At 40.7% G+C, this 144,179-nt stretch overlaps 2 protein-coding genes across 3 annotated transcripts; both read left to right on the top strand.

The window, feature by feature from the left end:
• Positions 1-4,496: 4,496 nt before the first annotated feature.
• On the top strand, positions 4,497-36,262 carry ND-B15 (NADH dehydrogenase (ubiquinone) B15 subunit). Its single transcript, XM_070090209.1, has 3 exons — positions 4,497-4,695; positions 27,819-27,962; positions 35,946-36,262. The coding sequence occupies exons 1-3, from the start codon at positions 4,564-4,566 to the stop codon at positions 36,012-36,014; spliced, it is 345 nt and encodes a 114-aa protein (XP_069946310.1). The 5' UTR covers positions 4,497-4,563; the 3' UTR covers positions 36,015-36,262.
• Positions 36,263-45,863: 9,601 nt separating this feature from the next.
• On the top strand, positions 45,864-137,289 carry LOC128697606 (ribosome biogenesis protein BOP1 homolog). Of its 2 annotated transcripts, none has more exons than XM_070090208.1 (14): positions 45,864-46,161; positions 47,886-48,339; positions 61,364-61,496; positions 63,430-63,634; positions 64,437-64,602; positions 69,190-69,290; positions 77,800-77,874; positions 83,054-83,210; positions 102,106-102,324; positions 107,012-107,115; positions 110,625-110,798; positions 113,952-114,097; positions 121,490-121,636; positions 136,745-137,289. In XM_070090208.1, exons 1-14 carry the CDS (start codon positions 46,093-46,095, stop codon positions 136,896-136,898), a joined length of 2,304 nt encoding a protein of 767 aa, XP_069946309.1. In that variant the 5' UTR covers positions 45,864-46,092; the 3' UTR covers positions 136,899-137,289. The 2 variants fall into 2 exon arrangements, with proteins under 2 accessions (XP_069946309.1, XP_069946308.1); XM_070090207.1 differs by having other exon boundaries at positions 45,949-46,173; positions 136,745-137,036.
• Positions 137,290-144,179: the final 6,890 nt, after the last annotated feature.

Below are 144,179 nucleotides of genomic sequence, written 5' to 3'. Positions count from 1 at the left end.
GCAGTCTTCAAGCAGGCACTGGACAAGCACCTAAAGTCAGTTCCTGATCAGCCGGGCTGTGGCTCGTACGTTGGTTTGCGTGCAGCCAGCAGCAACAGCCTGGTTGATCAGGCGCTGATCCACCAGGAGGCCTGGTCACAGACCGGGCCGCGGGGGCGTTGACCCCCGAAACTCTCTCCAGGTAAACTCCAGGTATGAGGAAGGTCAGGCGAATCCAATGCCTCTCCGGAGGATGGCACTTCTGGGTTAGTGCTTTCTTTAACACCTATCACCTTAACAGGTACCATGGTTACATTAGTGTTCTCTGTTTCATCATTCATTGCAGGTAGGTCCTGTGCATCTGACTCATCTCCAATTTCCAGGGAGGTTACCTGTGTGGTGTCCGTCTGACTGTTGTAGTTGTGTGTATTGGGAGAAATGACAAACTCATCCCCATATTCAGGTGTAGCCATAGATATCTGTAGTGGCAGACCAGTAGTTCCATATGTGCTAGCAGGGATGGCTAGCTCCTCCACAGCTGGTGTGTGTGATGTCATTCTGGTATCACCAGAATCCTTTGCAGTGAGGTGGAGTTCTTGCACACTTTGCAGAGGTTCAGTCTCAGATCTGGCTGTGGTAGACTGGATGGCCCCATCCTCAGTTACCATTAAAGGACTGTTATCAGGTTTACATCGAAGGTTGTTTGGGTTCTGACTGCAGTCCTTGTGGGAAACTGTAACCCCAACTTCTTTACAGTTAATACACTTAAATTTTTGGCTGTCAGGGCCTACTGTGCATTCTCTAGTGGAATGTTTCCCAGCACACTTACCACACCAAGAATGTAGTATTCCACAGTCTACTGCAACATGGCCATAGTGCTGGCATTTGTAACACCTACGTTTAGGGGGTAGGTACACTTCGATGTTTAGGAAACGTAAACCATGCACCCAGATATTCCGGGGGAGGGGCACAGGACCCACCCAACTGGCAATAATTTGGGATTTTCCTTTAAGTCTTTTAGACCATACCCCCGGCCGGGATTGAACCCGCGGTCATAGAGTCTCAAAACTCCAGCCCGTCGCGCTTGATGATATGCTCACTTAGAGTCAGATGGGATGGGTCCATGCAGAGAGGGTATTCAAAGATTATGATACTGACCCATTTTTTAAAGTGGTGAGTGTCTGATGGAGGTCGGAGCAGCTTAATACCCCCATAAGGTGTACTAAGTAGATCATTGATCAGTTCTGCATTCTGTTCCACAAACACAAAGTTGTGTGTGTTTTTCCTAAATTGGATCCTTGAGTTAGGATGCTTGTGTACAGCTGCCATTAGCCATGCACACTTAGCAGGCAGCGGGGTGTTGTCAGGGAAGTTCAGCTTAACACATTCTTCCTTTGAAGAAAGACTTCTTGCAGCCTCTGTGCACCAAGGACGTTTAGTATCACATTGTGTACGAGTCAAGTGAGTCTGACTACGTCGACGCTCTAGCCCTTTCTCGCTTTTTCTCTTTTGTTTACTTTTAAAGGTCTGGAAGCTATCATCATTTCCATCACCTGCAGAAATAGTTTCCTCTATGACAGTTGCCATGTTTGCCAGTGATGATATCTGGTGTAAGACTCACAACACAAGAATTCCTCGCTTATCTTTCCCTTATAGCTTATGCAAGAGCAAATATTCACTACAAAGTCAGAAGTCCAAAATAGATCACAAGACACAAGTGCTCAAGTTCAATGAACACCACCAACCATACTCAACCCAGACCACCACCACTCAATACGACACACACCCCACCAAAAACACATTCAGAGACCTCTTGTATGTGTGTTAATAATATGGTACATATAATGATATAATGGATGGTACAGGCGAGGTCTTACACCTTATCACAAATTACAAAGATGAAAAGAGAGAGAGAGAGAGAGAGAGAGAGAGAGAGAGAGAGAGAGAGAGAGAGAGAGAGAGAGAGAGAGAGAGAGAGAGAGAGAGAGAGAGAGAGAGAGAGAGAGACAAAGTAGGTAATATTGAGCATAAAATTAGAATTCTGTCATACATCACATTAAACAAGAGGTTCAGATTCAATGATAACTTCCACTTGAGTTAGTTCAGGCTACTGCCACCTAATGTACCTCACTGAAATAATAATATAGCAGACATCACAATGAATGCTGAAGACAACCTCTTACCCCAACCATAGATTGTAAACAGTATTACTAAAAAAAAAAAAAAAACTAGGTAATGTTACAATGACAATGAGATAAATCACTGTGGTGGACTTGCTTGGTCCATCCTGGGTAACTCACACGTTACTATGTTATATATGTATGCAAGCATAAGTGTGCAGCTGTAGATAGATGAACCAGTACCTAAACAATCTCACTTACACACGCGTTACTATGTATGGCAAGTGTTACCAAGTACACCAAGTGTACACTTTATCACTTAGAATATACTTTTGTTGATGTAAATATAGGTGAGAGTGGTACACCGCTGGTCGTAATAAACACTCTCAACTTCTCAAAGTCACACACTAGGCCCAGCTTCTGGAGAGGTACCAGCGTTTTAATGTGTTTATTATGTGTCAGTGCGAGTCTGCAGTCATTAAATTGGTGTATCAGAAGTTAAACACTACAATCCAGTTGATCAAATAGTCTAAAACAATTTACACAATGTATAACTAGAAGTATAATGATTGCAAATTGTTACTATTACAATTTTAACTAGGCGCTAGACCCACTAGATGAGATAAGATAAGATAAGATAAGATTTCGTTCGGATTTTTAACCCCGGAGGGTTAGCCACCCAGGATAACCCAAGAAAGTCAGTTCATTATCGAGGACTGTCTAACTTATTTCCATTGGGGTCCTTAATCTTGTCCCCCAGGATGCGACCCACACCAGTCGACTAACACCCAGGTACCTATTTGCTGCTAGGTGAACGGGACAATAGGTGTAAGGAAACGTGTCGAAATGTTTCCACCCGCCGGGAATCGAACCCGGGCCCTCCGTGTGTGAAGCGGGAGCTTTAGCCACCAGGCCACCGAGATGGCAAGGAACATAGATGTTAACAGGCTGACTCTTGCTTAACACAGTTGAAAGGTAACCGAATTACTCAAGAGAGAAAGTATTCATGAAACTGAACATTATGCAGCAGTAAGCTTGTTCACAGTAAAAATACAAAGCATAAGTTACACACACCACAGATGAACACTGCAATTTGAAATATTACTGGGAATTTAGCAGTAAAGTTTCAGTCTGAACGAGAAAATGTATTAGAAAACACAGCAATGATACTAGGACAAGCAATTTAATTATGTAACCGTATTTAATAGTTCAATTACACTGAGCAGAGCATGTATTACACTGATTTATCAAATGTAAGGAGTCGCTACACTGAAGCACACTCTGAGCCTTTTAAAGTCTTAATACAGGCTTACAAATGACAATTAACTGTTGGGGAAAGCAGCACTTAACACTTCTAGCACACGTATGACAGATGAATGTTCACTGTGTACAAGCCAATCACCACAAACTTACTATGTTTATAAGTGAACCTCTGGCATGTCCCACTCAAAATGTCAGCACTGCAATGCTCGTCAAATTGTTCTCAAGCCACTACAGGAAACACTGGTATGCCAGCAGCACTGCAGAACGTATACACAGACATGCTGGGCCCTAGGACAGCTATAACTGCAGGCTGCCTTAGCTTGTTCTGGCTAGCTTATAGTGCTGCCCTCAAGCTTGCTTGACTGTGCTCGCCAAGCCCGCGCCAACCACCCGGATACCTGCTTGCAGCAGGCAGGCAGGCACACAGGAGACACTCGCAAGCTGAGCGGAGTGCGGCACAGTTGGACACGGGCACTCAAACATCCATGTGGTCTGGCAAAAACCGCCTCTAGACCACAAGCAAGTAGAGGCGAACGGCTGAGTTCCAAATCGAGGAAGGAGAAGGGACAAGGAAGGGATATTCACCTCGCTAGACACAGGCAATATGGGTGTAGTGGCTAGCAGACGAGGGCATAGTAACTCACGAAATCGTAATGAGACTCTCTGACCACGGGTTCAAATCCCGCCCGTGGTATGGAGGGCATAGTCACTGGTAGGCGGGATTCCCCAGTGGAAGTCCTACCCAAAGACATGGGTTAGTTGTAGTAGTAGTTGTCGTAGTCGTGAAGGTTCTGAACATGTCCTCAGAATCAAGATTCAATAATGTTGTACACGGGACTGATTACCTCATCTTCTATACATAGTTCTACTGTCTTTAAGTTATGTCCTGGAATTTGTATTCATAAAGCCACTGGATGGCGAAACGTCTACAATAAAGATACCCAGATGTTGCACATGTGTCTTAATTTCATGTACTTGTAGTAAAAAAAGATATTATTATCATAACCCTTCAACACGGGCTTAGGACCGTCACAACCCTTCAGCGCACATGAACCTAGGACCGTCACAACCCTTCAGCGCACATGAACCTAGGACCGTCACAACCCTTCAGCGCACATGAACCTAGGACCGTCACAACCCTTCAGCGGGCACGGACACAGCCGTCAGGACCCTTGTATCCATCAGCAACTGAGAAACCAACATGGCTGATAGAGGTCCGACCAGTGTTCAGGCTATCAAGGAGAGAGCAGCAATAAGAGCTGCTCTTAAAAGAGAGTTCCAGAAACAAGTGAACAATCCTTACCGTCATGCCTCTGGTGAAGGTGGTTACCTGGTGAGCTCTTAACACAATGCTGTGTATCCATCTTTATAATTACACCGACGGGTTAACGCAATTTTTGAGAATATTTTAAAGATTTATTTTGCAATTTATTAATACAGGTATTAATGAAAAAATAAAAAGCTTGTGGTCTACTGGGAGTTATCGTTGTACTGTTAGCTGACCCTGTACTGGTAGTTGTTCCTGTACTGGTAGTTGACCCTGTACTGGTAGTTGACCCTGTACTGGTAGTTGATCCTGTACTGGTAGTTGATCCTGTACTGGTAGTTGTTCCTGTACTGGTAGTTGATCCTGTACTGGTAGTTGATCCTGTACTGGTAGTTGATCCTGTACTGGTAGTTGTTCCTGTACTGGTAGTTGATCCTGTACTGGTAGTTGATCCTGTACTGGAAGTTGTTCCTGTACTGGTAGTTGATCCTGTACTGGTAGTTGATCCTGTACTGGTAGTTGTTCCTGTACTGGTAGTTGATCCTGTACTGCTAGTTGACCCTGTACTGCTAGTTGACCCTGTACTGGTAGTTGACCCTGTACTGGTAGTTGATCCTGTACTGGTAGTTGATCCTGTACTGGTAGTTGATCCTGTACTGGTAGTTGATCCTATACTGGTAGTTGATCCTGTACTGGTAGTTGTTCCTGTACTGGTTGACCCTGTACTGGTAGTTGACCCTGTATTGGTAGTTGACCCTGTACTGGTTGATCCTGTACTGGTAGTTGACCCTGTACTGGTAGTTGACCCTGTACTGGTAGTTGATCCTGTACTGGTAGTTGACCCTGTACTGGTAGTTGATCCTGTACTGGTAATTGACCCTGTACTGGTAGTTGTTCCTGTACTGGTAGTTGATCCTCTACTGGTAGTTGATCCTGTACTGGTAGTTGTTCCTGTACTGTTAGCTGACCCTGTACTGGTAGTTGACCCTGTACTAGTATTTGATCCTGTACTGGTAGTTGTTCCTGTACTGGTCGTTGACTCTGTGCTGGTAGTTGATCCTGTACTGGTAGTTGATCCTGTACTGGTAGTTGACCCTGTACTGGTAGTTGACCCTGTACTGGTAGTTGATCCTGTACTGGTAGTTGATCCTGTACTAGTATTTGATCCTGTACTGGTAGTTGATCCTGTACTGGTAGTTGATCCTGTTCTGGTAGTTGATCCTGTACTGGTAGTTGATCCTGTACTGTTGTTCCTGTACTGTTGTTCCTGTACTGTTGTTCCAGTACTGTTGTTCCTGTACTGTTGTTCCAGTACTGTTGTTCCAGTACTGTTGTTCCAGTACTGTTGTTCCAGTACTGTTAGTACAGGAACAATAACAGTACAGGAACAACTAACAGTGCAGGAACAACTAACAGTACAGGAACAACTGTTAGTTGATCCTGTACTGGTAGTTGATCCTGTACTGGTAGTTGATCCTGTACTGGTAGTTGACCCTGTACTGGTAGTTGACCCTGTACTGGTAGTTGACCCTGTACTGGTAGTTGATCCTGTACTAGTATTTGATCCTGTACTAGTATTTGATCCTGTACTGGTAGTTGTTCCTGTACTGGTAGTTGTTCCTGTACTGGTAGTTGACCCTGTACTGGTAGTTGACCCTGTACTGGTAGTTGACCCTGTACTGGTAGTTTTTTTTTTTTTATTTTTATTTAAAAAACACAGTATACATGTATGTTATACATAATTGACTAAAACACAGTATAGATGTGTGATATACAAAATTGATTTTAACACAAGAACCGTGAAAACTTTATGTAAGACAACAATATATATAACCAAACAGAGAACTATCGGAACATACCTTAAACACCAAATAAATATATAACCAAACCTGACAGTCTTATTCATATTGTGTATGAAATTTTATATACAAAAGAATGTCATATAAACTAAAGCATTGCGCATTCAATGGTGCTATGGACATAAAAATTTATGTACAAAAACAATATAGAAACTAAAACATTGCACACTCACTAGTACTTTGGTTATATTAAATAACTATCAGAAAACTACATGACTTGAAATTGAAACCTGGTGTTCTTTATTTTGGTTTTGCATGTATTGAAAAAGGAATCAAAATATATAAAAATCCTTTAATAATTAACATAAGACTTTACAGATCTTTTTTTTTTTTTTGTATATTTTTATTAAAACATAGAACAAATATAGTAAGTATAAGAGTAAAATAAAAACCATACTAGATATTACAAAACCTCTGAAACACAATCCCGATACATTTAGAACACCATATATCATGGCCATATTACAACCATATACATAACCCACGACCATATACATAACCCACAACCATATACATAACCTTCAAACCCTCCTTTACAATACTCATTATTGCCAGTGCAGACACAGCTGACACTTCTACCCCCCCCCCCGTATGTACAGTCCCCATTCTAAATAACATACATTAATTTCCCTAATGAATGGTCATTGATAACAATTTCTACTAAAATAACCCAACCAACCAACTTCCAAACAAAAACAGTCAGGGTCATTATAAGACATGTAGGAACGAGTCCTGCAATCATATATATATGTATACATATACGCATGCATATACACACATACGTGTATGTGCACTTATTCATAAGAACAAACTGAATCATACATAGAAATAAATCGCTAAATGACTTGTCTGCAAATAAACTAAAAATATTACATTCAATGATAGAACTATACCTAAGACATTGGTTCCCACAAACACACCTACACATACACAAAGTTAATGTTACCGATTAACACTCAATATATAATAGGACCTTCCATACAAAATAAGGGTATATATAAACCCCATCAAATACTTATATATTTTCGTACATAGTGCATAAAGTACCCATTCAATACGATAAAAAGAGACGGATGACAAGGCTAAATCTATCATCAGATTGAAAATATATAAAACATAACCTCACAATATTATATAAATATAAACCTCCTATATCAAATGGTTCTTATGACAATAAGAGAAAAAATCGAAAATCACATACAACTGTCGACTCTGTGATTTTACAAATTCATAAGGTCTACATACTCCGGAGCCCCCAACGGCTCCCTACAAATAAACTTTACCCACATCAACCACCTTGCAAACCAATCAACCTTCCTCATCAGGCTTCCAATCACTCAAAGAGGACGCACCACTGAAGAGACCAACCCCTTGCCTCTCACCCCATACCCAAACGGAGTAGACGTTCAACAGTAAGTCCACGATAACCCTCCGGAAAACTAATTACCCACCTTCCCCCATATAATTGTTTGTTCCTACATGCTGTCCTATAAAAACTCGCCGCCAACGCTTTTATCCTAATGTTCCCCTCCACCTCCCTCATCCCCCAAGAAACATACAAGTAATCAACTATTACGTATCTGATAGCCCTTCCCACCTCTTTGGGTACCCCTCCCATATCTAACATTAAAGCCCTAAGGGGTGATATCTGTCCCCCCCCCAATAAAAAGGAAACCCTCTTCAACCACAATCTTACCACCTCCAATGCAGAACAAAAATATACTACATGAAAAGCCGTTTCAACTTCCCCACAAAAACCGCATGATGCCTCTCTCACAAAACCCATTCGTCTTAGCACCTCTTTCGATGCTAACGTCCCCATAAGAAATCTATATACTAATTCCCTCGCTCTTGCCGGTATTCTTAATTTACTAAATTCCACCCATATCACTCTCCAATCATATGTGGGATAAACTGCCATCCCTTGCATTAATTCCTGACGATGACCCACACCCACTAACCGTTTTACCTTGAGTTTTTTAACATTGCATACCTTTAACATAAACCGCAACATATCTTCACACTCCACTAAGTCCCTGCCACCCCACCATTTGCGGATATCCCCCATCACCTCCCCCACCCGAAGACCCCTTTCCCCCGCTGCCCGAATATACCTCTGCTTCACATATAGCGCCTTCACCCTAGACCCTAATGCAATCAATCCCAGTCCTCCCTGCCTTACCACAGTCATTACTACATCTTTGCCCAACCACGCCCTCCCATAACCCCACACATACCTTAAGACTCTTCTTTGCATTTCCATAATATCCTGACTTCGTAATGGTTAAATTTCCGCCACTCCCCACACCTTACTATAAATCAGCGTATTTACCACCACAACCCTTTGATGCAAGGTTACATCCCCGGCCCTTAAACTCCTGAGCCTACTCAAAGCTCTGTCCATTACCATTTCTGAATTAACCCTCCTGCTCTCCTGTGCATCTGCCAAAAACAAAATCCCACAAATCTTTAGCCTATCTACAGTTATCCAACCAAACTCCTCCCCCAAGGTCCCTCCTACCCAAGCGCCTACCTCCAGCAACCGTGATTTCTGCTTATTAACTCTCATCCCAGTAGCATTCCCAAAAATCTCAATTACCCTTCCCACTTTTCTTAAATCTTCTATCTCGTTAAGTAAAACAGTTGTATCATCTACATAACCAACAATATTCCCACAATATCCTCCACTCTCCCCCATCCTTCCCATCCCACCATCAACCAGAACATAGAAAGGATTCTGCATACATGCAAAGAGTATTTGGGAGAGTGGACACCCCTGCCTTAAACCCCTCCCCATGCTTACAGAACTACCCAACCTCCCATTTACCTGTACTCTCATTGATGCATTCTCATACAAAGTCCTCACCCATCCAACCACCCTCCCTCCAAAACCCATTCTCACCATACTCTCAATCAAAAATTCCCTATCCACATAATCATAAGCTTTCTCCCAATCCAGACCTAGAATACCTCCCTTATTACTACCCTCAAGAAAATCCCGAATACGACCATGACCTACCCGCATACTCCTCCCCGGGATACCAAACTGTCCCCCATGTATCACCGACCCCATGACCTTCTTCAGTCTATTACCCAAAATTTTCGCAAAAACCTTGTAATCCGCGCACATCAAAGATATTGCACGGTAAGCACTCAACTCTCTACCCCCCCTCTTCTTTGGCACCAAAACTATGACACCCGTACTTTGCGATGTGCCCAACTTCCCACTAGTTAACATATGGTCCAATAGCCTAACAAAACACTGCCTAATACACCCCCAATGTGCTCTATAAAAATCATTTGGTATACCGTCTATCCCTTGTGTTTTCCCGGTACTCATCCCGAAAACTGCCTCTTCCACCTCAACCTCACTTATACCAACCTCCAACCCCACTCTATCCTGCTCACTTAAAACGCTATGGAACCCCCCTTCAAAAATACCCTCCCAGGAACCCCCCTCCCTCCAACTCCATTTCTCCCTAAACCAACTATCTGCATAAAGACTCATACTTTCCGTATTGGATAGGACTCGACCCACTGGATACCCTCCCACCCCAGGGCTTGTCTCCAATTGTAGAATGGTGGTTACACTCTGTCGATCCCTAAATTTACGTAAAACATACCCAGACGGCTTATCACCCCACAAAACATCCTCTAACCCCGCCCTAACCCTAATTGCATCAAACCTATCATTGTGTAATTCAGTGATTCTACTCCGCAGACTGTCCATTTCATCCCTCCTACCACCTCCCCCAACATAACAATCTTGCAACTCTCCCTCCAGATAATTTTGCAACCCAAAACGCCACCTCGCCTCTTCTCGTCCCCTTACCTTAAAAAAATTCGCTATTCCAGGTTTGGCCTGCATTTCCCACCAATCTAACAGATCTATCTCCCTGTCCCTAGCCTCCCAAAAAGGCAACCACCAATCACTGAAAAAAGGCCCCTCCCCCTCCTCCTTAAGAAGCCTTACATTTAATTTCCAGTACCCAGAATAAATACGCACCACTCCATCCCACATCAAATCTGCTATTACTGCCCTGTGATCAGAAAACCCCACGTCAAGGGTTTGCACCCTCACAACGTCTATTCCCTGCTTAATGTAGATTCTGTCCAATCGCGCTTCATATCCCCTACGGACGAACGTGTGCTCCACTAGGTATCCCCCCTCCCCACCACATCTACAACCCCAATATCTCGCAATACATCCCTCAGAACACTCAACACACAACCCGCCCCTCTCGGTTCGACATCACCACTCCGAATCACACAATTCCAATCACCTCCAATTACTGTTATAGCAGGCAAACCTCTCAAGTGATACATCAGTACCTCCCTGACAAAATCTACTTTTACCCTGGTATTACTAGTTGCTGGCATGTAAACTCCTACGAAACTTGCTCGACTCTCACCCCAGACACCATCCACCCTCACGACCCTCCCACCCCCCCCCCCTCTTCCCAGCCGATGACACGCAAGGGGCTGGTCTCCTTTATCGCCACTGCTACCCCACCTTTCAATTGCAAACCACTGGTAACATACATCCGATATCCTTTTAACCTCAACACACAACCAGCCCTATGATTATGCTCTTGCAAAAAGCAAATGTCTACATCAAACCGCCGTAAAAACCACTCCAACCAAACTTTCTTAACCTCAGTCTTAAGTCCATTAACATTAAGCGTGACACTTCTGAAAATTATAGAAGGGGCAGCTTTCCCCTATGCCGCTGGGATTTACTCGCTGCACTTTTCACATTACGTATTCCTTTACCACTCGAGTTATCCTGTGCAGTCACCTCCCCCCTCCCTCTCCCACTGTGCAACTCAGGCGCACCTCTACCACTATGTGGCATCGGCTCCACAACCGCTGCCCATGACTTCTTCCCCGGCCTCTGCCCCGGGGTAATAACCTCGTCTATCTCTGATGCCGCAGTTCTTTTCCTAGAACTTCCACTTACACACATCTCACCCTCAGACGAATCCTCCTGGTGTACCTCCACGGCCACCACATGCTCCAGCCTTTTCTTACTCAAGTCTTTCTCCACAATTTGTTGTCCCTCCAGCTCTCCAACTTCACATAAACTGAGGGCACCTTCTGCACCGGGCTCCTCCCCATCCAAAAAGTCCTTGATCACATCTGCCAGTAAACCCTCCTGAGTTGAAGCTTCCTGGACAAAAGACTCCTCAGATGTCACCTTCGACTCCCCCGACTCCCCTGGGAGAGTGACACACGTCTCCGCCACCGCCACCTCCCGGTCGACCTCCTCGCTCCAGAGATCAGACCTCCGGCCTCCCGAGGCAACAGAGCCAGGCACCAAATCACACGACTGTTGAATCACAATCGGCGTTTCCAGAATTCGAGGAGCCCGCCTCCTAGGACACTGGGCCGCCATGTGCTCATAAGAGCTACACAGACGACATGTTTTTCTCTGACTCGCATAGTACACATAAACCTGTGTTCTACAACCGGTCATCGTTACATAGGATGGTATAGGCCTTGTTAAAGACATTTTAAGGGTGTAAGAACCTTCCGGCATTCCTTCATACGGACCATCCCTCCATACCCCCATGGTTGCAGAATGCACTGTCCCATAACTGCGAAAAAACTCCTGTAGGCCATACGCCGTGGCCTCGAAGGGTACATTCCGTACCTTCACCCATGTGAAGTACTTAGAAACATCATGTAACACAACATCCATCGCTGAATTCACACTCATGCGTTGTTCCTGGTACTGCTCAACAATTCTTGTGTAGAAGCCGGCTCTTAGAAATTTCACGAAGATTCTTGTCAAACCATTAAGAGCGACGCCATATAATTCCTCGTTGGGGATACCATATGTGTCCCTGATGATGTTAGGGAGAAGTACGTTCATCGTATCTCCACTTAACATACCACGAACCAGCTCTATGCAGATAGTATTTACTCTTCGTACTGTATGTTCAGCCATTTTGATATCCCAAAATGAGCAGCGCACGTCCTCGCTACTCAATGGTTCCTCTTCAAGGGGGGCTCCTTGGCGTGGTGAAGAGGCTCTTGGTCTGAGGAATTAGCCCTGTCGGTCTTCTTCCTCAGACCGAACCTAATTACCCCCCATTCTCCCCTCCCCTATCCCATCCTCCCCATCCTCCCCTTTTTCCATTCCTCCTCCTCCTCCCCACTCCTCCCTTTTGCCCTTCCTCTTTTTGGCCTTTGGGATTTCTCCCACAGGCGCGCTAGTTCCTAGGTAGGGGAAAGGACACTGGGGTCCATCCCATTCCGTTGAGGTTCTTGGCGGTGGCGTAGTTTGCCGTGGAATCTGGATTGCCTAGGGATGTCCCGATCCCTCTCCGGTATCCCGGAGTAGCTTTGGGTATCTTTCAGGCGACGGGTGTATCTCTGGAAGCCACCTTTCGGATTCCGGGGGTGGTGGCCGAAGGAGGTATGCTTTGTGGCGGATATCCGGCCGCCCTCTCTTTTGTCCACCGAGGTAGCTCGGCAGATGTGAGGTTGCTATCCCGGATTGCTGGTTTACTGGCATGAAGGGTAGGGTATGGCACGGGTTCCATGCTGCATCTGCGCTACTAGCGGTGTTGAGGTCCTCTTGGGCGCGGAGGGAGATTCCCAGCCCTTTCATTCCTCCTAGGAACTATTCCTCCCCGCTCCCCCCTTTTTTTATTCTTTTTATTTTTATTTTCTTTTCTTCTTTCTTTTTTTTTCTTAAAAACAAAAAGCAAAGGAGTAACCTAACCATGGCAGCCCTAGTCCATGAAACCACTACCCCCGGGCCCCTTCTTGATACCGCACCCCATTCTGACCCTGCCTTGTGTTTAGACCACTCTTCGGACACTCCTGATGCCCCTGTACCTCTTGCTGGTGCTGTTTCCTCACCCGCTTCAGGTACCGGGGCTTCGACTGACTCCTTCGATTTGTCTGAACTCCGCTCTCCTTTGACTATGCTTCCGGCTTCTCCCTCTACGGTACGGCAATTTTCGAATCGCCCGCCCATTTCATGCCGGACCAACTCCGGTCCTACTCCTAAATGCCAACGTCAATCTCCTGATGATGCTCCTTCGTTACCTTCCCATTCTACTCGGAAAAGACCGACACGTCAAGCACTCCCTCTCCACGCTCAGTTTCGGACCACACAATGGACTAAATTCTTTACTTTAAGACCAACTTCTTCTTCTGCCTACCTTTCTGACCATAGTATTGGCAAAGCGCTCCTGCGTCATGTTGGCAGAGATATTTCATTTCACGCTCTCAAGAGCGGTACGAGCATCGTCACTGTCCAGAATGCTACCCAAGCTCATGATCTTTCTCTCCTTTCGAATATCGATACTACTCCTATCACTATTGAAAAACATCTTTCTCTCAATTCTTGTAGTGGTACTGTCATTCTGCCCCATACCATAGTCCAACAGAATTTCCAGTCATGTGGCAATGACATTTTTGAACAGCTGGAACTCCAGGATCTCCCAATCCTCAAAGTAGACACTTATGTCCTTCCTGCCCGGGGGAGGAGACGTTACCCTTGCAATGTGGCTCGTTTAACTTTTGACAGCCGAGAACTCCCGTCCTCTGTATATGTCGCGGGACATCGGTTACAAGTTCGAAAGGTGATACCTACACCGCAACAATGTAGAAATTGCTGGCGTTTTGGTCACCCAGCGAAATATTGCAGATCTATGGCCGAATGCCCAGTCTGTGGTGCCGACGACCATTCTAATACATCTTGCAATCAACCTCCATCTTGCCTTAATTGTAATGAAGCTCACCCTTCATACTCCCGCCGTTGCCAGGTCTACTTAAATGAACGTGAAATCCGTTGCCTCAAAGAGGCAGAAGGTCTCCCTTATGCTATGGCAGTTACTCATCTCCGCCTCCAAGGGAGACTACCCCGTGTTTCTTATTCTCGTGTTTCCAAACATCCCCCCACTTCTGGGGTCCCATCTTCTGCAGCCTCCTCTGTTGTTACCCCTCCCATAGCCACTACGGCATCTAATCCTTTTGCTGTCCTTGGCTCTGACGTCCCGACTACAACTCAGTCTGTTCTCACATCTTCGTGTCCTTCCTCACAAGCCCCAGTATCGACAAGACCTCGTACGACACCTAATACCAATCGCCCCTCTACACAGAAGTCCAAAAAATCCACATTGCCCAAGTCTTCTTTGCCCCTTCCTTCCCTTCTTCCACCTCCACACTTTACCTTTCCAGTCTCTGTACCTAGTTCTTCCCCTCTCTCTGGCTCTATTACAAGTGTGGAGATTCACCCTCCTCCTCGTACTATGCCTTCCACCCCCGTCCCCTCCCAAGTTTCTCCCTCTTCTGCCACCTCCCAGGTTTCTGCCTCTTCTGTCCCCCCCTACACTTCATCTCCAGTCCCTTACACTCTTCCCTCCCCCTCTACTTTGGTACAGTCCATTACTGTCCCAATCTTTACTCACCCTCCTCCTTCTATCTCCAATATGGTCTCCCATACATCTTTGAATTCAGAAACACTTGAAGCCATTTCAGAATATATTGCAGAGACTAAACCTTCAATGGACACTGATTCACTTCCTGTTCCTTCTCTTCCCTCTCCTCCATCTTCACAACCCCATTCTTCGCAACGCTCCGTTTCTTCGCTACTTGAACGTCTTCCAATGCCACCACACGTTGACTTTTCTAACCCCTCTAGTCCGTAGGTGCCTTTACCTACAGATTCCTGATATTTTCTTCATCGCCAATCATGGCCTATTTACAGTGGAATATCCGCGGCCTCAGGGGTAATCGGGGTGAGCTTCAGATGTTGCTTTCCAGGTTTTCCCCTGTTGGTGCTTGCTTACAAGAACCAAAATTACACTCGGCTGTTTTCCAACCTATCTCAGGCTATAATTTATTGTATTCTTCGGATCCTTTCTCAGATGGGACCTTTAATGAAAGTGCCCTTCTTCTACGCAATGATATTCCGTACTGTCAACTATTTGTCCATACCTCGCTGCATTACACTGCAGCCCGTATCCACTTAAATAAGTGGTTTACAATATGTTCTTTATATCTCTCTCCTTCTCGAGCATTTTCTATCCCAGACTTTGCCTTTCTTGTTTCATCCTTACCACCACCACTTCTGTTACTTGGTGATTTTAATGCCCACCATTTCCTCTGGGGGGGGGGTCTCATTGTGACTCACGTGGCATTCAGTTGGAGGCTTTTCTCGCCTCTCACCCCCTCCATGTTTTAAATACGGGTACTCCCACCCATTTTGATCCTCGTACTCATACTCTCTCTTGCATCGATCTATCAGTCTGCTCTTCCTCCACTGCACTAGACTTCACCTGGTCTGTTCTACCAGACTTACATGACAGCGATCATTTTCCGATCATTCTTACTTCTCCTTCCTATTCACCACCTTTCCGTAGCCCTCGCTGGCAATTTGATCGGGCAAATTGGGATCTTTACTCACACCTCACTGCTTTTAGTGAGGTTCCTTCTTCATCCTCCATTGATGAGCTCCTACACATCTTCTCGACATCAGTTTATACCGCAGCTTCTCATTCTATACCCCAAACCTCAGGCAGGCATTCTCAGAAGTGCGTGCCTTGGTGGTCTCCTGCTTGTGCTGCATGGGGCAGGTACCGGTACAATAGAACCGCTGAGAGACTTCTTGATTTTAAGCAGAAGCGTGCGATCGCTCGCCGTGTCATCCGTGAAGCTAAACGCACTTGTTGGCGAGACTATGTTTCCACCATCACCTCTGCTTCTTCTATGAGTGCAGTCTGGAAAAAAGTGAGGAAATTGAGTGGTAAATACTCTCCTGACCCGGCTCCTGTTCTACGGGTCGCTGGTGTTGATGTAGCAAACCCTCTCGACGTTGCCATTGAACTTGGCACACATCTGGTCCGTATTTCCCGAGGGCTCCATCTATGCCCCTCGTTTCTTTCCTCAAAGTCTGCCAGAGAGTTAGTACCCTTGGACTTTTCTACTCTCAGAGAAGAACAGTATAATGTGCCTTTTACACTTCAAGAACTGGAGGCAACGCTCTCAGCTTGCCGATCATCGGCAGCTGGGCCTGACGACATTCATATTCGTATGTTACAACATCTACATCGGTCAGCCCTTGTAGTCCTCTTACACCTCTTCAATCTTATTTGGGCACAAGGAGTTCTTCCCCAGCTGTGGAAATCTGCCATTGTTCTCCCTTTCCGCAAACCGGGTACTACAGGACATGATGCCTCCCACTATCGCCCCATCGCTCTTACTAGTGCAGTTTGCAAAGTGATGGAACGCCTCGTAAATCGACGTTTAATGTGGTATTTAGAGACTCACAACAGTCTCTCCGCTAGTCAATATGGCTTTCGTAAGGGTCGTTCTACCATAGACCCCTTACTACGCTTGGATACGTATGTTCGTAATGCCTTTGCGAATAATCACTCAGTTATTGCCATATTTTTTGACCTTGAGAAGGCATATGACACAACTTGGAGGTATAATATTTTGGCCCAGGCCCATTCCTTAGGCCTCCGAGGCAATCTACCATCCTTCCTTAAGAACTTTTTAACTGACAGACATTTCCGTGTTCGAGTCAATAATGTTCTTTCCCCGGACTTCGTCCAAGCTGAAGGTGTCCCTCAGGGATGTGTTCTAAGCACAACACTGTTTCTCCTTGCTATAAATGATTTGGCCTCTGTTCTTCCACCCAATATTTGGTCATCACTCTATGTTGATGACTTCGCTATTGCTTGTGCAGGTGCTGACTGTCACCTTATTGCAGTTTCTCTCCAGCATGCGGTCGACCGTGTTTCCACTTGGGCCACCACGCATGGGTTTAAATTTTCAAGTACCAAAACTCACCAAATTACTTTCACTAGACGCTCTGTTATCTCCGATCATCCTTTGTATCTCTATGGCTCCCGTATCCCCGAACGTGATACAGTCAGGTTTCTAGGCCTTCTCTTTGACCGTCGGTTATCCTGGAAACCTCACATTACCTCTCTGAAGGCAACTTGTCACAGCCGGCTAAACCTTCTTAAAACCCTTGCTCATCTTTCATGGGGAGCCGATCGTCGAACTCTGCTTCGCCTACATTCAGCCCTCGTTTTATCGAAACTCGATTATGGTGACCAGATTTATTCCGCGGCCTCTCCTGCTACTCTCTCTAGCCTTAACTCTATCCATCACCAAGGCTTACGTTTGTGCCTTGGTGCTTTTCGCTCTTCCCCTGTTGAGAGCCTCTATACAGAAGCAAATGTTCCATCCTTGTCTGATCGCCGTGATGCCCATTGCCTTCGCTACTATGTACGCTCTCACGATCTACACAATCCTTCCATTTATAGAATGGTCACCGATATTAGTAGACATTCTTTATTCGTTCGCCGCCCCTGTTTGCTCCGTCCCTTTTCTCTTCGCCTACATTCACTCTTGTCTTCCCTTCAGTTACCACCTTTATATGTTCATGTAGCATCTCACTTTTCCCTACCCCCCTGGGAAGTTCCAGCTGTTCGGGTCTGTTCTTTCTCACTCCCTTGCTCGAAAGCTCAACTGCCTACGGTGGCTTCCCGCTCTCTTTTTCTTGATCACTTCCACTCCCATTCTCATGCCACCGCTGTGTACACAGATGGCTCTAAGTCTTCAGACGGCGTCAGATTCGCAGCAGTGTTTCCGGACAGCGTCGTGCGGGGGCATTTACTATCTTCAGCTAGCATTTTTACTGCTGAACTGTATGCCATTCTTGCAGCACTTATTCGTATCGCATCTATGCCTGTGTCATCATTTGTAGTAGTCTCAGACTCCCTTAGTGCTCTACAGGCTATACGAAAATTTGATACATCTCATCCCCTAGTTCTCCGTATCCAACTTTGGCTACGCCGTATCTCTACCAAACATAAAGATATTGTTTTTTGTTGGGTCCCTGGTCATGTCGACGTACAGGGCAATGAACAGGCAGACACTGCTGCGCGGTCAGCAGTGCATGACCTACCAATTTCCTATCGAGGTGTTCCATTTCTGGACTATTTTGCTGCAATAGCTACCCACCTTCGCACCCGTTGGCAACAACGTTGGTCAACTCTGCTCGGTAACAAACTTCATTCTATTAAACCGAGCATAGGTTACTGGCCGTCTTCTTGTCATCAGTGCCGAGGTTGGGAGACCACTCTCTCCCGCCTTCGCATTGGCCACACTCGTCTTACTCATGGGTATCTCATGGAGAGGCACCCTGTTCCTCTCTGTGAGCAGTGTCAAGTTCCAGTATCGATTAGCCACATTCTGTTAGACTGCCCTCTCTATCAACGAGCACGCAGAATTTACCTCCAACGTCGTCTTCGTTCTACTACTCTCTCTTTACCTTCCCTTCTTGCTGATGGACCCTCCTTTAATCCTGACTCTCTCATTGACTTCTTGACAACGACTGATTTACTCCACAAACTCTGATGATACTTTTCGCACTCCCCTCAGCCCTTTCTAGTTCGGTCTCTTGCTGCCCTTTACCCTTTCACCATCCACTACCCCGCTGTTATCCGTGACCTATTACTCATCCATCTCCCTTTTGCCACCTGATGCCCTCGCTTCCTTCCTGCCCTGCAGCGCTGTATAGTCCTTGTGGCTTAGCGCTTCTTTTCTGATTATAATAATAATAATACTCAATGGTTGTTGATGTACTGAGGGAGCTAGCCTGAAGACAGCAGAGGGGTGCCGAGCACAACCGCACTCCACCGTGGTCAGGCAGCGAATGACTGGTAGTTGTTCCTGTACTGGTAGTTGATCCTGTACTGGTAGTTGATCCTGTACTGGTAGTTGATCCTGTACTGGTAGTTGATCCTGTACTGGTAGTTGATCCTGTACTGGTAGTTGTTAATGTACTGTTAGTTGATCCTGTACTGGTAGTTGATCCTGTACTGGTATTTGATCCTGTACTGATAGTTGATCCTGTACTGGTAGTTGATCCTGTACTGGTAGTTGATCCTGTACTAGTATTTGATCCTGTACTGGTAGTTGATCCTGTACTGGTAGTTGATCCTGTACTGTCAGTTGATCCTGTACTGTTAGTTGATCCTGTACTGGTAGTTGATCCTGTGCTGGTAGTTGATCCTGTACTGGTAGTTGTTCCTGTACTGTTAGCTGACCCTGTACTGGTAGTTGATCCTGTACTGGTAGTTGTTCCTGTACTGTTAGTTGATCCTGTACTGGTAGTTGTTCCTGTACTGTTAGCTGACCCTGTACTAGTATTTGATCCTGTACTGGTAGTTGACCCTGTACTGGTAGTTGTTCCTGCACTGGTAGTTGATCCTGTACTGGTAGTTGTTCCTGTACTGGTAGTTGTTCCTTTACTGGTAGTTGTTCCTGTACTGGTAGTTGATCCTGTACTGGTAGTTGATCCTGTACTGGTAGTTGTTCCTGTACTGGTAGTTGATCCTGTACTGGTAGTTGATCCTGTACTGGTAGTTGATCCTGTACTGGTAGTTGATCCTGTACTGGTAGTTGATCCTGTACTGGTAGTTGTTCCTGTACTGGTAGTTGTTCCTGTACTGTTAGTTGATCCTGTACTGGTAGTTGATCCTGTACTGGTAGTTGATCCTGTACTGGTAGTTGTTCCTGTACTGGTAGTTGATCCTGTACTGGTAGTTGTTCCTGTACTGGTAGTTGATCCTGTACTGGTAGTTGTTCCTGTACTGGTAGTTGATCCTGTACTGGTAGTTGATCCTGTACTGGTAGTTGATCCTGTACTTGTAGTTGATCCTGTACTGGTAGTTGATCCTGTACTGGTAGTTGATCCTGTACTGGTAGTTGTTCCTGTACTGTTAGTTGTTCCTGTACTGTTAGTACAGGAACAATAACAGTACAGGAACAACTAACAGTACAGGAACAACTAACAGTACAGGAACAACTAACAGTACAGGAACAACTCTTAGTTGATCCTGTACTGGTAGTTGATCCTGTACTGGTAGTTGATCCTGTACTGGTAGTTGTTCCTGTACTGGTAGTTGTTCCTGTACTGGTAGTTGATCCTCTACTGGTAGTTGTTCCTGTACTGGTAGTTGATCCTGTACTGGTAGTTGTTCCTGTACTGGTAGTTGTTCCTGTACTGGTAGTTGATCCTGTACTGGTAGTTGATCCTGTACTGGTAGTTGATCCTGTACTGGTAGTTGTTCCTGTACTGGTTGTTGACCCTGTACTGGTAGTTGTTCCTGCACTGGTAGTTAATCATGTACTGGTAGTTGTTCATGTACTGGTAGTTGTTCCTGTACTGGTAGTTGATCCTGTACTGGTAGTTGACCCCTTTACTGGTAGTTGTTCCTGCACTGGTAGTTAATCCTGTACTGGTAGTTGTTCCTTTACTGGTAGTTGATCCTGTACTGGTTGATCCTGTACTGGTAGTTGACCCTTTACTGGTAGTTGTTCCTGCACTGGTAGTTAATCCTGTACTGGTAGTTGTTCCTTTACTGGTAGTTGATCCTGTACTGGTAGTTGATCCTGTACTGGTAGTTGTTCCTGTACTGGTAGTTGTTCCTGTACTGGTAGTTGATCCTGTACTGGTAGTTGATCATGTACTGGTTGTTGTTCCTGTACTGGTAGTTGTTCCTTTACTGGTAGTTGATCCTGTACTGGTAGTTGATCCTGTACTGGTAGTTGTTCCTGTACTGTTAGTTGATTCTGTACTGGTAGTTGTCCCTGTACTGGTAGTTGTTCCTGTACTGGTAGTTGATCCTGTACTGGTAGTTGTTCCTGTACTGTTAGCTGACCCTGTACTAGTATTTGATCCTGTACTGGTAGTTGACCCTGTACTGGTAGTTGTTCCTGCACTGGTAGTTGATCCTGTACTGGTAGTTGTTCCTTTACTGGTAGTTGTTCCTGTACTGGTAGTTGATCCTGTACTGGTAGTTGATCCTGTGCTGGTAGTTATTATTATTATAATCAAAAAGAAGCGCTAAGCCACAAGGGCTATACAGCTGTGCTGGTAGTTGTTCCTGTGCTGGTAGTTTTTCCTGTACTGGTAGTTGTTCCTGTACTGGTAGTTGTTCCTGTACTGGTAGTTGTTCCTGTACTGGTAGTTGATCCTGTACTGGTAGTTGATCCTGTACTGGTAGTTGATCCTGTACTGGTAGTTGATCCTGTATTGTTAGTTGTTCCTGTACTGGTAGTTGATCCTGTACTGGTAGTTGATCCTCTACTGGTAGTTGATCCTGCACTGGTAGTTGTTCCTGTACTGGTTGTTCGTGTACTGGTAGTTGATCCTGTACTGGTAGTTGATCATGTACTGGTGGTAGTTCCTGTACTGGAGTTTACCTGGAGAGAGTTCCGGGGGTCAACGCCCCCGCAGCCCGGTCTGTGACCAGGCCTCCTGGTGGATCAGAGCCTGATCAACCAGGCTGTTGCTGCTGGCTGCACGCAAACCAACGTACGAGCCACAGCCCGGCTGGTCAGGAACCGACTTTAGGTGCTTGTCCAGTGCCAGCTTGAAGACTGCTAGGGGTCTGTTGGTAATCCCCCTTATGTATGCTGGGAGGCAGTTGAACAGTCTCGGGCCCCTGACATTTATTGTATGGTCTCTTAACGTGCTAGTGGCACCCCTGCTTTTCATTGGGGGGATGTTGCATCGTCTGCCAAGTCTTTTGCTTTCGTAGTGAGTGATTTTCGTGTGCAAGTTCGGTACTAGTCCCTCTAGGATTTTCCAGGTGTATATAATCATGCATCTCTCCCGCCTGCGTTCCAGGGAATACAGGTTTAGGAACCTCAAGCGCTCCCAGTAATTGAGGTGTTTTATCTCCGTTATGCGCGCCGTGAAGGTTCTCTGTACATTTTCTAGGTCAGCAATTTCACCTGCCTTGAAAGGTGCTGTTAGTGTGCAGCAATATTCCAGCCTAGATAGAACAAGTGACCTGAAGAGTGTCATCATGGGCTTGGCCTCCCTAGTTTTGAAGGTTCTCATTATCCATCCTGTCATTTTTCTAGCAGATGCGATTGATACAATGTTATGGCCCTTGAAGGTGAGATCCTCCGACATGATCACTCCCAGGTCTTTGACGTTGTTGTTTCGCTCTATTTTGTGGCCAGAATTTGTTTTGTACTCTGATGAAGATTTAATTTCCTCATGTTTACCATATCTGAGTAATTGAAATTTCTCATCGTTGAACTTCATATTGTTTTCTGCAGCCCACTGAAAGATTTGGTTGATGTCCGCCTGGAGCCTTCCACTGTCTGCAATGGAAGACACTGTCATGCAGATTCGGGTGTCATCTGCAAAGGAAGACACAGTGCTGTGGCTGACATCATTGTCTATGTCGGATATGAGGATGAGGAACAAGATGGGAGCGAGTACTGTGCCTTGTGGAACAGAGCTTTTCACCGTAGCTGCCTCGGACTTTACTCTGTTGACGACTACTCTCTGTGTTCTGTTAGTGAGGAAATTATAGATCCATCGACCGACTTTTCCTGTTATTCCTTAAGCACGCATTTTGTGCGCTATTATGCCATGGTCACACTTGTCGAAGGCTTTTGCAAAGTCTGTATATATTACATCTGCATTCTTTTTGTCTTCTAGTGCATTTAGGACCTTGTTGTAGTGATCCAATAGTTGAGACAGACGGGAGCGACCTGTTCTAAACCCACGTTGCCCTGGGTTGTGTAACTGATGGGTTTCTAGATGGGTGGTGATCTTGCTTCTTAGGACCCTTTCAAAGATTTTTATGATGTGGGATGTTAGTGCTATTGGTCTGTAGTTCTTTGCTGTTGCTTTACTGCCCCCTTTGTGGGGCTATGTCTGTTGTTTTTAGTAACTGTGGGACGACCCCCGTGTCCATGCTCCCTCTCCATAGGATGGAGAAGGCTCGTGATAGGGGCTTCTTGCAGTTCTTGATGAACACGGAGTTCCATGAGTCTGGCCCTGGGGCAGAGTGCATGGGCATGTCATTTATCGCCTGTTCGAAGACATTTGGCGTCAGGATAACATCGGATAGGCTTGTGTTAATCAAATTTTGTGGCTCTCTCATAAAAAATTCATTTTGATCTTCGACTCTCAGTCTGGTTAGCGGCTTGCTAAAAACTGAGTCATATTGGGACTTGAGTAGCTCACTCATTTCCTTGCTGTCATCTGTGTAGGACCCATCTTGTTTAAGTAGGGGCCCAATACTGGACGTTGTTCTCGACTTTGATTTGGCATAGGAGAAGAAATACTTTGGGTTTCTTTCGATTTCATTTATGGCTTTTAGTTCTTCCCGCGATTCCTGACTCCTATAAGATTCCTTTAGCGTAAGTTCGATGCTTGCTATTTCTCTGACCAGTGTCTCCCTACGCATTTCGGATATATTGACCTCTTTTAGCCGCTCTGTTATTCTTTTCCGTCGCCTGTAAAGGGAGCGCCTGTCTCTTTCTATTTTACGTCTACTCCTCCTTTTTCTTAGAGGAATAAGCCTTGTGCATACATCGAGTGCCACCAAGTTAATCTGTTCTAGGCATAAGTTGGGGTCTGTGTTGCTTAGTATATCTTCCCAGCTTATATCGGTTAGGACTTGGTTTACTTGGTCCCACTTTATGTTTTTGTTATTGAAGTTGAATTTGGTGAATGCTCCCTCGTGACTAGTCTCATTATGTCGGTCTGGGGCTCCACGCATACATGTCTGAACCTCAGTTGTGTTGTGATCTGAGTATATTGTTTTGATATGGTGACATTTCTTATCAGATCATCATTGTTAGTGAAGATGAGGTCTAGTGTATTCTCCAGTTTAGTAGGCTCTATTATTTGCTGGTTTAAATTGAATTTTGTGCAGAGATTTAAAAGCTCGTGTGAGTTTTCATCAGAGCTGCCTCCTGGTGTTATTACTGCAACAATATTATTTGCTATATTCCTCCATTTTAGGTGCCTTAAGTTGAAATCCCCCAGGAGCAAGATGTTGGGTGCAGGAGCTGGAAGATTTTCCAGACAGTGGTCAATTTTTAACAGCTGTTCCTGGAATTGCTGGGATGTTGCATCCGGAGGCTTGTAGACTACCACAATGATTAGGTTTTGGTTCTCGACCTTTACTGCTAAAACTTCCACTACATCATTTGAGGCATTAAGCAGTTCTGTGCAAACAAGTGACTCTGCAATGTACAGGCCAACCCCCCCCCCTTTTGCCTGTTCACTCTGTCACATCTGTATAGGTTGTAACCTGGGATCCATATTTCGTTGTCCAAGTGATCCTTTATGTGGGTCTCAGTGAAAGCTGCGAACATTGCCTTTACCTCTGCAAGCAGTCCACGGATGAAAGGTATTTTGTTGTTTGTTGCTGGCTTTAGACCCTGTATATTTGCAAAGAAGAATGTCATCGGACTGGTGGTATTGTTGGTACTGGGGGGGGGATTTTTTTTTCGGCATTAGGATCTGTATCTGTTGGTTTGGAGTGGAGGCCATTGACTGTGGTTCCACTCCAGGAATGACTGGATTTGGTGTACGATTTCTGCCATTTCCTGCCAGTTTTTTTTCCTTCCTGGCACTAAAAAACCTCTCCCTCTTGGGTGGCTGTGGCTACCCAGGTTTTCCCATGGCCTGGATGTTTTGTATCTTTTTGTACCCTTTAGATGGTATGCCTGGCAATTTAAGTTATAGCACAGTCTTTCCTGTACTGAAGAGGTACACAGTTCAGGGTGAAAAAGCTTACAGGAAGGGAGTTTGCATTTTCCTGTTGTCATATGGGCATGGCATTTTCTAGGGTGGTCATAGTTGCACGTCCCGTCTGTTTTTCCAGATTTCCCATGCCTGCAGATACCAAGTGCATAGTATGTACACAGGCTTGGTTTGTGTTTGCCTTGGGTTTCTGTGACTGTATTCCCTGTTGGTGCATGTTTCCCTGTCTTATTCCTATCCTCCCTAGCACCAACAATGGAGCTCCCACCAGTTGTTTTTGGTAATATATCCTCACTATTACTAGTGGAGTCCTCTTGTTTGCTATTTCCTGTGGTATTTCTAGTTTGCAATATTGGTTTTATCTTATCTTTGACTACACTTGTTTCCCTACTACGGCTCCTGTCCCCTATGAGGTCATTTATATGTATTCCTTCCTGCGTATAATTCCCGACTACCTGGACAAAATCCCAAGCTTCACCATTACTGTCTCCCAGGACAGCACCTCCTGTACTGGTAGTTGATCCTGTACTGGTAGTTGTTCCTGTACTGTTAGTTGTTCCTGTACTGTTAGTTGTTCTTGTACTGTTAGTTGATCCTGTACTGTTAGTTGATCCTGTACTGGTAGTTGATCCTGTACTGGTAGTTGTTCCTGTACTGTTAGTTGTTCCTGTACTGTTAGTTGTTCCTGTACTGTTAGTTGTTCCTGTACTGGTAGTTGTTCCTGTACTGGTAGTTGTTCCTGTACTGTTAGTTGTTCCTGTACTGTTAGTTGTTCCTGTACTGTTAGTTGTTCCTGTACTATTAGTTGTTCCTGTACTGTTAGTTGATCCTGTACTGTTAGTTGATCCTGTACTGGTAGTTGATCCTGTACTGTTAGTTGTTCCTGTACTGTTAGTTGATCCTGTACTGTTAGTTGATCCTGTACTGTTAGTTGATCCTGTACTGTTAGTTGATCCTGTACTGTTAGTTGTTCCTGTACTGTTAGTTGATCCTGTACTGGTAGTTGATCCTGTAGTGGTAGTTGATCCTGTACTGGTAGCTGACCCTGTACTGATATATGGCCTGTACTGGTAGATGACATCACTTTGTCATTGTCTCTTTGCTCCAACTTGACCCAATCAGTAAACATGAAGCTCTGACATCATTGAAGACCCCAATGGAAATAAGTCACTTACACTTTTTTTTTTTCTGGGGGGGGGGAGGTATCCCTTAAGAATAGATTTTGTTTGTATTTGTAACCTGGAGAGTTATCCACCCAGGTTAAAATAGTAGTACATCATTGAGGACTGTCTCATTTCCATCGGATTCCTATTTAAGTTACAGCACCTGTAGATGATGATGATAATATCTTGCTGATGACTCTGCACTCTTGGGAGATTCTGAAGAGTAGTTGCAGAGATTGGTGGATGAGTTTGGTAGGGTATGTAAAAGAAGAAAATTAAAAGTGAATATAGGAAAGAGTGATGTGATGAGGATAAAAAAATTAGGTGATGAAAGATTGGATATCAGATTGGAGGGAGAGAGTATGGAGGAGGCCCATCTGCTGGATGTGTCAGCAGATGGGCCTATGAAAGATGAGATGAATCATAGAATTGATGAGGGGAAAAAGGTGAGTGGTGCACTTAGGAACTTGTGGAGACAAAGAACTTTGTTCATGGAAGCAAAGAGGGGAATGTATGAGAGTATAGTTATACCAGTGCTCTTATATGGGTGCAAAGCATGGGTGGTGAATGTTGCAACAAGGAGAAGGCTGGAGGGAGTGGAAATATCGTGTCTGAAGGCAATGAGTGGTGCGAATATAATGCAGAGAATCCGTAGTTTGGAAATTAGGCGGTGCGGGATTACCAGAACTATTATCCAGAGGATTGAGGAGGGGTTGTTGAGGTCGTTCAGACATGTAGAGAGGATGGAAGGAAATAGAATGACTTCGAGAGTGTATAAATCTGTAGTGGAGGGAAAGCAGGGTAGGGGCTGGCCTAGAAAAGGTTGGAGGGAGGGAGGTAAAGGAGGTTTTGTTTGCGAGGGGCTTGGACTTCCAGCAAGCATGCGTGAGCATGTTAGATAGGAGCGAATGGAGACAAATGGTTTTTATGACTTGACATGCTGTTGGAGTGTGAGCAGGGTAACATTTCTGAAGGGATTCAGGGAAACCGGCAGACAGGACTTAAGTCCTGGAGATGGGAAGTACAGTGTCTGCACTCTGAAGGAGGGGTGTTAATATTGCAGTTTTATAACTGTAGTGTAAGTGTGCCTCTGACAAGACAGTGAATGAATGATGATGAAAGTTTTTCTTTTTTGGGCTACCCTGCATTGGTGGGAGATGACCGATGTATTAATAATAAAGAATAATAAATAAATATCTTTATTTCTACAAGTACATGTACATGGTATACAGGCCTAGTTGACATCTGTGACATACTACTAGTATATAGAAAGCAGCTTGTTATGCAGAACATTTTGGGCAAATTAGGTCAGTTTTGTCCTAGGATATAACCCACACCAGTCTACTAACACCCAGGTACCCATTTTGCTGATGGGGAACATAGACAACCAGTGTAAGGAAACACTCCCACTGTTTCTGCCCTCGCTGGGAATCGAACCCAGACCTTCGCCTTGTGAAGCGAGAGCTTTAGCCGCCAGGTGAGAATTTTTTGGTGTGAGCTGGATATGCGTAGATTGGGTTATGTTAGGCAGATTACATGCATATTACTGTGTATTATAATTTTACTTATATGCACCTGTAGATAAATAAACTTATATTTTTTTTCCAGTTTGATCCAGCAATGCAGCGTTTTATGGCCATGAAAGCTACACAGTATGATCACTTTAAACCGACACCACGTACTTCACTTCTTGGGTTCACCATGATTGTTGTTCCTTTTGTAGGTTATGCCTGGTTGCTGAAGAAAGATAAAGTACGTACAGTAATTCTATTTTAATTGAATGAATTGTATGTTATGTATCAAAAGTCTAAATAAAAATTTAAGTAGGGCTTAAGTTAAGCATAAGCTACAGTGTGTATTTAAAATCAAGATTTTTCCTGTAATGTTTGATTTAACCCTTTCAGGGTCCCTAGGCCCTCTCCGAGATTTGTTCTCGGATCGTAATGACACCAACAGTATGAAATTTGATGGAAAACTTAGGGAATTATGCTCTTGCAAATTTAGTGGTCTTGACGATGTTTAGGCATCGGCGATTTTGCCCACTTTGAGCCCTATTTTCGGCCAATTCCAGTGTACTAGTCGACAAAAATCACAACTATTTCGCTAGAACTCCATTTTTTCTATCGAATGAGTACAAGAAACCACCCATTTACCGATTTCAACTATCCAATAAAGTTGTCAGAATTTAGCAATTTTGCCAATTTCACACAAATTTCAAAAGATGCCAATTTCTGAATAGGGTCCAGAATAAACAAGAAAGACATTCCTGGCACTAAAATAAGTTCTCTGTTCATTAGTCACATCCCCAGGCCCCTCTTATATTTCTTTGGCTTTCCACTTTGAATTTTTATTCTTACAAAAAATAGAAGATTTACTGTTATGCAGACTACTGCATTAGTGTAGAAATGGTGTAAATAATATCAGCGCACTTGTGAAAAAATATTAGACTTGCCAGTTGATGTGTATTGGACGCTTGGCATGATTTGTTTACTTTTGAACTTTGGTAAAAATTGAACATTTCTGCTACTTTGAGTTCAATTTCAAGGTACTTTTCATTGTAAAACCAGTCAAAATTATCTCAATTTCTGTAAAATGTCTTCCATTCTATAAAATGAGACCAGGAAAACTAGAATACAACAATAAATACCATACGAAAATACAGTGCAAAGTCGCTGTTTTAATCCAAAAACACGGTCGTTTTTTTTTTCTCATTACGCACTGTGTGCTGCAGGATTTTTTTTATACTGTGCACACTGACCATATAGACCCATTCTTCCATATGTAGGCCTACCAGCTTTCTCTCGCTAGATTTGAAGGCGCTAGAATTTAGGTGTACTAGTACGTCAAAAACTCCGGTGTGTAAGCCATACTAGTACGGCCAAAACCCTGAAAGGGTTAATAGACGTATAATGTAGCCAATGCCTTTTTTTATGAGCAGTAGTCAAGATGATTACAGAAGCATATGATGGTACCTGGTAAAATTACTGAGCTTTTAAATTACTGACATCATATAGCAGGTTGATGATTTATAGTATAACCATGAGTTATGCAACATTTTAGGTTGGATTATGTTAGACTAGTGCTTGCCAATAATTTACTAATTTTTTTTACCTCTGACCAATTGATGACTTGTAAACTTTGATATCATTGGCATTTCATATAAAGGGTCCAGGAGCTAATCCAACCATTCCATTTATTTATCTCTTTATTTATGTGAAATACTAAGTCCTCGGAGAAAGTTGATTATGTATTTTAAAGTGCTGAGTTATTTACAAGATGAGTTGGTATGTTCAGCCATACAAATAATACTGTATAAAAATGAAAGTTTTTCTTTTTTGGACTACCCTGCCTTGGTGGGAAGTGGCCGATGTGTTAACTTAATAAAATAAAATAAATAATGCTGTAGTAGTGACAGTGATATTTTTTTCTTAAGAGTCAAATATTTGTAAAACTGTAGTGTAATGTACAGAAATGTAAATTCAGGCATTAGCTTGAATGATACAAAGGTAGAGCAAGTCAGGTACCAAGTTGTCACTATGGTACTGTAATGAATTAGAGCCTTTTCCTCGCTTAGCGACGTACTCGTTTACCAACGCCTCAGGCTTATGACGGGCTCTCTGACCAGTATGCATACCTAAATAATGTATATTAGAGCTGATTTCCTCTACTTATTAGAGTATACAGTACACTACTGCATAAACATTTAAAAATATTCCAGAAATGTTATAAATGGTGCAAAAGTGACATTAAAAAATATCAAGGATGGCTGACATAAACCCACTACCATTATAGTGTGCTCCTCACTTAGCGACGAATTTGTTTACCGATGTGGTCTTAGGAACGGATCTCTGTTGTTAAGTGAGGAGAGGCTGTACTTGATTTTTACAGAATCTTATGATTTCTAAGCCCTCCCAAGATTGATATCCTGACTGTGACACTGGTTCCAGCCCACCTAAGGAATACTGATTGATCACCATATTTTTATTTTCTCAGCTGAAATGATGAAACAACCCCCTCTAGGTATACCTGGAGTATACCTGGAGAGGGTTTCAGAGGTCAACACCCCTATGGCTCAGTCTGAGACCAGGCCTCATGGTGGATCAGGGTCTGATCAACCAGGCTGTTGCTCACATGCAAACTGATGTATGAACCACAGCTCGGCTGGTCAGGTGCTGACTGTAGGTACCTGTCCAGTTCTTTCTTGAAGACAGCCAGGGGTCTATTGGTAATCCCCCTTATGTATGCTGCGAGGCAGTTGAACAGTCTTGGGCTCCTGACACTTATTGTGTTGTCTCTGTGTACTCATGGTGCCCTTGCTTTTCATTGGGGGAATGTTGCATCTTCTGTTGAGTCTTTTGCTTTCATACGGAGTGATTTTCATGTGTGAGTTTGGTACTAATCCCTCTAGGATTTTTCAAGTTATGTTATCATGTCTCTCTCTCGCCTGCTTTCCAGGGACTTCAACCGTTCCCAGTAATTTAGGTGCCTTATCGTACTTGTGTGTGTCGTGAAAGCTCTTTGTACACTCTCCAGGTCGGCAATTTTGTCTACCTTGAAGAGGGCAGTTAGTGTACAGCAGTATTCCAGCCTAGAGAAAACAAGCAGTTTGAAGAGCATCATCATGGGCTTGGCATCCCTGGTTTTGAAGGTTCTCATTATCCATCCTATCATTTTCCTAGCAGATTTGGTAGATACAGTGTTGTGGTCTTTGAAGGCGAGATCCTCTGACATTATCACTCCCAGGTCCTTCACATGACTTTTTCGCTCTGTTGTATGGTTAGAATTTGTTGTATACCCTGATAGTTTTAATTTCCTCAAGTTTTCCATATCTGAGTAGTTGAAATTTCTCTTCATTGAACTTCATATTGTTTTGAGTGGCCCATTTGAAGATTTGGTTTATGTCCGCTTGGTGAAGAATATTTCCTTTAACATATCATTTAGTATGAATAATGATGCTGGATCCTCAGCAGAGTGAATATTGTAATGGTTGTATTGTACGGGAATAGAATTTAGTAAAACTTTCATTGTTAAATGAAGTGGGGGGGGGGGGGACCAGGTTCACACGTCTGGTTACACCCTAATATCCCAGAAATAGCACAGATGACTTCATGTCAAGATAGGTATGTAACATGCATCTGCAACCGTTCTGGCAAGTACACTTAGGATGACATGTAGCTTGGCAGTATTAAATGTATCTTTACAACTTTATAAATCTAAGATGCACTGGGCTACAACTCCATCTGTATGATTTGAAAATGGATGTCTCAAGGGCAGTTCCTTCATGCCAGTGAGGGGTTCATGAACCAAGGAATTTTAACTGGCCTTCCCTTTTCCCCCTGTTGCCATCCCTTAATTTACCTCCCTTTCCATCCACCCTGCATCCTACTTTTCTCTCCCTCCTTAGGAAGTCTCAATGATTCATGTTTATTCCTCCCCACTTCCGTGTGTGAAAGCTCAATTACCCACCGTAACTTCACACTCGCTCTTTCTTGATTGCTTTCTGTCTCATTGTCGTGCTGTTCCAGTGTATACTGATGGTTCTAAATCTCCCAGTGAAATTGAGTATACAGCAGCTTTTTCTGGCTAAATCACAAAGGTCATTTATTAGGCTCAGCCATTGTTGTCATATCCGAGTTGTAGGCAACTGTCATGTTCATCATACACATTGTATCAATGGCCCCCTCATCACTGTAGTTGTTCATACACGAACAGTGTGTCACAGGCTATCCAGAAACTCGATTCCTTCATTTCGTTGGCCTACATACATATACAGTGGTACCTTGGTATATGTCCACTTTAGAATAAGTCCAACTTGGTATACATCCTGTTTAGACGCGAAAATTTTTGCTTCGTATATGACCTTTGTTGGGAATACCACTTGCGTACTAGAACTTGTATGGATCAAAATCAGTCATGGCACCGCGTGCTACCCTTGTTTACCACTCTCTCAAGACAAAGCCATGACTGCCCACTGGCATAAGTGTGCCTGTTGCTACTATTCAGTGAACAGCCTGCACTGTAACTCTGAATTTTCATGTGATTGTGTTTTTTCATATAATTTTTTAGTAAATTCATTAACCCCCCTAACATGACTCCTCTCATTCAGGCCATGGATCAACAGGTCAAAGAAGAGAAGGGAACTCTCTTTCCAAACAATAACATTGCCTCCTCCCTTCTCAGCACTATCCTAATAGGCATTTGACTCTTTTCAGCAAAGTAAAGTGAGGTTAAATTTGCATTTATTTCATCTAATTCTTTGTATTTATGTATGTATTTTAGTATTAAGCACTTTAAATTACATGTTTTAGTATTAAGCAGTGTTTAAATTATTTTATACAACCCCATCAGTGTAAAATATGCCAATAACAATAGGATTTTTTTTCATGGAAACGGATTAATCGTTTTCCCTATATTTCTTGTGGGAAAATTCGTTTAGTATACGTCCTGTTTGGTATAAGTGCAAGGTCCTGGAACTGATTAAGGACATATACCGAGGTACCACTGCACTACTTTGGTTATGCTGCATTTCTAGTAAACACAGATGTCATTTTTTACTGGGTCCCTGTACTCTTTGATGTTCAGGGTAATGAACAGGCAGACTCAGCCATTTAGCCAGCTGTTCATACCTCCCAATTTTGCACAGGGGTAGTCCAGTAATCTCTTGACCCATCACAGCCACTGGCAAACCATATTTGGGTTTCTGGTTATCTTTTTACCATTTTTTTTTATTATCACACTGGCCGATTCCCACCAAGGCAGGGTGGCCCGAAAAAGAAAAACTTTCACCATCATTCACTCCATCACTGTCTTGCCAGAAGGGTGCTTTACACTACAGTTTTTAAACTGCAACATTAACACCCCTCCTTCAGAGTGCAGGCACTGTACTTCCCATCTCCAGGACTCAAGTCCGGCCTGCCGGTTTCCCTGAATCCCTTCATAAATGTTACTTTGCTCACACTCCAACAGCACGTCAAGTATTAAAAACCATTTGTCTCCATTCACTCCTATCAAACACGCTCACGCATGCCTGCTGGAAGTCCAAGCCCCTCGCACACAAAACCTCCTTTACCCCCTCCCTCCAACCTTTCCTAGGCTGACCCCTACCCCGCCTTCCTTCCACTACAGACTGATACACTCTTGAAGTCATTCTGTTTCGCTCCATTCTCTCTACATGTCCGAACCACCTCAACAACCCTTCCTCAGCCCTCTGGACAACAGTTTTGGTAATCCCGCACCTCCTCCTAACTTCCAAACTACGAATTCTCTGCATTATATTCACACCACACATTGCCCTCAGACATGACATCTCCACTGCCTCCAGCCTTCTCCTCGCTGCAACATTCATCACCCACGCTTCACACCCATATAAGAGCGTTGGTAAAACTATACTCTCATACATTCCCCTCTTTGCCTCCAAGGACAAAGTTCTTTGTCTCCACAGACTCCTAAGTGCACCACTCACTCTTTTTCCCTCATCAATTCTATGATTCACCTCATCTTTCATAGACCCATCCGCTGACACGTCCACTCCCAAATATCTGAATACATTCACCTCCTCCATACTCTCTCCCTCCAATCTGATATCCAATCTTTCATCACCTAATCTTTTCGTTATCCTCATAACCTTACTCTTTCCTGTATTCACCTTTAATTTTCTTTTGCACACCCTACCAAATTCATCCACCAATCTCTGCAACTTCTTTTCATAATCTCCCAAGAGCACAGTGTCATCAGCAAAGAGCAGCTGTGACAACTCCCACTTTGTGTGTGATTCTTTATCTTTTAACTCCACGCCTCTTGCCAAGACCCTCGCATTTACTTCTCTTACAACCCCATCTATAAATATATTAAACAACCACGGTGACATCACACATCCTTGTCTAAGGCCTACTTTTACTGGGAAAAAAATTTCCCTCTTTCCTACATACTCTAACTTGAGCCTCACTATCCTCGTAAAAACTCTTCACTGCTTTCAGTAACCTACCTCCTACACCATACACTTGCAACATCTGCCACATTGCCCCCCTATCCACCCTGTCACATGCCTTTTCCAAATCCATAAATGCCACAAAGACCTCTTTAGCCTTATCTAAATACTGTTCACTTATATGTTTCACTGTAAACACCTGGTCCACACACCCCCTACCTTTCCTAAAGCCTCCTTGTTCATCTGCTATCTATTCTCCGTCTTACTCTTAATTCTTTCAATTATAACTCTACCATACACTTTACCAGGTATACTCAACAGACTTATCCCCCTATAATTTTTGCACTCTCTTTTATCCCCTTTGCCTTTATACAAAGGAACTATGCATGCTCTCTGCCAATCCCTAGGTACCTTACCCTCTTCCATACATTTATTAAATAATTGCACCAACCACTCCAAAACTATATCCCCACCTGCTTTTAACATTTCTATCTTTATCCCATCAATCCCGGCTGCCTTACCCCCTTTCATTTTACCCCCTTTCATTTTACCCCCTTTCATTTTTACCACTGCTGTCATATTTATAAGACTGCACTCTTCGTCTTGCATGTCGGCCACATGCATCTCTCTCACGGACGCCTCGTGGAAAAATGCTTGGCCCCATTCTGTGAGGAATCATTTTGCATTGTAATTTGATCATATCCTAATTGATTCCAACATCTGCACTGCCCCAACACACTTGTTCTATCCAGTCTTCTTACTGAAAATCTCATCTTTGATGCAGATTCTCCTGTTTTTAACAGAAAATATGGGGTGTATGCTAACATTCCTATGGCATGTAGAAATATACCTAGTTGAATTAATCTTGTTAGGTTGGCATGGACCAGTGGTTATTACATTGGCCTGCAAGTTTTAGGACTACCTTGCTTGAGTTTGAGTCTCAACTCATTCTGTAATTTGTTTGCAATTCATGTTACGATTTTGTGAGTCATTTCTTATGGCCCTCATTCATAAGTGTGGATGTTCATAGCTCTAACATTTTTAAATTTATGGCTTCCTTCTCTGTACAGTAGGGCCCCAACTTATGAACATGTGGTAGTCCACAGTGTTTTAGTTTATGAACAAGTTGTTTGTAACTAATGATACTACAAAGGATGTTTACATGTTACCTGTTTGTAACTGCAGATCAGCCCCTTTAGAGAGGTTCCTTGATATCCATGAGAGACTCTTGATCCAAAGAATTGAACCCAACCTCTCCTTTCTTGGACTTAACCTGATTACCTCCCATTCCTCAAAAAGCTGTATAAATCCCATGAGTTTAGTAGTACAGTGGTACACCGAGTTTTATGCAGCTCTTAAGTCGAACAATTATGTAAGTGTATTATTGTAAGTGCTTTTGTAAGTGTATTTTTGGGGATCTGAAATGGACTAATCTAATTTACATTATTCCTTATGGGAACAAATTCATTTGTCAACGGCACTCGAACAGACTCCTGGAATGAATTATGGCCGAAATTCTGGGTACCACTGTACAGTGTATTACGCATATGGTAACTGTTGGCATTCATAAAAAAAAAGTTTTCCTATATGTCCCTCATTTGTATGCATTATCAGTATAACTGATGCATTTGGAAGTTAAGGCTCTACAGTACTCTCCATGCAAATTAGCAAGTTAAAATCATTATTTTAATCATTGTTTTAATTCACTAAACACTTGAACTTTATTATTACAATTGTTTACTGACTTTTAAAGTTTAAATTGTGAACTTGTACCATAACATTTTTTATTTAATTTTTCTATTTTGCAGGAGAAGTTTGAACACAAGTGTCGCACTGGGCAATTGTCATACGCAGACAGAGAATTCAAGTTCGTGTAAGAAGTGAAGATGAAAGCAATATCTCTAGTTCGATATTTTGGTAATCCACTTGTTATTGTGACCTTTATGATTTTTGAAATGAGCCTTTTAAACTGTACAGTGTATTTATTATAAATTAAAGAATTTCATGTATTTGGGATTGCCTTTCAAAGATGAACCTGTATGAGAAAAGTCTACAACCACATGTGTATATACAGAATAGCATTGCAGGATCGTGAGTAAAAGGTAATAAATATTGTAATATTAAAGATTTTTATTTTCCTTAGCATGTTATTCTCCCCTTGTGGTGATTGATAATTACATAAAAGGTTTATGCACCAGTTAAAATGCACTTTTGTCTTTCTTCAGCAGATGTATCCTTTACTGCCCATTAGACACAACCTCTTAATCATTTATAGGTGCTGTATGGCCATGAATATAATTCTATTGGTTCATATATCCCTTACAAATAACAAGAAGTCACAATACCATGACTGGAACGATACACGATACTTTGTAAATGGTCCAAGTCGGACCGAAACGTCGTTGTAAGCTCCTCTCTTCTCTATGCGGGTTATTTGTGTATATCCCTACTTTCCCTACCTTGATTCCAGTGAAGGGCTCTTTAAGAAATTTGAAGACTCACTTGGTCTGAATTTGATTGCTTTCTTTCCCCCAGCTACTTTGACCCCTATTGATTTAGCACTGCTTTGAATGAAATAATTACAGGCCTCTTACACAGCAGCCACAAAATTTCAATGTAGATCCTTCAGTTTCAGAAAAATAAACTTTGTGTTGGGTCTGTATAAGAGTATGACAGTATGGAGAAATGCAATATGTTGATAGAGGCTTTGTGGCCTAATACTGTATAAGTTGGGTCACTGGCAAGGGCTGCCACAAAATCTTTCCATCCCTGTAGAGAAGTTTTTTTTTTTTTTTTTTTTTTTTTTCTCTCTCTCTCCAAGTCGGCCGTCTCCCACCGAGGCAGGGTGACCCAAAAAAGAAAGAAAATCCCCAAAAAGAAAATACTTTCATCATCATTCAACACTTTCACCACACTCGCACATTATCACTGTTTTTGCAGAGGTGCTCAGAATACAACAGTCTAGAAGCATACACATATAAAGATAAAGATACACAACATATCCCTCCACACTGCCAATATCCCAAACCCCTCCTTTAAAGTGCAGGCATTGTACTTCCCATTTCCAGGACTCAGAGAAGTATTGGCAATATTTCTATATTATACAAGATCAGTTGTTTATTTGCAGTCTGATTCAAAATTAGCTAGTTTTCTATCCTGTTGAAATCAGAAATTTGTTAAAAAACAATCCTGCAACCTTGGTATAAACCAGCTTTGCAATATTGTAGGTAACTTAAAGTGGCACTTCAAAAAGTACATAGTGGTTTATTTCAACCACTACATCTCTTGTGAAGGGCTCCATTTAATCTGAAATTACTGGGAGGGTAACAGTCTAGAAGCAGAAGTTCTTAAAACATTGCAGCCCCCTGAGGGCAGACTGTACACAGTGTACTGGCTGTAATGGCTTTGTGAATCAATGGGCTGCTAACAGCAACAGTCTGGTTGACCAGGCAGTCAACAAGGAAGCCTGGCTGTGAGAGCAGATCTGTCAAATCAGTCAGTCATGATTGTTGTCGATGCTTAGAACAACACTGGCTGGGTTTTCCTTTGCCAGAGTAGTCATGAGTTGTATTAACCAACTAGGTGCTGTTCCTGTGTTTGCAGTGTATGGTAACCCATATACTCCTTGTTTTCACTAGCTTGGAAGTTGAGCTTTTTTTTTTTTAAGCAGAAACACTTAACATTTAAATTTATTATTAAGATTAATGAAGCCAAGCAACTTGCTGATGTGTTATACCCTTTACATTGGGCTCGAGAATGTTTCTGCAAATCTCTGAAGACCCTTTCAGACTGAGCCTTGTGCTGTTGAGGAGAAATCTGGAGAAAGCATTTTGTGTAGTTCCCAGACTGAATGACAGGTTACCATTGTCTCTTTAAGAGTTTGGAACTTATGATCCAAATGATCATGCTGTCACTTCTGAATATAAACTTTAATATTATTATTCTTTGTTGCTGCATTCATAATAATAATATTACAGCTTCTCCACACTTAGCGATGTACTCATTTACTGACGACTCCGTAAACGAGTACGACAAGCTCTATGACCAGTATTCATACCTAAATAAAGTATATTAGAGCTGATTTCCTCTATTGTTTATTTCAGCATACAGTACACAACTATAAACATTTAAAAATATACTAGAAATGTTATAAATGGTGCAAAAGTGACATTAAAATAATACCAAAGATGGTTGACACAAATCCACTACCATTGTAGTATGATCCTCACTTAGCAATGAATTAGTTTACCAACGTGGTCTTGGGAACGGAACTCCATTGTTAAGTGAGGAGAAGCTGTATAATAATCTTTATTTCTACAAGTAAATGTACAAGGTATACAGGCCTAGCTGACATCAGTGACTTACTACTATTATAATGTATATAGAAAGCCCCTTGTTATGCAGAGCATTTCGGGCAAATTAGGTCAATTTTATCCCAGGATGTGGCCCACACCAGTCGACTAACACCCAGGTATCCATTTTACCGATGGGTGAACATAGACAATTGGTGTAAGGAAATACATCCAATGATTCCACCTTCGCTGGGAATTGAACCCGGACCCTCACTGTGTGAAGCGAGAGCTTTTGCCACCAAGCCACAGGGCACCGTAAGGAAACATGTCGTAGTGTTTTCCATCCGTACCACAGTGTGTGAGCTGAGTGTGCTAGCAGTCAAGTTATGGGATACTATGGCTTTGCTTGGAAGCACTTGTGAATTTCTTGAAAGAATAGGAGCCCAATTATTATTAATAATAACTGCTGTATGTCCCTTGTGGGTTTAGGTTTTGATTATAATAATAATGAGTGGAGACGAATGGTTTCTGGGACTTGGTGAGCTGTTGGAGTGTGAGCAGGGTAATATTTTGTGAAGGGATTCAGGGTAAACCAGTTAGCTGGACTTGAGTCCTGGAGGTGGAAAGTACAATGCCTACACTTTAAAGGAGGGGTTTGGGATACTTGCTGTTTAGATTGACATCTAAACTGTTGTATCTGCGTGCTTCTGCAAAGACTGATAGTGTGAATGATGGTGAAAAGTGTTTTTTTGAGGGGAAAGATCACCCTGCCTCGGTGGGAGATGGCCAACGTGCTAAAAACAATATTAAAAATCTTTAACAAATTAATTAACCACTAAGGAGTTTAGTTAATTATATTACACACCTCAAAAGATTAATAGGTCCAGGGACAGTACCTTAACATTACAGACAGGCCCGTTTCTGGTAGGCAACACACTCACTTCACACTGAGTGTCTGGTTCAATCCCCACCAAGGGTGGAAACATTGGGCATGCTTCCTTACACCTATTGTTCCATTCACCTAGCAAGCAGATAGGTACCTGGTTGTTAATGAACTGGTGTGGGTCACATCCTGGGGGACAAGATTGAGGACCTCAATGGAAATAAGATAGTCCCTCAATGACAAACGTACTGCCTTTCTTGGGTTATCCTGGGCGACTAACCCTTTGGGGTTAAAAATCTGAACAAAAATTTATAATGGGTCCAGGGACTGTACCTCAGTATTACACACACAAAGGCAGCGCTGTATAGCCCTTGTGGCTTAGCGCTTCTTTTTGATTATAATAATAATACACACAAACACAATGGGTCCAGAGACTGTACTTCATCATTACAGAGGCACATAATGGGTCTACAGACTGTACCTCAACATTACAGAGGCACATAATAGGTCCAGGGACTGTAACTGAATATTACAGAGGCACTTAATGGGTTCAGGGACTGTACCTCAACATTATAGAAGTACATAATCGCTACACGATGTAGCACGTAATGAAAGTAGTTTATTAGATTATGTATTGGTGGATAAAAGGTTGATGGGTAGGCTCCAGGATGTACATGTTTATAGAGGGGCAACTGATATATCGGATCATTATTTAGTTGTAGCTACAGTTAGAGTAAGAGGTAGATGGGAAAAGAGGAAGGTGGCAACAAGAAGTAAGAGGGAGGTGAAAGTGTATAAACTAAGGGAGGAGGAAGTTCGGGTGAGATATAAGCAACTATTGGCAGAAAGGTGGGCTAGTGCAAAGATGAGTAGTGGGGGGGGAAGGGTTGAAGAGGGTTGGAATAGTTTTAAAAATGCAGTATTAGAATGTGGGGCAGAAGTTTGTGGTTATAGGAGGGTGGGGGCAGGAGGAAAGAGGAGTGATTGGTGGAATGATGAAGTAAAGGGTGTGATAAAAGAGAAAAAGGTAGCTTATGAGAGGTTTTTACAAAGCAGAAGTGTTATAAGAAGAGCAGAGTATATGGAGAGTAAAAGAAAGGTAAAGAGAGTGCAAAAGGAGAGCAGATGATAGAGTGGGAGAGGCACTGTCAAGAAATTTTAATGAAAATAAGAAAAAATTTTGGAGTGAGTTAAACAAGTTAAGAAAGCCTAGGGAAAGTATGGATTTGTCAGTTAAAAACAGAGTAGGGGAGTTAGTAGATGGGGAGATGGAGGTATTAGGTAGATGGCGAGAATATTTTGAGGAACTTTTAAATGTTAAGGAAAAAAGAGAGGCAGTAATTTCATGCACTGGTCAGGGAGGTATACCATCTTTTAGGAGTGAAGAAGAGCAGAATGTAAGTGTGAGGGAGGTACGTGAGGCATTACGTAGAATGAAAGGGGGTAAAGCAGCTGGAACTGATGGGATCATGACAGAAATGTTAAAAGCAGGGGGGGATATAGTGTTGGAGTGGTTGGTACTTTTGTTTAATAAATGTATGAAAGGGGAAGGTACCTAGGGATTGGCGGAGAGCATGTATAGTCCCTTTATATAAAGGGAAAGGGGACAAAAGAGACTGTAAAAATTATAGAGGAATAAGTTTACTGAGTATACCAGGAAAAGTGTACGGTAGGGTTATAATTGAAAGAATTAGAGGTAAGACAGAATGTAGGATTGCGGATGAGCAAGGAGGTTTCAGAGTGGATAGGGGATGTGTAGATCAAGTGTTTACATTGAAGCATATATGTGAACAGTATTTAGATAAAGGTAGGGAAGTTTTTAATGCATTTATGGATTTAGAAAAGGCATATGATACAGTGGATAGAGGAGCAATGTGGCAGATGTTGCAAGTATATGGAATAGGTGGTAAGTTATTAAATGCTGTAAAGAGTTTTTATGAGGATAGTGAGGCTCAGGTTAGGGTGTGTAGAAGAGAGGGAGACTACTTCCCGGTAAAAGTAGGTCTTAGACAGGGATGTGTAATGTCACCATGGTTGTTTAATATATTTATAGATGGGGTTGTAAAGGAAGTAAATGCTAGGGTGTTCGGGAGAGGGGTGGGATTAAATTTTGGGGAATCAAATTCAAAATGGGAATTGACACAGTTACTTTTTGCTGATGATACTGTGCTTATGGGAGATTCTAAAGAAAAATTGCCAAGGTTAGTGGATGAGTTTGGGAATGTGTGTAAAGGTAGAAAGTTGAAAGTGAACATAGAAAAGAGTTAGGTAATGAGGGTATCAAATGATTTAGATAAAGAAAAATTGGATATCAAATTGGGGAGGAGGAGTATGGAAGAAGTGAATGTTTTCCGATACTTGGGAGTTGACGTGTCGGCGGATGGATTTATGAAGGATGAGGTTAATCATAGAATTGATGAGGGAAAAAAGGTGAGTGGTGCATTGAGGTATATGTGGAGTCAAAAAACGTTATCTATGGAGGCAAAGAAGGGAATGTATGAAAATTTAGTAGTACCAACACTCTTATATGGGTGTGAAGCTTGGGTGGTAAATACAGCAGCGAGGAGACGGTTGGAGGCAGTGGAGATGTCCTGTTTAAGGGCAATGTGTGGTGTAAATATTTTGCAGAAAATTCGGAGTGTGGAAATTAGGAAAAGGTGTGGAGTTAATAAAAGTATTAGTCAGAGGGCAGAAGAGGGGTTGTTGAGGTGGTTTGGTCATTTAGAGAGAATGGATCAAAGTAGAATGACATGGAAAGCATATAAATCTATAGAGGAAGGAAGGAGGGGTAGGGGTCGTCCTCGAAAGGGTTGGAGGGAAGGGGTAAAGGAGGTTTTGTGGGCAAGGGGCTTGGACTTCCAGCAAGCGTGCATGAGCGTGTTAGATAGGAGTGAATGGAGACGAATGGTACTTGGGACCTGACGATCTGTTGGAGTGTGAGCAGGGTAATATTTAGTGAAGGGATTCAGGAAAACCGGTTATTTTCATATAGTCGGACTTGAGTCCTGGAAATGGGAAGTACAATGCCTGCAGTTTAAAGGAGGGGTTTGGGATATTGGCAGTTTGGAGGGATATGTTGTGTATCTTTATATGTGTATGCTTCTAAACTGTTGTATTCTGAGCACCTCTGCAAAAACAGTGATAATGTGTGAGTGTGGTAAAAGTGTTTAATGATGATGAAAGTATTTTCTTTTTGGGGATTTTCTTTCTTTTTTGGGTCACCCTGCCTTGGTGGGAGACAGCCGACTTGTTGAAAAAAAAAAAAAATAATCGCTACAGGGGCACAAAATGGGTCCAGGGACTGGGCCACAAAGTTTTGGTAAGCATTTTTCCAAGGAGCACCCAGTAGTTTTGTCCCAAGGAGCACCCAGTAGTTTTGTCCCAAGAAGCACCCAATAGTTTTGTCCCAAGGAGCACCCAGTAGTTTTGTTCCAAGGAACACCCAGTAGTTTTGTCCAAAGGAGCACTCAGCAGTTTTGTTCCAAGGAACACCCAGTAGTTTTGTCCCAAGGAGCACCCAGTAATTTTGTCCCAAGGAGTACCCAATAGTTTTGTCCCAAGGAGCACCCAGTAGTTTTGTTCCAAGGAACACCCAGTAGTTTTGTCCCAAGGAGCACTCAGCAGTTTTGTTCCAAGGAACACCCAGTAGTTTTGTCCCAAGGAACACCCAGTAATTTTGTCCCAAGGAGCACCCAGTAGTTTTGTCCCAAGGAGCACACAGTAGTTTTGTCCCAAGGAGCACACAGTAGTCTTGTTCCAAGGAGCACCCAGTAGTTTTGTTCCAAGGAGCACCCAGTAGTTTTGTTCCAAGGAGCACTAAGTAGTTTTGTCCCAAGGAGTACCCAGTAGTTTTGTCCCAATGAGCACCCAGTAGTTTTTCTCAAGGAGTACCCAGTAGTTTTTCTCAAGGAAGACTCAGTAGTTTTTCTCAAGGAAGACCCAGTAGTTTTTCTCAAGGAAGACCCAGTAGTTTTTCTCAAGGAGCACCCACTAGTTTTTCCCAAGGAAGAATCAGTAGTTTTTCTCAAGGAAGACCCACTAGTTTTTCCCAAGGAAGAATCAGTAGTTTTTCTCTAGGAAGACCCAGTAGTTTTTCTCAAGGAAGACCCAGTAGTTTTTCTCAAGGAAGACCCAGTAGTTTTTCTCAAGGAAGACCCAGTAGTTTTTCTCAAGGAGCACCCACTAGTTTTTCCCTAGGAAGAATCAGTAGTTTTTCTCAAGGAAGAGCCACTAGTTTTTCCCAAGGAAGAATCAGTAGTTTTTCTCAAGGAAGACCCAGTAGTTTTTCTCAAGGAAGACCCAGTAGTTTTTCTCAAGGAAGACCCAGTAGTTTTTCCCAAGGAATCAGTAGTTTTTCTCAAGGAAGACCCAGTAGTTTTTCTCAAGGAGCACCCACTAGTTTTTCCCAGGGGAGAATCAGTAGTTTTTCTCAAGGAAGACCCAGTAGTTTTTCTCAAGGAAGACCCAGTAGTTTTTCTCAAGGAAGACCCACTAGTTTTTCCCAAGGAAGAATCAGTAGTTTTTCTCAAGGAAGACCCAGTAGTTTTTCTCAAGGAGCACCCACTAGTTTTTCCCTAGGAAGAATCAGTAGTTTTTCTCAAGGAAGACCCACTAGTTTTTCCCAAGGAAGGATCAATAGTTTTTCTTAAGGAAGATCCCCTGGTTTTTCCCAAGGAAGAATCAGTAGTTTTTCTCAAGGAAGACCCACTAGTTTTCCTCAAGGAAGACCCACTAGTTTTCCTCAAGGAAGACCCACTAGTTTTTCCCAAGGAAGACCCACTAGTTTTCCTCAAGGAAGACCCACTAGTTTTCCTCAAGACCCACTAGTTTTCCTCAAGGAAGACCCACTAGTTTTCCTCAAGGAAGACCCACTAGTTTTCCTCAAGGAATTCAAAGTTTATTCTCTATAAGGATTACAATGCTGAGTTTACAGAAATTTGGTTATTGTGTGGTTTACATGTAGTAAAATTGTGATTACAGAGTGTACCACTAGAACGCTTAGCATGGCTAGGCATTTCGGGCATACTTAGTTTTATTTTTAATTGTAAAATATTACAAATTATGAGGTAAGTTGGTATTATGGCTAAGTGACTAAATACTAGGTGACCCACTAGTTTTCCTCAAGGAAGACCCACTAGTTTTCCTCAAGGAAGACCCACTAGTTTTCCTCAATGAAGACCCACTAGTTTTCCTCAAGGAAGACCCACTAGTTTTCCTCAAGGAAGACCCACTAGTTTTCCTCAAGGAAGACCCACTAGTTTTTCCCAAGGAAGACCCACTAGTTTTCCTCAAGGAAGACCCACTAGTTTTCCTCAAGACCCACTAGTTTTCCTCAAGGAAGACCCACTAGTTTTCCTCAAGGAAGACCCACTAGTTTTCCTCAAGGAATTCAAAGTTTATTCTCTATAAGGATTACAATGCTGAGTTTACAGAAATTTGGTTATTGTGTGGTTTACATGTAGTAAAATTGTGATTACAGAGTGTACCACTAGAACGCTTAGCATGGCTAGGCATTTCGGGCATACTTAGTTTTATTTTTAATTGTAAAATATTACAAATTATGAGGTAAGTTGGTATTATGGCTAAGTGACTAAATACTAGGTGACCCACTAGTTTTCCTCAAGGAAGACCCACTAGTTTTCCTCAAGGAAGACCCACTAGTTTTCCTCAATGAAGACCCACTAGTTTTCCTCAAGGAAGACCCACTAGTTTTCCTCAAGGAAGACCCACTAGTTTTCCTCAAGGAAGACCCACTAGTTTTCCTCAAGGAAGACCCACTAGTTTTCCTCAAGGAAGACAAACTAGTTTTCCTCAAGGAAGACCCACTAGTTTTCCTCAATGAAGACCCACTAGTTTTCCTCAAGGAAGACCCACTAGTTTTCCTCAAGGAAGACCCACTAGTTTTCCTCAAGGAAGACCCACTAGTTTCCCTCAAGGAAGACCCACTAGTTTTCCTCAAGGAAGACCCACTAGTTTTCCTCAAGGAAGACCCACTAGTTTTCCTCAAGGAAGACCCACTAGTTTTTCCCAAAGAGCACCTAGTAATTTTTTTGTTTGCCAAGGAGCACCCAGCTGTACGACCATTGTGGGTTTAACGCATAGCTTTGATTAATAATAATAATAATAATAATAATAATAATAATAATAATAATAATAATAATAATAATAATAATAATAATAATAATAATAGCCCCTGAAGGGAGGTTCCTTGATGCTGGTGAGGGGCTCTTGATCTAGGGAATTGGATCTGTGCTCCAGTTCCCTGAATTATGCTTAAATACCTTCCACATCCCCCCCTGCAGGCGCTGTAAGATCCTACGGGTTTAGCGCTTCCCCTTTACAATAATAATAATAACAGCAGCACTAATTTAACGACCACGTATAGGATACGGCGTTAAAGTATTTGTTTGCATGAATAATTCACGTTAAACTTTACTGGATTTTTTTTAAAAATAATAAAATACACGCACACATTAGATCGGAGAAATAAAAAAAAGCAATATATAATAGTGAGATGAAAGATATTAGGTGCGTAGTAGTGTAGTTTTGTTGTGTGATGTCCCACGTGTGTGGTGCTGCCTCCTCCATCACATATACTGCCTCATTACGCCATATATACTGCCTCACCACACCTCTACTGCCTCGCTGCACCTCTAGTCACCTCTTGTGTGCTTACCCACAGCACAAGTAGTGCTGTAGTGCAGTGCATGAGGCGTTAGGAAGTTACGGGTCATCAGCAGGTCTCCACCGCCGGTCTGGGACCCAGTATCACTTATCAAGATGAGTGGGAAAAGAAAGCGTCAGGACACATCTGAGTTGCAGAATAATGTTTTCAACGGAGGGAGGGAGGTAAGAATGTATGTAAGTAGGAAGTAATGAGAACACTTGAGTGGGTCCAGGACCTAAGACTTTGAACACGTGAAGGGTGGGTCCTAGACCTAGAACTGTTTGAACATATGAAGGGTGGGTCCTAGACCTAGGACTGTTTGAACATATGAAGGGTGGGTCCTAGACCTAGAACTGTTTGAACATATGAAGGGTGGGTCCTAGACCTAGGACTGAACATATGAAGGGTGGGTCCTAGACCTAGGACTGTTTGAACATATGAAGGGTGGGTCCTAGACCTAGAACTGTTTGAACATATGAAGGGTGGGTCCTAGACCTAGGACTGTTTGAACATATGAAGGGTGGGTCCTAGACCTAGGACTGTTTGAACATATGAAGGGTGGGTCCTAGACCTAGGACTGTTTGAACATATGAAGGGTAGGTCCTAGACCTAGGACTGTTCGAACATATGAGGAGCGGGTTGAAGGTCTAGGACTGTGTGAACACGGGTTGGGTCCCAGGACGTAAGACTGTGTGAATACTTGTAGTGTGGGTCTAATACTTACAACTGAACATGTGAGGGGTGGGTCCAGGACCTAGGACTGAACACATGAGAGGGTGATAATCTCATGGGTCAATATTGATAATATTCCCAGGACAAAATGCCATTAACATTACATGCTTACCACAACATATACTGCACATGCAACACAGGAAGACAATTTTTTCTGTTCTGAAGTTGTTATTAATTGATGCATCAACAAAAAATAATAATATACTAATTATAATATTGACACAACTTGAGCTGTATAGCCCTTGTGGTTTAGCGCTTCTTTTTTATTATAATAATAATGGCGCATCTTGATGACGGTGGGTTGCAGGTTCATAAGCAGCCATCATCACCAATGCACACCTGGACCATCCCACTGTCTTTCATTTAATGTAACCTAACCTAACTTAAAATAATAAATATTGACAGGAAGTGATGTCAGAAATTGGGTGCTGGCGATTGGGTCATTGTTTGTAGTGAGGCTGCGACTTGGCAACCCACTGAGTCGCCATTCATTGTTTCATTATTATAACTATTACTGTGTTATTATGGGTGATACATCAATAAAAAATAATTTCCACAACAGCTGAGTGTATTTCCTGTGTTATGGATATGGATAAGTTATGGTAAGTGGGTAAAATTGACAGGGTTCTGCCCCAGGATTATTATCAGTAATGACCATATCATGAAACAATTATTTCAGCAATCATGTAAGGTGTTTTTAATCATATTTAAGGTATTTTTAAGGGCAAATCACAAGGTACTATTGCCTTTATTACATTTAAATAACATTTTTTTTAATTGTGTTCAATATTCAATATGACAAAATGTGTTTTTAGTCATATTGAATATTGAAGGTTTAGCAATAGTTATATTCTTCGTGAGTTACACTAATTTTATGTTGTTTGTTATTTTAAAGCACTATGTCCAGTTTACATCAAAAACTGGGTTACATCATGGCTTTTGGAACTAATTAATAACATAGGGAGGGGTATGACTGTATGCAAGTATTCCAAAATCCGAAAAAATCCGAAATCCCAAATACTTCCAGTCCCAAGTATTTCGGATAAAGGATTCTCAACTGTACTATGTTTAACAAATTTATATGCTGTATACTGATTCCTGTAATAAATGTACTGTATACTCATTCCCCTAATAAATATAAATATTTCTAACTGATTTTTTTCCTATACAATAGATCAACTGCATGGTCAATATTAATACTGAAGACAATGAGGACACCTCTGACTCAGAGTCTAGTGATATAGATGAAGAGGATATAGAGGATGTTAGTGATGATGAATATGAGGAGGAGGACGATAGCAATGAAGCAGATAGTCTTGATGAAGATGACACAGATGAGGAAAATGAACAGCACCAAGAAGATAATGAAGAAAACTGTGATACCAAAGCAAAAAATAAACAACATACAAGAAGTGATAGAGACAGTGGCATAGATGATTCTCCAAATGATAAAGAAGAAACAACTGAAGATAAATATAAACTTTTTAAGTCAAAGGCAACAAGAAGACAAATCTCAAAAACAAAGAGTACCAGTGATAAAGATACCCAGGAATGTTCTCAGGATCCAGAGATACCAGATGAATATGAAGAAGATTCCTCAGATGAAGAAGATCTCAGGAACACAATAGGTTAGTGAAATGCTATTAAGTCAGTATTACAGGTGTCTTGAATTCTTAATACAGTGGACCCCCGCATAACGATATTATTTCAATCCAGAAGTCTGTTTGGGTGCCGTTATAGACTGAATTTGTTCCCATAAGAAATATTGTGAATTAGATTAGTCCGTTTCAGACCCCTAAAAATACACCTACAAAAGCACTTACAAAAATACACTTACATAATTGGTCGAGCTGGGAGCTGATCGTTATGCGGGGGTCCACTGTATATTAGAATTACAGTAGGGCCCCACTTATATGGCAGGTTAGGTTCCGGAAAGTGGACATCACCGAAAAGCATAACTCCATTTTTTCCACTTACAAATGCATGTAAATGCCAGACAATAAGTTGTTAGTAGTAGAACTAGGCATTTAAAAAAACAAAGTAAAATACTCACACAGTAAACTCATTACTTACCTTTAAATATTTGTAGTCTTAATATAGGGTGTGGTAGGTATGGTAGCCAGCCACTCCACCCACACATAATATACTATGACATTTAAAGTGCCCCAGAGCAATATAATGCATATACAGTACTTTCCTTAAAATATTTGTAGTCTTAATGTAGGGTGAGAGGTGAATAAACGAGGTAAAACGAATAAACGAGAGAGAGAGAATGAGTAAATGAGAGAGGAGAGAGAGACATAGTATGTAAACAAGTAGACGAAGGTGTCTGGTTATAGTTGATACATGTTCATTTCCACGTTTGTGAATCTTATACCATAATACAAACACCTTATATTGTGTACAAGTTGTCTCCACGTTGGTAAAGTAGAATAGATAAAGAGCAACACTCCCATTCTCACGTAACACACCATTTTTGGAAGGAATACGAAAGGAATAATTTTCTACAGTTACCCCCAGTAGTACTGTTGTGTAAACATTTTCTTTGGTGTTGAACTAGGGAAAAACGTTATTCTTTATGACACTCCGACAAGATGATTGGAAAAGCATCTCATATTTATGTTAATTTATTTTACTGTGGGGTGTATTTATTAAGTTTATATGTTACGTAACGTGTTTATTATATAATATTGAAAAAAAATATCATAGATGGATTAATGAAAATGCCTATATTAACGTAATACACGACATTTAATGCACCTCAGAGTGATTATTATTACATATTATTATCATTATTAACATGGTGTTCTCAAGACTAATAAGACATTCTTATTGATTTTAACGTGTACCTGATGCCAGCACAGTGTGTAAGTTTATTTAGGTACAGGTATACATAAGTATAATTATCAGAGTATATATAAAATGTGAAATAACTTTAAAACTCTTGAAATTTTGGAAAGTTTCCAGACATAATGGAGAGATGTGGTGCTCACAGAGAATGTAAACAAACTGGGTGGGGCGCAGTAACCATATTAGAAAGTCAGGTGGGGGGAGTCATATAGCAAGTTTTGGTCATGATTTGAAATGTCCATATTAGTGGAATGCTGTAAAGCAGGGCCCTACTGTATATCAAAGATACATGATTTATTCAGCAATTTACTGATATTTAACAGTATAAAAATACGGTGATGTACGAAAAACTTTAACATTTGTTTGTTTGGTCAGTTATTACTTTATTCCAGAGTAGCATTATATTTTGAGTGAAATTACTTGATATTGATGTGGTTGTACAATCTAGATAATTTTTACATATGTAAATGTAAAAAAAAAAACTCGTGTATCTCAACCTAACAAAATGTATCCCATCCTAAGCCAACCTAGCCTAATGTATGATAGTAAGTGATAAATGGATTACTGTTGAGGGAGTAAGCACATGATATTGCATTGAGGTAATGGTAGATAATGATGTGTGGTGGTGGTGGGGTTGTGGTTGGGAAGCTGTGACCAACAACCCAACCACGAAATGCTGGATCACTAATTCACTTTCATTATTATTATTATCGTTACTGTTATTATTATTATTATTATTATTATTATTATTTGGTAGGCAGTAGGTTGGTAGACAGCAACCACCCAGGGAGGTACTACCGTCCTGCCAAGTGAGTGTAAAACGAAAGCCTGTAATTGTTTTACATGATGGTAGGATTGTTGATGTCTTTTGTCTGTCTCATAAATATGCAAGATTACAGGTATGTCTTGCTACTTCTACTTACACTTAGGTCACACTACACATACATGTACACATTTATTTATACACACTCATCTGAGTTTTCTTTGATTTTATCTTAATAGTTCTTGGTCTTATTACTTTTCCTTTTATATCCATGGGGAAGTGGAATAAGAATCTTTCCTCCGTAAGCCATGCGTGTTGTAAAAGTCAACTAAAATGCTGGGAACAATGGGCTAGTAACCCCTTTTCCTGTAAAGATTACTAAAAAGAATAAGAAGAAGAAAATTGTCAAAGTGGGAAGTCTGAATGTGCGTGGATGTTGTGCAAATGATAAGAAAGAGATGATTGTGGATGTTATGAATGAGAAGAAGCTGGATGTCCTGGCTTTAAGTGAAACAAAGCTGAAGGGGGTGGGAGAGTTTCAATGGAGAGGAATAAATGGGATTAGGTCAGGGGTTTCAAATAGAGTTAGAGCTAAAGAAGGAGTAGCAATAATGTTGAAGGATAAGCTATGGCAGGAAAAGAGGGACTATAAATGTATTAATTCAAGGATTATGTGGAGTAAAATAAAGATTGGATGTGAAAAGTGGGTTATAGTAAGCGTGTATGCACCCGGAGAAGAGAGAAGTGTAGAGGAGAGAGAGAGATTTTGGGAAATGTTGAGTGAATGCGTGGGGAGTTTTGAATCAAGTGTGAGAGTAATGGTGGTTGGGGATTTCAATGCTAAAGTGGGTAAAAATGTTATAGAGGGAGTAGTAGGTAAATTTGGGGTGCCAGGGGTAAATGTAAATGGGGAGCCTTTAATTGAGCTATGTGTAGAAAGAGATTTGGTAGTAAGTAATACATATTTTATGAAAAAGAGGATAAATAATTATACAAGGTATGATGTAGCACGTAATGAAAGTAATTTATTAGATTATGTATTGGTGGATAAAAGGTTGATGGGTAGGCTCCAGGATGTACGTGTTCATAGAGGGGCAACTGATATATCGGATCATTATTTAGTTGTAGCTACAGTTAGAGTAAGAGGTAGATGGGAAAAGAGGAAGGTGGCAACAACAAGTAAGAGGGAGGTGAAAGTGTATAAACTAAGGGAGGGGGAAGTTCGGGTGAGATATAAGCGACAATTGGCAGAAAGGTGGGCTAGTGCAAAGATGAGTAGTGGGGGGGTTGAAGAGGGTTGGAATAGATTTAAAAATGCAGTATTAGAATGTGGGGCAGAAGTTTGTGGTTATAGGAGGGTGGGGGCAGGAGGAAAGAGGAGTGATTGGTGGAATGATGAAGTAAAGGGTGTGATAAAAGAGAAAAAGGTAGCTTATGAGAGGTTTTTACAAAGCAGAAGTGTTATAAGAAAAGCAGAGTATATGGAGAGTAAAAGAAAGGTAAAGAGAGTGGTGAGAGAGTGCAAAAGGACAGCAGATGATAGAGAGGTACTGTCAAGAAATTTTAATGAAAATAAGAAAAAATTTTAGAGCGAGTTAAACAAGTTAAAAAAGCCTAGGGAAAGTATGGATTTGTCAGTTAAAAACAGAGTAGGGAAATTAGTAGATGGGGAGATGGAGGTATTAGGTAGATGGCTAGAATATTTTGAGGAACTTTTAAATGTTAAGGAAGAAAGAGAGGCAGTAATTTCATGCACTGGTCAGGGAGGTATACCATCTTTTAGGAGTGAAGAAGAGCAGAATGTAAGTGTGGGGGAGGTACGTGAGGCATTACGTAGAATGAAAGGGGGTAAAGCAGCTGGAACTGATGGGATCATGACAGAAATGTTAAAAGCAGGGGGGATATAGTGTTGGAGTGGTTGGTACTTTTGTTTAATAAATGTATGAAAGAGGGGAAGGTACCTAGGGATTGGCGGAGAGCATGTATAGTCCCTTTATATAAAGGGAAAGGGGACAAAAGAGACTGTAAAAATTATAGAGGAATAAGTTTGCTGAGTATACCAGGAAAAGTGTACGGTAGGGTTATAATTGAAAGAATTAGAGGTAAGACAGAATGTCGGATTGCAGATGAGCAAGGAGGTTTCAGAGTGGGTAGGGGATGTGTAGATCAAGTGTTTACATTGAAGCATATATGTGAACAGTATTTAGATAAAGGTAGGGAAGTTTTTATTGCATTTATGGATTTAGAAAAGGCATATGATAGAGTGGATAGAGGAGCAATGTGGCAGATGTTGCAAGTATATGGAATAGGTGGTAAGTTATTAAATGCTGTAAAGAGTTTTTATGAGGATAGTGAGGCTCAGGTTAGGGTGTGTAGAAGAGAGGGAGACTACTTCCCGGTAAAAGTAGGTCTTAGACAGGGATGTGTAATGTCACCATGGTTGTTTAATATATTTATAGATGGGGTTGTAAAGGAAGTAAATGCTAGGGTGTTCGGGAGAGAGGTATGATTAAATTTTGGGGAATCAAATTCAAAATGGGAATTGACACAGTTACTTTTTGCTGATGATACTGTACTTATGGGAGATTCTAAAGAAAAATTGCAAAGGTTAGTGGATGAGTTTGGGAATGTGTGTAAAGGTAGAAAGTTGAAAGTGAACATAGAAAAGAGTAAGGTAATGAGGGTATCAAATGATTTAGATAAAGAAAAATTGGATATCAAATTGGGGAGGAGGAGTATGGAAGAAGTGAATGTTTTCATACTTGGGAGTTGACGTGTCGGCGGATGGATTTATGAAGGATGAGGTTAATCATAGAATTGATGAGGGAAAAAAGGTGAGTGGTGCGTTGAGGTATATGTGGAGTCAAAAAACGTTATCTATGGAGGCAAAGAAGGGAATGTATGGAAGTATAGTAGTACCAACACTCTTATATGGGTGTGAAGCTTAGGTGGTAAATGCAGCAGCGAGGAGACGGTTGGAGGCAGTGGAGATATCCTGTTTAAGGGCAATGTGTGGTGTAAATATTATGCAGAAAATTTGGAGTGTGGAAATTAGGAAAAGGTGTGGAGTTAATAAAAGTATTAGTCAGAGGGCAGAAGAGGGGTTGTTGAGGTGGTTTGGTCATTTAGAGAGAATGGATCAAAGTAGAATGACATGGAAAGCATATAAATCTATAGGGGAAGGAAGGCGGGGTAGGGGTCGTCCTCGAAAGGGTTGGAGAGAGGGGGTAAAGGAGGTTTTGTGGGCAAGGGGCTTGGACTTCCAGCAAGCGTGCGTGAGCATGTTAGATAGGAGTGAATGGAGACGAATGGTACTTGGGACCTGACGATCTGTTGGAGTGTGAGCAGGGTAATATTTAGTGAAGGGATTCAGGGAAACCGGTTATTTTCATATAGTCGGACTTGAGTCCTGGAAATGGGAAGTACAATGCCTGCACTTTAAAGGAGGGGTTTGGGATATTGGCAGTTTGGAGGAATATGTTGTGTATCTTTATATGTGTATGCTTCTAAACTGTTGCATGCTGAGCACCTCTGCAAAAACAGTGATAATCTGTGAGTGTGGTGAAAGTGTTGAATGATGAGGAAAGTATTTTCTTTTTGGGGATTTTCTTTCTTTTTTGGGTCACCCTGCCTCGGTGGGAGACGGCCGACTTGTTGAAAAAAAAATATTATGGCCATTACATCTACGTATAAATGAAAATTTCCACCACAGGTAATAATTTTCCAGTGTTATGGATATTGGCAGTTTGGAGGGATATGTTGTGTATCTTTATATGTGTATGCTTTTAGACTGTTGTATTCTGAGCACCTCTGCAAAAACAGTGATAATGTGCGAGTGTGGTGAAAGTGTTGAATGATGATGAAAGTATTTTCTTTTTGGGGATTTTCTTTCTTTTTTGGGGTCACCCTGCCTCGGTGGGAGACGGCCGACTTGTTGAAAAAAAAAAAATGGATATGTTATGAATAGTGTGTAATGTTGAGGAGCTAATGACCCAGGAATGAAGTAAACATTGACCCAATTCACAAATAATATACACTTACAAGAATGAACTTATGATAATGTTTTGGTCCCTCCTGAACCATTGGCAAGTCACAATTGATTAAGAAGAAGCATAGACCTCTCTTCTGGTCTTCTCTCACAGGCATTGTGGTATGCCTGCGATATACCTGTGTTCCATCTTGGGAGTTTTCTTATTCCTGCATCCTGGCCTATTACCAGGCTTTTTTGTTGATTGCCCTGACAAAGGGTTAACCAGACTGTTGTTGTTGATGGCCTGCTGGCCCAGATATCCATCACAAGCCTGATTAACCTGGCACTTGGCAGAGGTAGCGATCCAATTTTCTCTTGAAAACTTGTCTACTTGTACCGACAGTATTTCTGATATCTGCTGGTAGTAAGTTGACTAGTTGAGGCCCACAGATATTAACTGTTCTCATATTCTACCTGTGGCACCCATTTTTCATTATCATGTGTTGTAGATCTTTGATTAACATTGTAGTTATGGTCCTGAAAATGGCATGTAAATAAAAAAAAATTGTGTATTGTGTAAAATGAACTGAAGAACATGTGGAAAAATTGGGTAATGTTCAGGGAACCCCCCAAAAATGCCAAACAACTTTTTATGTGCATCATTCCTTGCATTAGAGTTGTTTGTTGCTCTGGAAATGTTGAGAGAGGGTTAACCCTCTAACTGTCCAAACGTAGATCTACATTCGCTAGCGAAGTGCTCCAAACGTAGATCTACATTTTTTTTTACATTCTTTCTTAGGGAGAAAATCAAAGTTGGAGTGCTATGCGCACAAACGTAGATCTAAGTTTGGGCAGTTTAAGGGTTAATGTGACCCTGTACAATATCTCTATGAACTATAAACATGTGACAGGCAGTTTAATGGATATCACCTCCCACAATTATCACCTGCCACTACCACAACTGAAATCACCTACCAACATTAGTAAAAGTATCATACAGTAGGGCCCCACTTATATGGCAGGTTAGGTTCCAGGCTACTGGCAGAAAGCGGACATCGCTGGAAGGCAGATCGCTATTTGTTGCCACTTATAAATGTCACTAACATACATCAAGTTAGCAATAGAACAAGGATTATAAAACAAAAAGTAAAATACACACACAGTACACTCATTACTTACCTCAAAATATTTGTAGTCTTAATATAGGGTTAGAAGTGAGTAATGTTTATTGTAAGAAGTTAGGTGTGGTAGGTATGCTAGCCAACCTGGTCACCCAACCCCACCCCACCCAACCCACATGTAATATACTTCGACATTTAAAGAGCCCTAGAGCAATAAAATGCGTATAGTGTACACTCATTACTTACCTTAAAATATTTGTAGTCTTCATGTTACTTAGTGTGTTTATTATATAATTTTGACAAAAATATCATAGATGGATTAAGCAAAATGTCTATATTAATGTAATATATGAAATTTAATGCACCTAAGAGATTATTGTATGGCATTGCATTATTGTATGCCAGCACAGTGTGTAAGTATATTTAAGTACAGGTACACATAAGTATAATTATCAGAGTACAGTGGACCCCCGCATACCGCACGCATCGCATACCGCTCGCTTTTTTCGCAAAAATTTTGCCTCGCATACCGCCCAAAAACCCGCTCACCGCCCTTCGTCCGAGACGCGTCCAATGTGTGGCCTGAGCCATGCTCACATGTTCCGCCGGTGGCATTGTTTACCAGCCAGCCTCCGCGGTAACATCCAAGCATACAATCGGAACATTTCGTATTATTACAGTGTTTTTGGTGATTTTTTCTGGAAAATAAGTGACCATGGGCCCCAAGAAAGCTTCTAGTGCCAACCCTACAGCAATAAGGGTGAGAATTACTATAGAGATGAAGAAAAAGATCATTGATAAGTATGAAAGTGGAGTGCGTGTCTCCGAGCTGGCCAGGTTGTATAATAAACCCCAATCAACCATCGCTACTATTGGTGGTACAGCTGCTGCTGTACCACCGTCAGCTGCTGCTGCACTGTCAGCTGCTGCTGCTGTTGTACCACCGTCAGCTGCTGCTGCTGCTGTAGCATCGTCTGCTGCTGCTGTAGCATCGTCTGCTGCTGCTGTAGCATCATCTGTTTCTGCTGTAGCATCGTCTGCTGCTGCTGTAGCATCGTCTGTTGCTGCTGTAGCATCGTCTGTTGCTGCTGTACCACCGTCAGCTGCTGCTGCTGCTGTAGCACCGTGGTTGGTGTGGCTTATTGAGAATACCAAGAAACAATTAACCCCAGAGGATTTGCCACCCAGGATAACCCAAAAAGTCAGTGTCATCGAAGACTGTCTAACTTATTTCCATTGGGGTCCTTAATCTTGTCTCCCAGGATGCAACCCACACCAGTCGACTAACACCCAGGTGAACAGGGAAAAATGCCTGGAACTAGTGCTCATATTGGTGAATTTAAAGCCAGCAAAGGTTGGTTTGAGAGATTTAAGAATCGTAGTGGCATACACAGTGTGATAAGGCCTGTTCTGGAAGAAAATGCCAAACAGGACCTACAGTACTCAGGAGGAAAAGGCACTCCCAGGACACAGTGTCTCATCAGTCATTGCTGCATCTTCAATAAAGGTAAGTGTCATTTATTCTTCATTTAGTAGAGTAGTACATGCACAATATATATTGTGCATGTACTACTCTACTGTGCTCTACTCTATTGTGCATGTATCCTTCTCTTTGTGTGTAGGAAAATGTATATTTCATGTGGTAAAATTTTTTTTTCATACTTTTGGGTGTCTTGCACGGATTAATTTGATTTCCATTATTTCTTATGGGGAAAATTCATTCGCATACCGAACATTTCGCATAACAATCAGCCCTCTTGCACGGATTAAAGTCACTATGCGGTGGTCCACTGTATATATAAAATACACAGTAACTTGAAAACACTTGAAATTTTGGAAAATTTCCAGACATAATAGAGTGATATGCTCACGGAGAATGTAAACCAACCAGGTGGGGCGTGCCGTATTTGAAAGACCGCTCGCCGCATAACAAATTTTGGTCATAAGACAAGATTTTTTTTTTTTAACAAGTCAGCCGTCTCCCACCGAGGCAGTGACCCCAAAAAAAAAGAAAGAAAATCCCCAAAAAGAAAATACTTTTATCATCATTCAATTCTTTCACCTCACTCACACATAATCACTGTTTTTGCAGAGGTGCCCAGAATACAACAGTTTAGAAGTTTTTTTTTTTTTTTTTTTTTTTTTCTCCAACAAGTCAGCCGTCTCCCACCGAGACAGGGTGACCCAAAAGAGAAAGAAAATCCCCAAAAAGAAAATACTTTCATCATCATTCAACACTTTCACCACACTTGCACATTATCACTGTTTTTGCAGAGGTGCTTAGAATACAACAGTTTAGTAGCATACACATATAAAGATACACAACATATCCCTCCAAACTGCCAATATCCCAAACCCCTCCTTTAAAGTGCAGGCATTGTACTTCCCATTTCCAGGACTCAAGTTCGACTATATGAAAATAACCGGTTTCCCTGAATCCCTTCACTAAATATTACCCTGCTCACACTCCAACAGATCGTCAGGTCCCAAGTACCATTCGTCTCCATTCACTCCTATCTAACACGCTCACGCACGCTTGCTGGAAGTCCAAGCCCCTTGCCCACAAAACCTCCTTTACCCCCTCTCTCCAACCCTTTCGAGGACGACCCCTACCCCGCCTTCCTTCCCCTATAGATTTATATGCTTTCCATGTCATTCTACTTTGATCCATTCTCTCTAAATGACCAAACCACCTCAACAACCCCTCTTCTGCCCTCTGACTAATACTTTTATTAACTCCGCACCTTTTCCTAATTTCCACACTCCAAATTTTCTGCATAATATTTACACCACACATTGCCCTTAAACAGGACATCTCCACTGCCTCCAACCGTCTCCTCGCTGCTGCATTTACCACCCAAGCTTCACACCCATATAAGAGTGTTGGTACTACTATACTTTCATACATTCCCTTCTTTGCCTCCATAGATAACGTTTTTTGACTCCACATATACCTCAACGCACCACTCACCTTTTTTCCCTCATCAATTCTATGATTAACCTCATCCTTCATAAATCCATCCGCCGACACGTCAACTCCCAAGTATCTGAAAACATTCACTTCTTCCATACTCCTCCTCCCCAATTTGATATCCAATTTTTCTTTATCTAAGTCATTTGACACCCTCATCACCTTACTCTTTTCTATGTTCACTTTCAACTTTCTACCTTTACACACATTCCCAAACTCATCCACTAACCTTTGCAATTTTTCTTTAGAATCTCCCATAAGCACAGTATCATCAGCAAAAAGTAACTGTGTCAATTCCCATTTTGAATTTGATTCCCAAAAATTTAATCCCACCCCTCTCCCGAACACCCTAGCATTTACTTCCTTTACAACCCCATCTATAAATATATTAAACAACCATGGTGACATTACACATCCCTGTCTAAGACCTACTTTTACCGGGAAGTAGTCTCCCTCTCTTCTACACACCCTAACCTGAGCCTCACTATCCTCATAAAAACTCTTTACAGCATTTAATAACTTACCACCTATTCCATATACTTGCAACATCTGCCACATTGCTCCTCTATCCACTCTATCATATGCCTTTTCTAAATCCATAAATGCAATAAAAACTTCCCTACCTTTATCTAAATACTGTTCACATATATGCTTCAATGTAAACACTTGATCTACACATCCCCTACCCACTCTGAAACCTCCTTGCTCATCTGCAATCCTACATTCTGTCTTACCTCTAATTGTTTCAATTATAACCCTACCGTACACTTTTCCTGGTATACTCAGCAAACTTATTCCTCTATAATTTTTACAGTCTCTTTTGTCCCCTTTCCCTTTATATAAAGGGACTATACATGCTCTCTGCCAATCCCTAGGTACCTTCCCCTCTTTCATACATTTATTAAACAAAAGTACCAACCACTCCAACACTATATCCCCCCCTGCTTTTAACATTTCTGTCATGATCCCATCAGTTCCAGCTGCTTTACCCCCTTTCATTTTACGTAATGTCTCACGTACCTCCCCCACACTTACATTCTGCTCTTCTTCACTCCTAAAAGATGGTATACCTCCCTGACCAGTGCATGAAATTACTGCCTCTGTTTCTTCCTTAACATTTAAAAGTTCCTCAAAATATTCTCGCCATCTACCTAATACCTCCATCTCCCCATCTACTAACTCCCCTACTCTGTTTTTAACTGACAAATCCATACTTTCCCTAGGCTTTCTTAACTTGTTTAACCCCTCCAAACTGCCAATATCCCGAACCCCTTCTTTAACAGTAGTAGGTTGGTCGACAGCAACCGCCCAGGGAGGTACCGTCCTGCCAAGTGAGTGTAAAACGGAAACCTGCAATTGTTTTACATGATGGTAGGATTGCCGGTGCCTTCTTTCTGTCTCATAAACATGCAAGATTTCAGATACGTCTTGCTACTTCTACTTACACTTAGGTCACACTACACGTACATGTACATGTTTATTTATATACACTCATCTGAGTTTTCTTTGATTTTATCTTACTAGCTCTTGGTCTTATTACTTTTCCTTTTATATCCATGGGGAAGTGGAATAAGAATCTTTCCTCCGTAAGCCATGTGTGTTGTAAAAGTCAACTAAAATGCCGGGAACAATGGGCTAGTAACCCCTTTTCCTGTAATAATTACTAAAAAGAATAAGAAGAAAATTTTCAAATTTTCTAAAGACAAGATATTTATACTAAATATGCCTATTTATATTTATATTTATATTTATATTTATAGTTATTTTCATATAGTCGGACTTGAGTCCTGGAAATGGGAAGTACAATGCCTGCACTTTAAAGGAGGGGTTTGGGATATTGGCAGTTTGGAGGGATATGTTGTGTATCTTTATACGTATATGCTTCTAAACTGTTGTATTCTGAGCACCTCTGCAAAACCAGTGATAATGTGTGAGTGTGGTGAAAGTGTTGAATGATGATGAAAGTATTTTCTTTTTGGGGATTTTCTTTCTTTTTTGGGTCACCCTGCCTTGGTGGGAGACGGCCGACTTGTTAAAAAAAAGAAAAAGGCCTAGCGTAACACTCCTCTCATATAACTGCAAGCTATCCATAAAAATGTGCAAAAAAATTATTAAAATAAAAAAAACTTAGATTATCATCATGCCCTGTTCCTGTTGTTAGGCTTAAGGGTTGTGATGGCCCAAAGGTCTCTGTCTATATCTCATGCTTTTGTAAATATAAACTATTCATTTCATGTTGTTAATTTTAGTTCAATAAAAACTAAAATACAGTATTATATCCCACACATTTTCAGACAAATAAGTGTTGAAAGGAGCAGAGGATGGGAGAAGCAAAGGGAAAGGGAGCAGATGTGAACATTGCCAACACACACACATCCTTTGTTATCACATAATAAGAGTTTATCAACTAAACTGATTCACACTGAATGATGATTGCACTTTACACACTTTTTATCCTGGTTCCTCTCATTTTTATACCCATGATTTTATAAAATACGAGAAGCAGATATTATGTACAAAAGTGGTGGTAGTGTCTCAAATATGCGCAGAACCTCTGAACTCAGAATGTGCAAGTACAGTGGTACCTCAGTAAACAACCATAATTCCAAAAAGCTGTTCAAGTGCCGATCTCTTCGAGTACCAAACGAATTTGTTCCCATAAGGACCAATGTAAAGTAGATTAATCCGTTTTAGACCCCCCAAAAATACACTTACAAAAGCACTCGCAGAAATACACTTACATAATTGTTTGAGTTGGGAGCTGGACATATACCGAGGTACCGCTGTAGTTTATTTGTCACAAAATATAAATTTAAAACCAAAACTTATTTAAGTGTTCAAGTATAATTATTATTATTTTGAGGAACTTAAACTTTAGGAATGTTGGTTCAAAAATTTCTTTGGTTATTGTAGGGACTGTATGTATGTTGCAACTATATTATTTTAAATTAATTATGATTTTTTTTTTCACCCATAGGAAATGTGCCCCTTAAATGGTATGATGAATATCCACATTTGGGTTATAACCTGGATGGTAAACACATTATTAAGCCCAAACGTGGTGACACGCTGGACAACTTCTTAAACAGGATAGAGAATCCTGACTTTGAGTAAGTATTGCATATGACTGATTGTTAGAATGAAGAGTTGTAAATAAATGTAAGATGAAGTGTTCTATTAATTTCTAAAAAGAAGATTTAGGTAATGTTTTTACATTTCATGTAAACAAGGATAGCAGATGTAAGGTAACCTGTTGCAGGGAACCAGCAGCTCCTAGCCTCTTTCCTAATTATGAAGCCTTAAATCAAATGCAAAGAGATATTAGAATTTTTTTCTTTCTTTCTTTTTTTTTTTACATTGGCAGTCTCCTATCAATGTAGAGTGACCTGGAAAAGAAGAAACTCTTTCACAGTCCTTCATTTAATCACAGTCCTGCCAGAAGCAAACTGATATCACAGCTCAAAAGACTTTCCGAACTGCAACATCCCCACCCCTCCTTCAGAGGGGTCACTGTACTTCTTGCCTTCAGGACTCTCACCTTTGACTAATTGGTTTCCCTGAATCCCTTCATAAATGTTACCTTGCTCACACTCCACCAGCATGCCAAATCATAAAAACCACTTAACTCCACTTGCTCTTGTCTAACATGCTTTTTGTTCTTGTGTTCAGTTGTGTGCTTCGTGTGTTATCTCCATTTTATTGTTCTGAACACACTGAATTTTGAGATGTTAAATCCCATAACTGCACTCTTACTCCCATAACTGTACCTTGATTGTGTAGGTCATGCTCTTAAATTTAAAACTAATAAGTTTTGTGTAGAGTGGACCCTCGACCAACGATTTTAATCTGTTCCAGAGAGCTTGTCCTTAGCCGAATTTATCGTTAGCCGAATTAATTTTCCCCATAAGAAATAATGGAAATCCAATTAAACTGTTCCAGACAGCCAAAAGTATTAAAAAAAAAAATTTTTTTACATGAAATATACATTTCCCTACAAAGAAAACAATGAGACATGCACAATAAATACATAAATAAATACTAAAATGACACTTACTTTTATTGAAGAGTATTGAGTGATGAAACACTGTTTTTCTTGAACACACTGGGATTTTCAGAGTGATACATGAGTAAAGGCTTCACTTTGCAATCCTCGCTAGGATTACAACAAAACATGAGAGTCCGTCTTTCGTAGGCTTGTGTCCTGGGAGTGCGTTTTCCTCCTGAGTAATGTAGGTCCTGTTTGTCATTTTCTTCCAGAACAGGCCTGTTTCGTCACAATTGAACACTTGTTGGGGGTTGGAATTTTTCAGCTTCGCCATGCCTTATCGCACTGTGTATGCCACTACAATTCTTAAATCTCTCAAACCAACCTTTGCTGGCCTTAAATTCACCATTATGAGCACTAGTTCCAGGCATTTTTTCCTGTTCACCTGGGTGTTAGTCAACTAGTGTGGGTCGCATCTTGGGGGACAAGATTAAGGATCCCAATGGAAATAACTTAGTAGACAGTCCTCGATGACTCACTGACATTCTTGGGTTATCCTGGGTGGCTAACCCTCTGGGGTTAATTGTTTCTCGGTAATTGTTTCTCATTAAGCCACACCAACAGCGCTCTTGCCACATCTTCGAGTAGTACAGCTTGTAAACAATGGCACACTAGCTGAAGGCAGGGCAGCTGAGGCGCTCAGGCTGGACGGACATGTGGACGCATTTGGGACGAATGTCCTTACCCTAGTTTTTCATTGTTGGTCAAGCCAATATTTTTACACAAAAACACATCATTACCCGATTTTATCATTAGTCGATGCCATCGTTAGTCAAGGGTCCACTGTATTAGTTCAACTGGTCAAGAGATTTTGTCATTTATCTTTCCCACTGTAGAATTTTGCTTCACTCGTACCCCTCCTCACCATGCAAGTGTTACAGGTTACTTGAATAGTTAAACCAGTTTTGATTGTAAATTATGCAGAAAACTTGGTATGTGAACATTTTAATTCTGTATATACCAGTAAACATGATCAATAACTACTTAAACTTCAACAGCCGAACTGTCTTTGATAAGCAGACTGGTCAAGATGTTCGACTAAGTGATGCAGACTTGGATATTGTTAAGCGTGTAATGTCCCAGAAAGTGCCAGATGCCAGCTATGACTATTATGCACCTTGGATTGACCACTTCACTTATGAAGTCATGGAAATGCCTTTATCAGGTCGCACAGATTCTAAAAAATCGTTTGTTCCCTCCAAGGTTTGTATGCGCTTGTTAATATGGATGGCTTAAATAATAATTAAAGTGCATTATAGAAAATAATAATTTATTGTACTTCAACTGATAAATTAAGAATTACATTTTAAAATGCTTGTTGTACTAGGCAGTTGTATACAGGAGGGCCCCACTTCTACAACAGGTTAGGTTCCGGGCTAGTGGTGTCAAGCAGAAATTGTTGTAAAGTGAAACAGCCTCTTTTTCACTTTCATATGTACATATAAAAGCCTGATAACATGCTTATACTATCATATATTAAGCAATAGAGCTAGATCTAAAAAATGCATACACAGTACACACATTACTTATCTTAAAATATTTTTGTACATAGCTCATAGTGAGTTGTGAATACGTATATTGATTGTAGGAAGTCTGAATAAATGAAGAATAGTATGATGAAAATTGCTGTATTAGTGAAACACTGTAAAGTGAGGCCCTGCTGTAGATTCTTTTGTACTTGTTTGTATAATAAAATCTTGATTTAAGAAATTATGATTTAAAGGATTGTAGATTTAATTGATGAAATGTGTAGCCAGACAACATCCAGAAACAATGTATGTTAAATCTAAAATTATCCACTATTGTTGTGGTATGCTTAGTATATTTATTTTGGATTTAATGAACAGTGTTTATTAAATCCATAATTGTCTATTGTTGGTATAATTATGGAGAGAAAGTCTGATTTAATGGACACTGCCCTCTCCCCATTAGTATGTTAAAAAAAAATTCATTGCATTTGTCTCTCCCTATCTGCCCTATTTTACCAAGTATCTTGTTTATGTAGGATGAAGCTGCGTATGTTGCTAAGAGAGCTGAACAAATCAGAAGAGGTCTCATACAGTATACTCATAAAAGGGAAAAAAAATATCACTTTTATGATTTGTGGTCTGATAAAAAGAGGCTGAGGAGAATACACGATCCTATGCCAGCACCAAAGGTAAAATTACCAGGTCAGTAAAAATTCATTCTTATTTTAAGATTTTTATCTGTTTAGCCCATTCTTTAATATTTTTTATGAATTCGATTAGGGATGGGATGGTGCCAAAATATTTATTGATGCGGATACCCAATTTAAGGTTGATGCCAATACTTATTGTTTTATATTTTATTATTAAAATTATGATAACTATGTTCAGTATACAAGGGAATGTTTATTGCTTAGTAGATGTTAAATAAACCAGCAAGGTTAAACAGGTACCTATGTTATTACTAATTACATTCATTAATGTGAGGCTTTCAAATTGAATACAAAAAAAATCAAAATTTTGAGTCTGTCTACATATTATTAATTGTTGAAGACATAATCAGATATAAATTATGAAAGTAAAAGTCTGAATAATTTCTTGCTATACCAAACATGAAACTAAAGGATGCAACACTTTATTTAACCCTTTCAGGGTCCAGAGGCCAAATATCAAAGTGCGCACCAGGGTCCAAGAATTTAAAAAAAAAAAAAATTATTTTTTTCTTATGAAATGGTAGAGAATTTTTTTTCTGAAGGTAATAAAACAAAAAGTACAAAATTTAATGGAAAATTGACGAAATTATGCTCTCGTGAATTTTGATGTGTCAGTGATATTTACGAATCGGCGATTTTGACAGCTTTGACTCCCATTTTAGTCCAATTACATTATTCCAGTCGACCAAATTCTTAGCTATTTCACTAGTATTACTTCTATTCTATCAATTGAGCACAAGAAATCACCAAGTCAACTGTTTCAAGTACAAAAATAAAGTGATTGGAAATTGGTAATTTGGCCAATTTAACACAAAGTTCAAAATATTCCAATTTCAAAATAGGGCCCAGAATAAACAATGTAGGTATTCCTGGCACTAAACTAACATTTTCTCTGTTCATTAGTTACGTTTTGATACTTCACAAATGAATTCCATTTTGATTTTTTATTCACATAATGAATTTTTATTGAAATTAAAAAATAGAAGATTTACTGTTATGCAATATTGTAATAATTGTATAAATATCATCACCACATTTGCGAATGTATATTAGACCCACCAACTGGCGTGTATTAGACGTGTGAGGTCGTTTGTTTACTCATGAACATCGGCATAAATTTAAAATTTCCGCTTCTTTGAGCTCCGTTTCAAGCCATTTCCAGTGCTAAAACCAATCAAAATCATCTCTATTTCTGTAATATGTCTTCCATTCTATCAAATGAGAAAAAGAAATCGCAAATACAACTATAAAAAACATATGAAAAAACACTGCAAAGTCACTGTTTTAATCGAAAATCGTGGTCTCGGTTTTTTTTTGTCTCATTATACACTGTGTGCTGCAGGATTTGTTTTATGTGGTGCACACATACCACATAGATGTATTCTCTCATATCTAGGCCCAAATTTACCACTCACGGCTTATCAGAGTGAGCTGAGCTCATGGCGTAGATCTACGGTTTGGACCCTGAACGTAAAGCTGTAGATCTACGGCACGGACCCTGAAAGGGTTAAAGCTTTAAAAATATTTTGAAAACTGAAAAATATTAAGTATTGTATTTTTTTTATTAACTCATTACCGCTTCTCACCAAGGCAGGGTAGCCCGAAAAAAGAAAAACTTTTATCATCATTCACTCCCTGACTGTCTTGCCAGAGGTGTGCTTACACTACAGTCATAAAACTGCAACATTATCACTCCTCCGAGTTCAGGCACTGTACTTCCCATCTCCAGGACTCTTAAGTCTGGCCTGCAGGTTTCCCTGAATCCTTTTATAAATGTTACCTTGCTCACACTCCAACAGCACGTCAAGTCCTAAAAACCATTTGCTCCTATCTAACTTGCTCACGCATGCTTGCTGGAAGTCCAAGCCCCTCGCAAACAAAACCTCCTTTACCTCCCTCCCTCCAACCTTTTCTAGACCAGCCCCTACCCTGCCTTCCCTCCACTACTGATTTATACACTCTCAAAGTCATTCTATTTCCTTTCATCCTCTCTACATGTCCGAACCACCTCAACAACCCCTCCTCAGCCCTCTGGATAATAGTTTTGGTAATTTTGCACCTCCTCCTGGAAATTGAAAATCTGAAATTATAGTCCAAAATTTGAGCAATATTTTCATTATTAAAGTGAATTAACTGACACATTTCCATTAGACAACTGAAAGTTTTCTGAACCTTTTTGAAAAATAGAAAAAATGCATACTAATACCCAAAATTAGAAATAAACAATAGCTTATACATATATACATTACTCTAAAGTTAAAATTAAAAATACTCAAATTGAAGTTGAGGGGCATCATCATCTACCCATTTCTGAAAGCTGATCTTTTCCTTTCCTGGGAGTATGTGTTCCTCCAATAATGAACAGTCTTTCCCCTCAATGAACGATTTGAATGAACAATTTGTACTTAGTGGCTAGGTTTACCACAGATGGAAGAACTGTTACAATTTCTCTCCACCTCTCTAGTGGGTTTCCTTCCTTAGGTAATAATGCCATTGTACATATTTGTCTTATTTCTGTTTTTTTGTATGTGATAACACAAATACCAGCATATTTCTTTTTATGCTTTTTGTGATTTGGAAAAGGATCCTGAGCCAAATGTCTGTGACATGCTGTTGCTGGAAATGCTGGCTAGTATATCTTCATAAGTTTGTTGTCATCTTGACTTTCTTTCTTCATCAGACTATGGTGCTAGCAAGCCAATTGCATTTGAGTTCTTGAGCTGCTGCATTTTCTCCTGAACTTCTTTGTTAATTTTCTGTATTTTGAGATTTGTTTTGCATGACTCATCCACTGCATTGACATTGAAAAAGTTATTCTTATATTGGGGATCAACAAATATGCTAAGTTTTGTGTTGTTTGTGAGTTTCATTGCGTAACTCAAACCTAGTTAACAATGACACTTTGAGAGCTGATAGTTTTACACAAGTGTCAGAATCTTGGATCACTTATAACATCGTAGATGGAACATTTTACTGGAGGCAATATTTCCGAGACAATTTCTCTCACTGAGACATATAGTCGTTTTGTGAAATATTTTATACAAAAAAAAAAAAGATGGAAGTAAATGGGCTTTTATTACCAGGCTATCAAATGATGGCATATGTGTGCTATCTAAACAGTACATTGCAATGGCTCTTTTTTTTTTTTTTTTAGATGTGATTTAACACTAATATAGGGCTATTCCAGTGAATAGGTATATTCTGAATGAGCTTGTATTTTTTATTATTATTAAGGCTAGCAGTAACAGCCTGGTTAATCATTCCTTGATCCAGCAGGAGCCCTGGCCTTGCACCAAACCATGGAACCATTGACTCCAGGTTTGATAATTTATTGTGTCCTTGAAGAGCTTCTAATGTACTACAGACTAGAGGAGAGTGGCTGAAGATATAGTCATGGATAACCAGTTGAAGTTTATGCAGAAAACATGACAGTCTGTTGTATCCTGTCCTTTCAATCCTCTTGACAACATTGCTTGCATTATCCCATGCTGTCAAATGAATTTTGGAAGCTGATATATTGAATTCATCCATTGTTTCTTGAATTATCTTGGTGACGTGCACTATTATGCGGAATCCAGGAAATGGCATTGCTCTAAGGACACCAGTTTTATGAATGAAGCCTTTGTTGAGTGATGTGATGGTGTGTACTGTACTTGGTGTGTTGTTACAGGGGTTGAGTCTCAACTCCTGGCCTCACCTCTCAACTTGTCCTTTGCCAGATCCCCTACCCCCCCCCCCCACCACCACCACCTAGAGGGCCTGTCGTACCGATTCTTGAAACTATGCATGTGACCTGCCTGGCCACAAATTCATTAAGGTCATTCCACTTTTTGACCACCTTGAGGCTGAATTACTTCCTGACATTCTTTGGACTTTTTTGTAGTTTTAACTTTCAACTATACTCCATTTACCTGTTTCTCACCTCTATCTATCCGTGTCTGACATATCATTTCTCCCCAGTTGTCAGTAATGTATGTTAATTTCCATTTTTATCATTCATTCAGTTTTATTACAGTTTTTTTTTTTTTATTAATACTATTCATGCTAGGACAGATGAGTTGAGATAAACTGTAGTATAGGTACACCTCTGGTAAGATAACGATGGGGTGAGTGATGATGAAAGTGTTTCTTCTTTTTTGGGTCACCCTGCCTTGGTGGAAAACGGCCGATGTGTTAAAAAAACAAATTTAGTCAAAAACAAACTTTAAAACAATTTGGCAGGTCTGTTTTTCTACCCAGTACTCCTCTTTTTTTTCTATATGTTTAAATTTCTTGTTTTGCATTTATGTCCTATAGCACAGTAATACATCTCAGAAGTTTCTCACATGTTTTGGGTACAAACTGTGAACACTTCATTATTCTTTCCAGGTAGATGCCACTGCCATGTATTATCAGCGATTAACTGGAATAACTTTTTTTTATTAATGCAGTGCACCACTTTTGTTTTATTAATTCTCTTTATCTCTTAACATTTTATTTTTCAGAGTAGACTAAATATTTTTTACATTGACTATAAATTTTTATGACCACTGGTATTTTGAATGCTAATATTTTTCTTTTCTTTTTTTTTTCATTTTAGGTCATTGGTTTTCTTATAACCCTCCACGTGAATATTTGCCACATTTCAACAAACCATTCGGCAGTCTTCGTGAAGTACCTGGTTATAAGCATTTCATTCATGTGAGTGAATGGTATAATTCATATGTAAAATGCATCATTTCCATAATAAATTTGGTGTTATTACCCCACCTATGCATATCTGTGGCTTAGGTTATTGTTAACATTTGCCTTGATACCTCTCTACTTTTTCCTACCTGCTTTTTCCTCTTCCTTCTCTATCATTCTCTCCTTTATATTGATAAGTAAGACACATTTGCAACAGCTAGGTATCTTAATAGTTGAGTACAGAGGGAGGCAGAAGTAGTATAGGCATAAAAACCATGTAATCAGTCCATCACCCCTGATGATGTAGTTTTGAGGTGGTCAATCCCATAGTCTGGAACAACGTTCTGGACTGAGGAGCAAAACTCTTCTCCAGGCTGAGGGACTGACCACCTCAAAAGTACATCTTCAAGGGTAATGGACTGATTACATTGATTTTACATCTGTACTGCTTCTGCTGCTCCCTCTGTATTCGACTATTAAGATACCTAACTGTTACACGTGTCTTACTTATTAACTTGTTGGTATTGTATTTTTTTTTTTTTTTTTTTAACTTTCATCATCATTCAATGCTTTCACCTCACTCATACATAATCACTGCTTTTGCAGAGGTGCTCAGAACACAACAGTTTAGAAGCATATACGTATAAAGATACACAGCATATCCCTCCAAACTGCTAATATCCCAAAACCCCTCCTTTAGAGTGCAGGCATTGTACTTCCCATTTCCAGGACTCAAGTCCGGCTATATAAAAATAACTGGTTTCCCTGAATCCCTTCATTAAATATTACCCTGCTCACACTCCAACAGATCGTCAGGTCCCAATTACCATTCGTCTCCATTCACTCCTATTGAACACGCTCGTGCACGCCTGCTGGAAGTCCAAGCCCCTCGCCCACAAAACCTCCCTTACCCCTTCCTTCCAACCTTTTTGAGGACGACCCCTACCCTGCCTTCCTTCCCCTACAGATTTAAATGCTCTCCATGTCATTCTACTTTGATCCATTCTCTCTAAATGACCAAACCACCTCAACAACCCTCTTCAGCCCTCTGACTAATACTTTTATTAACTCCACACCTTCTCCTAATTACCACACTCCGAATTTTCTGCATAATACAGTGGTCCCTCAATTATCGTCCTTAATCCATTCCTGGAAGTGGGACTGTTATCGAAATAGACGATTTTCGAATAAATTTTCCCCATAAGAAATAATGTAAATACAATTAATCCGTTCCTGACACCCAGAAGTATTAAAACAAAAAAATTTTTTGCACGAAATATAGATGTAGTACGTAAACAATACAATGAGACATGATGAATGAAACATTAACAGCATAACACTTACCTTTATTGGCAATTCTTTTTAGTATATGGAAGACTGGAGGAGGAGAGAGATTGAATTACTGTTTGGAAGGGGAATCCCCTTCCATCAACACCTCAGGTATCAAGTGCTTTTCTGGGGTTACTTCTCTTCTCTGTTTCTTAATGTCACTAGGACCAGCTTGAGAGTCACTGGAGTCCTGTCTCACAAAAAAAACTGTCCAGAGAGCTCTGTTTCTGGCGTCTTTTTAAAACTTATGGGCCAAGACTCTGCCACTGTACAAGTTGCCGATATGACTTGCAACATCCTTCTCAGGGTGATGTTTCTCCATAAATCTTTCCATCCTACCCCACATTTCAAAAATCTCTTTAATTTCTGAAGAAGGCACCTTCTTCCATCTCTCTTCCTTCTCCTCTGCAGCAAAATTCTGAGCTGCGTTCTGTTGCTCTTCCTGCTGAAGCTCTTGCAGCTCCTCAGTGGTTAGCACTTCGTTATGGTCCTCCACCAACTCTTCCACATCCTCCAAACTCACATCCAACCCCATGGAAGTCCCCAGTGCCACAATAGAGTTCACAACTGACATAGGCTCATCAGGGGCCACCTCAAACACTTCAAAATCCCTCCTGTGGACACAATCTGGCCACAAGTTTCTCCAAGCAGAGTTCAAAGTCCTGGTAGTCACTCCCTCCCAAGCCTTACCTGTAAGGCTTATGCAATGGAGAATACTGAAGTGTTCTTTCCAAAAATCTCTTAGGGTCAAGTGAGTGTCTGAGGTCACATTAATGCACCTTTCAAACATTGCTTTGGTGTAGAGTTTTTTAAAGTTTGAAATAACCTGCTGGTCCATGGGCTGGAGGAGAGGAGTGGTATTCGGGGGCAAGAACTCTACTGTGATAACCCAAACTCCTTCAGAATTAGATCATCCAAGTTTGGAGGATGAGCAGGTGCATTGTCCATTACTAGGAGGCACTTGAGATCCAATTTCTTTTCCAGGGGGTAATTCTTTACACTAGGGCCAAACACTTCATTGAACCACTCTACGAAAATTTCCCTCGTGACCCATGCCTTATTATTAGATCTCCAAAACTCACACAATTGTCTCTTCATAACATTGTTTTTCTTGAGCACTCTGGGATTTTCAGAATGGTACACTAGTAACGGCTTTACTTTGAAATCCCCACTAGCATTAGCACAGAACATGAGCGTCAGCCTGTCTTTCATAGGCTTGTGTCCTGGCAGTGCATTTTCTTCCAAAAGAGGCCTGTTTTGTCACATTTGAACACTTGTTCAGGTTTCAGCCCTTCAGCCTCTATGTACTCCTGGAATTCCTGCACATATTTTTCAGCCGCTTTTTGGTCCGAACTGGCAGCCTCGCCATGCCTTTTCACACTGTGTGTGCCAGTACGCTTCTTAAATCTCTCAAACCAGCCTTTGCTGGCCTTAAATTCACTCACATCACTAGTTGCAGGCAGTTTCTTTACCAAATCGTCATGCAACTGCCTAGCCTTTTCACAAATAATCGACGTCATAAGACTATCTCCTGCTAATTGTTTCTCGTTTATCCACACCAATAATAACTTCTCAACATCTTCGAGTACTGGTGATCTCATTTTTGTCAGCAACAGCTTCTTTGATTTCCTTTTTCTTGGCTATGATGGAAGATATGGTTGTATGGGATTTGTTATACATCCTGGCCAGTTCGCCCACACGTACGCCACTTTCGTATTGTTCAATGATGTTTTTCTTAAATTCAATTGTATTTCTCACCTTCTTTACCAAAGGCTTGGTACTAGGAGCTTTCTTTGGAGCCATGGTAGCTTATTTAGTACTTGCAAGCACTAAAATGAATGGAATATTATGAAATACAGTGGACCTCCAGTTTGAGATATTAATCCGTTCCTGAGAGCTCATCGTAAACCAAAATTATCAAAAAGCGAATCAATTTTCCCCATAAGAAATAATGGAAATCAAATTAATCCGTGCAAGACACCCAAAAGTATGAAAAAAAAAATTTTACCACATGAAATATTAAGTTTAATGCACACAAACTAAAAAAGGCATGCACAGTTTGTAGTACTCTACTAACAATAGAATACATGACACTTACCTTTAATGAAGATCTGGTGATGATTGATGGGATGGAAGGAGGGGAGAGTGTTGAACTAATTGTTTAGAAGGGGAATCTCCTTCCATTAGGACTTGAGGTAGCAAGTCCTTTTCCGGGGTTACTTCCCTTCTTCTTTTAATGCCACTAGGACCAACTTGAGAGTCACTGGACCTCTGTCGCACAACAAATCTGTCCATAGAGCTCTGTACCTCCCGTTCCTTTACGATTTATCTAAAATGGGCCACAACATTGTCATTGTAATAGTCACCAGCACGGCTTGCAATAGCTGTGTTAGGGTGATTTTCATCCATAAAGGTTTGCAGTTCAACCCACTTTGCACACATTTCCTTAATTTTTGAATTAGGCACAATGGATTCCACAACTGGCATAGGCTTCTCAGGGTTAGCCCCAAATCCTTCAAAATCTTTCTTAATTTCCATACTAATTCTCACCCTTTTTACCACAGGGTTGGCACTAGAAGCTTTCTTAGGGCCCATGGTGACTTACTTTGCAGAAACAAGCACCAAAAACACTGATAATATGGAATGTACCAAATGTATCCTTAGATGTGAGCACACTGGCTGGCTTGTAAACACTGGGCCACACATGGACACGTCTCGGACGAATTGCGTATACCGGGTTTTTTAACGGTAATCGAGGCAAAATTTTTGCGTCAAAATGTATCGAATACCGGATTTATCAGATACCGATGCCATTGCAAACCGGGAGTCCACTGTATTTCGTATGAACACATGAAGGGACCATCGCTCACTGGTAAACAATGGCACACTGGCTGGGAAGGGATGCCGAGGTGCTAAGAGCCGTGAGTACGCATCCAGGTCGAAAGACGATTAGCGAGTTAACGGACCATTTGCGAGCCAATGTTTAGATGAAATAACGCAACTATTTCCGAAATGGACGACTTTCAGGCCGGACGATTATTGAGGGACCACTGTATTTACACCACACATTGCCCTTAGACAGGATGTCTCTACTGCCTCCAACCGCCTCCTCGCTGCTGCATTCACAGCCCAAGCTTTACACCCATATAAGAGTGTTGGTACTACTATACTTTCATACATTCCCTTCTTTGCCGCCATGGATAACGTTTTTTTGTCTCCACATATACCTCAACGCACCACTCACCTTTTTTCCCTCATCAATTCTCTGATTAACCTCATCCTTCATAAGTCCATCCGCCGACACGTCAACTCCCAAGTATCTGAAAACATTCACTTCTTCCATACTACTCCTCCCCAATTTGATATCCAATTTTTCTTTATCTAAATCATTTGATACCCTCATCACCTTACTCTTTTCTATGTTAACTTTCAACTTTCTACCTTTACACACATTCCCAAACTCATCCACTAACCTTTGCAATTTTTCTTTAGAATCTCCCATAAGCACAGCAAAAAGCAACTGTGTCAATTCCCATTTTGTATTTGATTCCCCATAATTTAATCCCACCCTCTCCCGAACACCCTAGCATTTACTTCTATTACAACCCCATCTATAAATATATTAAACAACCATGGTGACATTGCACATCCCTGTCTAAGACCTACTTTTACCAGGAAGTAGTCTCCCTCTCTTCTACACACCCTAACTGAGCCTCACTATCCTCATAAAAACTCTTTACAGCATTTAGTATCTTACCACTTATTCCATATACTTGCAACATCTGCCACATTGCTCCTCTATCTACTCTATCATATGCCTTTTCTAAATCCATAAATGCAATAAAAACTTCCCTACCTTCATCTAAATACTGTTCACATATATGCTTCAATGTAAACACTTGATCTACTCATCCCCTACCCACTCTGAAACAACCTTGCTCATCTGCAATCCTACATTCTGTCTTACCTCTAATTCTTTCAATAATAACCCTTCCATACACTTCTCCTGGTATACTCAGTAAACTTATTCCTCTATAATTTTGACAATCTCTCTTGTCTCCCTTCCCTTTATATAAAGGGACTATACATGCTCTCCACCAATCCCTAGGTACCGTCTCCTCTTTCATACGTTTTTTTTTTTTTATTATTATTATCACACTGGCCGATTCCCACCAAGGCAGGGTGGCCCGAAAAAGAAAAACTTTCACCATCATTCACTCCATCACTGTCTTGCCAGAAGGGTGCTTTACACTACAGTTTTTAAACTGCAACATTAACACCCCTCCTTCAGAGTGCAGGCACTGTACTTCCCATCTCCAGGACTCAAGTCCGGCCCACCAGTTTCCCTGAACCTCTTCATAAATGTTACTTTGCTCACACTCCAACAGCACGTCGAGTATTAAAAACCATTTGTCTCCATTCACTCCTATCAAACACGCTCACGCATGCCTGCTGGAAGTCCAAGCCACAAAACCTCCTTTACCCCCTCCCTTTAACCTTTCCTAGGCCGACCCCTACCCCGCCTTCCTTCCACTAAAGACTGATACACTCTTGAAGTCATTCTGTTTCGCTCCATTCTCTCTACATGTCCGAACCACCTCAACGTTTATTAAACAAAAATACGAACCACTCCAACACTATATTCCTCCCTGCTTTTTACATTTCTGTCATGATCCCGTCAGTTCTAGCTGCTTTACCCCCTTTCATTCTATGTAATGCCACATGCACCTCCCCCACACTCACATCTTGTTCTTCTTCACTCCTAAAAGATGGTATACCTCCCTGGCCAGTTCATGAAATTACCGCTTCCCTTTCTTCGTCGACATTTAAAAGTTCCTCAAAATATTCTCGCCATCTACCCAAAACCTCCATCTCCCCATCTACTAACTCCCCTACTCTGTTTTTAACTGACAAATCCATTCGTTCTCTAGGCTTTCTTAACTTGTTTAACTCACTCTCAACTTTTTTTTAATTATTGTAATCTTAGCCTTTTTGTAGTGGTCTAACATGAGAATTTTAGTGTCTTCTAGCTTGAAGCCTAAATTATACAAGACCTTATTCAGATTTCTGCCGATTCATGGATGTTCATTGGTTGTCTATATTTTTGTCATGATGGAGTGAGTCTGTAATAGCTCACGAAATCATAATGACACAATTGCAAACAAACCATACCACGGGCGGGGATAGAACCCGTGATCAGAGAGTTATAAAACTCCAGACCGATGCGCTAGCCACTGGGCCAGCTGGCCTAGTGACTAGCGTGGGTTCTATCCCCACTTGTGGTATGGTTTAGTCTGTAATAGTACATGTATATACATATTTGAAATGTTAAAGGTCTCACCAGGTGTTCAGAACTAGCATTTTCTCTAGAATCAACTTTGACTGCTAGGAATATTAAAATATAGGAGGTAGGGGAGAGGAAGATTATTTTCCATTAAAAGTAGGTCTTAGACAGAGATGCATGATATCAGCATGGCTGTTTAATATATTTATAGATGGGGTTGTAAAAGAAAGTGAATGCTAGGGTGTTGGGGAGAAGTGTGGGATTAAAATGTATAGAATCTAATACAAAATGGGATTTGTTACAGTTGCTCTTTGCCGATAACACTGCTTTTGGGAGATTCTGAAGAAAAATTGCAAAGATTAGTGGACAAATTTGTTAGGGCATGTAATAGAACAAAATTAAAAATGAACATAGGAAAGAACAAGGAGATGAAGGTAACAAAAATTTTAGGTAATGAAAGATTGGATATCAGATTGGAGGAAGGGAGTATGGAGGAAGTGAATGCGTTGAGATTTTGGGAATGGACTTGTTGGCAGACAAGGTGAACCATAGAATTGATGAGGGGAAAAGATGAGTGGTGCATTGAGGCATCTGTGGAGACAAAGAACATTATCCAGTGTGTGGTGTAAAGATTATGCAGAAAATTTGTAGCTTGGAGATGAGGAGGAGGTGCGGGGTTACGATGATATTATCCAGAGGGCTGAGGAGGGTTTGTTGAGGTGGTTTGGATACATAGAGAGGAAATAAAGTAGGATGACTTGGAGGGTGTATGAATTTGTAGTGGAGGGAAGGCAGGTTGCCTTAAGAAAGGTTGGAGGGTGGGGGTAGAGGATGTTTGCTAATCAAGGGGCTTGGATGTCCAGCAGGAATGTGAGCATGTTATATAGGAGTGAGTGAAAGCAAGTGGTTTATATGACTTAACAGGCTCTTGGAGTGTGAGCAGGGTAATATTTATGAAGGGATTCAGGAAAACTGGTTAGCTGGACTTGACTTCTGGAGTTGGGAAGCACAGTGCCTGCACTCTGAAGGTGTGAGGATATTTGTTTTTTAGGGGAAATCTGAACTGTAGTGTTGGTATGCCTCTGGGAAGACAGTGATAATGTGAATGATGTTGAAAGTGCTTATTTTTTTGGGAAGGGGGGGTCACCTTTCCTCAGTAGGAGACAGCCAGTGTGTAAAAAAAAAAAAAAAAGGGTAAATTTTCACTACTCAGCAATTATCAGAGCAACTGATGGATAATTTCAGGATTAGAATACAGCAGAATTATACACACAAATTACAAATATTAAAAGCATATTTTTCACTAGACATAATTTTTGGTTGATCTGTCATTTGGTGGTATAATTTTAAAGGTCAGTTTAAAAATCATGACCCTGATCTGTTTTTAAAATCTTGACACTTATTGTAACTCTACATTTATATCATGTCCATAATATTTTCTTTCTTTTTGGGTCACCCTGCCTTGGTGGGAAACTGCCGACATCTTAAAAAAAAAATTTTTTATTTCAAGTTGTGAATGTTTACCAAGCATGCCATTTGTGGACTACCGGGAGTGATATCATTCATAACATAAATTAGCAAAAAGTACAGTGAAGTATTTTAATAATGTTAGCAAGACAGATCTCCATGGGAGAGTGGAACAGAATTCTTCCCCCATAAGTTATGCGTGTCATAAGAAGTGACTAAAATGCTGGGAGCAAGGGGCTAGTAATCCCTTTTCCTGTATATATTATTAAATTTAAAAATAGAAACTTTGTTTTTCATTTTGGGCCAGCCTGTCTCGGTGGGATATGGCTGGTTTGTTGAAAGAAGAGCAAGGTGAATCTTGATAAAGAAGTCTTAATGTTTGGGAAGTTATTAATGTATCATTACTTTTAAGATGATTGTAAATAAAAACAATGATTACTTCAGGAATGCTGGGAGCGTTGTATTGACCTGTACATTGCACCACGGAAGAGAGTACTGAGGGTCAACGCTTCTTCAAAGGTATTGGAATTATTTATATTATTTATATGTTATATGCTCAAGTTGTTGAATGCTTTGTTCTTATTGTCCATAAGCATTTTATTCGCATTTACTATAAATTAACATTATTATTTTTAAAAGACTTGTAGCACTTAAATTACAGAATGGTATAGTTTGGATAAAACATGGTCATTAAATGGAAATTCATCACAATATCAGTTATGTCAAACATATTCAGTATAAAAATGATACTTGTTCCTAATTTTTTCTTAATTTATGAGAATGTTAATCTTGTGTGGGTCTTTTAATACAAAATATAGTAGAGGTCCAATCCTTCATCCTTGTAACAAATAACTTTATTCACTGGTACATTGTCTCTTGATCCCAGCCACTTCTGTCAATACAAACTAATACGTCACATTACTTGTATCATTAATGTGAGACTAACAATAAAGGAGCATTGGAAAATACGAGGTTCATCCTTGCTGATTCACTGGCACTTATTTACCGGTATCTTTCTTGACATGTGACCCCTTGAGGGTCTCAGTTCTACTAGTTTATTGTTTAAATGTTTGAAAGTGTCTGTGATCTTGAAGTTGACCTTGACCTTGCTGCCTCAGCAAGTCTATGATATTTCTCTCTCATATAAGTTTTTTATTATATTCCAACCTGGATCTTTTCTTGTTTGATGAGGGTTTTTTTTTTTTTTTAATAAGTCGGCCGTCTCCCACCGAGGCATGGCGACCCAAAAAAGAAAGAAAATCCTCAAAAAGAAAATACTACCATCATCATTCAAGACTTTCACCTCACTCACACATAATCACTGTTTTTGCAGAGGTGCTCAGAATACAACAGTTTAGAAGCATATATGTATAAAGATACACAACATATCCTTCCAAACTGCCAATATACCAAACCCCTCCTTTAAAGTGCAGGCATTGTACTTCCCATTTCCAGGACTCAAGTCCGGCTGTATAAAAATAACCGGCTTCTCTGAATCCCTTCACTAAATATTTAGTGAGGAGGTTGTATAGTAATCAAAAAATGGCTTTCCACTATTAACATTCCAGCTTTGTAATTTGAGAAATAAGCCATGACTGGTGTTTGTCATTTCTTCATTCTCCAGCCCTTCCTTATTAACCCTTTGACTGTCGCAAGCCCCTTTCTGAAACTGTCATTCTATGTCGAAAATTTTTATGAAATGATAGAGAATCTTTTCACGATGGTAATGACACCAAAAGTACGAAATTTGGTGGAAAACTCACGGAATTATGCTCCTGCGAAGTTAGCGGTCTCGGCGACATATACGCATCAGCAATTTCACCTATTTTGAGCCCTATTTTTGGCCAATTCCATTGTTCCAGTTGACCAAACTCATAGCTATTTCTTTAGAACTCTATTTTTTCTATCAATTGAGTACAAGAAAACTAATCAAAATCATCTCTATTTCTGTAATATGTTTTCTATTCTGTCAAATGAGACCATGAAAACGAGAATACAACCATAAATACTATACGAAAATATACCTCAAAGTCGGCGTTTTAATCCAAAAAAACAGTTGGAGTTTTTTTTTCTAATTATGCACTGCATGCTGCAGGATTTTTTTATATGGTGCACACTGACGACACAGACCCATTCTCTCGCATGTGGGCCTACCAGCTTTCTCCTGCTTGATTTGAAGCCGCTAGAATTATTGAGTATATATACATCCGAGACACTGGCTCGTAAGACGTATATATACGACCAAAACAGTCAAAGGGTTAATGATGCCTGCCATGTCTCAAACCTCTTCCTTTCCTCGCATATATTATATATAGTCCCTAGTAGAGGTGACATCAGTAATCACAGCTGTGTGTTTTTTTTTTTTTTTTTTACTGCCATGAGGTGTTAGTGCTCATTTGTTGATTTTGTTTGAATCCTTCCTATGTTTTGAACATATGTGTACACTTTTTTGCATTTGCCTGCTGGTTGGCTTGTTGTGGAAATTGGTAATTTAGTGAAAATGGGAGTGTGAGAGGGGAGAAGAGTTGGGATCAGTGGTCTTATTCTTTTCTGGACACTTGGGGTGGGTGATTTTGGGGTGATGGAAGGATAGTAGGAGGGGGAAATAATAGAGTAATTAGGGGCATTGGAGGTTGGTGGTGGTTCAATAGAGATTGATGCAAGTGAAGTGGATGTTTGAGGGATTGTGTTATAAGTATGAGATAGGGAAGGAACTAGTGGGAGGGGAATGAGAGCTATGGGAGTGTTGGTGGGGAAGAGAGGAAATAGGTGGGTGAGAATTGAGGAGGGGGGAATAGCTTTTGGTTGGCTGTGCTTGTTTGTGACAGGAAGTTGCTTGTCCCAACAGAGTCTGGGTATGGTGTGTGTGTTTGGGATTCCAGAGATGATATGGGATTGTTTTTACTTCTACCTGGTTCTTCTTTTTTTTTATATACATGTATATATATATACATTTCTCCTAGGTAGTAGGTTGGTAGACAGCAACCGCCCAGGGAGGTACTACCGTCCTGCCAAGTGAGTGTAAAACGAAAGCCTGTAATTGTTTTACATGATGGTAGGATTGCTGGTGTCCTTTTTTCTGTCTCATGAACATGCAAGATTTCAGGTACGTCTTGCTACTTCTACTTACACTTAGGTCACACTACACATACATGTACAAGCACATATATACACACCCCTCTGGGTTTTCTTCTATTTTCTTTCTAGTTCTTATTCTTGTTTATTTCCTCTTATCTCCATGGGGAAGTGGAACAGAATTCTTCCTCCGTAAGCCATGCGTGTTGTAAGAGGCGACTAAAATGCCGGGAGCAAGGGGCTAGTAACCTCTTCTCCTGTATATATTACTAAATTTAAAAGGAGAAACTTCAGTTTTTTCTTTTGGGCCACCCCACCTCAGTGGGATACGGCTGGTACGTTGAAAGAAGAAAGATATATATATACATTTCTCCTAGGTAGTAGGTTGGTAGACAGCAACCGCCCAGGGAGGTACTACCGTCCTGCCAAGTGAGTGTAAAACGGAAGCCTGTAATTGCTTTACATGATGGTAGGATTGCTGGTGTCTTTTTTTTCTGTCTCATACACATGCAAGATTTCAGGTACGTCTTGCTACTTCTACTTACATTTAGGTCACAATACACATACATGTACAAGCATATCTATACACACACCTCTCTGGGTTTTCTTCTATTTTCTTTCTAGTTCTTGTTCTTGTTTATTTCCTCTTACCTCCATGGGGAAGTGGAACAGAATTCTTCCTCCGTAAGCCATGCGTGTTGTAAGAGGCGACTAAAATGCCAGGAGCAAGGGGCTAGTAACCCCTTCTCCTGTAAATATTACTAAATGTAAAAGGAGAAACTTTTGTTTTTCCTTTTGGGCCACCCCGCCTCGGTGGGATACGGCCGGTGTGTTGAAAGAAAGATATAAATTTCTTCATGTTTTAATTAATTATCAAAATCTATGACATTCCTTATGCTCTTTTCATTCAAGTAAAGCATCTGCAATCACCTGAGTGGGAAGAGAAATCCACAGAGAAAGTGCTTGAGGTTAATTGTGTTTTCCTAGACTTCTGGTCACTACAGAAAGTGCCAAAAAGTATGGTGGCAGTGGAAAGTGAAATTTAGATGTGTAGGTGCATTTATCGCAATTTTGGTATTGTGGTGTCAGTGTTTTAGAGAGACATTCTGTTTCAAGCTTGGCAAAATGAATAGTGAAATGCAAAATGTTTCAGGAAGCATTTGGTGACAAAGCAGTGGGTTGGACACTGTTGTGAATGTTTTCTTGATTCATAGAAGGACAAAATTCAGTCGATCAGACGGGATAGGGAACACTCTGGTAGTCCATCAACATCAAAAACAGATGCCAACATTGAAAAAGTGATGAATACTATTCATGAAGGTCATTGTCAGAGTTTCCAGGATGTTGCAAGTGCTGTGGGGAATTTTTTATGGGTTGTGTCAAAGCATTTTGACTGAAATTTTGAGCATGAGGTGTTGAAAGTGGTAGAGGTGCTAAGATCAAAGGTATTGAAGGTAAGTGTAGAGCCTCCCAAGGAGAAGACTTCCAGTGAGACAACATGAACTAGGTGGTCAGGTAAGACTGTATAATTTTTCACAACAGTCTAGGAACTTTTTGATTGTAAATTAGGATAGATACGAGGTGCTGTCTTTATTGAAGAAATTTGGATGTCACTTTCATATGATGACTTATGAATGCCTCATCTGATTCATTTCAAATCTTCAACACTAATATTGAACTGCATTATTCCAATCATGTGCTTTGAGACACAAGGAATTGAATTATGGAATACAGGGAGTTTTTTTTGTTAATCATTATCAAGGTAGTTAGCCTTACCTACCACTCGCTCAAGAATGTTTGGCAACTGCTGGCAATTCGTAGTTTTGTTCCTTATGCCTGACACTACTATCTGGCATCACTGGTGGTCTTATTCTTGGCCTTTTACTTTGTTTTATTTGGTATATATTCTGTACTTAGTAGTCTATTTTTCAGCATTGTTTTTTACTGCCTTTGCTTAGCTCACTGATTATTACATTCCTGACCCACATAAACTCAGTGTTAAGGTTGACTAATATGCTATGGCTCCTAAGAGTCTCCCCTAAAAAGCATTGTAGGTTTCATCCCTTATATATTAACAGTTGTGACCAGTGTTCTCTTTAATTTTTTCCACTTATGTGCTGTATTAAAGTCATCATGTGCACAAGTATGGCAGTGTTGTGTACTACAGGTAGGAATTATCTGTATCATTCATGCTGTTTTGAAATTATTGTAGCCCATTAGCATATAAGAAGCAGAATGAATCTTGTGGAAAAAATCATTAAACTAACAAAATATGACCGACTCAATTAAGTCTCTTATTACTGAGAGTATGTAACTTCTGAATATTTAGTATGTGCCACTTGAGTATTGGTTGTACAAGTGCACAGCTATGAGGGAGCACTGATTGTCACCCCAAATGGTCTTGCTTAATTCCTCAATTTTTACTTTTGCTCCTTTCCCTTCACATTTGTTTCTTTTAGTTTAGACACCCTTGAATTGTAGTAACGCACTTATTCATGTTTCATTCATACCATAATTTCCCTAGGTTATTAAGATTTATCTGTTTTTGGATACAGATAAATATTCACTAAATGGGCAGTGTGCAGATGGAGATTGTTAATATTTTATATTTTTGCTTTACCAGGATCTTATACCAGTGTTACCAAAGGCTCAAGACCTACAGCCATTCCCCACCATGGAGGGACTTGTTTTCAAAGGCCATCGCTCTATTATTCGATCAATATCTATTCACCCTCTTGGCAAGTTTCTTGCATCTGGTTCAGATGATCAAACTGTGAAAAGTAAGTTGTCTTATTTTATTCACTTAATTGAAAGTTCACCTACTGACCATTTTCAGAATAACATTTTGCAATCACAGCATTTTTTTGTATTGTATTTCTTTGTAGATTCTCTAATTAAACATTTGTTTTTATTAACCTTTCTATACATAGTTGGCAGTAACCAATTATAGCCTCTTCACAGCCAATCTCAGTGAGCCTGCAAATCCAACCCATATTCATGCAATTATGTCCTGGCATTAGATTTTTTATCCATGTTTATTCTATGATCATCCTCATCTAATTTGTGTTAATATTTTGTCACCATGGTTGTTTAATATATTTATAGATGGGGTTGTAAAGGAAGTAAATGCTAGGGTGTTCGGGAGAGGGGTGGGATTAAATTTTGGGGAATCAAATTCAAAATGGGAATTGACACAGTTACTTTTTGCTGATGATACTGTGCTTATGGGAGATTCTAAAGAAAAATTGCAAAGGTTAGTGGATGAGTTTGGGAATGTGTGTAAAGGTAGAAAGTTGAAAGTGAACATAGAAAAGAGTAAGGTAATGAGGGTATCAAATGATTTAGATAAAGAAAAATTGGATATCAAATTGGGGAGGAGGAGTATGGAAGAAGTGAATGTTTTCAGATACTTGGGAGTTGACGTGTCGGCGGATGGATTTATGAAGGATGAGGTTAATCATAGAATTGATGAGGGAAAAAAGGTGAGTGGTGCGTTGAGGTATATGTGGAGTCAAAAAACGTTATCTATGGAGGCAAAGAAGGGAATGTGTGAAAGTATAGTAGTACCAGCACTCTTATATGGGTGTGAAGCTTGGGTGGTAAATGCAGCAGCGAGGAGGCGGTTGGAGGCAGTGGAGATGTCCTGTTTAAGGGCAATGTGTGGTGTAAATATTATGCAGAAAATTCAGAGTGTGGAAATTAGGAAAAGGTGTGGAGTTAATAAAAGTATTAGTCAGGGCAGAAGAGGGGTTGTTGAGGTGGTTTGGTCATTTAGAGAGAATGAATCAAAGTAGAATGACATGGAAAGCATATAAATCTATAGGGGAAGGAAGGTGGGGTAGGGGTCGTCATCGAAAGGGTTGGAGAGAGGGGGTAAAGGAGGTTTTGTGGACGAGGGGCTTGGACTTCCAGCAAGCGTGCATGAGCATGTTAGATAGAGTGAATGGAGACGAGTGGTACTTGGGACCTGACGATCTGTTGGAGTGTGAGCAGGGTAATATTTAGTGAAGGGATTCAGGGAAACCGATTATTTTCATATAGTCGGACTTGAGTCCTGGAAATGGGAAGTACAATGCCTGCACTTTAAAGGAGGGGTTTGGGATATTGGCAGTTTGGAGGGATATGTGTATCTTTATATGTGTATGCTTCTAAACTGTTGTATTCTGAGCACCTCTGCAAAAACAGTGATAATGTGTGAGTGTGGTGAAAGTGTTGAATGATGATGAAATTATTTTCTTTTTGGGGATTTTTTCTTTTTTGGGTCACCCTGCCTTGGTGGGAGACGGCCGACTTGTTGAAAAAAAAAAATTTGTGCATCTCTTCATATTATTTATACAAAGACTGTTTCTGCTTCAATCTTAAATTGAGCCTAGCTGCAGCATGGTGAAATGGTGTGAAGTAGTGAAATTGTTATGATTCATGTCATTACAACAAGAATAAACATTATTTGCAATACATGTAAATATAAACTTTGGTAGGTAGTAGGTTGGTAGACAGCAACCACCCAGGGAAGTACTAACGTCCTGCCAGATGACTGTGAAACAGAAACCTGTAACTGTTTAGCATGATGGTAGGATTGCTGGTTTCTTTTTCTGTCTCATAAACACGCTAGATGACAGGGATATCTTGCTACTCCTACTTACACTTTGGTCACACTTCACAGACATGCACATGCATATATATATACATACATCTAGGTTTTTTCTCCTTTTTCTAAATAGCTCTTGTTCTTTATTTATTCTACTGTCCATGGGGAAGTGGAAAAGAATCTTTCCTCCGTAAGCCATGCGTGTCGTATGAGGCGACTAAAATGCTGGGAGCAATGGGCTAGTAACCCCTTCTCCTGTAGGCATTTACTAAAAAAGAGAAGAAAAACTTTATAAAACTGGGATGCTTGAATGTACGTGGATGTAGTGCAGATGACAAGAAACAGATGATTGCTGATGTTATGAATGAAAAGAAGTTGGATGGCCTGGCCCTAAGCGAAACAAAGCTGAAGGGGGTAGGGGAGTTTTGGTGGGGGGAAATAAATGGGATTAAATCTGCAGTATTTGAGAGAGTTAGAGCAAAGGAAGGGGTAGCAGTAATGTTGAAGGATCAGTTATGGAAGGAGAAAAGAGAATATGAATGTGTAAATTCAAGAATTATGTGGATTAAAGTAAAGGTTGGATGCGAAAAGTGAGTCATAATAAGCGTGTATGCACCTGGAGAAGAGAGGAATGTAGAGGAGAGAGAGAGATTTTGGGAGATGTTAAGTGAATGTATAGGAGCCTTTGAACCAAGTGAGAGAGTCATTGTGGTAAGGGATCTGAATGCTAAAGTAGGAGAAACTTTTAGAGAGGGTGTGGTAGGTAAGTTTGGGGTGCCAGGTGTAAATGATAATGGGAGCCCTTTGATTGAACTTTGTATAGAAAGGGGTTTAGTTATAGGTAATACATGTTTTAAGAAAAAGAGGATAAATAAGTATACAAGATATGATGTAGGGCGAAATGACAGTAGTTTGTTGGATTATGTATTGGTAGATAAAAGACTGTTGAGTAGACTTCAGGATGTACATGTTTATAGAGGGGCCACAGATATATCAGATCACTTTCTATTTGTAGCTACACTGAGAGTAGAAGGTAGATGGGATACAAGGAGAATAGAAGCATCAGGGAAGAGAGAGGTGAAGGTTTATAAACTAAAAGAGGAGGCAGTTAGGGTAAGATATAAACAGCTATTGGAGGATAGATGGGCTAATGAGAGCATAGGAAATGGGGTCGAAGAGGTATGGGGTAGGTTTAAAAATGTAGTGTTAGAGTGTTCAGCAGAAGTTTGTGGTTACAGGAAAGTGGGTGCAGGAGGTAAGGGGAGCGATTGGTTGAATGATGATGTAAAGAGAGTAGTAAGGGAGAAAAAGTTAGCATACGAGAAGTTTTTACAAAGTAGAAGTGATGCAAGGAGGGAAGAGTATATGGAGAAAAAGAGAGAGGTTAAGAGAGTGGTGAAGCAATGTAAAAAGAGAGCAAATGAGAGAGTGGGTGAGATGTTATCAACAAATTTTGTTGAAAATAAGAAAAGTTTTGGAGTGAGATTAACAAGTTAAGGAAGCCTAGAGAACAAATGGATTTGTCAGTTAAAAATAGGAGAGGAGAGTTATTAAATGGAGAGTTAGAGGTATTGGGAAGATGGAGGGAATATTTTGAGGAATTGTTAAATGTTGATGAAGATAGGGAAGCTGTGATTTCGTGTATAGGGCAAGGAGGAATAACATCTTGTAGGAGTGAGGAAGAGCCAGTTGTGAGTGTGGGGGAAGTTCATGAGGCAGTAGGTAAAATGAAAGGGGGTAAGGCAGCCGGGATTGATGGGATAAAGATAGAAATGTTAAAAGCAGGTGGGGATATAGTTTTGGAGTGGTTGGTGCAATTATTTAATAAATGTATGGAAGAGGGTAAGGTACCTAGGGATTGGCAGAGAGCATGCATAGTTCCTTTGTATAAAGGCAAAGGGGACAAAAGAGAGGGCAAAAATTATAGGGGGATAAGTCTGTTGAGTATACCTGGTAAAGTGTATGATAGAGTTATTATTGAAAGAATTAAGAGTAAGACGGAGAATAGGATAGCAGATGAACAAGGAGGCTTTAGGAAAGGTAGGGGGTGTGTGGACCAGGTGTTTACAGTGAAACATATAAGTGAACAGTATTTAGATAAGGCTAAAGAGGTCTTTGTGGCATTTATGGATTTGGAAAAGGCGTATGACAGGGTGGATAGGGGGGCAATGTGGCAGATGTTGCAGGTGTATGGTGTAGGAGGTAGGTTACTGAAAGCAGTGAAGAGTTTTTACGAGGATAGTGAGGCTCAAGTTAGAGTATGTAGGAAAGAGGGAAATTATTTCCCAGTAAAAGTAGGCCTTAGACAAGGATGTGTGATGTCACCGTGGTTGTTTAATATATTTATAGATGGGGTTGTAAGAGAAGTAAATGCGAGGGTCTTGGCAAGAGGTGTGGAGCTAAAAGATAAAGAATCACACATAAAGTGGGAGTTGTCACAGTTGCTCTTTGCTGATGACACTGTGCTCTTGGGAGATTCTGAAGAGAAGTTGCAGAGATTGGTGGATGAATTTGGTAGGGTGTGCAAAAGAAGAAAATTAAAAGTGAATACAGGAAAGAGTAAGGTTATGAGGATAACAAAAAGATTAGGTGATGAAAGATTGGATATCAAATTGGAGGGAGAGAGTATGGAGGAGGTGAATGTATTCAGATATTTGGGAGTGGACGTGTCAGCGGATGGGTCTATGAAAGATGAGGTGAATCATAGAATTGATGAGGGGAAAAGGGTGAGTGGTGCACTTAGGAGTCTGTGGAGACAAAGAACTTCGTCCTTGGAGGCAAAGAGGGGAATGTATGAGAGTATAGTTTTACCAACGCTCTTATATGGGTGTGAAGCGTGGGTGATGAATGTTGCAGCGAGGAGAAGGCTGGAGGCAGTGGAGATGTCATGTCTGAGGGCAATGTGTGGTGTGAATATAATGCAGAGAATTCGTAGTTTGGAAGTTAGGAGGAGGTGCGGGATTACCAAAACTGTTGTCCAGAGGGCTGAGGAAGGGTTGTTGAGGTGGTTCGGACATGTAGAGAGAATGGAGCGAAACAGAGTCACTTCAAGAGTGTATCTGTCTGTAGTGGAAGGAAGGCGGGGTAGGGGTCGGCCTAGGAAAGGTTGGAGGGAGGGGGTAAAGGAGGTTTTGTGTGCGAGGGGCTTGGACTTCCAGCAGGCATGCGTGAGCGTGTTTGATAGGAGTGAATGGAGACAAATGGTTTTTAATACTTGACGTGCTGTTGGAGTGTGAGCAAAGTAACATTTATGAAGGGATTCAGGGAAACCGGCAGGCCGGACTTGAGTCCTGGAGATGGGAAGTACAGTGCCTGCACTCTGAAGGAGGGGTGTTAATGTTGCAGTTTAAAAACTGTAGTGTAAAGCACCCTTCTGGCAAGACAGTGATGGAGTGAATGATGGTGAAAGTTTTTCTTTTTCGGGCCACCCTGCCTTGGTGGGAATCGGCCAGTGTGATAATAAAAAAAAAAAATAAACTTTGGATATGTTTTGAAAAATAAACATTGTAAAGTGAGTTGATACAGAACTGATTTAAAGCCCATAATATATATCCACCTCTACATACTCCTCCAATCTGATATTCAATCTTTCAGTACCTAGAGATTTTGTAATTCTCATCACCATGCCCATTTCTATGTCCATTTTTAATCCTTAGTCTCTGTATGATGCATGTTGCTGATCCACCTGGATTTTGTGTATGACATATTCCATATACAGGTCTCCCTCAACATTCACGTTTTCAACTTTCACGGGCTTCACACATTCGCGAATTCCCAACCGCCAAATTCCCAGCCACCAAATTCCCAGCTGCCAAATCATATTTAAGTTTCCCGCCACCTGCGAGTCCCTACTACTCTCCAACCGACCCCCGCAACTGGCAGCCAGCCCTCCCACCACTCAGTGTGGTGAGTGTTTTGTTTGTTCATTATTTGCTATTAAACTACAGTATAAATAATGTAAATCCATTCATGACTGCATATTGGAATGGCTATTCGGACAGGTATTAGACGGTGACATCATGTGTTTACTCTTGAACACTGCAAAGAATTAAACATTTCTGCTACAGCTAATAATAAAAATAGTAATAATAATAATAATAATAATAAATATGATATAATTGAAGAAGGAAATTGTACAAAAATACGAGGGAGTGGTTGACACATAGTCAGTGTGACTTTGTTTATGCTGGAGTGAACATTAGTCTCCCTGCTCTTCCAAACATTTCACAATAATTCATTGTGTTTGGTGCTTGTAGACTGAGTGCGACTGGAGTGGTAGAGGCAGTGATTGAGGCAATGGTATTTAATAACATACGTGTTAATTATAATACATGTTATTAATAATAACATGTACTATTATTATTTATAACATACAGTGGACCCCCGCATAGCGACCTTAATCCGTGCAAGAGGGCTGGTTGTTATGTGAAATGTTCGGTATGCGAATGAATTTTCCCCATAAGAAATAATGGAAATCAAATTAATCCGTGCAAGACACCCAAAGTATGAAAAAAAAATTTTTTTACCACATGAAATGTTAATTTTAATACACACAAACTGAAAAAGGCATGCACAATTACATGACACTTACTTTTATTGAAGATCTGGTGATGATTGATGGGATGGGAGGAGGGGAGAGAGAGTGTTAGTGTTTAGAAGGGGAATCCCCTTCCATTAAGACTTGAGGTGTTGAGTCCTTTTCTAGGGTTACTTCCCTTCTTCTTTTAATACCACTAGGACCAGCTTCAGAGTCACTGGACTTCTTTCGCACAACATATCTGTCCATAGTGGCCTGTACCTCTCGTTCCTTTATGACTTCCCTAAAGTGTTTCACAACATTGTCAGTGTACAGGTTGCCAACACGGCTTGCAATAGCTGTGTGAGGGTGATTTTCATCCATGAAGGTTTGCACTTCAAGCCACTTTGCACAGATTTCCTTAATCTTTGTAGTAGGCAACTTCTTCAATTTCTCCCTCCCCTCCTCTGAACCAGTTTCCTCAGGTCTGGTCTCTTGCTGTTGAAGTTGATCTATCAGCTCATCAGTGGTTAGTTCTTCATTGTCGTCCTCCACCAACTCTTCCACATCATCCCCACTAACCTCCAATCCTAAGGACTTTCCCAATGCCACAATGGATTCCTCAAGTGGCATAATCCTCTCAGGGTTAGCCTCAAACCCTTCAAAATCCCTTTTGTCTACACATTCTGGCCACAGTTTCTTCCAAGCAGAGTTCAAGGTCTTCTTAGTCACTCCCTCCCAAGCCTTACCTATAAGGTTTACACAATTGAGGATATTAAAGTGATCTCTCCAAAACTCTCTTAGAGTCAGTTGAGTTTCTGAGGTCACTACAAAGCACCTTTCAGAGCTTTTGTGTACAGTTTTTTGAAGTTTGCAATAACCTGCTGGTCCATGGGCTGCAGGAGAGGAGTGGTATTAGGAGGCAAAAACTTGATGTTAATGAATTTCATGTCCCCATAAAGTCGCTCTGCCATGTCTGTAGGATGACCAGGGGCATTGTCTAACACCAGGAGGCACTTAAGTTCTAATTTGTTTTCAGTTAGGTAATCTTTCACATTGGGGGCAAATGCATGGTGTAACCAGTCATAGAAAAAGTCCCTAGTGACCCATGCCTTACTGTTTGCCCTCCACAGCACACACAAATTCTCCTTGAGGACATTCTTTTGCCTGAACGGTCTGGGAGTTTCAGAGTGATACACTAATAAAGGCTTCACTTTGCAATCACCAGTAGCATTGGAACACATTAACAAAGTAAGCCTGTCTTTCATAGGCTTATGTCCTGGGAGTGCCTTTTCCTCCTGAGTAATGTAGGTCCTGCTTGGCATTTTCTTCCAAAACAGGCCTGTTTCATCACAATTAAACACTTGTTCAGGTTTCAGTCCTTCACTTTCTATGTACTCCTTGAATTCCTGCACATATTTTTCAGCTGCTTTGTGGTCCGAACTGGCAGCCTCACCATGCCTTATCACACTATGTATGCCACTACGCTTCTTAAATCTCTCAAACCAACCTTTGCTGGCCTTAAATTCACTCACATCATCACTAGTTGCAGGCATTTTTTTATTTAAATCGTCATGCAACTTCCTAGCCTTTTCGCTTATGATCGCTTGAGAGACGCTATCTCCTGCTAGCTGTTTTTCATTTATCCACACCAATAAGAGTCTCTCAACATCTTCCATCACTTGCGATCTCTGTTTCGAAAACACAGTTGAACCTTTGGCAAGAACAGCTTCCTTGATTGCCTTTCTGTTGCCCACAATAGTAGAGATGGTTCATTTGGGTTTCTTGTACAACCTGACCAGCTCAGAGACACGCACTCCACTTTCATACTTATCAATGATCTCTTTCTTCATTTCTATTGGAATTCTCACCCTTATTGCTGTAGGGTTGGCACTAGAAGCTTTCTTGGGGTCCATGGTCACTTATTTTCCAGATAAAGCACCGAAAACACTGTAATAATACGAAATATTCCGATTGTATGCTTGGATGTTACCGCGGAGGCTGGCTGGTAAACAATGCCACCGGCGGAACATATGAGGCTGGCTCAGGCCGCACATTGGATGCGTCTCGGACGAAGGACGGTGAGCGGGTTTTTGGGCGGTATGCGAGGCCAAATTTTTGCGATCAAAGCGTCCGGTATGCGGATTGTACGGTATGCGATGCGTACGGTATGCGGGGGTCCACTGTATATGTTATTAAATACCACTGCCTCAACCGCTGAATTATTGTGAAATGTTTGGAAGAGCCGGGAGACTAATGTTCACTCCAGCATAAACAAAGTCACACTGACGATGTGTCAACCACTCCCTCGTATTTTTGTACAATTTCCTTCTTCAATTATATCGTATTTATTATTATATTATTACTATTATTACTATTGTTATTATTAGCAATAGCAGAAATGTTCAATTCTTTGCTATGTTCAAGAGTAAACACATGATGTTACCGTCTAATACCTTTCTAATAGCCATTCCAATATGCAGTCATGAATGGGTTTACATTATTTATTCTGTAGTTTAATAGCAAATAATGAACAAACAAAAAGTGGTTGGGCAAATATTTTGTTAGTGGGATGGATTGTAAAGGACCTGCCTAGTATGGGCCAACAGGCTTTCTGCAGTGTTCCTCCTTTCTTATGTTCTTATGTTAAAACACTCACCACACTGAGTGGTGGGAGGGGTGGCTGCCAGTTGTGGGGGGTCGGAGGGAGGGTAGTAGGGACTCGCAGTGGTGGAGTCTGTGGTATTTAATAACATACATGTTATTAACATACTTTTTTTTTTTATTATTATCACACTGGCCGATTCCCACCAAGGCAGGGTGGCCCGAAAAAGAAAAACTTTCACCATCATTCACTCCATCACTGTCTTGCCAGAAGGGTGCTTTACACTACAGTTTTTAAACTGCAACATTAACACCCCTCCTTCAGAGTGCAGGCACTGTACCTCCCATCTCCAGGACTCAAGTCCGGCCTGCCGGTTTCCCTGAATCCCTTCATAAATGTTACTTTGCTCACACTCCAACAGCACGTCAAGTATTAAAAACCATTTGTCTCCATTCACTCCTATCAAACACGCTCACGCATGCCTGCTGGAAGTCCAAGCCCCTCGCACACAAAACCTCCTTTACCCCCTCCCTCCAACCCTTCCTAGGCCGACCCCTACCCCGCCTTCCTTCCACTACAGACTGATACACTCTTGAAGTCATTCTGTTTCGCTCCATTCTCTCTACATGTCCGAACCACCTCAACAACCCTTCCTCAGCCCTGTGGACAACAGTTTTGGTAATCCCGCACCTCCTCCTAACTTCCAAACTACGAATTCTCTGCATTATATTCACACCACACATTGCCCTCAGACATGCCATCTCCACTGCCTCCAGCCTTCTCCTCGCTGCAACATTCATCACCCACACTTCACACCCATATAAGAGCGTTGGTAAAACTATACTCTCATACATTCCCCTCTTTGCCTCCAAGGACAAAGTTCTTTGTCTCCACAGACTCCTAAGTGCACCAGTCACTCTTTTTCCCTCATCAATTCTATGATTCACCTCATCTTTCATAGACCCATCCGCTGACACGTCCACTCCCAAATATCTGAATACGTTCACCTCCTCCATACTCTCTCCCTCCAATCTGATATTCAATCTTTCATCACCTAATCTTTTTGTTATCCTCATAACCTTACTCTTTCCTGTATTCACTTTTAATTTTCTTCTTTTGCACACCCTACCAAATTCATCCACCAATCTCTGCAGCTTCTCTTCAGAATCTCCCAAGAGCACAGTGTCATCAGCAAAGAGCAGCTGTGACAACTCCCACTTTGTGTGTGATTCTTTATCTTTTAACTCCACGCCTCTTACCAAGACCCTCGCATTTACTTCTCTTACAACCCCATCTATAAATATATTAAACAACCACGGTGACATCACACATCCTTGTCTAAGGCCTACTTTTACTGGGAAAAAATTTCCCTCTTTCCTACATACTCTAACTTGAGCCTCACTATCCTCATAAAAACTCTTCACTGCTTTCAGTAACCTACCTCCTACACCATACACTTGCAACATCTGCCACATTGCCCCCCTATCCACCCTGTCATACGCCTTTTCCAAATCCATAAATGCCACAAAGACCTCTTTAGCCTTATCTAAATACTGTTCACTTATATGTTTCACTGTAAACACCTGGTCCACACACCCCCTACCTTTCCTAAAGCCTCCTTGTTCATCTGCTATCCTATTCTCCATCTTACTCTTAATTCTTTCAATTATAACTCTACCATACACTTTACCAGGTACACTCAACAGACTTATCCCCCTATAATTTTTGCACTCTCTTTTATCCCCTTTGCCTTTATACAAAGGAACTATGCATGCTCTCTGCCAATCCCTAGGTACCTTACCCTCTTCCATACATTTATGAAATAATTGCACCAACCACTCCAAAACTATATCCCCACCTGCTTTTAACATTTCTATCTTTATCCCATCAATCCCGGCTGCCTTACCCCCTTTCATTTTACCTACTGCCTCACGAACTTCCCCCACACTCACAACTGGCTCTTCCTCACTCCTACAAGATGTTATTCCTCCTTGCCCTATACACGAAATCACAGCTTCCCTATCTTCATCAACATTTAACAATTCCTCAAAATATTCCCTCCATCTTCCCAATACCTCTAACTCTCCATTTAATAACTCTCCTCTCCTATTTTTAACTGACAAATCCATTTGTACTCTAGGCTTTCTTAACTTGTTAATCTCACTCCAAAACTTTTTCTTATTTTCAACAAAATTTGTTGATAACATCTCACCCACTCTCTCATTTGCTCTCTTTTTACATTGCTTCACCACTCTCTTAACCTCTCTCTTTTTCTCCATATACTCTTCCCTCCTTGCATCACTTCTACTTTGTAAAAACTTCTCATATGCTAACTTTTTCTCCCTTACTACTCTCTTTACATCATCATTCCACCAATCGCTCCTCTTCCCTCCTGCACCCACTTTCCTGTAACCACAAACTTCTGCTGAACACTCTAACACTACATTTTTAAACCTACCCCATACCTCTTCGACCCCATTTCCTATGCTCTCATTAGCCCATCTATCCTCCAATAGCTGTTTATATCTTACCCTAACTGCCTCCTCTTTTAGTTTATAAACCTTCACCTCTCTCTTCCCTGATGCTTCTATTCTCCTTGTATCCCATCTACCTTTTACTCTCAGTGTAGCTACAACTAGAAAGTGATCTGATATATATGTATATATATGTATATATATACACACTCATCTGAGTTTTCTTTGATTTTATCTTAATAGTTCTTGGTCTTATTAGTTTTCCTTTTATATCCATGGGGAAGTGGAATAAGAATCTTTCCTCCGTAAGCCATGCGTGTTGTAAAAGTCAACTAAAATGCCGGGAACAATGGGCTAGTAACCCCTTTTCCTGTAAAGATTACTAAAAAGAATAAGAAGAAGAAAATTGTCAAAGTGGGAAGTCTGAATGTGCGTGGATGTTGTGCAGATGATAAGAAAGAGATGATTGTGGATGTTATGAATGAGAAGAAGCTGGATGTCCTGGCTTTAAGTGAAACAAAGCTGAAGGGGGTGGGAGAGTTTCAGTGGAGAGGAATAAATGGGATTAGGTCAGGGGTTTCAAATAGAGTTAGAGCTAAAGAAGGAGTAGCAATAATGTTGAAGGATAAGCTATGGCAGGAAAAGAGGGACTATAAATGTATTAATTCAAGGATTATGTGGAGTAAAATAAAGATTGGATGTGAAAAGTGGGTTATAATAAGCGTGTATGCACCTGGAGAAAAGAGAAGTGTAGAGGAGAGAGAGAGATTTTGGGAAATGTTGAGTGAATGCGTGGGGAGTTTTGAATCAAGTGTGAGAGTAATGGTGGTTGGGGATTTCAATGCTAAAGTGGGTAAAAATGTTATGGAGGGAGTAGTAGGTAAATTTGGGGTGCCAGGGGTAAATGTAAATGGGGAGCCTTTAATTGAGCTATGCGTAGAAAGAAATTTGGTAATAAGTAATACATATTTTATGAAAAAGAGGATAAATAAATATACAAGGTATGATGTAGCACGTAATGAAAGTAGTTTATTAGATTATGTATTGGTGGATAAAAGGTTGATGGGTAGGCTCCAGGATGTACATGTTTATAGAGGGGCAACTGATATATCGGATCATTATTTAGTTGTAGCTACAGTTAGAGTAAGAGGTAGATGGGAAAAGAGGAAGGTGGCAACAACAAGTAAGAGGGAGGTGAAAGTGTATAAACTAAGGGAGGAGGAAGTTCGGGTGAGATATAAGCGACTATTGGCAGAAAGGTGGGATAGTGCAAAGATGAGTAATGGGGGGGTTGAAGAGGGTTGGAATAGTTTTAAAAATGCATTATTAGAATGTGGGGCAGAAGTTTGTGGTTATAGGAGGGTGGGTGCAGGAGGAAAGAGGAGTGATTGGTGGAATGATGAAGTAAAGGGTGTGATAAAAGAGAAAAAGGTAGCTTATGAGAGGTTTTTACAAAGCAGAAGTGTTATAAGAAGAGCAGAATATATGGAGAGTAAAAGAAAGGTAAAGAGAGTGGTGAGAGAGTGCAAAAGGAGAGCAGATGATAGAGTGGGAGAGGCACTGTCAAGAAATTTTAATGAAAATAAGAAAAAATTTTGGAGTGAGTTAAACAAGTTAAGAAAGCCAAGGGAAAATATGGATTTGTCAGTTAAAAACAGAGTAGGGGAGTTAGTAGATGGGGAGATGGAGGTATTAGGTAGATGGCGAGAATATTTTGAGGAACTTTTAAATGTTAAGGAAGAAACAGAGGCAGTAATTTCATGCACTGGTCAGGGAGGTATACCATCTTTTAGGGGTGAAGAAGAGCAGAATGTAAGTGTGGGGGAGGTACGTGAGGCATTACGTAAAATGAAAGGGGGTAAAGCAGCTGGTACTGATGGGATCATGACAGAAATGTTAAAAGCAGGGGGGGATATAGTGTTGGAGTGGTTGGTACTTTTGTTCAATAAATGTATGAAAGAGGGGAAGGTACCTAGGGATTGGCGGAGAGCATGTATAGTCCCTTTATATAAAGGGAAAGGGGACAAAAGAGACTGTAAAAATTATAGAGGAATAAGCTTACTGAGTATACCAGGAAAAGTGTACGGTAGGGTTATAATTGAAAGAATTAGAGGTAAGACAGAATGTAGGATTGCGGATGAGCAAGGAGGTTTCAGAGTGGGTAGGGGATGTGTAGATCAAGTGTTTACATTGAAGCATATATGTGAACAGTATTTAGATAAAGGTAGGGAAGTTTTTATTGCATTTATGGATTTAGAAAAGGCATATGATAGAGTGGATAGAGGAGCAATGTGGCAGATGTTGCAAGTATATGGAATAGGTGGTAAGTTATTAAATGCTGTAAAGAGTTTTTATGAAGATAGTGAGGCTCAGGTTAGGGTGTGTAGAAGAGAGGGAGACTATTTCCCAGTAAAAGTAGGTCTTAGACAGGGATGTGTAATGTCACCATGGTTGTTTAATATATTTATAGATGGGGTTGTTAAGGAAGTAAATGCTAGGGTGTTTGGGAGAGGGGTGGGATTAAATTATGGGGAATCAAATTCAAAATGGGAATTGACACAGTTACTTTTTGCTGATGATACTGTGCTTATGGGAGATTCTAAAGAAAAATTGCAAAGGTTAGTGGATGAGTTTGGGAATGTGTGTAAAGGTAGAAAGTTGAAAGTGAACATAGAAAAGAGTAAGGTGATGAGGGTGTCAAATGATTTAGATAAAGAAAAATTGGATATCAAATTGGGGAGGAGGAGTATGGAAGAAGTGAATGTTTTCAGATACTTGGGAGTTGACGTGTCGGCGGATGGATTTATGAAGGATGAGGTTAATCATAGAATTGATGAGGGAAAAAAGGTGAGTGGTGCGTTGAGGTATATGTGGAGTCAAAAAACGTTATCTATGGAGGCAAAGAAGGGAATGTATGAAAGTATAGTAGTACCAACACTCTTATATGGGTGTGAAGCTTGGGTGGTAAATGCAGCAGCGAGGAGACGGTTGGAGGCAGTGGAGATGTCCTGTTTAAGGGCAATGTGTGGTGTAAATATTATGCAGAAAATTCGGAGTGTGGAAATTAGGAGAAGGTGTGGAGTTAATAAAAGTATTAGTCAGAGGGCAGAAGAGGGGTTGTTGAGGTGGTTTGGTCATTTAGAGAGAATGGATCAAAGTAGAATGACATGGAAAGCATATAAATCTATAGGGGAAGGAAGGCGGGGTAGGGGTCGTCCTCGAAAGGGTTGGAGAGAGGGGGTAAAGGAGGTTTTGTGGGTAAGGGGCTTGGACTTCCAGCAAGCTTGCGTGAGCGTGTTAGATAGGAGTGAATGGAGACGAATGGTACTTGGGACCTGACGATCTGTTGGAGTGTGAGCAGGGTAATATTTAGTGAAGGGATTCAGGGAAACCGGTTATTTTCATATAGTCGGACTTGAGTCCTGGAAATGGGAAGTACAATGCCTGCACTTTAAAGGAGGGGTTTGGGATATTGGCAGTTTGGAGGGATATGTTGTGTATCTTTATGTGTGTATGCTTCTAGACTGTTGTATTCTGAGCACCTCTGCAAAAACAGTGATAATGTGCGAGTGTGGTGAAAGTGTTGAATGATGATGAAAGTATTTTCTTTTTTGGGATTTTCTTTCTTTTTTTGGGTCACCCTGCCTCGGTGGGAGACGGCCGACTTGTTGAAAAAAAAAAAAAAACGTTATTAAAGCATAACATGTATATATTTAGTACAATTTATGACGTTTTCATATATTTTATGATTATTCATGGTTCAACAAGTTAAGGAAGCAGTATTGTAATATATTTCCCTACAATATATTGGGGCACCAAACATTCACGGTTTTTCAACATTCGCGAGGCTCTTGATCCCCTAACCCTCGCGAATGTTGAGGGAGACCTGTACATGATTTTTCCTGCCTTCAGATATACTGCCATCTTAGGCCTAGGCTAATTTGTTTATGTCCCATTCCTCCTGATGCCAAGGAAAAAAATTGCTGGCCACATGATGAGTCCAAGGGCATTGTGAGTAACACAGCCTAAGTAGCAGTTTTGAAACAATGCCAAGGAGGCACCAGGGCTTGACTAGAAGTAAAAACTGGCACATTTTATATGCTGGATACAACAATAACAGAGAGGACTGTAGTTCTGAGGAGAATTTATCTGGTTTTGAATATAATGAGGCTGTTAGTGGCATCAGAAATATAAGCACCTGTAATGTCAGTGAAACCCAAGATATACCAGTGGCATCCAAACCTAGCCTTGACTCACAAAAACACAGAAGAAAGGTCTATTGTACTCGTGATAATGAAGTGAGTAGTTTGAGCAGTGGGCAGGAAAATGATTACAAGGCAGATACTGCTGCTCCAAGTGATAGTGAGGCACATTATTCATCAATGAAGCACAAACCTTTCCAGCTTCTCACGGGGTCTAATAGTGTATCATGTGCACTTGTATTATTCTTTGGTGATACTAATAGAAATGCTGGTGATTTGGGAGAAGATAATGAAAGTGATTCTGCTTGTGTTGGTCTTAGTAATATTGCAGCAGGAGCTGTAGGATCATCACCTGCTTTGTTACGAACACCACGTGGTACCACAATTTGACACCACAATGAGCCCTGACACCGGCTGCTGCATCGTGAATACCACAGGTGGTGCCATAAACTGTAACATTACCAAATATTATAAAACTACCAGTGAACAGGATACAGAACTTGAAAGAGAATACATCTTTTGTCCCCAGTGTTTCTTATGTAGATGATGATAACAGGATGGAGGGAGGGGGTAAAAGCAGTTTTTGTGTGGAAGGGGCTTGGACATACAGCGGGCATGTGTGAGTGTGTGAGATAGGAGTGAATGGTTTCTGGGACCTGATGAGCTGTTGGAGTGTGAGCAGGGTAATATTTTTTGAAGGGATTTAGGGAAACTGGTTAGAGGTGGGAAGTACACTGCCTTCACTTTAAAGGAGGGGTTTGGGATATTGGCTGTTTGGAGTGACATCTAAACTGTCATATCTGAGTGCCTCTGCAAAGAGTGATTATTTGTGAAAGTGTTTGTTTTTTGGGTCATCCTTCCTTAGTGGGAGGTGGCTGATGTGTTAAAAAAAGTGGAATTTGGCCAGACTGTCCAGTAACCAATGATTCCAACAAACCTGATTATTTCAAATTATTCTTCAGTGAGACACTTAGGCAACATTTGGGTATCATTATTCTGGAAACATTTTGCCACACTGTGGCTTTAGTCCAGTGCAGAAAAAGGTGGAATAAGAGGAGTTTGAGGTAATCAGTCCCTCAGCTTTAAGTTGATGTGTTTGATCTGTCAGTCTTGATTTTTGTCAAGATTGATGGACTGAACACATCTACTCAAGGCTGAGGGACTGATTATCTCAAACTACCCTCTTATTCCACCTTTTTCTGCACTGGACTGAAGAAGCCACTGTGTGGCAAAACATGTTGAGAATAATGATGCCCAAATGTTTCAAAAGTTTCTCATTCATCTTTGTGTCAGTTTTGTAAACCATTTATTCACAATTGTTATCAGTGCACAATGGCCAGTATATATTGCATTAAAATCTCAGCTTCATAGGTGGAAAAATGCCACTTTTGTAGAGATGTACTTGTTTTTTGCAGCACTTGTGCAATATGTTGCTTTTTTTTTGTTACTGTGCATGTTGCATTTCTCTGACAAAAGTAATCTTTGGAGAGATTATTTGTTGTACAAAATAAGTTAAGGTATCATTTACCTGAAACAGAATTTCACTGAATTCTTATATCCCTACAAGAGAATTGTTATTGATGAGTCTGATATTATTAAAAAATAGGCTCTCCTGCAAGCAATATTTTTTTTTTTCAACGCACTGGCCATCTTCCACTGAGGCATGGTGACTCGAAAAAGAAATACATTCACCATTATTTGCGCTATGACTGTCTTGCCAGAGATGCCTAGATACGGTAGTTCAGATGTCCCTTAACAGCAAATAACCCCCACCCCTCCTGTGGAGTACAGCCATTGTACTTCCCACCTCCAGGACTCAAGTCCAGCTAACTGGTTTTCCCTGAATTCCTTCACAAAATGTTACCTTGCTTACACTCCAACAGCACATCTGGTCCCAAATACCAATTTCCTCCACTCACTCCTATCTAACATGCTCATTCATGCCAGCAAATGATGTCATTCTGGTATGAAGCTGTTTGTGATGTGTGATTGTAAAACTGGTGTAATGTTATATATTATTGTGTACATAGGCAAGAAAACCTTAGCAAAAACCAGAGACAGTTTAGGAATATCTGCTACAGTTGTCATGAAAATGTTGATGCTGTATCTTGGCGAGGTTCAAAATTTATTCACAGATAACTGGAATACAAGCCCTTCTCTTTGATTTCCTGGAGGTTTACAATGCAAAAATGTGCAGGACAATGTGAGGAAATAAAAAAATTGTCATTCAAAAAAGCATTAACTTAATGAAGTACAGTATAAGTTTTATACTCCTATGCCATCCTTTCTGTCTTACCCATAATTCTTCCTGTTATAATAATTCTACCATTTGCTGTACTTGGCATGCTCAGCAGGCTTATCCCTTCATAATTCTTATATTCTTTCTTGTTCTCTATTTATGATCCTTGTTATTCTTGTCCAACTGTTCATTTCTTCCATATTCTTGAAGCACTCACTGTCCACATTCTTTACTATCCCCATAATAAGTCTTAGCTCACTTCTTAATGTGGGAACACCAGTAAAATCAGTCTACATAATGTCATAATTTTTCCCATGCAGCATTTGCAGTAGAATGGTATCCTTCATCTCATGCCTCATGACAACTGTAATTTGGTATTCAAAATTGAATTTATGCCAGTAGTCTAGAATGTCTCCTGTAGTGCTCGCCTTCAACCCCTAGAAAATCTTCTTTAACACTTAAACTGTTTGAACACAGATGTATGTTCGCTCGTGTAGCACTCCGAACGTAGATCTATGTTTTTTTTACATGCGTTCAAATGGGGAAAATCAAGGTTGGAGTGCTACATGTGTAAATGTAGATCTACATTTGGACAGTTTAAGGGTTAATCATGCAGTGAAAGGTTTTGATAACCAGATTGTCTTGCATATAATTATTTGGTTGTTTATTGTGTGTTTTAAGTGAAAATGTGTGTGGGGGGAAGGGGCTTTAAACAGTAAACAATATTCACAATATATATAGTATATATTTGGGGAAAAGTGAGGATTTTCATGTATCTGAGACCACTGTATCAAAATGCTGTTGCCTGTAGAATATCCTTACAGAAATAAACAATCCACCCAAACCTGATGCATAGCTCAGGAATGGAATTTTATGTCCATGATCCATAAGTTTCATGAGTTAAGAAATGTGATCCTTTGAACCTAAGAGTTTTCTGTAATCGATTCTTTTGTACTTTTTTTTTTTTTTAAGTTTGTTTTGTGTAATTAATTTTTTTTCAATGGATAGCAGCTCTGTTTTAATAATCTCTGACAACTTTTCCCTGTTTCAGTTTGGGAGATTAGTACTGGTCGTTGTTTGCGCAGTTTCGACATTGAGGCAGCAGTGAAGTGGGTGGCTTGGAATCCCAGTAGCAAACTATTTTTACTAGGCATAGTAATAGAGAAGAAAGTGATCTTCCTGAATCCTGAAACGTACCTGACAGATAAGGTTGTTGTTAAACAGACTAACGCTGTTTTCAAGGAGGAGCCAGATCAAGGAGACTATATTCGTAAGCTTTAACACCATTTATATTTGCAAAGCAGTGTTGCACAAGATTTATTGTTTAAAATAATGTGTATATGCTAATCCTAATAAAATAAGTTTCTCTGTAAAGTAACAGTCTAGTAAGAGTTCTTACATGTAAGATTCCTCTCACTCTGTTCTCTATATTTTTTCTTCTTGTGTTTGTTTGACTACATTTTTATTGGTAGGTAACCCTCATATTCTGAAAAAAAAAAAAAATTCTCACGGGCTTGAAACATTGAGTAATTGTGTATCTTTATAAAAATGGCATTTTGGACATTTTTTCAATAGTGTTTTGGGGGGATTTCATCTTTGCTAGATGAAATGATGGTGAATAATTGAAACTAAACAAAAACTTCCTACCCATTTCCTAACAAGTCTGTTAACCCTTTCAGTGTCGAGACCCCTGATCCTTAACTCACTCTGTCGAAAAATTAAAAAAAAAAAATTCTTGCGAAATGATAGAGAATCTTTTCCTGATGGTAATGACACCAAAAGAACAAAATGTGATGGAAAACTTAAGAAATTACGCTCTTGCGAAGTTGGCGATCTCGATGATATTTACATATCAGTGATTTCGCCCAGTTTGAGCCCTATTTTCAGCCAATTCCGTTGTTCCAATAGGCTAAAATCATAGCTTTTTTTCTAGAACTCCACTTGTTCTAATAACTGAGTACAAGAAACTGCCCATTTACCAATTTCAACTACCCAATAAAGTGGTCAGAAATTTACAATTTGGCAAATTTTATGCAAATTTCAAAAGATGTCAATTTCTAAAGGTCCAGAATAAACAAGGCAGACATTCCTGTCACTAAAATAACATTTTCTCTGTTCATTAGTCACATCTCCAGTTCCCTCTTATATTACTCTTGCTTTCTATTTTGAATTTTTATTCTCACAAAGAAAAGAAGATTTACTGTTATGCAGACTACTGCATTAATGTAAAAATGGTATAAATAATATCAGTGCACTTGTGAAAGAATATTAGACTCACCAGTTGACGTGTATTGGACGCGTGGCGTTATTTGCTAACTCTTGAACATTGGTAAAAATCAAACATTTCTGTACTTAGAGCTCAATTTCAAGGTACTTTTCATCATGAAACTAATCAAAATCATCTCCATTTCTGTAATATATCTTCCATTCTATCAATTGAGACCAAGAAAACGAGAATACGTACAACCATAAATACCACATGAAAATACACCGCAGATTCGCTGTTTTAAACCAAAAATGTGGTTGGAGTTTTTTTATTCTCATTATGCAGTGTGTGCTGCAGGATTTTTTATATACTGCGCACACTGACCACGCAGACCCATTCTTTCATATATAGGCCTACCAGCTTTCTCCCACCAGATTTGAAGGAGCTAGAATTTTGGTGTAGTATTATGGGACTGACACTGGCTCTCAAGCCATAATATTATGGGACCGACACTGAAAGGGTTAAAAGTTCAACATATTAAGTTTTTCTTCTTGATTTATTCATTTAGTTTGCCTTTCAGTTTTTTCTGATAGAATACCCTATTGTTATTTAAATTACAACCTTAAGTGGTACTTTTTCTATGACTGGACATTTTAGTTTATTTCATTTATGCCTTTGTCAAGTTAAATTTTGAAAGTACTGTAGTGTTTATTTTTGAAATAAATATTTGAATAGAGGATAACATGTTAATAGTTTTGTTTATCAGTGGCAAATATGAGATTTGATTTGTATTTTAATGTTGGTTGTAGTAATGCATCCTTGCATGATTTGTAGTTTTAGGCAGTAAGGGTTAATATATTATGTCAGTATCACCTTTGTTTGATAACTCCATTGTTTAAATAAACTGGAAGACTCGGGTAGAACAGAAAAAAAATTAGGATAAGCATTATTTTATTAAAATGATAATGTGGAGGTCGAGGCAATAGAAGAGACAATAAAGTGCTTCCAAGGGGTGACCGGTGCTGCTGCTGCTACTTCACTATATGTGAAGTTTACTTGCAAGTTTCTTCTTGCAATAACTGCACAAATTATAGTGTATTATCAGAAGGTCTCCTGGCCTATTTACTGTGAATGCTTAATGTTTACAGAAATCTGGGATGGTAGATAAATCCAGGGATATACAGTAGGGCCTCGCTTTATGGCGTTTCACCTTATGGTATTCCACTAATACGGACGTTTCAAATACAATGCCCAAAACTCGCTGTATGGCTCCCCACACCTGACCCTCTAATATGGTCACCCGGTTTGTTTACATTCTCTGTGAGCATGTCTCTCCATTATGTCTGGAAACTTTCTAAAATTTCAAGTGTTTTAAAGCTATTGCATATTCTATTTTTTTTTTTTCAACAAACCGGCCGTATCCCACCAAGGCAGGGTGGCCCAAAAAGAAAAACGAAAGTTTCTCTTTTTAAATTTAGAAATTTATACGGGAGAAGGGGTTACTAGTTCCTTGCTCCTGGCATTTTAGTCGCCTCTTACGACACGCATGGCTTATGGAGGAAGAATTCTATTCCACTTCCCCATGGAGATAAGAGGAAATAGACAAGAACAAGAACTAGAAAGAAAATAGAAGAAAACTCAGATGGGTGTGTATATATATGCTTGTACATGTGTGTGTAGTGTGACCTAAATGTAAGTAGAAGTAGCAAGACATACCTGAAGTCTTGCATGTTTATGAGACAGAAAAAAGGACACCAGCAATCCTACCATCATGTAAAACAATTACAGGCTTCGTTTTACACTCACTTGGCAGGACGGTAGTACCTCCCTGGGTGGTTGCTGTCTACCAACCTACTACCTATAATATTCTATATTTTTTTTTTTTTTTTTTTTTTTCAACAAGTCGGCCGTCTCCCACCGAGGCAGGGTGACCCAAAAAAGAAAGAAAATCCCCAAAAAGAAAATACTTTCATCATCATTCAACACTTTCACCACACTCGCACATTATCACTGTTTTTGCAGAGGTGCTCAGAATACAACAGTCTAGAAGCATACACATATAAAGATACACAACATATCCCTCCTCACTGCCAATATCCCAAACCCCTCCTTTAAAGTGCAGGCATTGTACTTCCCATTTCCAGGACTCATTTGTACATTGATAATTATACTTATGTATACCTGTACCCAAATAAACTTACACACTATGCTGGCATGCAGGTACACTTTAGAATTACTAAGCGTGTCCCTCTAGTCTTGGTGCCATAGTAATAATAATACAGCCTCTCCTCACTTAGCGATGTACTTGTTTACTGATGCCTCGGACTTACGACAGGCTCTCTGACCAGTATGCATACCTAAATAATGTATATTAGAGCTGATTTCCTTTGTTCTGTTTGTTGCAATATACAGTACACTACTGTATAAACATTTAAAAATATACCAGAAATGTTATAAATGATGCAAAGGTGACATTAAAACAATATCAGAGATAGTTGACACAAACTTACTACCATTATAGTATGCTCCTCACTTAGTGACGAATTCATTTACCGACGTGGCCTTACGAATGAAACTCCGTCATTAAGTGAGGAGAGACTGTACTAATACGTAATATTAATAATCACTCTTGGGCACATTAAATGCTTTATTTACATTAATATAGACATTTTCGTTAAACCATATATGATATGTTCTTCAAAATTATATAAGAAACAAAGAAACACATTACATAGCATATAAACGTGATACATATACCCACAGTACAATAAATTTCACATAATTATGAGTTGTGGTAGCTGGGCGGAGGAAAAAAATTTTCTCTGGTCCAGCACCAAAGAAAATGTGTATGAATCTGTCTTTGACCGAGTGACTCCCCTTAACACATTTATTTTTGTTTACAATTCTCGGCATGACTTCTTCTCATTACTTCTCCCATTGTTTATGATGGCATCTAAAGTTAGTTGTTTGAAATGATTAACCTCAGTGAACAAGGTATGTCGATGGTAATAAGATCGCTCTGGGCTGCTTTAAATATCATATAGCTACACCTACCGGCTACCTACACCTGACTTCATACAAATAAATACTACTGACCTCTAACCCTACAAATATTTTAAGTAATGAATGTACTGTGTATGTATTTTACTATTTATTGATTTTTAATGTCTATTTCTACTGTTAGCTTAATATATGTTAGTGTAAATTTGTTATCTGGCATTTGTATGCATTTATAAGTGGAAAAAATGGCATTCTACTTTCCAGTAGTGTCTGCTTTCCGGCAGTAGCCTGGAACCTAAACTACCGTATAAGTGGGGCCCTACTGTACATTGTAGGCTTGGTTTGTGGAGACTTTTTTTTTTTTTTAGGTGTATTAGTTGCATAGAAAAAAGTATTAGTGATACATTTTTCAAAAGTAATGTCCTAATTGGAAAAAGTAGAAAATACAAATGTGAAAGGTTCCATGCTGGGTTATGAGTAACAGAACTGGCTGGAAGGATGTGTCAAGGTGGCTGCACAAAGACTTGTGTTGAGGTTACCCTCTGAGAAGGGAGTTTTCCCAGAATACAGTAGGATATTGTTTACATGGTATATATTTTCACTCGAGGCAGTATAAATTTATGACATACCTTGAAAGTTCAGTATTAGTTTATTTTAACTTTCGAATCTTAAATTTTTAGGAAATTTAATGTTGCAGATTTTGAAAGCTTATATTTTTGTTTTAAACAACTTAATGTTACATAATCTACAGAGCCTGAACGGGTGAGAACAGCTGTGACATGGAGGAAACCCACTGCTGATGAGTGGGCCAAGGGCTACAGAATTGTCATTGATCATTTTCGCAGTGTGAAACAGGTCCGTTTGTAGGTGTACTGATTCCCCTTTTATGTCATATTGCTTTGATATGTTTGCCTTTATTTAACTTTATTGCAAAGTTTGCATAATTATCACCTTTCATTAGGGTCCAAACCGTAGATCAATGCTTTGTCCAAAACATATATCAGTATAGAGTAAGAATTAGTATTAGTCTGTCCAAAATGCCTAGGCATGCTAGTGGCCTTCTTTGTAATTAATATTTTATAACATGTAAACCACACATTGTAAGCTTCGACAAGGAAATAAACATTTGAATTTGAATTTGAATTAGGGTCCAAGAATTTAAAAAAAAAAAATTTTATTTTTTCTTATGAAATGATAGAGAATCTTTTTCTGAAGGTAACAAAACAAAAAGTATGAAATTTGATGGAAAATTGACAAAATTACACTATCACAAATTTTACTGCGTCAGCGATACAGTGGACCCCCGGTTAACGATTTTAATCCGTGCAAGAGGGGTAATTGTTATGCGAAATAATCGTTATGTGAATGAATTTTCCCCATAAGAAATAATGGAAATAAAATTAATCCGTGCAAGACACCCAAAAGTATGAAAAAAAAATTTTTACCACATGAAATATACATTTTCCCACACACAAAGAGAAGGATACATGCACAATAGTAGAGTAGTACATGCACAGTATATATTGTGCATGTACTAGTCTACTAAATGAAGAATAAATGACACTTACCTTTATTGAAGATGCAGCAATGACTGATGAGACACTGTGTCCTGGGAGTGCCTTTTCCTCCTGAGTACTGTAGGTCCTGTTTGGCATTTTCTTCCAGAACAGGCCTTATCACACTGTGTATGCCACTACGATTCTTAAATCTCTCAAACCAACCTTTGCTGGCTTTAAATTCACCAATATGAGCACTAGTTCCAGGCATTTTTCCCTGTTCACCTGGGTGTTAGTCGACTTGTGTGGGTTGCATCCTGGGAGACAAGATTAAGGACCCCAATGGAAATAAGTTAGACAGTCTTCGATGACACTGACTTTTTTGGGTTATCCTGGGTGGCAAATCCTCTGGGGTTAATTGTTTCTTGGTATTCTCAATAAGCCACACCAACAACGGTGCTACAGCAGCAGCAGCAGCTGACAGTGCAGCAGCAGCAGCAGCTGACAGTGCAGCAGCAGCAGCAGCTGACAGTGCAGCAGCAGCAGCAGCTGTACCACCAATAGTAGCGATGGTTGATTGGGGTTTATTATACAACCTGGCCAGCTCGGAGACTTGCACTCCACTTTCATACTTATCAATGATCTTTTTCTTCATCTCTATTGTAATTCTCACCCTTATTGCTGTAGGGTTGGCACTAGAAGCTTTCTTGGGGCCCATGGTCACTTATTTTCCAGAAAAAGCACCGAAAACACTGTAATAATACGAAATATTCCGATTGTATGCTTGGATGTTACCGCGGAGGCTGGCTGGTAAACAATGCCACCGGCGAAACATGTGAGCGTGGCTCAGGCCGCACATTGGACGCGTCTCGGACGAAAATCGGTAAGCGGGTTTTTAAGCGGTATGTGAGGCAAAATTTTTGCAATTAAAGTAAGCGGTATGCGAAATAATCGCTATGTGATGCCATCGTTATGCGGGGGTCCACTGTATTAATACATCGGTGATTTTGCCCAATTTGACTCTTATTTTAGGTCAATTACATTATTCCAGTCAACCAAATTCTTAGTTATTTTGCTAGTGTTACTTCTATTTTATCGATTGAGCACAAGAAACTGCCCAGTCAACTATTTCAACTACTCAATAAAGTGATCAGAAATTGGTAATTTGGCCAGTTTCACATGAAGTTCAAAATATTCCAATTTCGAAATAGGGTCCAGAATACACAATGCAGCATTCGTGGCACTGAAATAACATTTCCTCTGTTTATTAGTTGTGTTTCTAGGCTTTACAGATGAATTCCGTTTTTATTTTTGATTTACATAAGAATTTTTATTCACACCAAAAAATAGAAGATTTACTGTTACGCAGTACATATATAATAATTGTATAAATAACATCAGCGCTTTCTTTCTTTCTTTCTTTCAACACACCGGCCGTATCCCACCGAGGCGGGGTGGCCCAAAAGGAAAAACGAAAGTTTCTCCTTTTACATTTAGTAATATATACAGGAGAAGAGGTTACTAGCCCCTTGCTCCCGGCATTTTAGTCGCCTCTTACAACACGCATGGCTTACGGAGGAAGAATTCTGTTCCACTTCCCCATGGAGATAAGAGGAAATAAACAAGAATAAGAACTAGAAAGAAAATAGAAGAAAACCCAGAGGGGTGTGTATATATGTGCTTGTACATGTATGTGTAGTGGGACCTAAGTGTAAGTAGAAGTAGCAAGACGTACCTGAAAACTTGCATGTTCATGAGACAGAAAAAAGGACACCAGCAATCCTACCATCATGTAAAACAATTACAGGCTTTCGTTTTACACTCACTTGGCAGGACGGTAGTACCTCCCTGGGCGGTTGCTGTCTACCAACCTACTACCTAGATCAGCGCTTTCATGAACGTATATTAGATCCACCGGTTGACGTGTATTGGACACACGACGTCATTTGTTTACTCTTGAACATCCGCAGAAATCGAACATTTCTGCTAATTTGAGCTCAATTTCAAGCTATTTTCAGTACTAAAACCAATCAGAATCATCTCTATTTCTGTAATATATCTTCCATTCTATCAAATGAGACCAAGAAATCGAGAATACTGCCGTAAAAACCATACGAAAATACACCCCAAACTGGGTGTTTTAATCCATAAACATGGTTGCATTTTTTTTCTCATGCACTATGTACTACAGGATTTTTTTTTAAATGGTGCACACTTACCACTTAGATCCATTCTCTTATATCTAGGCCCCCAAATTTACCAGTCACAGCTTATCTGAGTGAGCTGAGCTCATTGCACAGAACTACGGCTTGGACCCTCAAAGGGTTAATAAAGGTCCAGGGGTCATTTTAAAATGCACCCTTACTAACCTAGAAAAGGTAAAGCAAAATTCATGTACAAAAATAAATGTTATATGCCATAAAAATATGTGCAGTAAACTCATCAATATAATGAAGCTTTGTTATTCCCCATGGCACAAAGTACATAAACTAGAAACAAAAGTCCACAGTTCATTGAACCATCTTACATTCCACATGGTCAGTATCTTAGGGGCCTCCACTATTAACATAACGTTTACAGTTGCCTTACCCAGGGTCTTAATGCAGCCACACAGCAACATGCCCTGTGTTGACCCATGTGAGCTTAGAGATTTTTTCCTAGGCGTAAGGAGGTACTTGGCAACCCAAGCAGCTAAGGCAAATGGTGCATGGCAAATGAGAAGGCACAGATTTATTCATTTGTATATGCAGAGACACTTTGGTTCCCTCTGCAGATTTACATTACTCACAGTTATGTGGTTAATGCTATTGAGCTGTATCTAGTTAAACATTAGGATCTTACAAAAATTTATTTTCATTCTATTTTCAGATAGTGTGGCACAAGCAGGGTGACTACTTCGCAACTGTTATTCCTCAGGGAGATCACCGATCTGTCCTTATGCATCAGTTGAGTCGCTGGCGGTCTCAAGTGCCATTTAACAAGTGTAAAGGTCTTGTTCAGGCTGTTCAGTTTCATCCTAAACTTCCCTTCCTGTATGTTGCAGTAAGTTATCAATTTAGTATCATCTAGTTTGTTTTTTCTTTGGTGCAGAACACTTACTTATCCCTATCAGTGTTGACACTTGCAAATTGAAAGCCCCTTCTCTGTCACCATTTCAAAAAGAAATATAAATAAAATTTTACCTTCTAAAATGGTAGAGTATCTTTTTCAGAAGGTAATGACTCCAAAAATGCAAATTTGATATATATTATAGAATTTCTAGGTGGTAGGTTGGTAGACAGCAACCACCCAGGGAGGTACTACTGTTCTGCCAAGTGAGTGTAAAATGGAGGTCTGTAATTGTTTTACATGATGGCAGGATTGCTGGTATCTTTTTTTCTCTCATAAGCATGCAAGATTTCTGATACGTCTTGCTACTTCTACTTACACTTAGATCACACTACACTTGCATGTACTAGCATATATATACACACCCCTCTAGGTTTTCTTCTATTTTCTTACTAGTTCTTGTTTGTTTCCTCTTATCTCCATGGGGAAGTGGAACAGAATTCTTCCTCCATAAGCCATGCATGTCATAAGAGGCTATAAATAAAACAGATACATTGGACAGAGTTACTTACCATCATGCTATTCTTATTGTCACCTAGGTCCTGGTTCATTTCAAGGCTAAAGTTTCCAGCATACTGGATGATGACTAGGGACTTTTAACGAGTGTGAAATCATGTCATGTTGATAAAACACTGACAAGCTCCAGAACTTAAATCACCTCACTTGCCCTATACCAACACTATATATCAATCAGGTCCCTACCTGCCTTGCATAAATTGTAGATTATAAAGTAAGGAGAAGTGGATTTTGTCTGACTCCCAGGTGTATTAATTATACTTGAGGTTTTTGGTGACTTGTACTCATGTTGGGGTCAAGACAGAATGCCCATTGTCATATGTCGTGCTTAATGAAAAGTGCTGTCTTGTATCCGAATATCATCGGTTATTTTGGTCAACACTCGCTTAGCACATGCGCAAGTAATGCCCTCAACATCAAGAACCCATTCTTAGTGTGAATTCCAGCTTAAATCCTGATAATCCACTGATAACACTTAAATACTTAGTCAATGACCCAGGGAAGTGTTAGAGCACATGATAAGTAGAGGTGCCAGGTTTTCTCTCACTGTGTTCAGGGTGTGGTACTAAATTAATCAAGCTCCCATGTTAGCCATGTTTGTTATCTGTGGTTCCCTACACAAGACTGATGCTCCCAGGCATTAAAAATGGCCCAGGATAGTTGGCTGGCAACGGTGAGTGTTATTTAATCACTCATAATATGTCAGAGCAACAGTCACAGTGGTATTCATAAAACTCAACAATTCTCTGAGACTTAGTAAACAAATAGGTCTCATTCTCTTATGTTGCAAGTACCACCTGACAAGCAGGTGTGACAGTTGGCACATGGTGTGCTATTGGCACAAAAATTTTTCTCAAAATTGTTGGGAAGTCATTGTAGCTCCTTTCACCTTCCACTGGAGAAGGGTTTGGCAGTAACAGGTCTTTAAGTCATGTAAACACTATGGAGGGCACTGGTACACAGGAATTCAAAAATTACCACAGGGCCACTGTAAGACATCAATATTTTTTCAGCCAGCCACTTGGTTACTTATTTAGCCTTGTGACAAGGGGCACTATTGTGCATAAAGGTGGTACAGCTCTGAATTTTGAAAATATTCAGCAGGTATTCCTTAAGAGCAGTGATGTAGTGGTAGAAATTCATTGTAACATTTTGGGGAAGTACAACCCCCAACGACAAAGTAAACACAAAAGCAACCCCAGAACATGACAGATTGTGGGTGCTTTATGGTGCTTACTGCATATGCAGGGTCATACCTGCTGATGGAGGAGGGGGCGCTTTAAAGACCTTGAATAAACTGAAATGTTTTCGTCTGATCACATTACTTTTTTTCCCGTCATCAGCACTCCAGTGAACATATTTTCTGGCAAACTGCAGCCATTCCTTCTTTATACTGTGTGTGAGTAGGGGTTTCCTTGCAGGCAGAGGGTCTTTGGCAGGAGCTGATTTAAGTACTGAATCGAGAGATCACCAAAGAGTTCAGGATGCATTTCTTTGAACTGCAATACAGTCATATGTGTACTCTGCACAACTTCCTGCGTAGAAGGTTGTGTGTGTGTTTATACGTCTTCATTGGCCATGCATCATGAGGTTTTATAGTGGAAATATCTGGTGGGAGGCCATGGGCAGTAGCATAATGTCATTATACTGGACTTTGCTCTTCCAGTATGGTGACTGTCTTGTATCGTTTCATCTTTGAACTTACATTTATCCACTTGGCACTAAATACAGCTCTAAATTGCGGGCACTTGGAAGTAGAGCAATGCAATAGAGCACCTTATCTTACTGACTTGCAGGCACACTGAAAGGTGATGAACACTGCAGTCTCTTGTATTAACTCAAGAAAGTTAACAGATACTTCTAGAAAAAGTTCAGATGAAGTATAACATCAAATACACAACATGAATCCAGAACGCTTTATACTTCTTATAATGGAGGCAGGTCCGGATAATTTTTGCGAGCATTATAAGTGCCACTGACCCCAATTATGTAGATCTATGGGAGTGGCAATTTAAGTGTTATTAGTTTCCAAGGCTTATAAAGATAAATTGCCAACTAATTTTGCAGACTACTACTTATGTTTATGTTATATAAAGAATTGTGCATGCCAAATTTTATTCTGATACTTATGATACTTGTGGAGATTAGGATGTTTCCATTTTTCTTCAAGATGCTAATACTTTATAAACCTTACACATTTTGGCCTAAAAAATATAGTGATGTCCAGTCCTTAATATATATCTAGAAAGAAATACTTATATGTCTCTGTGGTTCTAGAAAGAAAAACACATGTAATATGTCTTTATGGTATGCAGAAAAAAATAAAGTGTGTACGTGTGTTCATCTGTTTGACAAGGGAATGAGTGCATTTTTCAAGTTATTCACATTTAGTTTACTTTTTCTTTGTATGCAGCAATGTTTGTTAAATGAAATAATGCCATAATTACATATTTTCTTGTAAATTTTTCAAATGTACTTTGTCAAACGTAAGTAATTTTTCATGGATGGTCTTAGTTTTGCCATTATAATATACAATGATGCAGTTTTATCACAACGATCTGTGATCCCCAGACACAAAGCCACATTCGTGTTTACAACCTACAAAAGCAAAGAATTCTGAAGAAAGTTCAGGCTAACTGTCGCTGGATATCATCGATTGCTATTCATCCAGGTGGGGAGCATTTCCTCATTAGTGGATATGACTGCAGACTTAACTGGTTAGTACTTCTTTATTCATTTTTTTTATTATGTAGTATTTAGTATTCAAGGAGGGTAATCGTAAAGAATGATAAACAAAAACATTTGGGCATTTGAAATCCAATGAGCAAACTTTGAATATGGTTTGTTTTCAACTGAAGAACCTTGTGCAGAATTATTAAGACATTGGGCATAGTGAGAAGTGTTTGTATTTCTTGACTGATTTAAACTAAAACAGATATGATTTTTTTTCCACATTAACCATCTCCTGGCAAGGCAGGGTGTCCTATACAAAGAAACACTAATAATTATTCAGTCAGTGTCTTGCCAGAAGTATGTTGACATCCCAATTAAGGTTACTCACAAACTACAACATCCCCACCCCTCGGAAATATAAACACATATGCAGTATAATGTGATCTTTTATTGACAACATTTCACCCACACAGTGGGCTTTTTCAAGTCACAAACAGATCTCAGACCTGTTTGTGACTTGAAAAAGCCCACTGTGTGGGCAAAATGTTGTCAATGAAGGATCACATTATACTGCATATGTGTTTATATTTCCATTGTGTCAGTATTTTATGCCATTTATTTCCATCCCCACCCCTCCTTCAGAGTGTAGACTTTACTCTTCCCACTTCGAAGACTCCTGCTAATCATTTCCCATGAATCCCTTCATAAATGTTAAATCGCTCACATTCCAGCAGGATGTCCATTAACCCTTTGACTGTCGAAGGGCCCAATCCTGAAGTTGCTCCTGGTGTCGCAAAATATTCGAAAAAAAAAAATTATTTTTTCTTATGAAATGATAGAGAATCTTTTCCCGATTGTAAAGACACCAAAAAAACGAAATTTGATGGAAAACTGACGGAATTACGCTCTCGCGAAGTTAGCGACTTCGGCGATATTTAAAAATCGGCAATTTCGCCCACTTTGAGCCCTATTTTCGGCTAATTCCGTTATTCCAGTCAACCAAACTCATAACTATTTCTTCAGAACTCTATTTTTTCTATCGATTGAGCACAAGAAACTGCCCATTTACCGATTTCAACTACCCAATAACATGGTCAGAAATTTGCAATTTGGCCAATTTCACGAAAATTAAAAAATACGACAATTTCAAAATAAGGTCCAGAATGAACAATGCAGACATTCCTGGCTCTAAAATAAGATTTTCTTTGTTCATCAGTCATGTCTCCAGGTCCCTGTGATATTACTCTTGCTTTTTATTTTGAAATTTTATTCAAACAAAAAATAGAAGATTTACTGTTATGCAGACTACTGCAATACTGTAATAATTGTAAAAATTACATCAACCCATTCATGACTGCGTATTAGAATGGCTATTTGGACATTTATTGGACAATGACATCGTTTGTTTACTTTTGAACATCGGCAAAAATCAAACATTTCCTGTACTTTGTGCTCCATTTCCAGGTTCTTTTTATAGTAAAATTAATCAAAATCACCTCCATTTCTATAATATAGTTTCCATTCTATCAAATGAGACCATGAAAACGAGAATACAACCACAAATACTATACGAAAATAGACCACAAAGTCGGCATTTTAATTAAAAAAAACGGTCGGAGTTTTTTTTTTCTCATTATGCACTGCGTGCTCCAGGATTTTTTTTATGTGGTGCACACTGACCACACAGACCCATTCTCTCACATGTGGGCCTACTAGCTTTCTCCTGCCTGATTTGAAGCCGCTAGAATTTATGAGTATATATACGTCAAACACGGTACCTCACAAACGTATATATACGGCCGTGACAGTCAAAGGGTTAAAAAGCCACCTGTCTCCATTCACTCCTAACACACTCATACAAGCCTGCCGGATGTTCAAGCCCCTGAAATTCAAAGCCTCCATTACCCACTCCTCCAACTGTTTCTTGGATGACTCCTACTTCTCCTACTTTCCATCCTAGATTTTATACCCTCTTCGTCATCCTATCCCTCTAAATGGCCAAATTGCCTGGGCAACCTGTCTTCACAGTCTTCAACCCTCTTGAATTATACCCTTGTTGATTCTATATCATCATTTAATTTTTGCACTCTGAACCTTCTGCATGATATTCACACCATGTTGATCTCAATCATCACATCTGTACTATATGCCTCCTCCTTACTGCAATGTTCATATGAAGCTATTAGTCTTGCTATTCTCTAATACATTCCTTTCCCCATCTTCCACAAATAAACTTCTTTCTTTCAACAGATGCCTTATCACACCACTTATGAACTTGTTGGTATTGTATACCATTATCATATTCACAGCCACAGTATTAATGTTCTTTATTATATAACCATGTGTCCTATTTTCTCTCTTGCTTCTAAAATTGCAAAGGTATTGTAGGTAGTTACTGAATATGCAGGCAGGTCATGTGGGTCTTTTTCCCAGGTTGGCTAAGACAATGGTTTATTATTTTCCCAAACTTGTAATGTGCCTCTGTTATAATGATTAGCATATAGCTGATAGCTAGGAGATGAAAACTGCCTGTTGGATCAGTTGCAAGAACATTAAGCTTAACCTAGCAATGATGTGAATGCAGCACAATTCTCATAATTTTCATTGTGGTACTGTCTGTCTTGTGAGTATTCTCATGTCTCTAAAGGCCTATTTAACATGCTTCTTGGAGTGGTAGAGTATTGTACTTTCCTGTAGCTACTTTGTCACATGATGTGTCTGACACATCTAAAAAAAAAAAAAAAAAAAAAAGGCAAACAAAAGGTAAAAGTTTCCAAAAACTGACTGTACCATTGTCTACTGAAAGGTGTGATCAACTGGGTTTTGATAGCTGTGTGGGCCTGTGCGCCATAAACAGCAACATCCCGGTTGATCAGATTGTTTACAACTAAGCCTGATGTCTGGTTGAGCTGCAAGGTTAAAAGTGTCCTCAAAACTGGTCACAGTTATGTCACCTCTTGTACAACTTCCAGCAACAGACTGACACCTGACCTAATGACATCAATCTTTGTCTTGTCAGTCACCACCACATCTGTCACCTCTCCTCACCCACTGTAACTGGGTGTATTCCTAAACCATACCCCCGGCCGGGATTGAACCCGCGGTCATAGAGTCTCAAAACTCCAGCCCGTCTGGTTCAATCCCGGCCGGGGGTATGGTTTATTTGCAATCGTGTCATTACGATTTCTTGAGTCATCCTGGGTGTATTCCTCTTCAAGACTTGAGTTCACAATGCATTCACATCCCTGTTAATTATATTATACTGTTAACAGCTTACCTATAGGTAGTAGGTTGGTAGACAGCAAACACCCAGGGAAGTACTACCGTCCTGCCAGATGATTGTGAAACAGAAACCTGTAACTGTTTTGCATGATGGTAGGATTGCTGGTTTCTTTTTCTGTCTCATAAACACGCTAGTTAACAGGGATATCTTGCTACTCCTACTTACACTTTGGTCACACTTCACAGACATGCACATGCATATATATATACATACATTTAGGTTTTTTCTAGGTAGTAGGTTGGTAGACAGCAACCGCCCAGGGAGGTACTACCGTCCTGCCAAGTGAGTGCAAAACGAAAGCCTGTAATTGTTTTACATGATGGTAGGATTGCTGGTGTCCAGTTTTCTGTCTCACAAACATGCAAGGTTTCAGGTACGTCTTGCTACTTCTGCTTACACTTAGGTCACACTACACATACATGTACAAGTATATATATACACACACCCCGCTGGGTTTTCTTCTATTTTCTTACTAGTTCTTGTTCTTGTTTATTTCCTCTTACCTCCATGGGGAAGTGGAACAGAATTCTTCCTCTGTAAGCCATGCATGTTGTAAGAGGCGACTAAAATGCCAGGAGCAAGGGGCTAGTAACCCCTTCTCCTGTATATATTACTAAATGTAAAAGGAGAAACTTTCGTTTTTCCTTTTGGGCCACCCCGCCTCGGTGGGATACGGCCGGTGTGTTAAAAAAAAAAAAAAAAAAGAAAAAGATTTAGGTTTTTCTCCTTTTTCTAAATAGCTCTTGTTCCTCTTTATTTCTTCTATTGTCCATGGGGAAGTGGAAAAGAATCTTTCCTCCGTAAGCCATGCGTGTCGTATGAGGCGACTAAAATGCCGGGAGCAATGGGCTAGTAACCCCTTCTCCTGTAGACATTTACTAAAAAAGAGAAGAAGAAAAACTTTATAAAACTGGGATGCTTAAATGTGCGTGGATGTAGTGCGGATGACAAGAAACAGATGATTGCTGATGTTATGAATGAAAAGAAGTTGGATGTCCTGGCCCTAAGCGAAACAAAGCTGAAGGGGGTAGGGGAGTTTCGGTGGGGGGAAATAAATGGGATTAAATCTGGAGTATCTGAGAGAGTTAGAGCAAAGGAAGGGGTAGCAGTAATGTTGAATGATCAGTTATGGAAGGAGAAAAGAGAATATGAATGTGTAAATTCAAGAATTATGTGGATTAAAGTAAAGGTTGGATGCGAGAAGTGGGTCATAATAAGCGTGTATGCACCTGGAGAAGAGAGGAATGCAGAGGAGAGAGAGAGATTTTGGGAGATGTTAAGTGAATGTATAGGAGCCTTTGAACCAAGTGAGAGAGTAATTGTGGTAGGGGACCTGAATGCTAAAGTAGGAGAAACTTTTAGAGAGGGTGTGGTAGGTAAGTTTGGGGTGCCAGGTGTAAATGATAATGGGAGCCCTTTGATTGAACTTTGTATAGAAAGGAGTTTAGTTATAGGTAATACATATTTTAAGAAAAAGAGGATAAATAAGTATACAAGAGATGATGTAGGGCGAAATGACAGTAGTTTGTTGGATTATGTATTGGTAGATAAAAGACTGTTGAGTAGACTTCAGGATGTACATGTTTATAGAGGGGCCACATATATATCAGATCACTTTCTAGTTGTAGCTACACTGAGAGTAAAAGGTAGATGGGATACAAGGAGAATAGAAGCATCAGGGAAGAGAGAGGTGAAGGTTTATAAACTAAAAGAGGAGGCAGTTAGGGTAAGATATAAACAGCTATTGGAGGATAGATGGGCTAATGAGAGCATAGGCAATGGGGTCGAAGAGGTATGGGGTAGGTTTAAAAATGTAGTGTTAAGAGTGTTCAGCAGAAGTTTGTGGTTACAGGAAAGTGGGTGTGGGAGGGAAGAGGAGCGATTGGTGGAATGATGATGTGAAGAGAGTAGTAAGGGAGAAAAAGTTAGCATATGAGAAGTTTTTATAAAGTAGAAGTGATGCAAGGAGGGAAGAGTATATGGAGAAAAAGAGAGAGGTTAAAAGAGTGGTGAAGCAATGTAAAAAGAGAGCAAATGAGAGAGTGGGTGAGATGTTATCAACAAATTTTGTGGAAAATAAGAAAAAGTTTTGGAGTGAGATTAACAAGTTAAGGAAGCCTAGAGAACAAATGGATTTGTCAGTTAAAAATAGGAGAGGAGAGTTATTAAATGGAGAGTTAGAGGTATTGGGAAGATGGAGGGAATATTTTGAGGAATTGTTAAATGTTGATGAAGATAGGGAAGCTGTGATTTCGTGTATAGGGCAAGGAGGAACAACATCTTGTAGGAGTGAGGAAGAGCCAGTTGTGAGTGTGGGGGAAGTTCATGAGGCAGTAGGTAAAATGAAAGGGGGTAAGGCAGCCGGGATTGATGGGATAAAGATAGAAATGTTAAAAGCAGGTGGGGATATAGTTTTGGAGTGGTTGGTGCAATTATTTAATAAATGTATGGAAGAGGGTAAGGTACCTAGGGATTGGCAGAGAGCATGCATAGTTCCTTTGTATAAAGGCAAAGGGGATAAAAGAGAGTGCAAAAATTATAGGGGGATAAGTCTGTTGAGTATACCTGGCAAAGTGTATGGTAGAGTTATTATTGAAAGAATTAAGAGTAAGACGGAGAATAGGATAGCAGATGAACAAGGAGGCTTTAGGAAAGGTAGGGGGTGTGTGGACCAGGTGTTTACAGTGAAACATATAAGTGAACAGTATTTAGATAAGGCTAAAGAGGTCTTTGTGGCATTTATGGATTTGGAAAAGGCGTATGACAGGGTGGATAGGGGGGCAATGTGGCAGATGTTGCAGGTGTATGGTGTAGGAGGTAGGTTACTGAAAGCAGTGAAGAGTTTTTACGAGGATAGTGAGGCTCAAGTTAGAGTATGTAGGAAAGAGGGAGATTATTTCCCAGTGAAAGTAGGCCTTAGACAAGGATGTGTGATGTCACCGTGGTTGTTTAATATATTTATAGATGAGGTTGTAAGAGAAGTAAATGCGATTGTCTTGGCAAGAGGCGTGGAGTTAAAAGATAAAGAATCACACATAAAGTGGGAGTTGTCACAGTTGCTCTTTGCTGATGACACTGTGCTCTTGGGAGATTCTGAAGAGAAGTTGCAGAGATTGGTGGATGAATTTGGTAGGGTGTGCAAAAGAAGAAAATTGAAAGTGAATACAGGAAAGAGTAAGGTTATGAGGATAACAAAAAGATTAGGTGATGAAAGATTGGATATCAGATTGGAGGGAGAGAGTATGGAGGAGGTGAATGTATTCAGATATTTGGGAGTGGACATGTCAGCAGATGGGTCTATGAAAGATGAGGTGAATCATAGAATTGATGAGGGGAAAAGGGTGAGTGGTGCACTTTGGAGTCTGTGGAGACAAAGAACTTTGTCCTTGGAGGCAAAGAGGGGAATGTATGAGAGTATAGTTTTACCAACGCTCTTATATGGGTGTGAAGCATGGGTGATGAATGTTGCAGCGAGGAGAAGGCTGGAGGCAGTGGAGATGTCATGTCTGAGGGCAATGTGTGGTGTGAATATAATGCAGAGAATTCGTAGTTTGGAAGTTAGGAGGAGGTGCGGGATTACCAAAACTGTTGTCCAGAGGGCTGAGGAAGGGTTGTTGAGGTGGTTCGGACATGTGGAGAGAATGGAGCGAAACAGAATAACTTCAAGAGTGTATCAGTCTGTAGTGGAAGGAAGGCAGGGTAGGGGTCGGCCTAGGAAAGGTTGGAGGGAGGGGGTTAAGGAGGTTTTGTGTGCGAGGGGCTTGGACTTCCAGCAGGCATGCGTGAGCGTGTTTGATAGGAGTGAATGGAGACAAATGGTTTTTAATACTTGACGTGCTGTTGGAGTGTGAGCAAAGTAACATTTATGAAGGGGTTCAGGGAAACCGGCAGGCCGGACTTGAGCCCTGGAGATGGGAAGTACAGTGCCTGCACTCTGAAGGAGGGGTGTTAATGTTGCAGTTTAAAAACTGTAGTGTAAAGCACCTTTCTGGCAAGACAGTGATGGAGTGAATGATGGTGAAAGTTTTTCTTTTTCAGGCCACCCTGCCTTGGTGGGAATTGGCCAGTGTGATAATAAAAAAAAAAATAGCTTACCTTTTGCAATTGTTCTTGTAGTGAATACTTTTTTGCTAACCTATGAAATTTTTTTCAGGTTTGAGATGGAATATACCAAAAGACCACGTATTCTTCGGTATCACAAAGCTGCTGTCCGTTGTGCAGCCTATCATCGCAAATACCCACTATTTGCTTCAGCCTCAGATGAAGGACGGGTTATTGTTTCACATGGAATGGTCTACAAGTAAGTTTCATTGTCATCTTCAGATACTTAATACGTAAAACTAAATTTGTCACTAATATTAATGTGCTGCGATTGTGGCTGATCAGATGCCACAGTAGTTGCTTTGAGCTGTGTATATGAAGAATTTAACCCCTTAACTGTCCAAATGTAGATCTACGTTCTTACTGCTGGCGCTTCAAACATAGATCAACGTTTTATTTTTCCTGCCTCCAAATCTGGTACGATTGGCCTGAGATGCCTGGTCAGCATAGAATGAGTTTTTACACTTGGTGTGCACAGCATTAAAAAAAATCTGGGACTACTTAGTACAGTAGGGCCCTGCTTTACGGCGTTCCGCTAATACGGCGATGTCAAATTATGACCAAAATTTGCTATACTGCAAGCAGTTTTTCACGTTTGTTTACGTTCTCCGTGACCACATCTATTATGTTTGGAAACTTTCAAAAATTTCAAGTGTTTTACAATTATTGCATATTTTATATGTACTCGGATAATTATACTTATGTGTACCTGTACCTAAATATACCTACACACCGTGCTGGTGTACAGGTACACATTAAGTAAACACCAAACACCAGGGATTCACTAATGCCATGTCATATTAACACTCTCCTTTTAAGAGGAAGGTGATGTTGACCCTGAGTTTAGTGGCTTTGAGATGGATGTGGCCAAAAAGTGGCCAAGGAAATAGGAAAAACCTCGATAATAACCCATGTGCAACATTTGTGCAAAATCCTTTCAATTTTGATACCACTGATTGTGTCATCCTGCCAGAATGTTTTATAACCTATGCCCTGAGTAAAGAGAAACAATTCTGGAACGTGCATTGTGTGTTCGACAGGCTGGCTGGCTGGCCAGGTGGGTGGGTGGCTGATTGACTTTGGCTCTCTATCTGTCTGTCTGTATCTATCTCTGTCTCACAGGTACACATAAATACAATTATACATAGTGCAAATTACCTAGGATAACCCCAAAAAATCCAGACAAAGTGCTATACTGTGTTTGTAGATGTAAGGCATAATAAGCATGACTGGCCCAAGTAATACCCATTTTCACTTATTCAGGAATCAGACATGACGACTCAGCATCGTGTGTCGTACCTGTTAGTTCATGAGCAGCTCTCTCTCTTGAGACAGAAAGAGAGATAAGCATACACAGAAACAGGAAAACAGACAGAAAGACAAATAAGCAAAGACAGAGCTAGACAGACTGACTGACATGTTTATGTGTAGCAGTGAAAACACATAAAGCCAAGGCAATGCACACTCATCAAATGTCACTCCACTGTTGCACTGTCAGCAGTGAAGTATCACTCATGTTACACTGTTCTTCAAGGAGCTTTATATATACTCCAGCATGTCTAAAACATTGCTGGGACCTTTAAATATTTTGTATATATTTCTATACAATGGTATGTGACCAAGGCAAGTGAAAATGTTCACCTGTCAGTGTGTTTGTGGCTATTTGAGTACTATTTCAGTGTCTACTATTAGCGTCAGAGAAAACTTTGGCTTTGAAATCAGAAGAACTACTACAAATTGTAATTATCAGAACATAATTTTTTTTTTTCCTCCAAAATATTCAGGGTGCTGGCAGTGAGAACGTAGATCTACGTTTGGACAGTTAATGGGTTAATACAACTAGGGATGGTAAAAGTAGCAAAGGCTGTGGGTACATAATAGGTTGATAGCAGCAGTCCAGGGCGGTACTACTATTCTTCAGTGTGTGTGAAATGAGAGCCTGTTAAATGTTTTGCACTGGCTAGGTTTTTGGTCTTTTCCTGTAAAATGACAAATCTTTCAGAATATGTGGGCTTCTTATTATTTTTTTTAACACATCGGTCGCCTCCCATCATTGACCCATCATTCAACACCCTCACCTCATACATAATCACTGTCTTTACAGAGGTGCTCAGATATGACAGTTTAGAAGTCCCTCCAAACTGCCAATATCCCAAACCCCTCCTTTAACCCCTTGACTGTTGCAACCCCAAATCCTGAGGTGTCTCCTGGTGTCGCAAAATTTAAAAAAAAAAAAAAATTCTTATGAAACAATAGAGAATCTTTTCCTGATTGTAATGACACTAAAATAATTAAATTTGATGGAAAACTGACAGAATTACGCTCTCGTGAAGTTAGCGACCTCGGCGATATTTACGAGTCGGCGATTTTGCCCACTTTGAGCTCTATTTTCGGACAATTCCATTGTTCCAGTCGACCAAACTCATAGCTATTTCTTTAGAACTCCATTTTTTCTATCGATTGAGTATAAGAAACTGCCTATTTACCGATTTCAACTACCCAATAACATGGTCAGAAATTTGCAATTTGGCCAATTTCACGAAAATTAAAAAATGACAATTTCAAAATAGGGTCCGGAATGAACAATGCAGACATTTCTGGCTCTAAAATAACATTTTCTGTTCATCAGTCACATCTCCAGTCCCCTCTGATATTACTCTTGCTTTCTATTCTGAATTTTTATTCAAACAAAAAATAAAAGATTTACTGTTATGCAGACTACTGCAATATTGTAATGATTGTATAAATAATGTCAACCTATTCATGACTGCATATTTGAATGGCTAGTTGGACATTTATTGGACAATGACATCATTTGTTTACTTTTGAACATCGGCAAAAATCAAACGCTTGCCTTACTTTGAGCTCCATTTCAAGGTTCTTTTCATAGTAAAACCAATCAAAATCACCTCTATTTCTATAATATGTTTTCCATTCTATCAAATGAGACCAAGAAAACGAGAATGCAATCATAAATACTATACGAAAATAGACCACAAATCCAGCATTTTAATTAAAAAAATTGGTCGGATTTTTTTTCTCATTATGCACTGCATGCTGCAGGATTTTTTTTATATGGTGCACACTGACCACACAGACCAATTCTCTCACATGTGGGCCTACCAGCTTTCTCCTGCTTGATTTGAAGCCGCTAGAATTTATGAGTATATATACGACCGAATTAAAGGTGAATACAGGAAAGAGTAAGGTTATGAGGATAACAAAAAGATTAGGTGATGAAAGATTGAATATCAGATTGGAGGGAGAGAGTATGGAGGAGGTGAACGTATTCAGATATTTGGGAGTGGACGTGTCAGCGGATGGGTCTATGAAAGATGAGGTGAATCATAGAATTGATGAGGGAAAAAGAGTGAGTGGTGCACTTAGGAGTCTGTGGAGACAGAGAACTTTGTCCTTGGAGGCAAAGAGGGGAATGTATGAGAGTATAGTTTTACCAACGCTCTTATATGGGTGTGAAGCGTGGGTGATGAATGTTGCAGCGAGGAGAAGGCTGGAGGCAGTGGAGATGTCATGTCTGAGGGCAATGTGTGGTGTGAATATAATGCAGAGAATTCGTAGTTTGGAAGTTAGGAGGAGGTGCGGGATTACCAAAACTGTTGTCCAGAGGGCTGAGGAAGGGTTGTTGAGGTGGTTCGGACATGTAGAGAGAATGGAGCGAAATAGAATGACTTCAAGAGTGTATCAGTCTGTAGTGGAAGGAAGGCGGGGTAGGGGTCGGCCTAGGAAGGGTTGGAGGGAGGGGGTAAAGGAGGTTTTGTGTGCGAGGGGCTTGGACTTCCAGCAGGCATGCGTGAGCGTGTTTGATAGGAGTGAATGGAGACAAATGGTTTTTAATACTTGACGTGCTGTTGGAGTGTGAGCAAAGTAACATTTATGAAGGGATTCAGGGAAACCGGCAGGCCGGACTTGAGTCCTGGAGATGGGAAGTACAGTGCCTGCACTCTGAAGGAGGGGTGTTAATGTTGCAGTTTAAAAACTGTAGTGTAAAGCACCCTTCTGGCAAGACAGTGATGGAGTGAATGATGGTGAAAGTTTTTCTTTTTCGGGCCACCCTGCCTTGATGGGAATCGGCCGGTGTGATAATAAAAAAAATAAAAATAATATATACGACCGAAACAGCCAAAGGGTTAAAGTGCAGGCATTGTACTTCCCATTTCCAGGACTCAAGTCCGGCTAACCGGTTTCCCTGAATCCTTTCACAAAATATTACCCTGCTCACACCCCAACAGCTCGTCAGGTCTCAAAAACCATTAATCTCCATTCATTCCTATCTAATACCTCTTCAAGGGGGGCTCTTTGGCGTGGTGAAGAGGCTCTTCGTCTCAGGAATTAGACCTGTCGGTCTCCTTCCTCAGACCGAACCTAATTACCCCCCAATCCCCCCTTCCCTCTCCCATCCTCCCCTTTTTCCTTTCCTCCTCCTCCTCCTCCCCACCCCTCCCTTTTGCCCTTCCTTTTTGGCCTTTGGGATTTTTTCCCACAGGCACGCTAGTTCCTAGGTAGGGGAAAGGGTACCGAGGTCCATCCCATTCTGTTGAGGTTCTTGGCGGTGGCGTAGTTTGCCGTGGAATCTGGATTGCCTGGGGATGTCCCGATCCCTCTCCGGTATCCCGGAGGGTGGCTTTGGGTGTCTTTTGGGCGACGGGTGTATGTCTAGAAGCCACCTTTCGGATTCCGGGGGTGGTGGCTGAAGGAGGTATGCTTTGTGGCGGATATCCGGCCGCCCTCTTTTTTGTCCACCGAGGTAGCTCAGCAGATGTGAGGTTGCTATCCCGGATTGCTGGTTTACTGGCATGATGGGTAGGGTATGGCACAGATTCCATGCTGCATCTGCGCTACTTGCGGTGCTGAGGTCCTCTTGGGCACGGAGGGAGATTTCTGGCCCTTTCATTCCTCCTAGGAACTCTCTCTCCCTGGTCCCCCCTTTTTTATTCTTTTTTTTATTTTTATTTTCTTTTCTTCTTTCTTTTTTTTTTTAAAACAAAAAGAAAGAAGTAACCTAACCATGGCAGCCCTAGTCCCTGAACCTGCTACCCCCAGGCCTCTTCTTGATACTGCACCTCGTTCTGACCCCGCCTCGTCTTTGGACCGCTCTTCGGACACTCCTAATGCCTCTGTACCTCTTGCTGGTGCTGTTTCCTCACCCGCTTCAGGTACTGAGGTCTCGACTGACTCCTTCGATTTATCTGACCTCAGCTCTCCTTTGACTATGCTTCCGGCCTCTCCCTCTACGGTGCGGCAATTTTCGAATCGTCAGACCAACTCTGGTCCCACGCCTAAACACCAACGACAATTACCTGCTGATGATACTTCTCCACCTTCTCGTTCTTCTCAGAAAAGATCGACATGTTCTGCACTCCCTTTCCACGCTCAGTTTCAGAATGCACAATGGACTAAATTCTTCACTTTACGACCAACTTCCTCTGTTGCCTATCTTTCCGAGCATAGTATTGGCAAGGCACTCCTACGCCATGTTGGTAAAGATATTTCTTTTCATGCAGTTAAGAGTGGTATGCGCATCGTCACTTTACAGAATGCTACCCAAGCTCATGATCTTTCTCTTTCCCATATCGATACTGTTCCTGTCACTATTGAAAAACATCATTCCCTCAACTCTTGTAGTGGTACCGTCATTCTGCCCCATACCATAGTACAACAAAATTTCCAGACATGTGGCAATGACATTCTTGAACAGCTGGAACTCCAAGATCTCCCAGTCCTCAAGGTAGACACTTACGTTCTTCCTTCCCGCGGGCGGAGACGATACCCTAGCAATGTGGCTCGTTTAACTTTTGACAGCCGTGAACTCCCATCCTCAGTTTATGTAGCAGGACATCGGTTACAAGTTCGAAAGGTGATCCCTACACTGCAACAGTGTAGAAATTGCTGGTGATTTGGCCATCCAGCGAAATATTGCAGATCTATAGCCTAATGCCCAGTCTGTGGTGCCGATGACCATTCTAATATGTCTTGCAATCAACCTCCCTCTTGCCTTAATTGTCATGAGGCTCACCCTTCGTACTCTCGCCGTTGCCAAGTCTACTTAAATGAGCGGGAAATCCATTATCTCAAAGAGGCAGAAGGTCTCCCTTATGCCATGGCAGCTTCTCATCTCCGACTCCAAGGGAGACTACCTCGTGTTTCTTATTCCCGTGTTTCAAAACTTCCTCCCACTTCTGGGGTACCATCTTCTGCAGCCTCCTCTGTGGTTACCTCTCCCATAGTCACTCCTGTATCTAATTCTTTCGCTGTCCTGGGCTCAGACGTCCCTACTTCAACGCCTCAGTCTGTTCTCGCTTCTTTGGGTTCTCCCTCACAAGCCTCGGTATCGACGAGATCTCGTACGACACCTCCTCCCAATCGTCCCTCTACTTCTCAGAAGTCAAAAAAAGGTCCTTTAACCCCTCCTTCCCTTCTTCCACCTCCTCATTTTACCTTCCCTGTCTCTGTACCTAGTTCTTCCCCTCTCACTGGCTCTGTTACAAGTGTAGAGGTTCACCCTCCTCCTCGTACTGTACCTTCCTCCCCTGTTCCCTCCCACGTTTCTTCCTCTTCTGCCACCTCCCAGGTTTCTGCCTCTTCTGTCCCCTTCCACGCTTCTTCTCCAGTTCCCTCCACCCTTTCGCCCCCCCCCCTACCTTGGTACGGTTCATTACAGTTCCAATCTTTACTCATCCTCCCCCTACCATCTCCAATATTGTCTCCCATACGACGTCTCTGAATTCCGAAACACTTGAAGCAATCTCTGAATATATTGTAGAGACCAAACCATCAATGGACACTGATCCACCCTCTGTTCCTTCTCTCTCCTCTCCTCCATCTGCGCAACTCCTTTCTTCGCAACGCACCGTTCCTTCGCTGCTTGAAAGTTTTCTTTTGCCTCCGCATGTGGACTTTTCTAACCCCTCTAGTCCGTAGGAACCCTTACCTGCGGATTTCAGGTATCTTTATCGTTGCCAGTTTTGGGCTATTTATAGTGGAATATACGCGGCCTCAGGGGTAATCGGGGGGAGCTTCAGATGTTACTCTCCCAGTTTTCCCCTGTTGGTGTTTGCTTACAGGAACCAAAATTACACACTGCTGTTATCTATCCCATCTCAGGCTATAATTTATTGTATTCTTCAGATCCTTTTCCTGATGGGACCTTTAATGAAAGTGCCCTTCTACGCACTGATATTCCGTACCATCAGCTATTTGTTCATACTTCGCTGCATTACACAGCAGCTCGTATCCACTTGCATAGGTGGTATACGCTCTGTTCTTTATATCTCTCTCCTTCTCAGGCATTATCTATTCCGGATATTGCCTTTCTTGTTTCGTCATTACCGCCACCGCTTCTGTTACTTGGCGATTTTATTATTATTAATTTTTTTATTATCACACTGGCCGATTCCCACCAAGGCAGGGTGGCCCAAAAAAGAAAAACTCGCCATCATTCACTCCATCACTGTCTTGCCAGAAGGGTGCTTTACACTACAGTTTTTAAACTGCAACATTAACACCCCTCCTTCAGAGTGCAGGCACTGTACTTCCCATCTCCAGGACTCAAGTCCGGCCTGCCGGTTTCCCTGAACCCCTTCATAAATGTTACTTTGCTCACACTCCAACAGCACGTCAAGTATTAAAAACCATTTGTCTCCATTCACTCCTATCAAACACGCTCACGCATGCCTGCTGGAAGTCCAAGCCCCTCGCAAACAAAACCTCCTTTACCCCCTCCCTCCAACCTTCCTAGGCCGACCCCTACCCTGCCTTCCTTCCACTACAGACTGATACACTCTTGAAGTCATTCTGTTTCGCTCCATTCTCTCTGCATGTCCGAACCACCTCAACAACCCTTCCTCAGCCCTCTGGACAACAGTTTTGGTAATCCCGCACCTCCTCCTAACTTCCAAACTACGAATTCTCTGCATTATATTCACACCACACATTGCCCTCAGACATGACATCTCCACTGCCTCCATCCTTCTCCTCGCTGCAACATTCATCACCCATGCTTCACACCAATATAAGAGCGTTGGTAAAACTATACTCTCATACATTCCCCTCTTTGCCTCCAAGGACAAAGTTCTTTGTCTCCCCAGACTCCTAAGTACACCACTCACCCTTTTCCCCTCATCAGTTCTATGATTCACCTCATCTTTCATAGACCCATCCGCTGACACGTCCACTCCCAAATATCTGAGTACATTCACCTCCTCTATACTCTCTCCCTCCAATCTGATATCCAATCTTTCATCACCTAATCTTTTTGTTATCCTCATAACCTTACTCTTTCCTTTATTCACTTTTAATTTTCTTCTTTTGCATACCGTACCAAATTCATCCACCAATCTCTGAAAGTGCCCTTCTACGCACTGATATTCTGTACCATCAGCTATTTGTTCGTACTTCGCTGCATTACACAGCAGCCCGTATCCACTTGCATAGGTGGTATACACTCTGTTCTTTATATCTCTCTCCTTCTCAGGCATTATCTATTCTGGATATTGCCTTTCTTGTTTCGTCATTACTGCCACCGCTTCTGTTACTTGGCGATTTTAATGCCCATCATTTCCTCTGGGGGGGTCTCACTTTGATTCCCATGGCATTCAGTTAGAGGCTTTTCTTGCTACCTACCCCCTCCATGTTTTAAATACAGGTACTCACACCCATTTTGATCCTCGGACTCACACTCTCTCTTGCATCGATCTCTCGGTCTGCTCTTCCTCCGCCGCATTAGACTTCACCTGGTCTGTTCTCCCAGATTTACATGACAGCGATCATTTCCCAATCATTCTTACTTCCCCTTCATATTCACCACCTCTTCGTATCCCACGCTGGCAATTTGATCGAGCAAATTGGAACCTTTACTCACAACTAACTGTTTTTAGTGAGGTTCCTTCTTCGTCTTCCATTGATGAGCTTTTACACCTCTTCTCGTCCTCCGTTTTAACCGCAGCTTCTCATTCTATACCCCAAACTTCGGGCAGGCATTCTCAGAAATGCGTGCCTTGGTGGTCTCCTGCTTGTGCTCGTGCAGTACGTTTGAAACGCACTGCATGGGGCAAGTACCGGTACAATAGAACCACGGAGAGACTTCTTGATTTTAAGCAGAAGCGTGCGATCGCTCGCCGTGTCATCCGTGACGCTAAACGCACTTGCTGGCTAGATTATGTCTCCACCATCACCTCTGCTTCCTCTGTGAGTGCAGTCTGGAAAAAAGTACGAAAACTGAGTGGTAAATATTCTCCTGACCTGGCTCCTGTTCTGCGGGTTGCCGGTGTTGATATAGCAAACCCACTAGATGTTGCCAATGAAATTGGCAATCATCTGGTCCGTATTTCTCAGGGGCTCCATCTATGCCCCTCGTTTCTTTCCTCAAAGTCTGCCAGAGAGTTAACACCCTTGGACTTTTCTTCTCTCAGAGAAGAACAGTATAATGTGCCTTTTACACTTCAAGAACTGGAGGCAACACTCTCAGCTTGCCAATCATCGGCAGCTGGGCCCGACGACATTCATATTCGTATGCTACAACATTTACATCAGTCAGCCCTTGCAGTCCTATTACGCCTTTTCAATCTTATTTGGTCACAAGGAGTTCTTCCACAGCCGTGGAAATCTGCCATTGTTCTCCCTTTCCGCAAACCAGGCACTATGGGACTTGAAGCCTCCCACTATCGTCCCATTGCTCCTACCAGTGCAGTTTGCAAAGTGATGGAACACCTGGTAAATAGACGTTTAGTGTGGTATTTAGAGACACACAACAGTCTCTCCACTTGTCAATATGGCTTTCGTAAGGGACGTTCTACCATAGACCCCTTACTATGCTTGGATACATGTGTTCGTAATGCCTTTGCGAATAACCACTCAGTTATTGCTATATTTTTTGACCTTGAGAAGGCATATGACACAACTTGGAGGTATATTTTGGCCCAAGCCCACTCCTTAGGCCTCCGAGGCAATCTACCATCCTTCCTTAAGAACTTTTTAACTGGCAGGCATTTCCGTGTTCGGGTTAATAATGTGCTCTCCCCGGACTTTATCCAAGCTGAAGGTGTCCCCCAGGGATGTGTTCTGAGCACAACACTTTTTCTCCTTGCTATAAATGATTTGGCCTCTAGTCTTCCATCAAATATTTGGTCATCACTCTATGTTGATGACTTCGCTATTGCCTGTGCAGGCGCTGACTGTCACCTCATTACAGTTTCTCTCCAGCATGCGGTTGACAGTGTTTCCAATTGGGCCACCACACATGGGTTTAAATTTTCCAGTGCGAAAACTCACCGAATTACTTTCACTAGACGCTCTGTCATCTCAGTCATCCTTTGTACTTCTATGGCTCCCGTATCCCTGAACGTGATTCATTCAGGTTTCTGGGCCTCCTCTTTGACTATAGGTTATCCTGGAAACCTCACATTACCTCTCTGAAGGCAACTTGTCACAGCTGGCTGAACCTTCTTAAAACCCTTGCTCATCTTTCATGGGGAGCTGGTCGTCGAACTCTCCTTCGCCTACATTCCACCCTCATTTTATCGAAACTTGATTATGGTGACCAGATATATTCAGCGGCCTCTCCTGCTACACTCTCTAGCCTTAACCCCATTCATCACCAAGGATTACGTTTATGCCTTGGTGCTTTTTGCTCTTCCCCTGTTGAGAGCCTCTATGCAAAAGCGAACGTTCCATCCTTATCCGATCGCCATGATGCCCATTGCCTTCGCTACTATGTACGTTCTCATGATCTCCGCAATCCTTCCATTTATAGAATGGTCACTGATATTAGAAGACATTCTTTATTTGTTCGCTGCCCCTGTTTACTCCGTCCCTTCTCTCTTCGCCTACATTCGCTCGTCTTCTCTCCAATTACCACCTTTCTATGTTCATGTAGCATCTCACTTTTCCCTACCCCCCTGGGAAGTTCCAGCTGTTCGAGTCTGTTCTTTCTCTCTCCCTTGCTCAAAAGCCCAACTGTCTATGGTCGCTTCCCGCTCTCTCTTTCTTGACCACTTCTACTCTCATTCTCATGCCATTGCAGTGTACACAGATGGCTCTAAGTCCTCTGACAGTGTAGGATTCGCGGCAGTGTTTCCGGACAGCATCGTACAAGGGCATTTACTATCTGCGGCTAGTATTTTTACTGCCGAATTGTATGCCATTCTTGCAGCACTTATCCGTATTGCATCTATGCCTGTGTCATCATTTGTGGTTGTCTCAGACTCCCTTAGTGCTTTACAGGCTATACAGAAATTTGATACACCTCACCCCTTAGACCTCCGTATCCAACTTTGGCTACGCTGCATCTTTACCAAGCATAAAGATATTGTTTTTTGTTGGGTCCCTGGTCATGTTGACATACAGGGCAATGAACAGGCAGACACTGCTGCACGGTCAGCAGTACATGACCTACCAGTTTCATATAGAGGTATTCCATTTATGGACTATTTTGCTGCAATAGCTACCCACTTTCACACCCGTTGGCAACAACATTGGTCTACTCTGCTCGGTAACAAACTTCAATCTATTAAACCGAGTATAGGTTACTGGCCGTCTTCTTGTCACCAGTGTCGTGGTTGGGAGACTACTCTCTCCCGTCTTCGCATTGGCCATACTCATCTTACTCATGGATATCTCATGGAGAGGCGCCCTGCTCCTCCCTGTGAGAATTGTCAGGTTCCATTATCAGTCAGCCACATTCTGTTAGACTGCCCATTTTATCAACGAGCACGCAGAATTTACCTCCGTCGTCGTCGTCTTCACTCCGCTGCTCTCTCTTTACCTTCCCTTCTCGCTGATGGACCCACCTTTCATCCAGACTCTCTCATTGACTTTTTGACAACAACTGACTTGCTTTACAAACTCTGATACCTTCAGCCCTTTCTACCTCAGTCTCTTGCTACCCTCTACCCCCACACTATCCCCTGCCCTGCTGTTTTCTGTAACCTACTGATCATCCCTCCCCCTTCTACTGCCCAATCCCCTCGCTTCCTTCCCTACCCTGCAGCGCTGTATAGCCCTTGTGGCTTAGCGCTTCTTTTTGATTATAATAATAATAATCCTATCTAATACACTCATGGTTGCTGGAAATCCAAGCCCCTCACCCACAAAACCTCCTTTACTCCTTCCCTCCAACCTTTTCAAGGATGACCCCTACCTTGCCTTCCTTCCCCTACAGATTTATATGCTCTCCAAGTCTTTCTGCTTTGATCCATTCTCTCTAAATGACCAAACCACCTCAACAACTCCTCTTCAGCCCTCTGACTAATACTTTTAGTAACTCCACACCTCCTCCTAATTTCCACACTCGGCATTCTCTGCAAAATATTTACACCACACATTGCCCTTAGACAGGACATCACTGCTTCCAGCTGCCTCCAAGCTTTACTCCCATATAAGAGTGTTGGTACCACTGTACTTTTGCACATTCCCTTCTTTGCCTCCATGGATAACATTTTTTGTCTCCACAGACACCTCGACGCACCACTCACCATTTTTCCTTCATCAGTTCTATGGTTAAGCTCATCCTTCATAAATCTATCTGCTGACAAGTCAACTCCCAAATATCTGAAAACATTTAAATCTGTAGAAGGAAGGCGGGGTAGGGGTCGTCCTCAAAAAGGTTGGAAGGAAGGGGTAAGGGAGGTTTTGTGGGCGAGGGGCTTGGACTTCCAGCAGGCTTGCATGAGCGTGTTCGATAGGAGTGAATGGAGACGAATGGTATTTGGGACCTGACGATCTGTTGGAGTGTGAGCAGGGTAATATTTAGTGAAGGGATTCAGGGAAACCGGCTATTTTTATATAGCCGGACTTGAGTCCTGGAAATGGGAAGTACAATGCCTGCACTCTAAAGGAGGGGTTTCGGGATATTAGCAGTTTGGAGGGATATGTTGTGTATCTTTATACGTATATGCTTCTAAACTGTTGTGTTCTAAGCACCTCTGCAAAAACAGTGATTATGTGTGAGTGAGATGAAAGTGTTGAATGATGATGAAAGTATTTTCATTTTGGGGATTTTCTTTCTTTTTGGCCCTGCCTCGGTGGGAGATGGCCGACTTGTTGGAAAAAAAAAAATTTACTCCTTCCATACTCCCTCTCTCCAATGAATATCCAAGTTTTCTTTATCTAAATCATTTGATACCCTCATCACCTTACTCTTATCTATGTTCACTTTCAACTTTCTACCTTTACATGCCCTCCCAAACTCGTCCACTAACCTTTGCAACTTTTCTTTAGAATCTCCCATTAGCACAGTATCATCAGCAAAAAGTAACTGTGTCAACTCCCATTTTCTTTTTGATTCCCCATAATTTAATCCCACCCCTCTCCCCAACACCCTTTTATTTACTTCTTTTACAACCCCATCTATAAATATGTTAAACAACCATAGTGACATTACACATCCCTTTCTAACACCTACTCTTACTGGGAAGTAATATCCGTCTCCTACACACCCTAACCTGAGCCTCACTTCCATCATAAAAACTCTTTCTAGCATTTAGTAACTTACTAACTATTCCATACACTTGCAACATTGCTCCCCTGTCCACTCTATCATATGCCTTTTCTAAATCCAAAAATACCATGATAACTTCCCTATCTTTATCTAAATACTGGTCACATATATGCTTCAATGTAACCACTTGATCTATGCATCTCCTACCCATTCTAAAGCCTCCTTGCTCATCTGCAATCCTGCTCTCTGTCTTATCTCTAATTCTTTCAATAATAACCCTACCATACACTTTACCTGGTATTCTCAGTAAGCTTTTTATTTTTTTTTATTAACACATTGACCATTTCCCACCAAGGTAGGGTGGCCTGAAAAAGAAAAGCTTTTACCATCATTCACTCTATCACTGTCTTGCCAGAGGTGCACTTACACTACAGTTATAAAACTGTAACATTAACACCCCTCCTTCAGAGTGCAGACACTGTGCTTCCCATCTCCAGGACTCAAGTCTGGCCTGCCAGTTTCCTTGAATCCCTTCATAAATATTACCCTGCTCACACTTCAACAGCACATCAAGTCCTAAAGACCATTTGTCTCCATTCACTCTTATTGAACATGCTCATGCATGCTTGCTGGAAGTTCAAGCCCCTCGCACACAAAACCTCCTTTTCTAGCTCCCTCTGACCTCTGCCCTACCTTCCCTCCACTACAGATATATACACTCTCAGTCATTCTATTTTGTTCCACCCTCTCTACATGTCTGAACCGCCTCAACAACCCCTCCCCAGCTCTCTGAATAGTAGTTTTGGTAATCCCATACCTTTTAATTTCCAAACTACGAATTCTCTGCATTGTATTCACACTACACATTGTCCTTAGATGTGACATCTCCAGTGCCTCCAGCCTTCTTGTTGCAACATTCACCACCCATGCTTCACACCCATATAAGAGCATTGCTACAACTATACTTTTATACATTCCCCTCTCTGGTTTGTCTGCACAGACTCCTCAGTACACCACTCACCTTTTATCCCTTGTCAATTCTATGATTCACCTTCTTTCATAGACCCATCTGCTGACACGTCAACTCTTAAATATCTGAATACATTCACCGCCGCCACACACACTCCCTCCAATCTGATATCAAATCTTTCGTTACTTTTTTTTTTTTTTTTTTGTAATGCTCATCACCTTATTCTTCCCTATATTCACTTTTAATTTTCTTCTTTTACATTCCCTTCCAAACTCGTCCACAAACCTCTGCAACTTCTCTTCAGAATCTCCCAGAAGTGCAGTGTCATCAGCAAAGAGCAACTGTGACAACTCCCACTTTGTGTTCGAGCCTTTATCTTTTAACCTCACACCTCTTGCCAACACCCAAGCATTCAATTATCTTACAGCCCCATCTATAAATGTATTGAACAACCATGGTGACATCACACATCCTTATCTAAGGCCTACTTTTACTGGACAAGGATGTGTGATGTCACTATGGCTGTTCAATATATTTATAGATGGGGTGGTAAGAGAAATGAATACACAGGTGTTGGCAAGAGGTGTGGGGTTAAAAGATAAAGAATCTAACACAAAGTGGGAGTTGTCACAGTTGCTCTTTGCTGATGACACTGTGCTTTTAGGAGATTCGGAAGAGAAATTGCAGAGGTTGGTGGATGAGTTTGGTAGGGTATGTAAAAGTAGAAAATTAAAAGTGAATATAGGAAAGAGTAAGGTGATAAGGATTAAAAAACAAAATGAATGGGGTCTATATTTCCTTCTGATCATTCTACCTTGCTGGGAAAGAGCTGATCTTAAAAAAAAAAAACTGCATATTAATTAAAATGCTCTAATTTTTTTCAGTGACTGGCTGAAGGATCCTTTTATTGTGCCTGTCAAGGAACTGAAGGGCCATAAGATGTTTGAGGGTCTCTGTGTACTGGATGTAACATGGCATCCATATGAACCATTCCTTTTCACCTCTGGAGCTGATGCTACTATTAGGCTTTGGCACTGAGTGTAGTTGTTTAAATCAAATGTAGGTATAAATGATGGAACAATTCTGTGTAAAATGCTGATTATGAGATACAATGATGTCTCATTCTTCAACACTAGCACTAACCCAGATAAAAGATGCATGAATCATCATCGTATTGTGGCAGCAGTGAATGAACCTTGTGTAGTTATCTCTTACTTCGTGAATAGAATAATTACATTCTTAATATGACTTAATTTCTTATGCACCTGGTATAAAAATTTAGCCTGCCAGAATACATAATTTTTGGGTATGTGTATTTTCTGTCCTGGGCTTTTGAATGAAGATAAACATTGTGATACATCATTTACATTGTGTACCTATATGTTTGCTAAACTGAGATAGTGCAACTCTAATAAAACACTGAAAATTATTTTAATAATATAACCTTTATTGCACATTATTAACTTTTTTTAATTGCATCTCTTGCAAACCAGTTGATTTCCATTTTAGAAGAGATGGAAATTTATTATTTTTGCAGCTAACTTTAGCGCTGTATTTTTTGTGAAAATATTTCACAAAAACAAACACTAAACCAAGTATTTTCTACTTAGCAGGAATTTTCAACAAACTGTAAGCCCACACTGACTCATCTGGATTTACTGTTAGTTTTGGATATACAGAAATATGTAAACTCATTTGGTATGAGTGATCCAGTTCTATTGGATCACTCATTCTTCTCTCACTGGCTTTTCATGCTGAAGGGCTTTTAATCTAAGGAAATGGATCTGTCCTCTCTGAATCTATTGTGACTACTCCCCTCAAGAGAGGTTCCTTGATGCTGGTGAGGGGCTCTTGAGCTAGGGAATTGGATCTGTGCTCTGGTTCCCTGACTTAAGCCTGAATATCTTCCATATTCCCCCTCCCACATGTGCTGTATAATCCTACAGGTTTAGTGCTCCCCCATGATTAAAATAATAATGTGACTACCTCTCATTCCTCAGCTGCTGTATGATCAATTGGTTTATCAATTTCCCCTAAACCTAATAATAGTGATAATTTGAAATAAGTCAGTCTCCTCAAGGGAGGGTCCTTGATGCCGGTGAGGGGCTCTTGATCCCAGGAATTCGACTCTTCCTACCCTTCCTTGGATCAAACATGATTGCCCTCCATTTCCAAGGTAATGTATGACCTCCAAATACAGTGGTCCCTTGTGCTATGATATTAATCCATTCCAGATATATTGTACCTCAAAATTATTGTAACTCAAACTACAGAATGTATGGTTTTATGGTAATTTGTTCTACAACACCATGACACACTAAATCTGCCTTTGGATACATTTTGTTTAAATACTTGAGGTTTTCTGAGTTGTAAACATGCATAAGCTCCAGAGGCATTGACACTCAGCAGCATATTAAGCCTGTCTTTCATAGGCTTATACCAAAGCAAAGTGGCAGGTCGAGGGCGGCAGATAGGTTGGGAGCCAAATCTGCCTGCATGCTTGCCAGCCTAACATTTACACTTTTCTTTTTGCCGTTTCATCCCATCTGTGTCAGATACAGGCATTTAGTACTGTACACGTACTGTCTCCCTCTTACTATCCTTTCCCCCTTCCTCTCACTCCAGAACATTCCCTCCACCATTTCATTGAAGGCTGGTAGGCCACAGCAAACACGGCAAGAAGGGCAGGCCGGCAGATTGGTAAAGAATGTAGATGCTGTTTTATACTGTCCATGTCTGATACATGTGTGTTACAAACACACACTCCCTCCCTTTGACTTCCTCCATACCACCCTCCCCCCACCTCCCCTTCCACTCCAACACTCCATTTAAGACCTTTAAGGGACCACTGCATAGTATAATAATAATAACTCAAGAAATCGTAATGACACGATTGCAAATAAACCATACCCCCGGCCGGGGGTAGAAATATACCTAGTTGGATGAATCTTATTGTGGCTAGCTGGTCTAGTGGCTAACGCGACGGGCTGGAGTTTTGAGACTCTATGACCGCGGGTTCAATCCCGGCCGGGGGTATGGTTTATTTGCAATCGTGTCATTACGATTTCTTGAGTCATGTTGACGGCAGTGAAGGGACTTGAGCTAGAGTTCGTCACGGCCACGCTAGCTGGAGATTCGTCTGTAAAAACTTGCATTTGTGGTCACAGAGGTGCCTGTGCTAACTTTCCTATGGTGTAGAAATATACCTAGTTGGATGAATCTTATTGTGGCTAGCTGGTCTAGTGGCTAACGCGACGGGCTGGAGTTTTGAGACTCTATGACCGCGGGTTCAATCCCGGCCGGGGGTATGGTTTATTTGCAATCGTGTCATTACGATTTCTTGAGTCATGTTGACGGCAGTGAAGGGACTTGAGCTAGAGTTCGTCACGGCCACGCTAGCTGGAGATTCGTCTGTAAAAACTTGCATTTGTGGTCACAGAGGTGCCTGTGCTAACTTTCCTATGGTGTAGAAATATACCTAGTTGGATGAATCTTATTGTGGCTAGCTGGTCTAGTGGCTAACGCGACGGGCTGGAGTTTTGAGACTCTATGACCGCGGGTTCAATCCCGGCCGGGGGTATGGGATAATAATAATAATAATAATAATAATGTCCTTCAAGTTTGTAATAGAAAAAAAACAAATGTGGAAAGCAAAGGAAATAACACCAAAATTACTGAATTAGGTAAATGTGGGGGATGCTAAATGTGAAGTAGACAAAGTTTTTCAATGAAAAGTGCACCTTAAATATAGCAGATTTGTACCCCAAACATGGCACATGAATGTAATAATACACTATTCTAAACAAGCAACTGAAATGGAAGACACTGAAAATTTGAGTTGGAAAAAGTTACTACAGGAAGTTGACAAGAGTAAAGCAACAGGACCAGATGCGACAGCACCATGGGTCTTAAAACAATGTGCTCATTAACTAAATTATCTATTTTTCTTTTTTTGTACACAATAGAATGTTAGACAAATGAGAAAGGCACATTTTTTCCTGTTTTTAAAAGGTGACAGAAAAGACCCTTGGGCAAGGGTGCTTATGGATGATGGAATTTGATGTGGTAAGTGCCATAGAAATGAAAATGGAAAACTGCTAAAGCAGACAACATGATAAAATATTAAAAGCATCAAGCAATGACCTAGGGTTCAAAAGTAGTTGTACGTGAGTGGTTCAGAAAAATACACAGCTTCTAGAGCAAGTATGATCAGACCTACGAGGCCAGCAACCAAGAGCCAAGATCCATTTTCTGTCAACACTATTTGAGGAGGGAGGTAAATGGTTTTTTTTTTTTTTTTTTTTTTTTTAACCATTCAAATTTTTACTGCAAAATACTGACTTATCATTAAAAAGTAGACAGCTTTTGGTACTGTAATAACTGATACGATAGGGAGTGAGGTTAGTGTAGCAACAAATATTTGAGGCATTGTCCATGGAAAATGAAAATAATCTGATTGTGACTTGGGATTTTATAATTTCTGACCACTTAACTTTCTAGTGGGAGCTCCAGGTGGGAGTAAAGATAGCAGTCTAGCTGCATGATTCAGAACAGACTAAAGTCTTAAGCAACAGAGATATGGGAGGAAGCACAAAATAAGCCCAGTGAAAACTGGGTGCAGTGGGCACAATAAGGGAACGTTCTATCAACATTCATGGCCCCAGTAGAAACACTGCTGGGACAAATGTATTAATCTTCAGGAGGAAACTGGGTATCTTCAGGTGCCAGATTAACCAGGTTGTGATGGACATGTGGGCCACCAGCAGCAACAACTTGGTTGACCAGGCAAACACCAGACATGGCTGGGCTGCTGTTGTAGAAAAACTTTCTGAACTCATTGAAGGTATATCAAAGGTAAGTAATTTGGCAAACCCACAAACAACTGCAAAATTCAGTTTGAGATAAAACAACTGCATTGATAAGAACCAAGATTTCTTTCTAATTGCATAAAGATTGTGGTGATAGTTGCCAGAGTTAACAATCTTGGATGATATACCCAGCAAATGACAGTCCCTTCAAGGAAGGTTCCTTCATGCCGGTGATTGAACCTATAAGCTCTCCATTACCTTAGGTACTGTATGACCCCTACTGGTTTAGTGCTCCCTCCATAAATGTAATAATATGACAAAGACATCCAGGCAAACACCCAGATCTTTCACTCATCTCACAGCTGCACACTAACATAATCAATGGGACCAAAATCTCCCATCTATACTTCCCTGAGATATACCCCTGACTCTCTAGATAAGTCTTGCCTTTGTTTAGTTTCAAGGAAGTTAGGGAGGACTTAATTGTGCCAAATGTACTTAGAGATGACAGAATCAGTAATGACGGAGAAGTCACGTTCGTTGTCATAAGTAAACTGGCATCATTAGGATAGCAAATAATTTGGTGTGTAATCTAGAAGCCCAGTTGTTAATTGTTATACCAACTAAATCTTTCTTTCTTTCTTTCAACACACCGGCCGTATCCCACCAAGGCAGGGTGGCCCAAAAAGAAAAACGAAAGTTTCTCTTTTAAATTTAGTAATTTATACGGGAGAAGGGGTTACTAGCCCCTTGCTCCTGGCATTTTAGTCGCCTTTTACAACACGCATGGCTTACGGAGGAAGAATTCTGTTCCACTTCCCCATGGAGATAAGAGGAAATAAACAAGAACAAGAACTACAAAGAAAATAGAAGAATACCCAGAGGGGTATGTGTATATATATGCTTGTACATGTATGTGTAGTGTGACCTAAGTGAAAGTAGAAGTAGCAAGACATACTTGAAATCTTGCTATATAATTAATATTTTCATACTAAGTTTTTTGGCATTACCAAAATTATTATTCAGAGGGCTAAGGAGGGGTTGTTGAGGTGGTTTGGACATTTAGAGAGGATGGAGGAAAATAGGATGATCAGAAGGGCATATAAATCTGGGGAAGAGGGAACGAGGAGTAGAGGTCATCCTAGGAAATGTTGGAGGGAGGGAGGTAAAGGAGGTTTTGATAAACAAGATATTTGTGCAACATCTGGGTATCTTTATTCTGGAAATGTTATGCTAGCCAGTGGCTTCTTCAGTCCAGTGCAGAGAAACAGAAGATAAGATGGAGTTTGAAGTAGTCAGTGCCTCAGCCTGAGGGACTGATTACCTCAGACTACTCCGTCTACATCAAGATATTTGTAAGATTTATAGTAGCTGATGTTTTTATCCTTCAAAGCGATGGATGGGGCAAGTCATTTGCTTGTTAATATTTTAAGTTTAAGATGATAATAAGATGAAGCCTAAGAGATTACATATTACTTGAACTTCATTACAAATTGTACTTATTTTCTTATGCACTACTGTAGGGATCATGTCATTAGTATAGCTTACAGCTGTATGCAAGGTTGGCAGAGTAATAAACATGTTAGTGGAAATGGAAAAACCCATTCAGATATTAATATAACAATAAATAGCTGTATTATTAGGCCTATAAGGCCCTCTTCAGAGGACCTTAAAGGAGAAATGTACAGTCCCAAATTTTAGGTGATGAGCATTGATTATTAAATAGGTGAAGAGCACTGATTATTACATTAATATGATTAAGAAGACCGCCTTAATGTGGTGTACATACTCGACATTTCACTAGTCCTCGGGATAGACACTGGTAGCAAGTTCAAGACTAGGCTTAAAAACACCCAGTCTGCCTTCTAAAACCCTGACAGAGAATATATATTTTCTTCTGTAGGTGACCTAATGAGTAGACTGACATCAATATTAATTTGGACTAGCTCATAAATGGTAGTTGTTTTATTTGCAGTATCAGATGTAGATTTTATGCCAATTAATATGACAAGACTAGTAGCAGTGCCCAGTAAAATGGTAGTTTGATCCATTGAAGTGCTTTTCCTTTTAGTCTTGCCTACTTCTCTTGTGAGGTACTGTGTCAAAAGCCTTGTTGCAGTCCAAGAAAATGCAGTCTACCCATCCCCCTTTCTTCTGTTACCTTGTAGTAGAACTTCCGTAGGTTGTGACATGATTTTCCATACTTGAACCTGTGCTGGTTGTCATGTATGAGCCCACTCCTTGCTAGGTGCTCCACCACTCTTCTGATACTCTCCATAACTTTACATGCTATACATGTCAGTGACACTGGTATGTAGTTTAACGCTGTCTCTCTCCTTTCTTAAAAATTTAGGACTACATTTCCTGTCTTCCAAACCTCTGGCAGTTGCCCTGTTTCGATAGACTTGTTGAAGATTGTTGTTAGTAGCACACACAAGTGTCTACTTCCTCTGTCAAGACCCAACTGAGGGCATATAGGACTGTAGACAGTGGTGTCAGAGTACACCTGTGGATTCCATCTTACATTGAGCATCATATGCTTAATAGAACTAATGAATTGGCAAAGGCATATGCCTTGAAGGAGGGAGTAGATTATAATTTTGGGCTGCCAGTTAACAGTTTGAGAACAATAATAAGACAAGAACTTCAACTGAGACTTACAACAGTCCATCTACCATCATTTTGGCTGGCTCAACCTGGAGGTTGGTCTCGGAGTCAATGCCCCAACGGCCCAGTCCATGGCCAGAATTCCCTTGGATCAGGGCCTGATCAACTAGGCTGTTACTGCTGGCCGCACGCAATAGAACATACGACCCACAGCCTGGCTGGTCAGGTACTGAGTTTTGGAATCTGTTGGTCCCTCTGGAAGACAGCCAGAGGTCTATTGATAATATCCCCTTGTGTATGATGAGAGGCCGTTGTACAATCTTGGGCCCTGGGTACTGAATGTTTTCTTTCAGTGTACTCACGGCACACCTGGTTTTCAATAGACGTATGTTGCACTGTGTTGAGTCTTTTGCTATCGTAGGGAGTGATATTTTTACACAAGCCAGTTTTACATGCTAAAGCTATCATACTTCAGCTTATTCCAAAGTCCAGCCACTATCCCCCAATTGGGATGCCACCCACAAAAGTCGACTAACACCAAGGTACCTGCATACAGCTTAAGTGAACGGGCAGCATGTGCAAGGAAATATACCCAACATTTCCAATCATGCTGGGGGATCAAATCGCAACCCCTCATATCCCCTCAAGGGAGGTTCCTTGACGCTGGTGAGGGACTCTTGATCTAGGGAATTGGATCTGTGCTCCAGTTCCCTGAAATGAGCCTGAATACCTTCCATCCCCCCCCCCACATGCCTACCTACCTACCTGCTGTATAATCCTACGGATTTAGCTCTCCTCCATGATTATAATATTATTTTCTGCTTCCTGGCACCAAAAATTTTTTTTTTTGTTATTGGGTGGTTGTAACAGCAATACTTAGCTTCCCAAGGTTTGTGGTTTCTGT

This window comes from Cherax quadricarinatus, chromosome 31 (genome assembly GCF_038502225.1).
Source record: "Cherax quadricarinatus isolate ZL_2023a chromosome 31, ASM3850222v1, whole genome shotgun sequence".
NCBI classification, from domain to species: Eukaryota; Metazoa; Arthropoda; class Malacostraca; order Decapoda; family Parastacidae; genus Cherax; species Cherax quadricarinatus.
The sequence above is the reverse complement of the archived record's forward strand: the minus strand, read 5'-3'. Positions and strand labels throughout refer to the sequence as shown.

Coding starts and splice junctions, on each gene's coding strand:
- ND-B15 (XM_070090209.1), top strand. CDS start 4,564: ATGGCTGATAGAGGTCCGACCAGTGTTCAGGCTATCAAGGAGAGAGCA. Junction 4,696..27,818: donor CTGGTGAAGGTGGTTACCTG/GTGAGCTCTTAA, acceptor TTTTTTTTCCAG/TTTGATCCAGCAATGCAGCG. Junction 27,963..35,945: donor GGTTGCTGAAGAAAGATAAA/GTACGTACAGTA, acceptor TCTATTTTGCAG/GAGAAGTTTGAACACAAGTG.
- LOC128697606 (XM_070090207.1), top strand. CDS start 46,093: ATGAGTGGGAAAAGAAAGCGTCAGGACACATCTGAGTTGCAGAATAAT. Junction 107,116..110,624: donor ATTTTCGCAGTGTGAAACAG/GTCCGTTTGTAG, acceptor TTCTATTTTCAG/ATAGTGTGGCACAAGCAGGG. Junction 114,098..121,489: donor TATGACTGCAGACTTAACTG/GTTAGTACTTCT, acceptor AATTTTTTTCAG/GTTTGAGATGGAATATACCA.